A 124,174-nucleotide genomic window follows, 5' to 3' on the forward strand; every position below is an offset into this window, starting at 1 on the left:
CAGAGTTTGGGAGCCAAATGTGAGAAGGCTCTACCTCCTTTAGTGGACTTTGCTATCCTAGGAACTACCAAAAGTCCAGCGTTTTGTGACCTTAGGGTGCGTGATGGGTTGTAACGTGGTAGAAGGCTAGTTAGGTACGCTGGAGCTAAACCATTTAGGGCCTTATAGGTAAGTTATGATAATTTGTAACTGATACGGAACTTAATAGGTAGCCAGTGCAGAGACTGTAAAATTGGGGTAATATGATCATATTTTCTTGACCTCGTAAGGACTCTCGCTGCTGCATTTTGGACGACCTGTAGCTTGTTTATTGAAGAAGCAGGACAACCACCTAGAAGTGCATTACAATAGTCCAGTCTAGAGGTCATGAATGCATGAACTAGCTTTTCTGCATCAGAAACAGATAACATGTTTCGTAGCTTGGCAATGTTTCTAAGATGGAAGAATGCAATTTTTGTAACATTGGAAATATGATTTTCAAAAGACAAATTGCTGTCTAATATAACACCCAGATTTCTGACTGTAGAGGAAGTTACAGTACATCCGTCTAGTTGCAGATTGTAATCTACAAGATTCTGTGTAGTGTTTTTTGGTCCAATAATTAATATCTCCGTCTTATCCGAATTTAATTGGAGAAAATTCTTTGTCATCCAATCTTTTACATTTTTAACACAATCTGTTAGCTTAGATAATTGGGAAGTTTCATCTGGTCTCGTTGATATATATAGCTGAGTATCATCAGCATAACAGTGGAAGCTAATTCCGTATTTTCTAATAATATTACCAAGGGGCAACATGTATATTGAAAATAGAAGGGGACCTAGGACGGATCCTTGTGGCACTCCATATTTTACTGATGATAAATGAGATGACTCCCCATTTAAGTAAACAAAATGGTAGCGATCGGACAGGTAGGATCTAAACCATCTTAGAGCCTGCCCTTGAATACCTGTAAAGTTTTGTAATCGATCTATGAGTATGTCATGATCTATGGTGTCGAACGCAGCACTAAGATCAAGTAAGACTAGAAATGAGATGCAGCCTTGGTCTGACGCAAGGAGCAGGTCATTTGTAATTTCAGTTTCTGTGCTATGGTGGGGCCTAAAACCTGACTGAAATTCTTCATACAGATCATTTTTATGCAGGAAGGTGCTCAATTGAGCAGACACAACTTTTTCTAAAATTTTAGACATAAATGGAAGATTTGAAATAGGCCTATAATTTGCCAGTACACTAGGATCTAGTTTTGGTTTCTTAATAAGAGGCTTGATAACCGCCAGCTTGAATGGTTTTGGGACGTGTCCTAAAGATAACGACGAGTTTATGATATTGAGAAGCGGTTCTTCGGCTACAGGTAACAGCTCTTTCAGTAATTTAGTGGGTACAGGATCTAATAAACATGTTGTTGGTTTAGATACAGTGATAAGTTTATTTAGCTCCTCCTGTCCTATGGTTGTAAAGCACTGCAGTTTATGTTTGGGTGCGATGGATGAAACTGAAGTGTTAGATGCTGTAGAATCTACATTCGCTATTGTATTTCTAATGTTATCTATTTTATCAGTGAAGAAATTCATAAAGTCATTACTATTTAACGTTGGTGGAATATTTGAATCAGGTGGCATCTGGTAATTTGTTAACTTAGCCACTGTGTTAAATAAAAACCTTGGATTGTTTTGGTTATTTTCAATGAGTTTGTGTATATGCTCTGCCCTAGCAGTTTTTAGAGCCTGTCTATAGCTGGACATACTGTTTTTCCATGCAATTCTAAAAACTTCTAAGTTAGTTTTTCTCCATTTGCGTTCAAGACTACGAGTTACTTTCTTGAGAGAGTGAGTATTACTGTTATACCATGGTACAGTACGTTTTTCTCTAACTTTTTTCAATTTGATTGGGGCAACAGCTTCTAATGTATTAGAGAAAATAGTGCCCATGTTGTCAGTAATTTTGTCTAATTCATGTGTATTTTTGGGTACAAATAGCAGTTGAGATAGATCAGGCAGGTTATTTGCGAATCTGTCTTTGGTGGCTGGAACAATAGTTCTGCCCAGACGGTATCGCTGCGACATATAGTTAATATCAGTTATACGCAGCATGCACGATACGAGGAAATGGTCTGTAATATCATCACTTTGAGGTACAATATCTATAGCAGTAAGATCGATGCCATGCGATATAATTAAATCTAGTGTATGATTAAAACGATGAGTGGGCCCGGTGACATTTTGCTTGACTCCAAAGGAGTTTATTAGGTCAGTAAACGCAAGTCCTAATGTATCATTTGTATTATCAACGTGAATATTAAAATCTCCCATGATTAGCGCCTTATCAACTGTAACTAGAAGGTCTGAGAGGAAATCTGCAAATTCTTTTAGGAATTCTGTATACGGCCCTGGTGGTCTATACACAGTAGCCAGAGCAAGAGATACATTAGATTTCTTTTGCATGTCTGACAGAGTAACATTTAGCAGAAGTATTTCAAAAGAGTTAAACCTGTGTCCTGTTTTCTGGGTAACATTGAGAATATCACTATATATTGTTGCAACACCCCCGCCACGACCAGTCTGACGGGGCTCATGCTTATAACAGTAGTTTGGTGGAGTAGACTCATTTAGACCAAAATAATCATTTGGTTTTAGCCAGGTTTCAGTCAAGCAGAGTAAATCAAAACTATTATCTGTGATCATTTCATTTACAATAACTGCTTTTGGTGTGAGTGATCTAATATTTATGAGCCCAAACTTTAAAAATTGTTTTTGTTCATTTACTTTACATTTTTCTGGTTTAATTACGATAAGATTTTTTCTAGATCCTACATTATATTTATATTTATATTTTGACCTCACTATTCTGGGAACAGACACAGTCTTAATAGGTTTTACAGCACAAGTACTTTTATCATTTAAGCGGGTGGAACAAAACTCATCATAATGGTTATTTGAGAATTGACTTACTAGTCACATGGAGCGAAGTGTCCTGGAGATGTTGTCAGAGAGAAGCTCCGCTCCGACTCGACTGGGGTGTAATCCATCAGCGCGAAACAGTCTAGGACGCTCCCAGAAAAGATTCCAGTTATTAACAAATAGCAGTTTCTGTTCTTTACACCATGACAACAACCATTCATTTAAAGCAAAAAGTCTACTGAACCTATCGTGTCCTCGTCGATATGTGGGCAGTGGTCCTGACACGACGATCGTCACAGCGGGCGTCGTGCTGCGAACCGTCTCGATCAGGCTCCTGAAGTCCCTCTTCAGCGTCTCCGTCTGCCGCAGCGTGGTGTCGTTAACCCCGGCGTGAAGCACGACCGCTCTCGGGCTCTCGTCGTCCTTCAGGATCGCGGGTATCTGCGCAGAAACATCGAGAACACGAGCACCAGGCAAACAATGAGTGTGCACTTTACCTTCGGCTAACGTAGCACTTACGTGTCGGACGATGGAGTCTCCGATGATCACAGCGTCGCGTCCTGTCTCACGGAGGGGAGCGAAGCGGTTCTGGATGGAGATCTCGAAGGCAGGAGGGGGAGATGTCGTCGCCCGGGACCCGGCTCGCATCCTCCGCTGTGGATGCACCCAGGGTCCGTGGTGTCCCGGCGTCGCAGTGAAGGACATCTGGGAAGATCGCGTCCTGGGTGCACCGGGCCTGCGCAGAGAAACACACGGAGTAGACGTGGTGGGACTGTTAACAGCACGCTGTATACTTACCCCGGACTTGTGAGCGTCAGCCCGGGATGATTCCAGCGCGGCTCTCCGCTCTCTCAGCTCGGCCTGCCTCCGTTCCAGGTCGCGAATCTGCTTCCCCACGGCCTCGAGCTCGAGCTGCACAGAGTGGAGACATTCATCCGCCATTAAAGCAAGTAACAGCAGTGGTAATGTGTGTGAATAGAGTATTAGCAATGTAAGCTCAGTTAGCAGCAACCACGCTTGCTGATGCTAACTGGCTAAAAGCTAATAGCGGACCCGGGAGATCAAAATAAATCTAGTGATAGCGAGTCGCTCTAATTGTTTTTGTTGTAGAATACAATAGAGGATATATTCACGCGTTATATAAACGGAAACGATGGTGTATAAAATAGATTTTTAAGTTAAAAATAGTCAATGAAAAGAATATAGTGACGGAGCTCAAACGCAGTTCAGCCGTCAACAACAAACAGGAAGTGAAAGGACTTTGGGATTGGTCACTGACGCTAGTAGAGTGAAAGAGCGATCAGTATGTAATGAGTGAGTTTGCACACGCTACAGAGTGTTGCCGATCTAAACTGTCTTTCTCATACTTTCATACAGAAATAAATGTGTAAAACTGTAACAGAGACAACAAATCCAGTACTTTGCTTTTCATGCTACATGAAATGGAAGCTTTAGCCTAAGTTCTGCCAGGAAGACTCAATCACTTCGTCACCAATTAACTATTATCCAATCACGTCCTTATACTCCTGTATAAAAGATTGTACTTACACATGTTTGAGTTCGCAGATGCCGACGCGACAACAACCTCCACCCTCCCCACCACCACCAGGATGGTCCTGTCCTTACCTTCCAGGGGGTCGGCTGCGCCCCTGCCTTTGTCTTCAGGCAGGAAATGCACATTCGCTACCCTCGGATTACGAACCTTGGACGGGGCCTTCCGCCAAAGAAATTTATAATTGTGCTTGCTGAGCTGTCAATAAATGTTTGCTTCGTACATCATTTTATCTCCCGAGTCTTTCTGGTAGAACTAAAGCAGAAAATATGACAGGCTACAAACCTTAAAATGTAGAACCTACTGTTCCTAAAGATGGATTACTCATATCAAAATTACTATCAGTTTTTTTTTTTATGAAGTTCTTAGTAAACTATGTTAGACCTTGTAAACCACAATACTTGTGTGTGTGTTTAGTCCCAGCAAACCATAAATCACTGGACCCTGCAAGCCTGTGAAAAATCAGCTGATACATTTCCATAATTTAATGGTAAAAAACAACAATTTTAAGTGAGATGTATCCTAAAGAGGCCATATAACATTGTTTAATATATTGGTTTCTTTATATATTGATATTTTAATAGATTGGTTATTGGATGTTAGGAAAGGGATGTCCCTTTAAACCACAATATGGTTACACGCTGTCCTCATAAACACTATATACCTGTGTGTTTGTGTGTGTCTGTTTGTGAGAATGAGTTAGTGCGTGTGTGTGTGTGTGTGTGTGTGTGTGTGAGTGCGTGTGTGTGTGTGTGTGTGTGTGTGTGTTTAATAAATCATGTTATTGTTTCTCTTCTCAGGATTTTGTGAAGAATATTTGTGGTTCTGGTTATTTCTGGATTGGTTTGACTGATGTTGAAGTGGAGGGCAGATGGAAATGGGTTGATGGCAGCACACCAACCTCTTGGTGAGAAATCACTGACCTGAACTGGTTATTACAGTATATAATAAATGATTGTCTCAGTCATTATCGTATCACTCAGAAAGCAGCTCTGATCTAACACTGATCTGTTGATGCAGGTTCTGGGCACCTGGAGAACCAAACAATCAGGGAAACGAAGACTGTGCTACTACACATTCATTAGGATGGTTTGATTCTCCATGTGATAGTAGTGTTAAATGGATCTGTGAGAAGAGTATCCTTAAATGATACATTATAATAAAAATTTACATATATGCATTATGAACATATAAATGTCAGTCATTTTACCTGTTTTTTTTTTTTTTTTAGTTTTTTGAATGGCAAATTAATTCGTTTATTCTGTTAAAACAAATAAAAAATAAATAGAAAAAAACATTGCAGCTTTTTGTAACAACTACAGTTTGACAATAAACTTAATTGATGATGATTTACTCGTCTTCAATAATTAGCATACATTACATATTTCCTGAACCATGCGATGAATATAAATGGAAAGTATAAGCATATCACATAAAAAACTCCTCTAATATTTCACTCAGAATATGAACAATATTCTGTTTGTGGAAATCAGGATATAATTTATGGATGAGTGACAATTTTGTGTATATATTTTTTTAGTAATAAACAACATCATGTAGCTCAAGTACATTCTAGCATATGAAACAATTACATGCGTAAAGTATAAATTGTTTTTTTTTTAAATATTTTTGACTGTTGATTGTCAGCTATATGCTTGTGATATCAAGTCCAGATTTTACACCCAAATGACTGACAGTTCCTTTAAAGTCCAGTCTCGTTAAAGTCAGTGAATAATCGACTGAAGGAAGAGCATCAGATGCAGTCGCTGCTAAAACCATCAACTGTTCAGCCGTCTGACCTCCTGATGTAACAACCTGAAGCTAATCATGGCAATCCTGCTTCATGTGTCTGTTTATTGTCGAAGACCCCGTATTTTGGCAACATTATATGTCATATGCGAGCAGCGTGCCGCATTTAATGCACGAGACAAAACCAACACATGTCACTCCCTACGACTTGTTTTATGGTGTCTCCTTTATCTGTACACCTTTTACCTGTTTCTTTATTATTCTCAGGTAGGTAAGGAAAGTCGACTCTGGACAAAACTATAAGCATCTCAAAAATACTTACAACTTGCTCAGCAGACTTCCCTGTGGTCAGTTCTTGCTTACGGCTCTTAAATTACTACTCTTGCAGACCATAACTTGTCAATAATAAAATACACGTTTTATTAAAGTTAACAAAAGTTATATTAAAGTTCAATAGTAAAGTTACAAAATCAAGGTATAATCAGCTGGTATCAGGTGTCGAGGGATACTGTGCTTGTTCAGTATCCGTCCGTCGAGTCTCTCTCTCTGTCTTTTATACACAGATGTCGAATGCTGGCTCTTCTGATGTCATCACCTGGAGTGCTGCCAACTCCTCTGCTGAGGCTTTCAGTTGTTTACTTCGCATTTCTTAGCCCTTTTCCTCTTCTTTTTCCTCTTAACCGTCTGTGAAATGCACCTTAACTACTATTATTGTCCATCTATCATAAAAACTATTTCTAATACATAAGTGTTTCTGCTCTAAATCAGTCACTACATACATTTCATGCAAGTAAGCAGTTTTCTTAAAGGGGGGGGTGAAATGCTCATTTTCACTCAATATCCTGTTAATCTTGAGTATATATAGAGTAGTACTGCATCCTTCATAACTCCAAAAAGTTTTATTATATTCATAAGAGAAAGGTAGTCTGTACCGATTTTTCCCGGAAAAACACGAGCGGCTGGAGGTGTGACGTGTGGGCGGAGCTAAAGAATCACGAGCGCCAGTAGGCTTTTGCGTTGAGAGCATGTGAAAGCTGTGACATTACCGTGAGGAAAAAACCATCATCCAAAACAAACCATGGCTAACAGTCAGATTCAGCGTATATTTATGATCCAGAATCAGATCCAGAGACTGAAATTTAACAAGAGCAGCATCAGCAACAACGTCTCTATGTGGTATGTACTGAAACTGTATATATCTTCTTAGCGGTTTTGGAAAATGACTAAGATCCACTTTGTCGTCTTTTTTTTTTTTAAGCTGTACATGTGGAAAGTGCAGTTTGATGACAACATCGCATGTTGTTTACTTGATGTGCTTACGCGCCGATAGCTAAGTTAACAACACAGAGATATTTGAAGCAGTTTTACTCCCCGCCTGCGGTTCCAACACAGGAACCGAAACTTGTGACAAACCGGAAGAGGTATTTTTGGAACAGAAATACTCCTTCAAACGTACAACTTAATTTTTGAAACTTTGTCCATGTTTAGCATGGGAATCCAACTCTTTAACAGTGTAAAAAAACTCAGTGTGCAGGAAATAGCATTCCCCCCCCCTTTGATGTTAGTGAAGTTACACAATACATTTTCCATATAGCATTCATCACAGGGTTACATCTGTGTACTTAAGCAAAAGCATTATTACTACTTAGGTTACAGTTTATCTGTTTATAGCAAATTAAGCATGAATCAAGACAGTACAATTGCAAAATCATCATCTCCATTAACACCCACTGCTTTGCAATTTTGCTGGCTGATTTCATCCTAACATCTTCAAGCTAAAGTACTGTTCAACATGTTTTTTAATCTTTTTTTATTTTGCAAGAATCATATACACAGTGCCATCATGCATCAGTAAGCTGGTATGAACACATCCATATAGTTTTCAACCCAAACTCGAGCATTCTTTCTTTCACCTTGCACTCTTTTTTTTTTCTAATTTCCAGATACAGTAGTATCAGGTGGCCAAATCTTTGTGCTCCGCTTGACAATGCTAAGATAGTGTCCAAATCTTGCTCTCAACAATCGTCCGTTCGTAATTTCATGTACACAGGCCCCAATCAGACTCCCCCAGGGGTCCTCACTCAGAAATGTGTGGCTCTTCCCCTCTCTCCAACATCCTCTTCAGAAGCCAAGAGAGGGGATCTGGCATTCCAGTCATACCTTTTGGTGTACGAGCCGCTTGTTTGATTCTTAGCACCTTGGGGCGTTAAGGCGGGCTGAGTCGGAGTTACATCCTTGTTCCCCAGGAATTCCACAAATTTCTCTGCCTATAATAAAAAGCTGTTGATCAAATTTGACCACTTTTACAACTTCAGCTGTAAATTTATTATGCAAGCAGTACACAAGAATCTAATCCCCCGATCTCCAATCTGTACCAGTCTTTACGTTTAAAAAGATTGTACGTTTTCTTTTCTTTTTTTCAAAATATCTACATGCACTCCAGTCATCAATTCATAAGATTCAACATTGTATTCTGCATCATCATAGTCATTAATCCACATAATGAATGTATTCTTGAAGAAACATTCCTGGCATAAATCCCCCATAACAAAGTTCACTCTTAAATCAGTCAGAAATTGACAGCATCTCATACAATTATCTTGTCCAATAACAATCCAGTAATTACATTTTCTTGTCAATAATTCTCCACTTGGGGCTCTCCTTAATTCCTATATGAGCATTAAAAGAAAATTGTTTTTTTATTATTTATTTTTTAAATTGTGGTCCTTTGTATTTGTTCTTAATTTACTCAGTTACTATCATATTAAAGCTATCATATTAGGTTTCCATAATAAATCATGCATACATTTTCAAAACCAATAACCCACTTAAATTAAGTTCAAAAATAATAAAAATAGAAAATAAAAACTTTAAAACATATGTATGTGTCACGGTTTACGCTGCTGGAAGGAACACGGAGCCGAGGATAAACTAAATAAGGTTTTATTATCCAACACAGGAGTTATCCAAACATGGATCACGGAGGAAGACACACGTAAGTAGCTCGTGAGTATCAAGTAGACCCGACCAAACAGAACTGAAAGGACAAGGCTTATGTACAGAGGATAATAGGGAAACACAGGTGGATGGAATAACTAAATTAACAGGGACATGGAACACGTGAGGAAGATAATAGACACACCTGAGAACTAATCAACCCAAACACGGAAGACAGAAACTGGGTCACAGGGGCAAAACACTAAATGAGTCCAGGTGTGTGACAGTACTCCCCCCTCCCGGTAGGTGCGTCCTCGCACCGTAGAAACAACCGAGGGAGGCGTGTGTGGGAACTTGGGAGGAGGTTCCGGTGGAGGACGGACTCCCAGGAGGGGGCCAGCAGACAGGGACCACGGAGGAAGGAGCCAGGGAGGAGACGACGGAGGGAGGAGCCAGGGAGGAGACAGGAGCATGAGGAGCCAGATGGTCCACCAGAGATCAGCCAGGACGGAGATCCAAGGTGGAGTCGACGGCGGAAGGAGCCATGGTGAAGGAGGGGTCGACGACACCAGGGGGCCGACACGCGGAGACTGCACCGGTGGGTGAGGAGCCCAAGATGGAGCAGCACAGCCGCAGAGCCAGGGGGACGTCGAGGATCCGGAGGGCCAAGGTGGAGCAGAAGGCTCAGGCGACCAAGGCGGAGGCAGGTTCCTGGCAGACCGCTGTGGAGCCGGAGCGACCGAGGATGGAGGTGGAACCGGAGGGAAGGAGGAGCCTGACAAAGCCGGAGGGATGGAGTGACGAGGTGGAACCAGAGGAGAGGAGTCCCGAGGCGGCGGATGGTCGACGACTGACCAAGGTGGAGCCGGAGGGATGAGGGAGCCCGGTGGAGCAGGTGGGATGACAGGCCATGGTGGAGACGAGGGAGCTAAGAGCCAAGGCGGAGCCGCTGGGTCGAAGGACCGAGGAGGAGTCCAGGGCTCGGAGGCTGGAGGCGGAGACAGGGCCTTAACGCTCCAAGGCAGGGCTGGAGACTGGCAGTCCAGCAGCGAACCATCGCGCCCCGATGGCGCGGACTGAGGGTGAGCTGCGGGACTGACTGGCACCAGCAGGGATGACGAGGAACTGGCTGGTCTAGGAGGAGGAGAGAGGAGAAGGATGGGAGGAAGGACAGGAGGATCAGGGCCGGACAGAACCAGCGAAAGTGGAGTAGAGGGACCAACAGGTTTGGGAGGAGGTGGGAGAGGGAGGCTGGGAGGGAATACAGGAGACACAGAAGGTTCAGGGCTGGGCGGAACCAGCGGAGACACAGAAGGTTCAGGGCTGGGCGGAACCAGCGGAGAAACAGAAGATTCAGGGCTGGGCGGAACCAGCGGAGAGACAGAAGATTCAGAGCTGGGCGGAACCAGCCGACACACAGAAGATTCAGAGCTGGGCGGAACCAGCGGAGAAGCAGTAGATTCATGTCTGGATGGAACCCGCGGAAATGGAGCAGAGGAAATGACTGGAGGAGGTAGGAGTGGGAGACTGAGAGGGTATACAGGGGAATCAGGGCTGGACGGAACCAGCGGGGAAACAGGAAAATTAGGGATTACCTCCATAGACCAGTCCATCAGATCCAGAACTTGCTCCATATGATCTTCAGAGACTGCATACAGCTCACCCTCAGTCGCAGGAGTGTGGGCAGGGCTTTCCTCCACACCCTCGATCTCCACTAGGACTCCCACAATGCACGGTGTTGCCGGCTCACACACCTGGTCAGTCGCGCTCTCGAGATCCTGTTCCCTGTCAGTGGATGACTCGGGCTCTGCGGCTGCGGTGGGCTCTGGCTCTGTGCGGCGTGATGGTGGCTGGCTGGTCTCTGGGTCGGGAGTGGGGCTGGCGAGGTCCTCTATGGGGCAGACGGTGAGAGGTGAACCATTTCTCGCCAGAGTCCACTCCACGAATGCAGCGAAATCCTCCCGAGGACCATCTTCGGGCGACAACGCTCTGCACTTGGAGTTCAGGCTGGCGTTGTAGAAGGTGCAGAGCGCGTCGTCCGGGTAGCTGGTGGCATTAGCTAACAGAAGGAACCGTCTGGTGTGGTCCTCGAGAGAGCATCCTTCCTGCTCCAGCATGAGGAGGAGGAATCCGGGGCTAGAGAGGGGATCCATCAACACTACGAAACAAAAAGACTGTGAAAAGACAAAAACAAAACGGAGGGAAAAACACGCAGTTTTCTACTTTCTTTTTCTTGGTCGGGTCTTCTGTCATGGTTTACGCTGCTGGAAGGAACACAGAGCCGAGGATAAACTAAATAAGGTTTTATTATCCAACACAGGAGTTATCCAAACATGGATCACGGAGGAAGACACACGTAAGTAGCTTGTGAGTATCAAGTAGACCCGACCAAACAGAACTGAAAGGACAAGGCTTATGTACAGAGGATAATAGGGAAACACAGGTGGATGGAATAACTAAATTAACAGGTACATGGAACACGTGAGGAAGATAATAGACACACCTGGGAACTAATCAACCCAAACACGAAAGACAGAAACTGGGTCACAGGGGCAAAACACTAAATGAGTCCAGGTGTGTGACAGTATGTAACCCCCCTTTTTTATTTTAATTTATATTATTATTTTATATAATATCCTATTCACTGTAGTAAAAAGACAATTGTTTAACAGAATTTCCAAAAGGTTGTCACCGTTTCCGAACAAAATAGCAATGCTGGTAGAATCATTCTTAAAGTTATCCATTGTATATCACTCAACTTTTCACCCTTTGTGGCACTCTGTTGAAATGCCATATATTTCAGAAGTAAAGTCTCATACCTTATGCACCAAAGGAGTGCTACGCTCGGTCAAGGTCTTTCCATGAATCCCTCTTTCAATGAGCACTTGTTTGTCCTCTTTATCTCTACTCCTACTAAGCCCAACAACCTGCATGATAATATTAACGACTGTAGAATAACAGATTTATAATAAACTTCTTATCAGTCCTCCAAGGCCCGTTAGTTCTCACAAAATCAAAATCCCAATGAAAGCTCCTAATATTAAAATAACATACAATATCAATTCTCCATTGTCTGTATCCTGCATGTAAGTTAGTATATTGTGGTCTAGCTACTGTCCAATACAATGGGTACGGAGTCATACATCTCCCTTTATCTTCTTCAGCATAATTCTCTCTATTATCCATTTAAATGGGCGGACCCACTTTATATTAAGTGGCCTCAAATACTATGTACTTACATTTTAATTAATAATTTAGTACAATGTACTTATTGTGTACATACATGTTTTTACATTGTACTTATATATATAAAAAACTACATGTAATTACATCTGTATTTAATTTTTTTAATTACATTTATAAGTACACTGTTGACCCATACTTTACACCTTAACCCACCCTTAAACTTACCCATACCTCCAACCCTCTCCCTAACCTTACCCCTATCCCACCTCAATAGCAGCAAAAGTGTTTTATGATACAATATGAACACAATAAGTAGATTGAACTTATTTTTTTATGTAAGTACATAGTAGTTAAGGCCACCTAATATAAAGTGGGGCCATATGGGCTTATACGACCTGACTCCTTAAGCCAACATCCTATTAATTCCTTAATTAATATCCAGTCTTCTAAGATTACTATCTAAAGGCATATTTAAATAAGCCCATCCTGGGTAAATAAACAGTTTTCCTGTAAAGTAATAAACAGTCCATAAGCTTCTGTCAATGGTCAAAACCTTTTTGACATCTAGAATGCCACTAATATTAATTTACATTTTATGATTAGGTGTTGATATAGTCATAACATTATGGTATTCTGGGATTTCCTTAGAAATGGCCCAACGTATTCTGCTCTCCTTTACCTGAAATCTCATCCTAACTACAGGAAAAGGATAGTAAGCGCTTAGCCAGGTATTTTTATATTTAATATTTTTATTTTCATCTTTTATACTCATTCCATCATGAGTCTCTGTTTTTCATCTAAATTTTTTTTAGCTTTAATGCTTTTCACAGTAATGCTCTCCAAAATATTAGTTCCTGTATCACCAAAAAAAAAAAAAATAAAAATACAAATGAATTGTATTATCATTTGATCCTCTCAGTTCCATTTTCAGTAAGCACATTTTCCCACAAGAGTTCTCAATCCTTTTGAATATACACTAATTAATTCAGTAGTTTCACCTAACCAATATTAATGTATAATAATATATTAATGTTAACCTATGTCAATATATAATTTATCCATGCAAATGGATCCCATAATTTTTTGTAGTTTCATACATTACATATATCTATTATCATAATAATATTTTTCACAGTTTCTTTGGAATGCTCGTTTAGGATCATACAACCCATATTTTACCCATTGGGTACCCCTATCTATCAGAACGAGCGGAGTTGGAAATAATCTGGGTTTCTTTATTTGGCATAACACTGTCCTCAGTGTTGCTTGTGTAACACCCTAATGTCTCTCTAGGTCCAATATAGAGTATATGCTCCAGGCAGTGCCAAAACCAAATTTTCTTTATTTGTGTAATGTTAAATGGGCTTGACCTAATTCCACATTTCACTAATGTAACTTTCCCCACTGTATAATTTTTTAATTATTTCCTCTCATTGGCTACATTCTTCTAATGTTTTTAGCACACATGACCCTGAAAAGAACTTATTCACTATAGTACAGATGGGGTAAGTCGTGGCCTAATGGTTAGAGGGTAGGACTCCCAATCGAAGGGTTGTGAGTTCTAGTCTCGGGCCGGACGGAATTGTGGGTGGGGGGAGTGCATGTACAGTTCTCTCTCCACCTTCAATACCACGACTTAGGTGCCCTTGAGCAAGGCATCGAACCCCCAACTGCTCCCAGGGCGCCGCAGCATAAATGGCTGCGTGCTCACAGTGTGTGTGTGTGTGTGTTCATTGCTCTGTGTGTGTGCGTTTCGGATGGGTTAAATGCAGAGCACAAATTCTGAGTATGGGTCACCATACTTGGCTGAATGTCACTTCACTTCACTTCACTAACAGTAATCTCATCAATCAATTTTGTAGTGAAATCAATTATTGGCCAAATTCCTGTTAAAATCACAACCCCTGTTACTAATAATACCATCAGACAAGGTCATGGTATACGGGGTTTTTGCCAGCGTTGAATTGGTGGTTCAGAAGTGGTGGTCATGTTTAAAACAACTTTAAACATTAGTTTAAAACATGTATTCAGACAAGACTGCTGTAACCCCTCTATAATTGGCTTCTTGCCCGGAGATAATACAGCAGCTTGCTGGCTGTTCTGTCTCCAGAAAGCAAACGGGACACACAGAACTCTGCTTCTTTTCATTATTAGTTTATTTGGACATCTTTCTTCATCTAATTGTCCAAATTGGCAACGCACATTGCTATTTGAGTCATCGGATTCAATGAGTCAATCGGATGGGCTTGCTTATCACTGGTGCTTCCCACCACAGGTATTCTCCAAAACAACCACAAATAGCACACATACACATATGCTATGTCACATGTCAGCTTAACAGGTTTATGTGTATGTATCTGTCTGGGTTTTTCATGCTCAATATCCTTCGCTATATAATTAGCGTCACATCTTGTCATTTAGATTAGTTTCAATTCTAATCACATCTCTCTGGTTATTAATCTCAACCAATTTAACGAGTGCATCCTTATTTCATTGAGAATCTTCCTGTTTGAATTAATGGATTTTAGCTAAGACCAAATTCCTCTCACTCCAGAGGCCATTATCTGCTAGTTCCACTGTATGTTTATCAACTATTTTAATCATTTTATTATTCTTAGTATCTAAATCTTTAACCTGTTTACGGTCAAACATCGCAGACGGTCCCAGTTTATTATTGTTTCACTTTCACAGCACATTAAACATGTCACAGTGTCTGGGTTGTGTTCCCTGGGGTTCCACTAGATGTCCCCCTTTCTCACAGTGTCTGTCACCTTATCACTTCCTGTTCCCTTATTTGGTCACCTTCCTCCTTGTTGTGTAATTGATTGTTCCCCACCTGTCTCCTGTTCCCTCATTATTCTTCTGTGTATTTATACTTGGTCTGTCTGAGTCTGTGTTACGGAGTCCTTGTTTAATGTTAAAGTTAATTAATGTCCGTCATTCTTGCCTTGCCTTGCCTTGTGTTCGTGTCTTGTTTATGTTATGTTTTGGATCTTCTGGTTTTGACCCTGCCTGGCTTGTTTACCCGTTTGGATTACCCTTAATGAACATCATACCCGCAATTGATTCTCTCTCCTCGTTCCTTGCATCACGAGTCGTGACAGAAGGACTCCGTCAACACGAGAACCAGCGGTATGTCGTTTTTCCGTTCCCCAGCCAAGATGGCGGAGCGGAGAACCAAGTATCTTCGGTTGACCGCCCTCCGCCAAGAGGGCAATGGAGTGGGTGCCCTGGCACAGGTCTTCTGGTCCCTGGCCGAGGGTATGGGATACAACAATGCAGCACTAAAAGCATTGTTTAATGATTGCCTGGATGACCCTTTGCCTCAATGGGAGTTGAAGGGGTTGCAGATCCTGGACTTCTGGGGGTTTACCCATTACCTGCGCCATCGTGCTCAGTGGGATGCAGCAACCACGCCTGAGTCTCCAGACAAAATGGCCACCAGCCCAGCGTCACAGCACAAAATGGCCGCCAGCCCAACGCCACAGCACAAGATGGCCGCCAGCTCAGAGCCACAGCACAAGATGGCCGCCAACCCAGCGCCACAGCACAAGGTGGCCGCTAACCCAGTGCCACAGTACAAGATGGCCGCCAGTCCAGCGCCACAGTACAAGATGGCCGCCAGTCCAGCGTCACAGTACAAAATGGCCGCCAGTCCAGCGCCACAACCCAAGATGGTCGCCAGACTAACGCCACAGCCCAAGATGGCCGCCAGTCCAGCGCCACAACCCAAGATGGTCACCAGCTTAGAGCCACAGCACAAGATGGCCGCTAGCCCAGCGCCACAGCACAAAATGACCGACTCAATGCCTGAGGCAGTGCCCGATGCTGTTCCGGAGGCCGAGGTGGTGCCCAAGGCCGTTCCCGATGCAGTGCCCAAGGCCGCTCCCGATGCCGTGACCGAGGCGGTGCCCAAAGCTGAGGCGCCTCAGGTCTCCACAGGCAGTCGAGAGTCTAGTCAGGTTACGGTGGACTCTCCAGAGTCGAGTCAGGTTCCGGTGGACTCTCCAGAGTCTAGTCAGGTTCCGGTGGACTCTCCGGAGTCGAGTCAGGTTCCGGTGGACTATCCGGAGTCGAGTCAGGTTCCGGTGGACTCTCCGGAGTCGAGTCAGGTTCCGGTGGACTCTCCGGAGTCGAGTCAGGTTCCGGTGGACTCTCCGGAGTCGAGTCAGGTTCCGGTGAACTCTCCGGAGTCGATTCAGGTTCCGGTGAACTCTCCAGAGTTGAGTCAGGTTCCGGTGAACTCTCCAGAGTTGAGTCAGGTTCCAATGGACTAGTCGAGTCAGGTTCCTATGGACTCTCCGGAGTCGAGTCAGGTTCAGGTGGACTCGCCTGATAATCAATCTGATTAGCCTTCTCTAAAAACACACATGACATGGCCTTAGAAAATATTTCATAAAATTCAGTTTTACAGATTCGATTATGAATTTTTTTATTAAGTTTTGGAAGACTTGTGGCCTCAGCTACACTGTGTTTTCAAACTCAACATTTCCTACATCAACATTTAACCTTAACATTTCCATTAATTTAAAATATATGTTTTTAAAATTTTATTTTGGTTTTTATGTTTGAGCTTATATATCTCTATTATCATAACAGTCTGAGTGATTCTGATTCCTGAACAGTAAACTTTAAAGTGTCAGCTTTGTCAACAAAGGTTGATTATGTATCTAGTCAGAAAGAATCATGAGCAGAAACCTTTTTATTTTGGGTATGTAATTTCTGTCTCCATGCCAAAAAAGGGGGGTTACTAGTAAGGGGTTAAGGACAGTTCTTGCTTGGTTCATGATTCGCTCATGTATTCACCAATCTTGAGTTCATGTTATAAGGATTAATTCAAGTCTTAGTAAATGATTATTAATGTTACCATTATCTTAAAGTGTTACCACTAAAGATAATACAGAGGGGCACGTACTGTCCATAAACATCATGAATTACAAAAAAAAATCCTTTAAAGCAGATTTTCACATTTGAGATGTTTAAATAGTTAATTATATTGTATTTGGCTTTAAATGTCTCCAGTGTCTAACTTGGTATCAGCACTGAAACAGCACTGCACCTAGTTAATATGTAGCGAATTCCCCCTTTATACATTAGAGTGTCGTATGCAATGTTTTTCTAGTGCTGGAGTGTCCCTTCCTTTCAAAGAGAAGACGGCGATCAGGCGAGAAACGTCTCGGTTACGTATGGTAACCCTCGTTCCCTTAAGGAGAGAACGGAGACGCCACGTCGGTGACCGACGAATATGGGATATCGCTTCGATAGACCAATCTACTTCGAGTGTAAACTAAATGAGCCAATGCACATTGGCATGCAATTATTGCATCCAGCTGCTGCTGATCACTGCGTGAATATAAGAGGGCAGCAGGTGCAATGCATACCAGCTTTTTGCTGAGGAGCCGAGCCAGGAACCCTGCAGCTCAGCGCCGGTACAGCAACCATGGCGACGGGATGTGACCGACGAATATCAGAATCAGAATCAGAATCAGAATGAGCTTTATTGCCAGGTATGTTTACACATACGAGGAATTTGTTTTCGTGACAGAAGCTCCGCAGTACAACAGAATGACAGCGACAGAACATAAAACACATAATAAAAGAATAAAATACAAATATGTAGACAGTGAATGACAATATACAAATGACAATTGTAGGCAGGTATATTACAAAGTGAAGTTATGTATGTACATATATATTATGTGCAAAATTTAAGTGTATACTAAGTATGTGTGTTAGATAAATAAAGTGTGTGTGTATATAAATATAAAGTGTAGTGTGTTCGCCATTATTGTCAGCTGTTCATAAGATGGATTGCCTGAGGGAAGAAACTGGTCCTGTGTCTGGTTGTTCTAGTGCTCAGTGCTCTGTAGCGTCGACCAGATGGCAACAGTTCAAAGAGGAAGTGTGCTGGATGTGAGGGGTCCAGAGTGATTTTGACAGCCCTTTTTCTCACTCTGGATAAGTACAGTTCTTGAATAGATGGGAGAGTTGAACCGATGATTCGCTCAGCAGTCCGGACTACTCTCTGTAGTCTTCTGAGGTCAGATTTAGGTCAGATTTAGAAGCTGAGCTGAACCAGACAGTTACTGAAGTGCAGAGGATGGATTCAATGATGGTGCAGTAGAACTGTTTCAGCAGCTCCTGTGGCAGGTTAAACTTCCTCAGCTGGCGAAGGAAGTACAACCTCTGCTGGGCCTTTTTTACGATGGAGTCAATGTGAATGTCCCACTTCAGGTCCTGAGAGATGGTGGTTCCCAGGAACCTGAATGACTCCACTGCAGTCACAGTGCTGTTCATGATGGTGAGTGGGGGGAGTGCAGGGGGGTTTCTCCTGAAGTCCACGATCATCTCCACTGTTTTGAGGGTGTTAAGCTCCAGGTTGTTGAGACTGCACCAGACAGCCAGCTCTTTTACCTCCTGTCTGTAAGCAGACTCGTCACCGTCCTGAATGAGGCCGATGAGTGTGGTGTCATCTGCAAACTTCAGGAGCTTGACAGAGGGGTCCTTAGATGTGCAATCATTAGTGTACAGGGAGAAGAGCAGTGGGGAGAGAACACAGCCCTGGGGAGCTCCGGTGCTGATTGTACGGGTGCTGGATTTGTATTTTCCCAGCCTCACTAGCTGCTGCCTGTCTGTCAGGAAGCTGTTGATCCACTGACAGACGGAGGTGGGCACGGAGAGCTGATTTAGTTTGGGCAGGAGGAGGTTTGGGATGATCGTGTTGAAGGCCGAGCTGAAGTCCACAAACAGGATCCTCACATAAGTCCCCGGTCTGTCTAGGTGTTGCAGAACATAATGCAGTCCAATGTTTACTGCATCGTCCACAGACCTGTTTGCTCTGTAGGCAAACTGAAGAGGATCCAGCAAGGGTCCAGTGATGTCCTTCAGGTGGGCCAGCACCAGTTTTTCAAATGACTTCATGACTACAGACGTTAGAGCCACAGGCCTGTAGTCATTTAGTCCTGTAATTTTGGGTTTCTTAGGGATGGGGATGATGGTGGAACGTTTGAGGCATGAAGGGACTTCGCACAGCTCCAGCGATCTGTTGAAGATCTGTGTGAAGATGGGGGCCAGCTGGTCAGCACAGGATTTCAGACAGGCTGGTGTAACACAATCTGGGCCTGGTGCTTTTTTCCTTTTCTGCTTCCGGAAGACCTGGCGCACCGCATCCTCGCTGATCTGAATTGCAGGTGTGGGGGAGAGGGGGGATGCAGGAGGTGTGAATGGTGAGAGTGCTTGATTGGAGAGGTGTTCAGGATGGGTTGCAGGAGCTGTTAATGGTGTGAACGGTAGTTTGGAGAGGCATTCAGGACTGGTTGCAGGAGTTGTGAATGGTGTGAATGGTTGTGTGGGGAGGCGTTCAGGGCAGGTGATGGGTGTTCTTTCAAACCTGCAGTAAAACTTGTTCAGATCGTCTGCCAGTCGTTGATTCTCTACGGTGCTGGGGGGTGGTGTCTTGTAATTGGTGATCTTCTTTAGACTTTTCCACACTGATGCGGAGTCGTTGGAAGTGAACTGAGTCCTTATTTTTTCATTATTTTTTAAGCTGCTCGTGGAACAGAGTGAAATGCATCCTTTATTGTGGTGTAACAGTGATCTAATATATTACTGTCTCTTGTGGGACATGTAACATGCTGTCTGTATTTTGGCAGTTCACGGGACAGATTGGCTTTATTAAAGTCCCCGAGAATGGTTAAAACAGAGTCCGGGTGTTGTTGTTCTGTCTCTGTGATCTGATCAGCGAGTTTTTGTAAAGCTGAGCTCACATGCGCTTGAGGATGGATGTAAACACTGACCAGAATGAACGAGTGAAACTCCCGCGGCGAATAGAACGGCTTGTAGTTAATGAAGAGTGTTTCGAGATTTGAGCAGCACGTCTTCTATGGGATCCCTATCAAAGCGCCATGGGTGCTGCCCCTTCCAGTGCCCTGTGTGAGCCGCCTGCGCCCCTATCAGGTGTAGGTCGGGGCTCAGAACAAGTAGCTCCACTCACCATTGTCAAAGCACTACCTCACTGGTTGAGATTGGATAACACTGGGAAAACGTACCCGGTCCGCTTGGAGCCAGGACGCTGCGGAAGCCCCATCCTTCACGAGGGAGGTCTCGGAGGCAAATACACATATAGCATCCATTTAGGAGTATACAGAGAAATTTGAGGTGATTAAAACCCTCTTGGGAAGGCAGAAGTCTGCTGGAGAAACATGGGCTCTAAGGCTATTCTGTGGACTATACACATAAGAGTACTGCTTAGGTCTCAATATTGAACCCACCCTTCCATGGTTCTCACGGATTCATCATGAAGGTCTGGCGCTGGACGTTCCGCCGCGTCCAGCTGCTTAGGGTGATGGAGGATCTCAACAGGGTCTACAGTACGGACACTCTGGAGTGGTTTAAGCAAGTCGACACTAACCGGGGCCTCTCAGTGCCACTACTCGTTTGAGGTGAGAACACAGGAGCATACCGGCTCTACACGAAGGCTATAGAACCTAGCGAACGTGTTAGGGGTCGCCCAACCCGCAGCTCTACAAATATCTGTCAGCGAGATGCCACGAGCCAGCGCCCAGGAGGATGCAACACTTCTAGTTGAGTGAGCTTGTAACCTGAATGGGCAGGGCACACCCTGCGCCTGATAAACCAGGGTTATGGTATCCACTATCCAGTGGGCCATTCTCTGCTTAGAGACGGCACTCCCCTTCTGCCGGCCTCCATAACAGACAAAGAGCTGGTCTGAGGTCCTGAAGCTTTGTGTCCGGTCTACGTAGCACTTTAATGCTCGGACGGGACAAAGCACAGCCAGGGCTGGGTCTGCCTTCTCCAGGGGCAGCGCTTGCAGGTTCACCACTTGGTCTTTGAAGGATGTAGTGGGAACCTTGGGCACGTAGCAAGGCCCGGGGCCTCAGGATTACCTGGGAGTCAGCCGGCCGAACTCTAGGCACGAATTGTCGACCGAAAATGCATGCAGGTCCCCTACCCTCTTGATGGAGGCCAGTGCAAGCAGGAGCAGAGTTTTCAATGAAAGAAACTTTAGCTCAACTGAATGCAAAGGCTCGAATGGGCCCTGCTGTAGTGATTTAAGCACTAGAGACAGGTCCCAAGAGGGTATACAGGGGGGCCGGGATGGATTTAACCTCCTGGCCCCTCTAAGGAACCTGATGATGAGGTCATGCTTACCTAAAGACTTCCCATTCACGGGTCATGATACGCAGCAATAGCGGCAACCTGGACTTTGAGGGTGGAGGGAGACAGCCTTCGCTCCAACCCTTGCTGCAGAAAGGATAGCACGACCGCAATCAGGCATCTTCGGGGGTCTTCTCGGTGAGAAGAAACCCCACTCAACGAACAAGTTCCACTTCAAGGCATAATCATGTCTCGTAGACGGTGCTCTTGCCGAAGTGATGGTGTTCACTACCTCTTGGGATAGGTCACCTAGAACCTCCACGTCCCATCCAGAGACCAGACATGGAGTTTCCAAAGGTCTGGACGCAGGTGCCAAAAGATGCCCCTTCTCTGAGTCAGTAAATCCCTCCTCAGAGGAACCGACCAAGGAGGGGCTGTCCAGAGGAGCACTAGTTCGGGGAACCTGGTCTGAGTAGGCCAATATGGCGCTTGGATGCACAGCTATGCTGATGATACCCAGATTTACCTAGCCTTATCTCCAAATGACTACAGCCCCATTGACTCCCTCTGCCAATGCATTGAAGAAATTAATAATTGGATGTGCCAGAACTTTCTTCAGTTAAACAAGGAAAAAACTGAAGTCATTGCATTTGGAAACAAAGATGAAGTGTTCAAGGTGAATGCATACCTTGACTCTAGGGGTCAAACAACTAAAAATCAAGTGAGGAATCTTGGTGTGATTCTGGAGACAGACCTTAGTTTCAGTAGTCATGTCAAAGCAGTAACTAAATCAGCATACTATCATTTAAAAAACATCGCAAGAATTAGATGTTTTGTTTCCAGTCAAGACTTGGAGAAACTTGTTCATGCCTTTAACACCAGCAGGGTGGTATATTGTAATGGGCTCCTCACTGGCCTTCCCAAAAAGACCATTAGACAGCTGCAGCTCATCCAGTACGCTGCTGCCAGGATTCTGACTAGAACCAGAAAATCTGAGCATATCACACCAGTCCTCAGGTCCTTACACTGGCTTCCAGTTACATTTAGGATTGATTTTATAGTACTTTTACTCGTATATAAGTCACTAAATGACCTAGGACCGAAATATATTGCAGATATGTTCACTGAATATAAACCTAACAGAGCACTCAGATCATTAGGATCAAGTCAGTTAGAAATACCAAGGGTTCACACAAAACACGGGGAGTCTGCCTTTAGTTACTATGCTGCCCGCAGTTGGAATCAGCTTCCAGAAGAGATCAGATGTGATAAAACACTAGTCACATTTAAATCTAGACTCAAAACGCATCTTTTTAGCTGGGCATTTGTTGAATGAGCACTGTGCAATGTCCGAACTGATTGCACTATATTTTCACTGTTTTATGTTTTATTATTGTTTTATTATTATTATTTTTATGTAAAATTATTTTCTAACTGTTTTAAAATGTTTTAATCATTTTAAAATTACTTGTTTTATTTTTGTTATTATTTTTCTTCATGATTATTTTACTTTCTTTTATGTAAAGCACTTTGAATTACCATTGTGTACGAAATGTGCTATATAAATAAACTTGCCTTGCCTTGTCTTACTTGCTATTGTTGACACGTCACCACTCGGCGGAGTAGGGGTCCAAAGCCATGAGCGGGAATGTATATAAAAGACGGTCGTCCCACAACACGGGTGCACGTTCTTCTCCACAGGGTTTTCTCTTCTAGCCTAGAGGGTGATAACTGACGACATGACACAGCACGACACTGCAGACTTCAAGTGTACACACAGCAAAGAAAAGGACTCACCCACTGCACTCCACACACTCACAGTGAATTAGGGTCAAAACCACATAGGACCGGGGATTAGTTCCTGGATGCTGGGGGCACCGATGCAGCAGACGGCCAGAGGAAACGTCACAGCCACGACAAGGCACCAGACTCCTTTTTCGCTGGTTCCGGCTCACCCACCAATCCTATTACGGTGGGGCCGCTCACACTGGTCGCAACTCACAAGAGGTATATGGATATTCCATCCTTGCGAAATAACTGTTGTCACGATGAATATTTCAGTGTAATCACACTTTCATTAACACTGGATCTTTCCACTTCTCTTCCAGATAACCGACATCCGACACAACTGGCAGCACAATCTCCTTCCTGCAATCCTAGCAGATCTTCGATGTGTGTTAACTTCTCATCACACAATGCATCTGAACACAATGTTCCAATAAAGACATTTGTATACTAATCTTCCTCATTTTTGGTTCCGCCCCGTCACAGTCACTCCGTGACACGTTCATCTCCATTACTGGTTAGGAAAAAGATGCTTTTATGAATGTGTAGTGATTATTTCTTTAACGTTGTATGCATGTTTTATTTAGAGAGAGATGTACTCTTACGAAAATTAACCATGGTTTTACTACAAATAAAACCAAAAAACCATGGTTACTGTAGTTAAACCATGGTAACCACAAATTAACCATGGTTTTGCTATATTAACCATAGTTTAACCATGGTATTTGTAGTAAATCAATGGTTTTACAAATGGCAGTCAATACGCCAAAAAACCATGGGTTACTACAGTTTTACTATAATAAAACCATGGTTATTTTTCGTAAGGGTAGTCTACAGTATATCTACAGTTATAATGTCCATGGCAGCTTTTATAGTCCCTGTATGAGGATTTTCTCACAGTATTTAATGTTGGCGCTGGTTTGTTATAATTGCAGTTCTGTCACCACTCTCTAAACTCTCAGAGAGTTTAGCATCATAATATACACGTGTTTGGTGCATGACAATGAGTCTAAGAATATGTAGTGCTGTTTTACTCCTTTATTACAAAAAAAAAAAACAGCTCCCTGAGTTCGATTCACTTACGGTGTTCCTCTCTTTTCTCGGTTTACCCCTGATGTTTCCCTACCTATTATTTAGGCAGGGAAACTATTTGTTAATGAACTTAGTTAAATGTGCTATACTCTACATATTTCACAGTAACTCAAAAGATGTTCAAGCATCAGTAGGTTTAAACAAACCACTCAAGACAAATTGATTTTTAAATCAATGATCTGTATTGTCTGTCGGATAATGCGCAAAAAAACACAATCAATATACTGAAAGGTATTAACACTCACAAGATGATAAAAATCGGCCCATAAATGAAAAGGCCAAAATGGTACCTCAGTCGGCTTTACATCTCTCCATGTTTACCGTTCGATGATGAGAGCAAGGCGTAACCGAATGCGGCCAAATGATGCGTTCAATCGAATTCAGAAAACCCCCCGATAACGTTGACCCATGATGTGATGACGCATTGAATCCCTCGTGGCCGGAGGAACTCTGAAAACCAGATAGCGCTCTGAGCTACCAGGAGATGTTCAATCTTCTTTGAACCATGGATGTGCAGCCTCCATAAACACTCTGCCTTTGTCATCATCTGATTTAGCCAACGACGCAGAGCAATCCACCAGACACAGGCCGAGTTGTCCACTTGATGATATACATATATACTTCTAGTTGAAAGCCCATGTTACATCACCTGAATTATATAAATTAGTTTCTGGCTTTCATTCAGAAAGGCCCTAATTTACACTTACAATTATGTACTTCAAACTATCTACACTATCGACTTGCAAACTTGCACACCTCTTCCTGTTTCTCTTGCTCTGACCCGGTCATCATTCGTCACTGACAAGGTAAGAAAATTACATTAACTTTCAACAAAAATACTCTCAACATGTCAAGATTTTAACTTATAATACAAATTATAATATTTAAAGAAATGACAATGAAACCTATATTTATCTTTACCCCTGGTTACAAATATAATCTGCTACCTCAGCAGACATGCATATATCCATGTGTGCATGACAGAAATGGTTCTACAATCAATTACACCCTGGGCGAGACCCCCTTCGCGTGCCTCCCCCAACCCCAAAAATAAAAATCTGCACAAAAAAAAATATATTTTATTATAACAACATAAGTGAATGAGATTGCACAGTTGCACAAACGTTAACCCAACTGATGGAAATAAATAATAACTGAACTTGTAACAGTTTTGTTGCAAAGCACACTATTATGGTGAAATGAGATATGTTTGTTGAGTTAAAATCAAATTATTGTTGTATAAGCATAGCATGCATCATAGCAAAAGGCTAACAAACTAAAGAGTTATACCCACCAATTAACATTAGCCTTTCATTCATGATATGTATATCGTAATAATCATACTGAGAGAACATATTTTCATACCTTTATCTTTTGCTCTTTTCTCCTCTTCTTTTAGTTTTTTTTTCTAAACTGGGCACCTGAAGGCTTTCACCTTTCCCTGTCCATCTTTGTGTTTATTTGGCACTGGACAATCAACAGATCACATAATCGTTTAATAAACATAAAAAGACCTTGGTGACCACAAAATATATATATTTTTTTTAACTACTTTTATTATCCATTTCACATAATTCAGGAACTATAGGCCTGTATTTATAATATTACGATGGAAATGTGTTTTATTTGGAAGAAAATCAAGGTGTGGATGTAAATGTGCTCTTAATGTACTCTTTTGGTGAGGAAAAAGTACACATTTTGGAGTTTTTATAGTAGTAGAAGTGTAAGCAAGCTTCGAAACATACTTACACATCATACAACTGTGTCTTTAATGCAAACCCTATCGCTATAACCCTTACCAAATGTAGTATTCTTCAAGTTTATTTTATTAATTACACTTAAAGGTCTTAGTTCATCCAAAAATGAACATTATGTTATTAATGACTCACCCTCATGTCGTTCCAAACCAGTAAGACCTCCGTTTATCTTCAGAACACAGTTTAAGATATTTTAGATTTAGTCCGAGAGCTCTCAGTACCTCCATTGAAGCTGTGTGTACGGTCTACTGTCCATGTCCAGAAAGGTAAGAAAAACATCATCAAAGTAGTCCATGTGACATCAGAGGGTCCGTTAGAATATTTTGAAGCATCGAAAATACATTTTGGTCCAAAAATAACAGATAACAAGTCAGACATTCGACTAACATAATTACTGATGTTAACACAGGAAAAATGTGTAATTAACGGGTTAATAATTTATACGGGTAAATAATGTTTTTTTGTTTTTTTTACAATAGTGTAATAACATACAATAGCTCTCATTATAACGTTAGTCTAAAACGTTAGCAGTTAATGTTCTACATTTCTGTTTTGAGCTGCACATGCTGAATATGGCCAGTAGAGTGACGCATTTGATAGCAAGTTTTTAAAGAGCCACACAGATGGGAAATCAAAAATTACCTGTATTACAGTGTATGATGTAGCTGTCCATCTGTGTAAAGAATGTGCAAATAATTAAACCAAAAAGTACACGATTTATAAAGTTATTGGCTTCTAAAGTAAGGAGTCGACTCTGAATCGCTGAAACGAGTCGTTATAGATTTCAAATCTTTTGCCCATCTCTATGTACGTCACTAGGAACACTTTGCATAATAATCTCTGCCTACCGTCTTGGGAGAAACGGAACTCTGCCCTGCCCCTAGGCTGTAGCAAAGTCTGATTGTGCAGAGATTGTCCCCCCAGCAGCGAACCAGCATCTATGTTTTTTAACTGGTCTTAGCTCAGTTTTATACATTTGTGGATGTTTTAATGAAGTATTTGTATGATTAAGTAATGTTAGGATGTACCGGCAGCCAGGTGTAAATAAGACAATAGGGAACAAATTGCACAGTTCAGAGTGGTTTTAATCCCCAGGGTGCAAAAATAGTTCTCCAGAGTGTGCAATGTAGCAATAGTCAAAAACAAAGCAAAAAATAGCAAAACAAAAAAAAAAGTTATTTACAATATTCAAACAAATGTAAATTTGGCTATGCCAATATCTAGGCCCAAAAATACAGGTGTAATTCAGCCTCTCCATACAACCCCCCTCTCCCCTGAAATGGCTGCCTTTTAAAGCTTTGGCTCCTCCTATATTTGGAACATACCATGTTAAGGGGGGGAATTCTATAATTTACAATCAGGTGATAAGATAAAACCATAATAACATCATTATAGTTTGGCTTTACAACATACATCACCTATATCTATAACAGTTTAAAATGCTCAAAGACAATAAAGATATGACTTACAAGGAAACACTTACATACATGGTGTTCTCCCTCCCCTATGAGGTCAAAACCGGATGGAGAAATCTGCCATGAGCAAATGTTAGCTTAAATATGGCTACTTCCCATGTGGACAAGTTTGCCAAAGTGAGGGGTACAACAGAAGGTATGTCTAGCTGTTTGAAATGTATTGAACTTACCTTGATAATTAAATTCAATGAAATAAACACTTATGTAAAGTATTCTGGTCTTTTTTTCTTGTGCTGAACACTAAACATTTAAACAAATAACATTTAACAGACAAAAACAAAACTAACTACTTGAGATGAAAACTGGGATGTCACAACACCAAAATTAGCGCTACACACATACAACTATATAAGGATGGTATATTTTTGCCGGCATTTCGTTTGTATGTGTAATGGTGGAAAATGTTTGTTGTGTGCACATGCCCATACTCAATCCCTTCACAATAAAAGTCCTATGTCGCAGTCAGTCTGTGACAAGTAATATTATTTATTGTTATTGGCCTGTTTAGCTGAGCCATCCATAGAACAAAAAAAACTGTTATGTGGAGGGTAAGGGAGGAACTCATACGCTGACAGGAATCACTACACAGAGGGTTTATTCAAGACAAAAAGGGGAAAACAAAACCCACGAGGGGGAAAACAATGACTAAGGCAGAGACTAAATAACTAAACACAACTGGGTTGACACGATAAACAACGACTCTAAACACTAGAACACTAACTACAAACAAAACACTCACGAGTAACACAACGACTTCTTCTAGGGGTAACAATGGTACAATATCTCACAAGCTATCAATCACAGGAACCATGCAGAAACATATATAGAAACAATGAACCGACAAAAGACAGAGCACACTAGGGGATATAAATAGGAGAACTTATTAAGACACAACAGGTGGCACAGGTAAGGCAATCACGACAAAACTTGGATAACAAGGGGGCGGGGCAAGGGGACGAGACAACACAAGCACATGGCCCAAAGACAAGGCCATTGCTTGTACACAAAACACGGGTCTGTCATGATCCTGCCTCAAGACTAGAGGAAAGTCAGGACATGAAGGCAGAATCATGACAAAAACAAGCTCCTGAAAATTGATTAAAGAACACATATTATACAGACACTTGATATTTAATGGTATTAGATAATGACTTATTTGCATTTGATAGATTATATTTTCAATAAAACACTTGCAATGGGTTTGTAAAAGCTGTTTTATGCTTGTTTCGACATAAGCTTTTCTTACATTTACACAGTTTTGACCAGTAGGCATTAGAAGTGAGTTGAATTTTTAATGCTTTGAAACAGTGAATCATTTTGCAAAGCTTTGTTTTCCCATTACTAGCATGCATTTATATTAGTTGTTGATTTCAGATGCTTTCTAAAGTGCACCGCAACTGCTACAGCAAGCACCAGCCAAGTATTTGAATGCTGAGCAGCAGCTCAAATCATCTTTAACTTTGTTTGCTGTACGGAGACATCCAATATTGAATAAACACCAAATTTATTAGTCTATTGATTATTATTATTATTATTATTATTATAACCATATATCATATTTTGAATAAAATATAACAACACCTGTACCATCTAGAGGTAATTACAGAACTTTATCTTTACTTTGAAACAACTGGTTAAAATGCACTGATGATGCTCTTGTTCCTTTCAAGTTTCTATTCTTTTATTCACTTATGTTGTTTGAGTTCCAAAACCCAAGATGCACTGTGATCTGTGAAACCATGATCCAGACTAACATTTCCAGACTAACATAAGCCGGTCTGTCTTCTGCTCCAATTTCTTTCTATGCTTTAAGGTATTAAGATACTGTCACAGTGTCTGGGTTGTATTCCCTGGGAATCCACTAGGTGTCCTCCTTCCCCACGGTGTCTGTCACTTTATTAATCACATTCCTCACGTCCTCTGCCTAGCCCCGTTGCATAAGATGGCCGCCAGCCCAGCCTCACGAGACAAGATGGCCGCCAGATCAGAGCCACAGCCCAGGATGGCCGCCGGTCCAGCGCCACTGCCCAAAATGGCCACCGGTCTAGCGCCACAACCCAAGATGGCCGCCAGCCCAGTACCACAGCAAAAGATGGCTGCTTGCCCAGCGCCGCTGCACAGGATGACAGTCACAGCTGACCCTCGGGAGTCGAGTCAGGTTCCAGTGGACCCTCCAGAGTCGAGTCAGGTTCCAGTGGACCCTCCAGAGTCGAGTCAGGTTCCTGTTGACCCCCCAGAGTCGAGTCAGGTTCCTGTTGACCCCCCAGAGTCGAGTCAGGTTCCTGTTGACCCCCCCAGAGTCGAGTCAGGTGTTCGTGGACCCTTCAGAGTCAGGGCTAGTCACCGGTGACCTTCCAAAGTCAGGGCTAGTCACCGATGACCTTCCAGAGCCAGGGCTAGGTACCATGGACTTTCCAGAGTCAAGTCTAGTCACCGTTGACCTTTCAGAGTCAAGTCTAGTCACCGGTGATCTTCAAGGACAGAGTCAAGTCACCGGTGATCTTCAAGGACAGAGTCAAGTCACCGGTGATCTTCAAGGACAGAGTCAAGTCACCGGTGATGTTCAAGGACTGAGTCAAGTCACCACTGATCTTCACGAACAAAGGCAAGTCACCACTGATCTTCATGAGAAAATACAAGTCACCAATGATCTTCATGTACAAATTAAAGTCACCAGTGATCTTCATGTACATTTGCAAGTCACCAATAATCTTCATGAGCAGTGTCAAGTCAGCACTGATCTTCTGGAATCCAGTATAAACACCATGGGATTACCAGAGTTTCGTCCTCCCGTTGGTCCGACCACAAGGATGTGGTGGTCTTCTGCTCCACTCTGTCCACACGGTTGTGGTGGTCTTCTGCTCTGCCCTGGGGGGCTTCCGTACTGACGAAACGGTTGTGGTGGTCTTCTGCTCTGCCCTGGTGGGCGCCATGTGATGTCCTTCATGGACTTATGTTTTGTGTTTTTCGTTTTCTGTTGTGTTTCCTGTCGGTTCCCCTCTGTTAGCCTGGCCCTCTGTCCCTCCCCCTGATCCTCCTCTGCTCCACCTCCCTCCTGGTCTCCCTGTTTTGTGTTTACACTTCAGGTGTCTGTTTCCCATGTTTCTTTCCTGGCCCTCCGTCCCTCCCCCTGAGCCTCCAACTGTCCGCCTCCCTCCTGGTCTCTGTTTTATGTCTGTCGTGGAGTGTCTAGGAGCCGCTCCGTAGAGGGGGGGGTATTGTCACAGTGTCTGGGTTGTATTCCCTGGGAATCCACTAGGTGTCCTCCTTCCCCACAGTGTCTGTCACTTTATTAATCACATTCCTCACGTCCTCTGCTTAATTTGCACCCAGCTGTCACTAGTTACTAATCATTACACTCGGTCTAATTCCCATTAGCGTTTGTCTCTCCTTGTGTATTTAACCCGGTCTGTCTCAGTATGTGTTATGGAGTCCTTGTTAATTCATGTCCTTCATCTTGTTTGGTTTGGTTTTGTCTGGTATCGACTCCTGCTTGGACTGTTTATTCTCTCTGGATTATTCCTTAAATAAAGACTTACCTGCAATTGGATCTCTCACCGTGTATCCTTGTATCACCGGTCGTGACAGATACGAGTCATGTGTAGTGTTGAGAGTGTTACATACAGATATAATAAACTGAATTTCTCCATCCGTGTTTCCTCTTACATTCCTCCAGCTAAAGAGATCGCTCAGACAGTCGATCAGGCCATCAGTGGAGACTTCATGGGGCGGTTTATTGTCCAGCCCAGTGGTAATGGAGAGCAGAACATGATGTATATGACTCTACCTGTCATTGCCACTCATTATCTGGACAGCACCAGTCAGTGGGAGACGGTTGGCATCGAGCGCCGCAATGAAGCTGTTAACTATATCAACACAGGTCAGCAGGACACAATAGATACATAAATCCTGATTACTAAATATTCAACAATATTACTGATTATTGATATTGAACGGAACCAAATCATCTCTAAACTGACCTCAGCTGAACAATGACAATATTATTGATCTCTGTTTGCATTATTGAATCAAATGATATTATTTTTGCTGCTTATTCCTGTGAAGCTGCTTTAAAACGTTCTGTATTGTATAAAGCACTGTATAAATAAATAAAGAATAAATAATTATAAAGAAAATAAAACATATTGATGAAGAAGCTGACTATGATTTTGAATTAAATTGTAAAGTACTCTCAAAAGATACACCCTTGAAAAGTTCAGACCAAAAGCAGAAAAAAATGTGCAGATAATGAACACATAAATATTCTGTTTTTTTTTTAAAATCCTTTTTGTATAAAGGTTATCAGCGGCAGCTGGGTTACCGTAAATCAGATGGATCCTACGCTGCATGGACAAACAGACCGAGCAGCACATGGTAAAGTCATTTTGATGATATTATTTGTTTTTATGTTTCATGCCTATTTTCCCCTGTATTACATTTTACATTACGTAAATGTAATTTTTTTATATAGTAATAATAATAATAATAATAATAATAAATATCTGTTTTAAATGTAATTCATTTCTGTTCTTCTGCTTGTCTGTTAAAGGTTGACAGCATATGTGGTCAAAGTCTTCAGCATGGCCTATGACTCTGCTTTTATAGAGGAAGATATGCTCTGCAGCGCCCTCAAGTGGCTGATTCTTCACAAACAAACACAAGACGGCTCCTTTAAAGAGGATTCAGCTGTCATTCAGGGAGAGAAAGATGGAAGAAAGATGGAATGAAAGTGAGCCAGTGATTTATTTCACTGTGGTTACCACTCCTAGTAGTAAAGCATGACATTATCTAAAGCACAAATAAACTAAATATAACAATATGCTGACTATATGGAATAAGACTTATTTACATGATATACCAGACCAGCACACTGCACTTTATTCTACATTAATGAACAAATGATTACTGAATGTGTAACACATGGTTCGCATGAGTGCTAGAAATCCTTGAAAATGCTTGAATTTTAATATAGTATTTTCAGGGTTTGAAAAGTACTTGAAAATGATTTTGAATAGGGTTCTTGAAACTGCGAATGCATTGGTTTCATAATAATTCATCTTACTGGATAGTCCACTTTTTAAGCTTCAGTCACATTTTCCGTACACTGAGTTTGGTCACTGCATGTAATCTGAAGATGTTGTGTTGCAGTTTCTCCCATTTATAACATGAGTGAGCTGTCTGTGTATATGTATCTTTGCTGTCGCTTACAGGCAAATCTGCAAGCTCTGTGTGTCTCTGTGTGAACAAATAGTTTTATCTGATAGACTGTAAACAAACTCAAACGCACGCAACGCTCTCAGTGATATAAAAAAAAACAAAAAAAACAATTGTGCAGCATCTAATTTGACCAAAAAATACAAATGCAGTGTTGTAAATGTCTTTTTTTATTATTTTATAATTTAAATTATGCAATATTACATGCTTTAAAGCACAATATCATCTGATTTAATGTGAGGAAGTATATAACCATGTAATTTACCACAGTTGTAAAGTGCATGTTCCTTTAATCTGCTTGAGTTTGACTTTGTAAGAATCCTAAACACACACTCTCTTTCTCTCTCACACACACACACACTCTGTCTCTCTCTCTCTCACACACACACACACACACACACACACACAGACTGTTTTTGTGATATTCTGTTTATTTGTGCTTTATTCCAGGGTGACATACAAAGCAAAGACGCTGATGCCTCTCTGACAGCTTTTGTTGTGATTGCTATGCAAGAGGCCAGAGAGATCTGTGCTGGATCATTTGCTGTAAGTGAATTAGTTTCACCACGTGCAGGTTTGGTGCTTCATTGGCCACATGCTCTCTGACTGGATCATTTATGGGCCCTCATGACAAAGTTTTCTAAAGAATTGAGATTTGTACATGTGACAACACCACTGAGTTATATTAGAGAATTGCTCATGAAATCATGAAAAATATTGCCACCTCTCCACCAGATTCATATTCCAGATGAGATCTTCCATATATGTATTACAGTAAGAAAGAGCTCATTCTGAAATCTTTATCTGAAAGATTTCTCTAATATTGTTTTTATTCGTAAAGTAAGCCAACTCCAATATATCGCTTATCCTATCTGAAAAGTGTTACGCCCCGTCTAGGGGTAGAGCGTAACATGGGAAAAAACAAGCGTGAACCATAAACTTCTTTTGAATTTTATTTGGGAGTTCACTTTCAGGAGCTGACAGTGCCAATATTTGAATAATAAACAAAATGTTCTAAATATTAAACCCTCTAAATTACCTATCCAAAATTAAAAATAAAAATACAATTCTCTTAACCTAACTACCTAATCCAAAAACAGAGACCCAAACGTTACAAAAACAAAAGGTGGCATCTAACTCCCTACTTTCCCAAAACTATTTACAATATTCAAAATAAGATTTACAAAGAAACATCAAGCTCAGAGGAATATCCAACAAATGGGGGTAAAACAACACAAGCACCGTACAAACAGCATGGTTCACAAAATGGCCGCCCCCCCCCCCCTAAAGGAAATGCTATCATCTCTTTTAAAGGGGTGAAGACCAATCAGAGGGCAACAGCAATGAGTCTGCAGGAACCAATCAGCAGCAACCTGGGCAGACACACACACAAACCAAAACACAAAAACTATAGGGTCGTAACAAAAGACCATTAACATTACATTACAACACAACAGTTTTTCTCTAATACAATGGCTGGCCACATTTTCTACTTATTGATCACGTAACATTTAATCAATATTTGATCCAAAGTCACATGTGGCTGCTAAATCCGTAGTGAGGTTACTGTAAGAGCCATTATGGTCTATTGTAATTCAGTTTTTTACCACTGGGTGGAGTGTGGGCCTGGATGAATATATAGGTAGGTAAAGAGTAAGAGAGACAAGGTGTGTAATCAGAGGGAAGCACAACATTTTTTGACTGTGTTTGGAGGTGATTATGTGGCAGCATTCAGTGTTATCATAAGTGCATTGTGCAGCAAAACTGTGAGTTAAAATGACCAGTACAAGCGGTGATGAATAAATCAGATAAAGCTGACTTTGTAGGACAATGTTTTGTTTGGATCTCACGCGACAAACTATCCTACAACACCTCAAGTGACAAAATGATTGGTATTCATATCACTATAGTTACATATTGTAGGACTATTTCACCAGATACTTGAGCTTGTAATTGCCGAATGACATGCTTTTAGAAAACATTCCGTCGAGGAACAAAGTATGCTTGTAAAACCTCAATAGCTTCCTTCATCATCTCTCCTTGATTTGGCAAAGTATAAAATAATCTCTGACCTTCTGTGCCCAAACAATGAAGAAGTAGAGCTTTCTTTCGTGGCCATTCATCTCCAGATGCTTTAACGACCAATAAAATAATTCCTGAACATCTTTAGCCAAACATCAAAGGGTATCAAAGGCTCACCAGGATATGGCAGAAATGGCGTAGGAAATGAAGCAACTGCAGCCATTTTTCATTCATAATGGTAAAATCCTCATCCCCAATTTTGTAGTGTTTCAAATCCAGGTAAGCATGAAGAGTCAGATTCTAGAAGTTATATAATCAAAGATTTATTCGCATTAAAGTCCAACAACAAACACAGCCTGCATGCCACATGGTTGCTCACATTGAGTTGTTCTTCTTCAGCTTTAATAGGTACCAACTAGTAACCCATAGTGCCCTCTTCTGGTGAATCAGTAATATAAGAACACAACATATTAATCAGTGGGACAATATTCATACAATACTATTATAACTTATGAATAATTTAAAGAGGTCACTTGCACGTCACAGCAGTACAAATTATGTGTCCAGCGACATCTGATTCAAATATGATGATAATTAACAGTGAGTGGTGGTTTCAGACATCACTTTTATAAGACTTTTATTCTGCCTGAAAGAATGAAAAGACCCAGATGAAGGCGGAGCGATTCTACCAATCAGATGAAAGCAGCATTTCAGCCCCGCCCACAAGTGCGAATGAAATATTGAAGCCACAAACAGATTTGTAAACCTCAAACGAAAAATTAGAAATCCAGCCAAAATCTTATTTTCCATTTGTTAAACTAAATGGAAAAACGAATAGACGAGCCATTTTTCCATTTCTTGTTATATCGTTCCAAATAGGAAATAAAATGATCAAAACGTACACGGACCAAGAACAAATGTGTTTACTCGCCGTTCTCAATCAGATAACCACTAAACAGCACTGTGAGAAGCTTTTGAGTTTGAAGATGAGCTCTCCGATACAACAGAAATGAGGAGAAACACAGTGTAACAGTGTTAGACTTGGATTTTTACTACTTTTCAATCCACAAAATAATATTTACATTGGATTAACTGTAGCAACACTAAACCTACCTTATTAACACAACAATTATTAAAAACTCGTTAAGCAATTGATTACGATGTGATATTTGATGAAGAAAAGCAAATTTGGAAAAAGATGGATTTGAACCCAGTGGATTGTATCAGTCGCTACTCCCCGATGCATTACTCTCCAACTCACGCCACTGAAGACGTTAATTATTGGCGTCAAATGAGATCAAATGAGCAAGACACGAGTGTGTTTATTCTCAACTTTTTTCTTGAAAATAAATGAGTTTAATCTCAACATTTCACTTTTTTCTCAAAATTTTACGATTTTAATCTTGAGAGGTTTTTTTATTATTATTGCTTTGCCCTAATCGTCTTCCATATGAATGTGTGTAAAGAAAGAAAAAAAAAGCAATATCCCATTAAACAGAAAACTGCAGTTACCAGAAGAAGAATCATGTCGATGAATGGGATCTTTTGAATAGAGCCTGTAAAGGTGATGTGGATTATGGTAAACACACATTCTCCTTCCTCAGACATTGAGATCCAGTCTCACAGCTCTGATATAACACCAATATAACATGACTGTTTGCCAGTTTATAAAGTCCCAGTGGTGGGGATGGATCTGAAACAGCACTCTGACATCTATGACATGAAGGTGGAGCTGGTGCTGAAAGAAGGTACACTTTATTATTAATTTGTGTCCATCAGTATACAGCTGGCACTTATTAATTTTACTATTATTTTCTTTTGTGGAATATATATGTAAATGTATTTTATGTTAAATATCTTCAGATCAATACTAAATAAAATAAACCATGCATTTTGTATGATCCCTCATTATTTTGGTAAATTAAGTAAGATTTTACAGATTCTGCAAGGTGTATGTAAACTTTTGACCTCAACTGTACTTACATCTGTACTTTCTTGTTTATGTTGAGAGAATTTGCGCAAGAGCAGAATTCAGTTGTTTCAGTGATGACTCATATGAACTCTTCTAAATGGCCATTGCTTTCATAAACTCAACAGAATCGTGTGTGATTGGTTATAATATGCAGCCCTGTAAAAACGCAGAAAAATAATCATGGTGCAACATTAAGCAGATCAGAAGTTTAATGCTGCAGTCAACACTTTTAATTTCATATAAATTTTATTCGTGACAGCCATAATGGATTTAGTTTAACTGTACAACGGCATTTTTGTCCACGCGAGTTGCCATAATTTCTAAACGCGGAAACCAACAGCACAGAGCCATTATTTCAAATTGGAATTTCTCTGGATTTATTAATCCTTGGGAACTTTTGGGATAACGTAAGTAAATAACTGCATGAAATATATAATGTTGTGCAAGTTGTTTTTAGATATTTTATTTTGAAAATCGTACATATTGTGGTTCCTATAATACACGCGGCACAATGCCACACAAGGTGCAGCGCAAGTGTGTTTGCTAGTTTCGGTCCGGCGCCGTTTGCATTTTCCCATCCAGCGCCCTTTCCCATCCAGCGCATTTGCGCTCATTTGTGCGACCATGGGCGTGCTGGTCTACGAAAAAGGTGTGTTCAGGCACATTGCTATTTTAAGGAGCTGAAAATAGACCAGGTTTGAGTTGCTCTATGGCACAGTCTATGTTATTTAAAGAGCATGTTAGCATTAGCATAGAGCATGTTAGCACATATATATAAATGCCTACATGTCATAATAGCTTGTCATCGCATGTATCAGAATTAGGCTATCTATTTGCTCGCACACGAGCAGCTCCGTTTCATCTCGAAGACGCATTCTGTCTTTGCGCTTGCAAAATTTCATTGTGTAAATAGCATATTGATCATGGCACGAGTGCTACTGGCTCTTAAAGGTTTATGGAATATGAGACTCTGATTGGTTTATTGTACGTTATGCCCATAAAAACACCCATAACTCATTAAGAGAATAGGTACAACCCGTTTAGACCATGCGCCAGGGAGCACCAACCGTTTAAAATAGCAAAAGTGGATTTGGACACGCCCTGAGTGCTCCTGTGCCCTTTACACTTTGCTTTAAGATCGTTAAAATAGGGACCTGTGTCTTTAATAGCATTCGTGAAAGCAGGTGTTGACACGTGCTCTAGAAAGCTTCATATAAGCCTAGCATCTGCTCTATTTTTCTATGTAAGTAATGAGCAATAAAAATGTCCTTGTGCTCCTTTAAACTAAAGCTGTGTCATAACCAAGCAGAAACCTCCCACTCTCTCTTGTGAAGCCAACAAGGAAGTGACTAAAACTGTAATTCGTCGACTGGCCGCTAGAGGCTGGCTCCAAAAGTGAGATGGTCCCATAGACTCTCCATGTTAAAATGTCCAACATTACAGCAGATATTTGTTTTTTACAGCCAGGTTAAACATCTTTTTTTTGGTCTATATAGCTAATTTTGCTCTTCCGTTTAAATGATATTAAGCCTTAAATTTCTGCATAATTAAGGGTGTGGCCACATTGAGTGACAGGTTCATTAACGGTGCGGTACCACAATCGAGCTAGGTGGGCGTGGCTTCAGCATCCAGCTCCCGCCTCTTTGCCCATTTTCGTTTATATGGGAGTGATGCACTGATATGCTGCCAAGATGGCGATGGCCTGCTACTCCCACTTTAAGCTTCAAAAACACTCTTTGGAAGCCTATAGTTAACGTCACGGACACAACGTCCATGTTTTAATAAAGTCTATGGTCAAAACCCCCTCACACAAGCGCTTCTTAATGTGGATGTCTGTTCTTGCTACAGTCTCTGCTATTTTTTTCCTGATGTTCGTCTTTAGTTTCATTTTCTAATTTGTAACAATGGTCCGGGCCAGTGCTGTCACCTTGTGGAACAACGGCCCTGATAGCACAATTACTTAGGCATAAGGTATTAGGTATATTAGGTATTAGGAATATTACTTGGGTGTAGGGTCATCTGTGGCTTAATGGTTAGAGACTAGGACTAGTTATCCAAAGGTCGCTGGTTCGAGTCTCGGTGCTGGCAGGAGTTGTAGGTGGAGGGAGTGAATGAACAGCCCTCTCTTCCACCCTCTATACCTATGGCTGAAGTGCCCTTGAGTAAGGCACTGAACCCCCAGGTGCTCCCCAGGCGCTGGATCTATAGCTGCTCGCTGCTCCAGGTGTGTATTCACCTCTCACTGCTGTGTGTGTGCATTTGGATGGGTTAAACGCAGAGCACCAATTCCGAATATGGGTTACCATACTTGGCAAATATCATGACTTTCACTTAATGAATTGCATCTTTTTTCAACTATCTTGAAATGTCGCTGACACTTGGGACATCTTGATGAAATTGTCTCCTGTTCGGTCCCATAGGTACTGCAGAGGATCCTGGATTTCTCGCTCGTCCCGGTTGCAGAGAACATTTAGGATTGGTAGAAGGCAAGTCGTACCTCATCATGGGCAGATCTGTTGACCTGCCAGAGGTGGGAGAAGGGAAGTTTTTAGTACTTCCTGACCTACAGGATTCTGCTCTTGCACAGAAGGACCCACAACTCATTAAAATTTAGGATGCAACAAACCATCAGATAAAAAAATTGTGTGATATTATCTAGAGCTAGATAATTTTTCTCATATAGTGTGACATTCACATAGAATTCTTGCACGAGTCATTTCTGTAAATGACTCAGTAAATCATCAGCTCAGTGTCTGTTAGTGTGATGTTAATGATTATTTATACCAAAATGGATTCATATAGTTTCTATAGTCTGTGTCTGCATTCACTCCCTCCACCTACAACTCCTGCCAGAAGAAACAGTCGAGCAACATAGAAGGACAGCAGCTTGTGAGTGTTTTGTCTTGTTTTCTCATCAGACTAGTGTGTGATCATCATTGCTAGGAAAGTTTTTTTTGGTTTAAATTGTGTGTGTCTTACCGTGCTTAATACGTGCTGAAAGTGGCGCTTGGTTTTGCGTTTGCCTATCGCGGGACTGCCTGGTTTCGATCTGCTAAATAGTGAGGCATGGCCAGCTGACTTCAATCACAGGTAATCAGGCTAATACAAAGCACTAGGTTTCACCGCGGCAGCGGTCGCAGCAACCCTCGTGTGAACCCTCCTCGAGTGAAGACCGACGAGTGTAAAGACAATCGACTCTACCTGCGCAACTCCACCGAGCAAGGACACCGACAGGGCATTTGAGTATTGCTTTTCTCTCTTTTTTTTTCTTTTTTTTTCCACTCTTTGTATAGTTTGTTCTCAAATATATCTTACACATGTAGTCACTATGTGCTTTCAGATTTCTACTATCACTACTAACACTCGGAGAGCACACTATGTACTACGCAGGAAGGCCAGTCTGACAAACCTACGCCATGTCCCTCTGACCTCTACTACTATGCTCTCTATTCCAGTTGGTCTCTGGAACTGCCAGTCTGCAGTTAACAAAGCAGACTTCATTTCTTCTATTGCTACTCATTCCGGTCTCAACCTCATGGCACTGACAGAGACTTGGATCAAACCTGAAGATACTGCCACCCCTGCAGCCCTCTCTACTAGTTTCACTTGTTCCCACACTCCTCGTACCACTGGGAGGGGTGGAGGTACGGGTCTCCTTATATCCAAAGAATGGAAATTTGATCTTCAGTCATCACCTACAGGTAGTGGTTCATTTGAATCACATGCCATTACTGTAACCCACCCTGTTAAAATCCATTTATCGTCCTCCAGGTCAACTGGGAAACTTCTTGGAGGAGTTGGATGTGCTGCTATCAAACTTTCCTGAAGATGGTACTCCTCTGGTACTGCTTGGTGACTTCAACATCCACCTAGATAAACCCCAGGCTCCTGACTTCAAAACTCTGCTCACCTCATTTGATCTCAAGCTAATGTCCACTACAGCGACTCACAAATCGGGCAACCAACTTGACCTCATCTACACGCGCTGCTGCTCTGTGGACACCTCTTCAGTTGCTCCACTGCACACCTCTGATCACTTCCTCATTACTGCTAACCTAGCACTTACTCCTGAAGTGGCACACACTCCAACGCAGGTCACCTTTTGACAGAACCTACACTCACTCTCTCCATCTCGCCTATCTGCTGTGGTTTCATCCTCTCTTCCACTATTCTCTCAGTTTTCTGCTCTGGACACGAACAGTGTTACGGACACTCTTTGCTCCACTTTAACATCTTGCTTGGACAACTTTTGCCCACTGTTGTCTAGACCAGTACGCACTGCCCCATCTGCCCCCTGGCTGTCCGAGGTTGTCCGTAAACATCGCTCTAAACTCAGGGCTGCAGAGAGGAAATGGCAGAAATAAAAAAACTCTACGGACCTCAGTGTGTATCAATCTCTCCTCTCTTCCTTCTCTGCAAATGTCTTCACAGCTAAAACATCCTACTACCACAACAAAATTAACAGCTGCAGTGATGCTCGGACACTCTTCAAGACTTTCTCTTCTCTTCTTAATCCGCCGCCTCCACCTCCTCCATCGACTTTACAGCGGACGACTTTGCAGCTTTCTTCACAAATAAGACAAGATCCATCAGTGACCAATTCTCCACACCGCAGACTTAGGAAAACTTCACAATGACCGACGCACCCTCTTTCTCCTCCTTCTCCCCACTCTCAGAGATGGACGTCTCCAAAATTCTCCTGTCCAATCATCCTACTACTTGTCCACTTGATCCTATCCCCACTCACCTCCTTCAAGCGATCTCTTCTTCAGTCATACCTTCACTTACTCACATTATCAACTCCTCTCTTCAATCTGGAACATTTCCCTTAGCATTCAAGCAGGCTCGGGTAAGCCCACTGCTCAAGAAACCATCTCTAAATCCAGCGCTTCTTGAAAACTACAGACCGGTATTCCTTCTTCCATTCATTGCAAAGACACTTGAGCGGGCTGTGTTCAACCAGCTTTCTATGTTCCTTGGACAGAACAACCTCCTGGACAGCAACCAATCTGGCTTCAAAAGTGGCCACTCAACTGAGACGGTTACTGAAGCCCTGCGACTAGCAAGAGCAGCTTCAAAATCCTCGGTACTCATCTTACTGGACCTGTCTGCTGCTTTTGACACTGTTAATCACCAGATTCTCCTGTCCACCCTCAGAAAGATGGGAATCTCTGGAACTGCTCTCCTGTGGGTTAAGTCCTACCTCTCTGACAGATCCTTCAGTGTCTCTTGGAGGGGTGATGTTTCCAAGTCACACCACCTTGCTACTGGGGTTCCTTAAGGCTCAGTACTTGGACCACTTCTCTTGTCCATCTACATGACATCTTTAGGATCTGTCATTCAGAAGCATGGCTTTTCTTATCACTGCTATGCTGATGACACCCAACTCTACTTCTCATTCCAGCCTGATGACCTGACGGTAGCTGCTCGCATTTCAGCCTGTCTGAGTGACATTTCTAGCTGGATGAATGACCATCACCTTCAGCTTAACCTTACAAAGACTGAACTACTGGTGATTCCAGCTAACCCATTGATTCATCACAACTTCTCTATACAGCTGGGCTCGTCAACCATAACTCCTTCGAGGACAGCCAGAAACCTAGGAGTTGTGATGGATCATCAATTAAGCTTCACTGACCACATTGCTACAACGACCCGGTCCTGCAGGTTTGCCTTATACAACATTAGGAAGATTAGACCCTTCCTGTCAGAGCAAGCAACCCAACTTCTTGTCCAAGCTCTTGTTCTCTCCAGACTGGATTATTGTAATGCTCCCCTGGCTCTTCCTGCATGTACTGTCAAGCCTCTGCAAATGATCCAGAATGCAGCAGCGAGGGTTGTCTTCAATGAGCCAAAAAAAGCTTATGTTACTCCCCTCCTCATCAGGTTACACTGGCTACCAGTAGCCGCTCGCATCAAATTCAAGGTACTGATGCTTGCCTACAAGACGACCACTGGCACGGCACGGCACCAACTTACCTAAACTCACTGGTTAAATCCTATGTGCCCTCCAGAAGTTTGCGCTCTGCAAGTGAACAACGCCTTGTGGTGCCATCCCAAAGAAATTCAAAATTACTCTCACGGACCTTTTCCTGGACTGTGCCCTGCTGGTGGAATGATCTCCCAATCTTAATTCATACAGCTGAGTCTTTACTCATTTTCAAGAAACATCTAAAGACTCATCTTTTTCGCCTGCACTTAACCTACTAACACCAGTACTTTTCCTTTTCTTGTCTTTTTCATTTAATAATAAAAAAAAAAAAAATTAAATATACCTGGCTATGCGTTCTTTACTAGACTAACTGCGACTTGTCATGGCACTTGTATACTGTTGTTGTTCTCTTGTTGACCTGACTGCTTCTATTGTTCTCATTTGTAAGTCGCTTTGGATAAAAGCGTCTGCTAAATGATTAAATGTAAATGTAAATGTAATGTGTCTGTTGTTTTAGTCTGCAGTATGTTTTTGGAGAGAAGACCTGGGTTGAATACTGGCCTACGAGAGAGGAAAGCCAAACTCGAGAACACCGGGAAAGATACATCGTCATCAGTTACCTCCATAATAGCCTTCTCAGTTATTGATGTAATGTATAAATGTAGTATAACAACATTTTCTTTATTACAGGAAATGTAAACACCAAAATTTGCTGGTGTAATTCCATCTTCATGCACAATTAATTATGATGTGTTTAATCATGTAGTTCATGAATTCCTATTTTAAAATGTAGTTTTCAGTATTGAGCCCCCTTTGGGTGTTTGATTGACAGGCGATCTGACCAATCATAATGCAGAATCTGCCATTTTGTCTTATAAACAAACCAGTCAGAGTTAATCGATTAAAATCAATAGAGATGAACTTGAAAATGGGGTAGTGACATCTTTGCACAGTTGGGAAAACACTTTCTGATGTTCATTCATGCTTGAACTAAGACACTACAGCAATATGTCACTATACAATATGGTAATTTCTGCTTTAAATTCTTTAAAAAAATGACAAAATTTGAAAAAAAATTTTATACAGTATTGTTCAAAATAATAGCAGTACAATGTGACTAACCAGAATAATCAAGGTTTTTCGTATATTTCTTTATTGTTACGTGGCAAACAAGTTACCAGTAGGTTCAGTAGATTCTCAGAAAACAAATGAGACCCAGCATTCATGATATGCACGCTCTTAAGGCTGTGCAATTGGGCAATTAGTTGAAAGGGGTGTGTTCAAAAAAATAGCAGTGTGGCATTCAATCACTGAGGTCATCAATTTTGTGAAGAAACGGGTGTGAATCAGGTGGCCCCTATTTAAGGATGAAGCCAACACTTGTTGAACATGCATTTGAAAGCTGAGGAAAATGGGTCGTTCAAGACATTGTTCAGAAGAACAGCGTACTTTGATTAAAAAGTTGATTAGAGAGGGGAAAACCTATAAAGAGGTGCAAAAAATGATAGGCTGTTCAGCTAAAATGATCTCCAATGCCTTAAAATGGAGAGCAAAACCAGAGAGACGTGGAAGAAAACGGAAGACAACCATCAAAATGGATAGAAGAATAACCAGAATGGCAAAGGCTCAGCCAATGATCACCTCCAGGATGATCAAAGACAGTCTGGAGTTACCTGTAAGTACTGTGACAGTTAGAAGACGTCTGTGTGAAGCTAATCTAGTTTCAAGAATCCCCCGCAAAGTCCCTCTGTTAAAAAAAAGGCATGTGCAGAAGAGGTTACAATTTGCCAAAGAACACATCAACTGGCCTAAAGAGAAATGGAGGAACATTTTGTGGACTGATGAGAGTAAAATTGTTCTTTTTGGGTCCAAGGGCCACAGGCAGTTTGTGAGACGACCCCCAAACTCTGAATTCAAGCCACAGTACACAGTGAAGACAGTGAAGCATGGAGGTGCAAGCATCATGATATGGGCATGTTTCTCCTACTATGGTGTTGGGCCTATTTATCGCATACCAGGGATCATGGATCAGTTTGCATATGTTAAAATACTTGAAGAGGTCATGTTGCCCTATGCTGAAGAGGACATGCCCTTGAAATGGTTGTTTCAACAAGACAATGACCCAAAACACACTAGTAAACGGGCAAAGTCTTGGTTCCAAACCAACAAAATTAATGTTATGGAGTGGCCAGCCCAATCTCCAGACCTTAATCCAATTGAGAACTTGTGGGGTGATATCAAAAATGCTGTTTCTGAAGCAAAACCAAGAAATGTGAATGAATTGTGGAATGTTGTTAAAGAATCATGGAGTGGAATAACAGCTGAGAGGTGCCACAAGTTAGTTGACTCCATGCCACACAGATGTCAAGCAGTTTTAAAAAACTGTGGTCATACAACTAAATATTAGTTTAGTGATTCACAGGATTGCTAAATCCCAGAAAAAAAAAATGTTTGTACAAAATAGTTTTGAGTTTGTACAGTCAAAGGTAGACACTGCTATTTTTTTGAACACACCCCTTTCAACTAATTGTCCAATTGCACAGCCTTAAGAGCGTGCATATCATGAATGCTGGGTCTCATTTGTTTTCTGAGAATCTACTGAACCTACTGGCAACTTGTTTGCCACGTAGCAATAAAAAATATACTAAAAACCTTGATTATTCTGGTTAGTCACATTGTACTGCTATTATTTTGAACAATACTATATATATATATAATTTCTGTCCCCCTCACTTCTGAAAAGATGGCTACACCCCTGCAGTTGAGCTCAAGCTTTTGTCATTTAAGGCCGTGCTCCTGGGTGCGCTTACTTCTATCAAGAGGATTGTGAACCTGCAGGCATTTTCAGTCACTGATTTTTGCCTTGAATTTGGGCCAGCTGACTCTCATGGTACCCTGAGACCCCAGCCTGATTATGTACCAAAAATTTCCCACTGCTCCCTTTCGGGACCAGGTAGTGAACCTGCAAGCACTGCCCTTGTAGGAGGCAAATCACAAGGTGAGCCATGCCCCTTGGGAGTGTGAGCTCACTCCACTCAAAAGTTGCCCCCTCTCTAGCAGATATCTTAGGGAGACCCCTAACATCATAGCCGTAACTTCTTCCCTCTTTCAAGGATTGATGGTTACATACATAATATAACTGATATGTTCTTGGGGTATGGAGGACATAATGACATTTGCTGTAGTTAAGGCTCGTATGCACCATTTTTTGAGGTGCCAGTTCATTATAAATATTGGATCTTCTGTTTAAAGAATATGCATATTGACATTTTTTGTTATTAAAAAAATAGGCAACTTTATTTTGGAACAAAATTAACCATTTGTGTTCTGTTAGATGTGTTTTGACTACTTTTTCTATGTTGTATCATTACAGCTGTGTCCAAAACCGCTCCCTATCCCCTATATAGTGCACTATTTCCGGTGTACTGTCCAAATTCTGATTTCCCTACATTCATTCCCTACATCCCTTCACTACTTTTTACTCACAATCCTCTCTGATTTCAAGTGTACAAACAATATGCACTCACTGAAGCACAATTTCCCATAATCCAATGCAGAGGAAACTGACGAGCTGGAAGAGGGAGTGAGCTAGTTAGGGTGCCCTATGATCTTTGTAAACTTACCTGAGCTCGAAAAAATTTATGTATTATATTTACGTGTTTATTTTTGTTACCAGTATCTTGATATTTGTAATATAATTTGAATTATTATGAATGTATTAAGCTTTCAAAACAGATTAGGCCTAGTAATACGCCATCGATGAAACCAATATTGCTGGGGGTGCACGAGTGGATGCCTGCTGCTCCATTACAGCCCTTGCCAATGACAGAGCTTCCCGCTGTTCCATTCCGGCATGATCCAGAGCTCCAGCTTGTTCCACTAACCTCCTCTGCATACCAGCAAACTCCTTCTTCAGCTCCTCCAGTTCCGCCATTTTTCTTCTTGCTCACAGACCTGGGACAGAATACTACAAAAAGCAAAGATCAGGCCAAGTATGATCCTGTTCGTGACGCCAAATTAATGTAGCGGAACATTTCACTACAATGTAGGGGTGAGTTTAACTTCTGCTACAATGTATCTTGGACTAGGGAAATTGCAAGAGCTAGGTCTCCAAACCCTAGTACATTTGAATCCTTTACTTATTTACTTAAGTATGTTTTTATCTGCCTTAATAAGTATGCTTCTCTCTGTAGTAGCAGCGACTGATGAGGATTGAGGCTCTGGAATTTAATCATGTACACGATAGCTACCCAGAGTATAATGCGTTGATTAACCCCTCTTCCTCTCTATCAGCACACAAGACAAGAGGAATGCACCTACTCCAAGACAGTGTTTGGTAAACACAAAATAAACAAAAATAACAGAAAATAAAAAAACACAACCTCTTCCTTTGTGAATTGACCGATGAAAGTGTATGAAAAACAGAAACAGATTTTACTTATATCAAACTTGTGTTCAAAGTCTCTTTGTTTACTGCTGGAATCCCACAAAACAATCAGAAATAAAAAAACTCTGATGATGTTCAGTTAAACAAACATTTCTAAGTAAATTTTTACATCTCACTTCACAGTATTTTTTAAATGACAATCAACATACCCGGGTATAAACTCAATATCAGTCTTTTACCTCACCACAGAACTGGGCTGATGTTGGGGCATCCTTATATGGCAGGGTAATCAGTCAATCAATGGACATCTGTTAATATCAAGTATTTTCCTTTTAAGAAGGAAAAACAAGAAAGTAAATTTCTGAGAAAAATCTAAAATCTAAATCAAAATCGCTGACCATGTGAATGCTTCTCGTAAACAGGAAAATCTTGCATCAATGCACAAAAAAAAAAAAAAAAAAAAACCCAGATGTAGTTTTGTTCAAAAGCAAGCACTGTTCTCAGTTCATAAAGTCTATTCAAGTATCAATATAAAAACTCTTTTAGAGAAAAGTTAAACATAATGCTAAGTCCCAGATTACTGGTTTAACACTCAAACAGGAAATTCAGTACTGCCAAAAGAGCATCATGGAGTCTGCAATGCCGTCCACGTCCACCCAGCAGCAGTAACGTGTCAAAAACAGCATGTGAAGAATTTTCTCAAAACAACAGCATCACAAGTCACTCATTCAGAAATCAGCTTCATTTTACAGTACCTCAGTTATCTTCAGACGGAGGCAAACAACATCTCAGCAAATGCAATTAGCAGCGCCTTCTCGTATTGGACAAACACACAGCTCGGTTCCACAGCAATCACGTCCTCTCATGATAGGACTCGCAGCAGCACGAGCTCGGTCCAGCCCCTTATCAGCTCACCTCCATACTCGTCAAATGCTGTTCCCGAAAAAACAAAGGAACTGCGAGAAATGCCTTTATTTCTTTACTCTTTGCCTCTCTGGCACTCTCCGTTCGAACGTCGCGCGCACCTCTCCAGCTTCCCCTATTTTCTGCCCCTCCTTATCACTTCCGTTCCACCCACATTCGTTCCGGTCTCAGCTTTTGATGTCTCTATTTGTTTTCTCTGTTTCTGCTGTAACTAGGATTTACACAAGCTCCAGTCTGGATCCAGAACACCTGAGAAGAGATGATGCTGACCCTCAGAGGACCTCAGATGATGCTTACCCTGAATCAACAAACAGAACTAACAATTATTGCTACAAGTGTGATTGCATTATAAAATGATTGCTCTTAATAGTGTTCATCGTTTGGTTGACTACGTCTTGTATAAATGTTTCTGAAAAATCCTGTCACATGCACACAAACTGACAGTCACCACTGATAAGCTACTACTAAATGCTGTAGAAACTTAATTTTCTGCAAAGCTGCTTTGCAGTTATTTGTATCGTAAAGAGCGCTATACAAATAAACTTGAATTGAAATTTGAATTGAATTGATTGAAGCATTTCCTTTTCAGTTTCTTCCATTGGCAAAAATAGGAAGAATAGTGAACAGTTCAGTTAATAATTACAAGATCCAATTACAAATTTATTAGAAACTCTAGCTCTAGAAGTAAATCCATCAGAAAAACAACAACATAAAGTATGTTATGTTGTATTAGTGTTATGATTTTGGCAAAGTTAAAGCTTCTAAGAAGATCTGTAGTGATAGTGTGGCCACTAGGGGTCAGTAGCATGACACTTACCGGCAGAGAATGCAGACTGAGACTGAGTATATGCAATGTGTTGTTGCGGTTCTAGCTGACAGTGAATAAAAGATAAGTTTTGTCATAAGCTGTTTTTAGACTAACTGGATTTAGACATAAGCTGGATCCAGACTGTAGCTTGTTTTAGACTAACAAGATAGATTTGAGTTCTGAAACATTACAGGATGTTTTTATAGTACAATAACCTCTTATATGTCAAACCATCAAATAAATTTTGCTCCGAAGACAACAAGATGCTGTGCCACAATTTGGCGCTGTATTTTCAGAAAGACTGAAATTTGTATTTTGTGTATTTTCCGCACTATAAGGCGCACCGGATTATAAGGCACACCTTCAATGAATTGCCTATTTTAGAACTGTTTTCATATATAGGGCGCACCGGATTATAAGGTGCATAGAATCAGGGCCGTATTAAGACAGTGTGGTGCCCCTTGGCACTATACCTCAAATAACCCCCATAACATAATTAAGGTGATTTCTCAAATCTAATATAATTTATTAACTTGTCCAACTACCGTATTTTTCGGACTATAAGTCGCACCTAAGTTTAAGTCGCATCAGTCCAAAAATACGTCATGATGAGGAAAAAAAACATAAGTCATACTGGACTATAAGTCGCATTTATTTAGAACCAAGAACCAAGAGAAAACATTACCTTCTACAGCCGTGAGAGGGCGCTCTATGCTGCTCAGTGGTAGACTATAGGAGCACTGAGCAGCATAGAGCGCCCTCTCGTGGCTATAGACGGTAATGTTTTAACTTTAACTTCAATGGTAAACAGGGAGAGCAAGCGAGAGTGAAGTCAATAGCTTCTCTGTCATTGTCGTCCTGAGCTCATTCTTCACTCGTTTAAAAAAAAACTTTCGATCCCTGGAACATTTTGAAATGTAGCTAAACGTCTAGCGTCCTGGTCTTTCTTTAACTTTCTTTTTGCAAAATCTCTAAATTGACGTCTGTCCATTTTGATTCATTTTCTCTTAAAAATATGACACATTTGCGCCGCGTACCTTTTGTGGACCAACTCAAATCTGACAGATTGGGGACGGAAGAGGGGGACTGATAGTGGTCATGTAATCTTTATTTATAATTTATTATTATTAGGTTAGTGTTCATAAACGAGTTATGTATGGTCTTTTAAGAATTTCAAGTTAATAATAAAACAATTTACGAATTTTTTTTAAAGCTTGTGTCATGTGGTGCCCCCCAGTTGTTCTGAATGGTTGGTGCCCCTTGGCACTGGCCCAAGTGCCCTTATGGATAGAATAGAAGATACTGCAGTCAAATGTTTGACTGGGTTTGCGTTATGCATCCATTAGATGGAGCTGTGCTAAAGGGACTGTAAACATTTTGACAGATAAATTCATATAAAGTGCTCCGATTATAAGGTGCTCCAGATTATAAGGCGCTCTGTTGTTTTTTGAGAAAATTAAAGGCTTTTAAGTGCCCCTTATAGTGCGAAAAATACGGTAATACATTAACATTTATGCATTTAGCAGACGCTTTTATCAAAAGCGTCTTACAGTGCATTCAGGCTAACAGTTTTTACCAAACATGTGTTTACCAGTTTTTACCTAACATGTGTTCCCTGGGAATCGAACCCACAATCTTGCACTGATAACGCAATGCTCTACCACTTGACCCACAGGAACACACGATGTTGTGCTTTTATTATGTTCTCACTATTGCTTTGTCTGTTATTATAGATTGTTTAGTATTTACTAAGTATTTACTCATTTGTTTTAACATAAATCACAGCAGCGTTCATATGTGAAGGACGTAGACTGTCAAACATACAGAACTTTTAGACAATCATAGCAGTTTACTTTTGAGTCAACAATCCACCTCACCTATTCAAGATAGCGTTCTGATGAGGGGGTTGAAAACAGGACAGAAAATAGCCTGTAACTTCCAAATAATTACATTTAGTCATTTTGAAATTGTTTTTTTTATGTAAAAATCTTTATCATTATAAGTGGACAAAATATAAAAAAGGCAGGTCATGACCCCTTAAAATTATTGTATAAACATTCTGTAGTCTACAATGATAATGCTGTCAGCTAGAGTGATTCATTTCAAAAAAGACATTAAACAGATGCTATTTTTCAAAGAAATTTAAAAAGTACTGAGGCAGCCATTATAAATATACTTATTACCAAACTTAAGAAAACTCATTTCATCGCAGACAGCATTTCCCAGAAGGAAAAGAGAGGCAGGTGGTTATAACGATCATAATGCTTTATTACTATGTAGTGTAAACAAGCATTTGAGTATAAATTGAATACAATTCTGGATTTTGTTTCTCCTTGATGTGAAGTCAGTACATAACATTTAAACTGTATATTTTGTAAGTGTTATAAGTGCCACATGTTTCCTATGTTTTTATGTCAAGAGACTATTATTTTGAATGATTTTCTATACTCTCGGTTTATATTGTTATTTTATATTGAGAGATGGACAGAGGAAAAACAAGTGTGTTACACAAAATCATCACACACTAGTGCAGGACCACAACCCTTGAAAAAAGAAAATATGTGGTATACTAGCCATTAATAAACTGCTTTATGCATACTGAAAAAATACTAAATAATATATTGTGCTAGTATATTACAATTTATGAAATAATACATACAGAATGAATGCATCAGGTGTTTCAATAAAACAATTCCATGTATTATTTTATATGCATCAAATCAGCGTTTGCAATATATCGAAAAATATAAGCACTGGTTTACCATATATGGAAAGCATTATTTAATATACAACGCATTCCCATATATTTGTTTCATAAGGGAACACTGTCCACTTATTTATGTTTATTTGAATTCATTGTATGGTGGAGGAACATCTGCAAGATGATGATGAACGGAAGCGCAGCTGGCCACAGGGATCTGCAAGGAAACAAAAAGCGAATATTATCAATTAAAAAAAAAACAATCTATAAGCTGATCATATATGTAACTGTTATTGCACCCATTACGGAGTGCTTTACATGTTTCCAATACATGGACAAATCAACCATAAATTCAAAGAATGCTTTTCATGGAATTTTACTCAAACTCAAATTATTTATATTTATTCATTTAGCAGACACTTTTATCTAAAGTGACTTACAAATGAGGGCAATGGAAGCAATCAAAAACAATAAAAGAGCAATGATATATAAGTGCTATAACAAGTCTAAGTTAACATAAACACAGTACACATAGCAAGGGCTTATAAATAATGTAATAAATAAAAAGAAAACCAATAGAATAGAAAAATAATAGAGCAAGCTAGTGTTTTTTTATAACTGTATAATAAAAATAAAACAGAAAGAATACAAAAAGATTAGAAAAAGGAAGATTTTATTTTTTAAAGAATAGAATTAGAATAGTGAGTGTTAAAGTTAGAGGGTCAAATAAAGATGGAAGAGATGTGTTTTAATCCGATTCTTGAAGATGGCTAAGGACTCAGCTGGCCAGATTGAGTTGGGGAGGTCATTCCACCTGAAGGAAACATTTAATTTAAAAGTCCGTAAAAGTGACTTTGTGCTTCTTTGGGATGGCATAATCAAGCGACGTTCACTTGCAGAACGCAAGCTTCTAGAGGCACACAAGTCTGAAGAAACAAATTTAGGTAAATGGGTGCAGAGCCAGAGGTAGTTTTGTAGGCAAACATCAATGCCTTAATGCAATTTTATGTGATACGCTTCGATACGCTAATGTTTTACGTTTTGAGAGAAGAGGTATGACCTCAACATCCTGGCTAAATTTGCCCATTGCCATCTGATCATCATGGCCTCCTAACAATCCCCATTTCTGCTGATTGGATTCATTACTCTGTCTCCTCTCCATCAGTAAGCTGGTGTGTGGTGGGCGTTCAAGAGCAATATGGCTCCCGTCGCATCATCCAGGTGAATGCTGCACACTGGTGGTGGATGAGAAGATACCCCCAGACTATGTAAAGCGCTTTGAGTGCCTAGAAATGCACTATATAAATGTAATGAATTATTATATTATTATTATTATTATTATTATTATTGCATTGCAATAGTCCAGCCTGGACAGAACAAGAGCTTGAACAAGGAATTGTGCAGCATGTTCAGAAACAAAGGGCTTGATCTTCTTGATGTTGAATAAAGCAAAACTGCAGGATCGGACAGTTTTAGCAATGTGGTCTGAGAAAATCAGCTGATCTTCAATCATAACTCCAAGGCTTCTAGCTGTTTTTGAAGGAGTTATGGTTGATGTGCCTAACTTGATGGTGAAATTGTGATGGAACGATGGGTTTGCTGGAATCACAAGCAGTTCTGTTGAAGGTGATGGTCCATCATCCAGGAAGAAATGTCTGTTAGACAAGCTGAGATGCGAACAGCTACCGTAGGATCATCAGGATGGAATGAGAGCTAGAGTTGAGTGTCATCAGCATAGCAGTGGTATGAAAAGCCATGTTTCTGAATGACAGAACCTAATGATGCCATGTAGACAGAGAAGAGAAGTGGTCCAAGAACTGAGCCCTGAGGCACCCCAGTAGGTAGATGTTGAGACTTGGACACCTCACCTCTCCAAGATACTTTGAAGGACTTAAAAAAAAAAGCAGCGGACAGATCAAGCAGGATAAGTACTGAAGATTTGGATTCTGCTTTTGCCAGTCTTAGAGCTTTAACAACTGAGAGCAAGGCAGTCTCAGTTGAATGTCCACTTCTGAAGCCAGATTGGTTGCTGTCAAGGAGGTTGTTCTGAAACAAACTGTGAAAAAATGCAGAGACCGTGTTGAACACAGCTGGTTCAAATTCTTACCTCTGAGCTGTTAAGATCGTGGAAATCATTTGGCTGTGGTGCTAAAACTTGAGCAAACTGCACCTTTGGGGAAAAATACACATGTAATGTTTTATACCTTCTTACTGTGAGATGACATACATGCAAAAACACTGACAAACAGTTTCATTGTCACGGGAATAAGAAATTAGAAATAAATGCATCCCAAATCATTGTTTGTTTAATTGAGACTCCAAGAGGTAATGGATGGTTTACTATTTCCTGTGCAGATCTGTGCATATGTTAACAGCTACAATTACCCACAAAACATTGCACTTTAAATTAAGATTTGATTAGAACTACAAACATGCATTAAATGTATTAAAGGGGTCCTATTATGCTCTTTTACAAAGACTTGATTTTGTATCGGAAGAGTACTAGAACATGCTCTCATTCTTGATGTTTCGAAAAAAACGCATACTTTTTCACATAATTCACATTATTAAAATATCTTTCTTCCCATCAGGCACAAACATCAATCAACAATTATTTCTATAACACGTTTAAAGACAACTTGTTGACAAAAGTGCTTTACACTCTCCACATTACCACAAATTAACACAATCAATACAGATCACTACTCCGACTCCAGACACCTAGGAGCATTTGTAAGTAATTTAACATTCCAACGAGTTACAGGATCTAATATGCTTGTCATATGCGCACAAAAAACAAAGGTAATCCAAATAAAATGTAATAGTAATAGGAAAAACATGTTTTAAGGGTTGCCTGGAATGCAGCATAAGTAGGGTGAAATAACAAGGAACAAACAGGTGAGAATGAACTAATCAATGGAAGACAGAAACTAAAAGAAAATACAAAGAAGTCCATGACAATGCAGAAGGGGGCTATGGTTCTTTGAGATTAAGTCAGAAAAATACTGTGCTTTGGCTGATGTAATAAACTGTAATAAATAAGTAACCATACAAACTCTAAGAATCTCATACCAGACTTGGAGCTTATCTTTTGTTCCATTTCCTCTGCACATTTTTGTCTGATTGACTGACTCTCTGTGTTAATCCAGGGCTGAGATACAACTGTAGATTTTACCTTTTTAAGTGAAGCTATACCTTTATATATAGATAATAAAACAGTTTGAGAAACCCTGATCTAGGACATTACTCACCTGAGGAGAGCAACAGCAGCCAGTGGCTTTACAGGCAAATGCTGACAGACAGATGGAGATGATAAACTCAAGCACAGCGAATAACAGCAACACTCCTCTGATTCCCCTGAAGAGAGTCTGAGAGAAAATTAAACATTAATACAAATAATAATACCAAAAACAATGACAATTACTACTCACAATGCTCAGCAGTCCAGAATCAACCATCCTTGAGGTTCATATGTTAATATAACATACTTAGGGCCAGATTTACTGAACAGCGCAAATCAGTTTGAGAGCACAATCCAATAAAATATGACATAATGACAAATGAAAAAGAGAATATGACAAACAAACAAACCAATAAAGAAAAGAAAGGAGAGAGAAGTGCAAATTAACATCTGAAAGAGTTTGCAATGGTACAGTCGGTTATTAAATTAGGCTCTTATAGGTCAAACTGAGCTAACTTTACAATTAACATACAGTTTCAACTTCTTGTGTTGTAAATGATATATTAACTACTTGTGAAATGGCAGATAAAAATAGTGAAGAGATGAGTGCAGAATAAGGCTTGTGTACTGCTATGATATTACTGTAATTACTAAATAAGTTGATAAGTTGATGACACACCTCATAGTTTCTTTCTAAATAGTAACAGTCATAACAGTAAATGTATGACCCTATAACCAAATCCAGAGAGGTTAAAATAATGGCAATGCCGGCGGTTATAGTACTGAAAATGTTCATTCCAAGTGAAGCATTCACCTATAGGGAGAAAACAAACAAAAACAGATTAATACATTAGCAAGATCTTTAAAGCATTGTGGTAACACATTAATATAGATGGAAAAGTATATGTAGTGTGATTACAAAAAAATCATTACTTCACATTAATAAATAAATATAGCAGCAAACATCAGGGTCCAAGCACCAATAGATCATGTGGATAATGAAGTGATACAATTTTGCAGGGCAAATCCATAATTTGTTTTAATGACGTTTAGTCTTTACGTTTACATTTCATTCATTTAGCTGGCGCTTTCATGCAAAAGTTACTTACAAATGAGGACAATAGAAGCACTCAAAATCAACTAAAGAGCAATGATATACAAGTGCTATAACAAGTCTCATTCAGCTTAATGCAGTACATGTAGCAAGGGTTTTGTTTTAGCAAATTATATAATAAAAGAAAAAGAAAAAAGAAAATTAGCAAGCTAGTGCCTTTTTACCACTTATGTTTATTGTATAATAAATAAAAAGAAACCAAATGCAAGTGCAAGTCTAAAATAGGCATTTTAAGAATAGAAGTAGAAGAGAGTGTTAGACTGACAAATAAACATTTAATGAAAAGTCAGTGAAAGTTATTTTGTGCCTCTTTTATCCAGACCGCGCTATTCAGCTCGACCAGCTGACGTGCTATCAGGCGGACAGAGTTAATGCGGTAAATCACACTGCGGCAGGCTTTTTTTTTTCGGTGCCATGATGCTGTTGTGATTTGCAAACACTGCTCACCCCTGGTGAAGTTTATGATTAATAAGAGCCAGCCATTCTATCTGCAGAGGATTTATACTGCTCATCTCGGTTTACATTCCCCGAACAACAGCAACAGGAACGACGCACAAAATGAACTGTACCAGCACATCAGTGAGCAGCAGACAGCACACCCTGATGCTTTTCTCATCATAGCTGGGGATATATCAACCATGCTGACTTAAAGAGTGTTATTTTATTTAACCTTTATTTAACCAGATAAAAAACTCATTGAGATTAAAAATCTCTTTTTTAAGAGTGACCTGGCCGAGACAACAGCATTTACATACAATTTAAAAACATACATGACATCAAAAAAACTAATGATATTTAGTCAATGTGTCAGTGTGTTTCCAAATATTAACCAACACATTTACTTTCCAACTTTAGGTAATAACATTTTACACCACACAGAGAGGAGCTTACAAAGCCCTCCCCCTCCCCCACCTCAGAGCCTCAGACCACATCACTGTCATGCTAATGCCTGCATACAGACCGCTCATTAAAGTCGCCAAACCAGTTTACAAACAGATTAAAATGTGGTCAGAAGGATCATCAGGGGTTCTTCAGGACTGCTTCAACACAACTGACTGGGACATGTTTAAACAGGCTGCCACATGCAATAACACCACTGACCTCCAGGAGTACTCAGAGACTGTCACTGCCTACATCAATAAGTGTAAGGATGATGTAACAGTCACAAAAACCATCACTGTCCGGGCCAACCAGAAGCCGTGGATGACAGGGGAGGTCTACAAACTCCTGAAGACACGAAACACAGGGCCAACCTGTCCCGCGGCATCAGAGAGGCTAAGAAACCACACTCCAGGAGGATAGCCCATCAATTCAGGGACAGCAAAAACACTCGGAGCCTGTGGCAAGGGACACAGACCATTACAGACTACAAGCCCCCACCACGGACCTGTGACAGCAACATCTCTCTGCCGAATGAGCTGAACATCTTCTTCGCTCGCTTTGAGCAACAAAACAGCACCACTGCACAGAAGACTCCACCTCCTCCTGGCGACCAGGTGATGACTCTGACCCCAGACAGCGTGAGGAGATCCTTCAGCCAGGATCAATGCACGCAAAGCTCCAGGTCCTGACAACATCCCTGGGCATGTACTGAGAGACTATGCAGCAGAACTCACTGATGTCTTCACAGACATTTTTAACATCTCACTGAGTCAGGCTGTTGTTCCCACATGTTTCAAAACTACCACCATCATCCCAGTCCAGAAGAAGCCATCTCCATCCTGCTTCAATGACTACCGTCCGGTTGCACTTACCCCCATCCTCATGAAGTGCTTTGAACGGCTAGTCATGCACCACATCAAGTCTGCCCCCCCCCTCCCTGGACCCCTTCCAGTTTGCATATCGGTCCAACCGCTCGACTGATGATGCCATCACTACTGCCATCCACTCACACATCTGCACAAAAAGGACTCGTACGTCAGACCACAAAATCAGTGCACTGGCCAAGAAATCACAACAGCGTCTCTACTTCCTCCACAAACTGAGGAGAGCCAGAGCCCCGGCCCCCATCATGTACACCTTCTACAGAGGGACCATCGAGAGCATCCTGACGAGCTGCATCACTGTGTGGTATGGCACATCCAATGCGACCTGCCGTCCAGCTGAGAAGATCATTGGTGTCTCTCTCCCCTCCCTCCAGGACATTTATGGAACCTGTCTCACCCGTAAAGCCCTGTGCATCGCAGGTGATCCCAACCACACGTCACACAGTTTCTTCAGTTTGCTGCCATCAGGGAGGAGACTGCGGAGTCTCCAGACCAGGACCAGCAGACTGAAGGACAGCTTCATTTATCAGGCTCCCGAAATTTCCCCCTCCTTCCCCCCTACTGCCCCAGGCACCACAGAACTATGACCCAGTCAGTATGTACTGTACATGTGGAAGAATTGACAATAAAGAAAACTTGATATGACTTGACTTAATTTTTGTCTGAATTTGTTTATGTCACATCTGTGTCTCCCACCGGAGCTGCTGCTGGACTGCAGATCTGATGTCTCATGGTAGTTTTGAATAAGACTGCTGCACGCCAGAGTGTTACTGTATGTAACCCAATGTAGTGTCATGTTATAAAGTGAATGATGATTGTTAATTTTACTGTCTGTCATAAATACATTTACATTTAAGGATTCAAGGGAAATCAAGGGATTATTGTTTCTAGAAGTTCTTCAAAAGTAAATATTATTGTGCCATCTAGTGTTGTGTGTTTTTCTTTTAAAGGAGAAAAAAGAAGAGAAGAAGAAATCTGTATAAACCAGTACAGGATCAGTACAAACACAACAGAACTCTATTTTGGTACTTCCAGCACGGTGCTTAGACCCTTAAAAGTAATGACTGCTGTGTACATACCAAACACAAACTGGAGGGTGAATTAATTTTATTTTCGGCAGCAATGCAGAGTGAGCCTGCAGTAATGTACTGAGAAGAGAAAGACCAAAAATTAGGCTTGCGCTGGAATATGTAATTTGTATTGAAAGATGGAACACTTAATTGTATGACTGTTTCTTACGATGACAGATCCCCAGTAAGGCAGTCCACTATAGACAAAGATAAGACTTGCATAAACTGTAGACACAATGCCTAACAGGATAGTCAGCAGACCAATCATAATCTGGACCGTCTGTGAGGGACAAAAATAATTCAGAAAGTGTGAGAAGGACAAGAGTCTTTCATGAGGGGAAACAATATAATATATACAATATACATTTATGGCAGCTGTAGTTATGGACTTATGATTCTGCAAGTATTTGCGGATGTGTAAGATTGGATTCCTTTACAATTTTTTATAGTTTCCAACTTCTAAAGCATTGTTCTCTGTGACTGAAACACTGTAAAGTTTACTTTTTTGCTCTGTAAATGATAAACCTGATCTTGTATTGGTCACATTCTTAAATAAAAATTGCATAAATTCCTCATTCAGAATTTATTCAAGTACATGTCCTCTCTCACACTGACATGCACAAATAAAAAACAATTGTTAGGGTTTACAAGACATTTCTCACCCCAAGGGCTTTCGGCTGGCCTTTGAGAAATGCCTGAAGTCCATGAAGAGGTGAAACTCCTGCCACCTGCTGTACATAAACAGGAGCATTTGTCGTAACAGGTGTTGATTGTGTAAACGGTTGCAGCTGGATGACGAGCGTTGAAGAGTTCATGGGTATGACAGTGCTGGACATTCTGGTTTCTGAATCTCCAAATGACCTGTAGAAAATCATAATAAACCATAACATGCAAACGATATGATTATGAAACAAGACACATTTTACATTTACATTTATTCATTTAGCTGACGCTTTTATCCAAAGTGACTTACAATTGCTATATATGTCAGAGGTTGCACGCCTCTGGAGCAACTAGAGGTTAAGTGTCTTGTTCAGGGACACATTGGCTTCAACCAGTGGATTCGAACACACACACACACACACACACACACACACACACACACACACACACACACACTTATTAGGGACATCTGTTCAATTGCTTGATAAAACAAATTGCCAATCAGCCAATCACAAGGCAACAACTCAATGAATTTGGGCATCTAGATGTGGTGAAGATGACTTGCTGAAGTTCAAATCAAGCTATAGAAGGGATTTAAGTGACTCTGAACGTGGAATGGTTGTTGGTGCCAGACGGACTGGTCTGAGTATTTCAAAAACTGCTGATCTACTGGGATTTTCACACACAACCATCTCTAGGGTTTACAGAGAATGGTCCGAAACATAGAAAATATCCAATGAGCGGCATTTGTGTGGACACAAATGCTTTGTTGTGGTCAGAGGTGACTGGGCAGACTGGTTAGAGATGATAGAACAGTAACTCAAATAACCACTTTTTACAACCAAGGTATGCAGAATTCTAACTCTAAGGTCAGCAAAATTTGGACAATAGAAGATGAAAAAGAATGTTGCCAGGTCTGATGAGTCTCAATTTCTGCTGTGACATTCAGATGGTAGGATTAGTATTTGCCGTAAAGAACATGAGAAGTCCAATAATCAGGAAAACAAAAGCAATAACCGACAAACTCTAACTCAATCGATTGGAACTAAAACAGGGCAGATCACAAGGGACAGAAAGGTGAACACGATGGAGGTGTTTACTAATAATAAGAACAGTAAACAAACCAAATATGGGCACAAGTGGGAGAAAAGACAACAACCAGTCCAATGGGGGTGTGACATTTCGACCCCCTCCCTGGGACCTGGCAGGGAGACAGACACATACTGGAGAAGGTTCCAGCAGAGTACGGACACCCAGAAGGAGGACAACAACCAGAGTCCAGGGAGGAGATGATGGAGGGAAGAAGCCAGGGATGAAACTGTAGGAACCAGAGCGTACCAGACAGAGGGAGGAGTCAGGGAGAAGACAGAAGGGACCTGGAGCAGGAGGAGCCAGCCAAGTCCCAGGCTGCAGCCATGATGGTGGCCCACGGTGGAGCTGACGGAGGGAGGAGTCAGGGAGAAGACAGAAGGGACCTGGAGCAGGAGGAGCCAGCCGAGTCCCAGGCTGCAGCCATGATGGTGGCCCACGGTGGAGCTGACGGAGGGAGGAGTCAGGGAGAAGACAGAAGGGACCTGGAGAAGGAGGAGCCACCCGAGTCCCAGGCTGCAGCCATGATGGTGGCCCACGGTGGAGCTGACGGAGGGAGGAGTCAGGGAGAAGACAGAAGGGACCTGGAGAAGGAGGAGCCACCCGAGTCCCAGGCTGCAGCCATGATGGTGGCCCACGGTCGAGCTGACAGAGGGAGGAGTCAGGGAGAAGGGACAGAAAGGACCTGGAGCAGGAGGAGCCAGCCAAGTCCCCGGCTGCAGCCATGATGGTGGCCCACGGTGGAGCTGACGGAGGGAGGCGTCAGGGAGAAGACAGCAGGGACCTGGAGCACGAGGAGCCAGCCGAGTCCCAGGCTGCAGCCATGATGGTGGCCCACGGTGGAGCTGACGGAGGGAGGCGTCAGGGAGAAGACAGAAGGGACCTGGAGCACGAGGAGCCAGCCGAGTCCCAGGCTGCAGCCATGATGGTGGCCCACGGTGGAGCTGACAGAGAGAGGAGTCAGGGAGAAGACAGAAGGGACCTTGAGCAGGAGGAGCCAGCCATGTCCCAGGCTGCAGCCGTGATGGTGGCCCACGGTGGAGCTGACAGAGGCAGAGAGCCAATGAGCCAGGGCAACAGGGAGGATCAGGAGGGCCAAGAAGTCTATAATTGAGCCTGAGCAACAGATGACTGAGGTGTAGCCGGAGGGAAGTAGAGATGTACATCTCAGGCTTATTTTAGTTATTCTGATTCATTGTCAAATGGTTTGGTTCCACACAAAAAATTAGCATAGGCCTTATCTCAAGTTTAGTTACTGTGGAAACTTATGCTGGGAAACTAATCTGGTCTAAAGCAGGCTAACTGTCAGACTAAGCTAAGTTCCTCTACTGAGTACTGACCAATAAATAGGGCTGGGTATTGTTCAAAATCTTTTGATCCGGTGCCAATGTCGATACCTCAGTTTCGATACCGGTTCCTAACGATACTGTTTTCGATACCATATGTTTTGAAATCCATTTCAACATCAGCACAAATACATTAAACACAAAAATTTTATTTTTCACCTTAATTAAAACAAATTCTGGTAACACTTCACACTCAGGATAACATTATTAATACAACTGGTTGTGCTTTTTGGATAGGGGTGTGCTATTCAGCGGCGGACTGGGACCAAAAAGTTGCCCAGGCTTTCTGGCCCACAGCAGCCCACCACATCATAATGCAAACGCCCCTGTTTTTATGTCATTTATTAATTTTATATTTAACTAAACAGTTTGGGGATTTTAACCAATAGGGCAACTGATCCTCCGTTAAAAAAAAAGAACAACAGCTGTTCATTTAGTGACTCCAAGTGAGCGATACATGCTCATCAAGACACAAACATTCTTCTAGAACTCACTCTTTGCATTCAGTTAGCAGATCCATGCGAATCATGCATGAAATAGACTCAAACAATAGCTTTATGTGCTTTACAGATGAACTTGAAGTCTTTATTCATTCGAGATGTTCAATAATAGCTCATCTTTGACTTGGTAATAGAAGTTCATGATCAGATTAGTGAACCCATGATTCTTTTGAGTCAATGTTTTAAAATAATCATTTATTTTGTTTAACGAAACCAGTGTGGAAACCAGTGTTTCACAAATAGATCTGAAGTGCAGGGCTTGGAAAATCGCCCTACCTCCTGGGGCTATTGTGTTTTCCAGTTCGATGGGCTATCGTGAATAGTGATGTAAAATTCCTAACTTCACTTGTTTCGCGTTGTTCACTCGCTTGAAGGGGTGAAACGTATCATAGCCGATCGTTTGCATTTGTTTCTAAATATTGCTGATTCAATTCACGCACGTTCGGAGCTTGCGCTCACTAATTCAAAGCACGCGCTGTGAGCAGCATTTCAGACAATGCGCGTACAGAGAATGAATTCATCTTTAGAGTATCGAAATTCGCTGTACCGGATAAATCTGTCTCTCTCTCTGTTTTTTAGACGACGTGAAAGGGGGCGTTTCAAGATACGCAATAGAGTAGACCAAACTAAACAGAGAGGGAGGGCAAAACACTCATCCAGACAAATGCATCATTAACATCGGCTTTGGTTGCAATACTATTATTGCATATGTTGCACATTGCTGACTCGGCATGACTTTAATAAAGTGTAGCCGGAAACATTTTGAGAAAAAACAACTAGCGAGTTTTTTCAGAAATCCTCCCCGTCCCGTCACGTCACCTGGTGGTGGACAGCCAATCACGGCGAATTTGGGTCCTTACATGCACGTATGCTACGAGCTCACACAGACACAGCCGCTTGGCAAAAAAAATAAGAAAAACAGCCGCTTGGCTTTTGGAAACGAAATTTGACACCGAAAGATAAATAATTTTTCGATACTCATAGTATCGAAGTTTTTAGTTCGATACCATAAAGGCATCGAAGTTCGGTACCCAGCCCTACCAATAAATACACAATGATATTACCACTGCCTCAAATACTATTATTTGCCATGCAGAATTTCTCTCTGGTTTTATTACAGCTGTATTCAAGCCAGGTTTTGGACTTTAATCCCAGTTTTTCCTTGAGTCTCCTTACTGTTGTGATGCATTATATTCATGCAGCAGCAGTGCACGAGGTGCATGAAAGGTTCCTCACTTTAGTGGCAAAAAAATACATATATATGTAACATAACACTGTCTCTGATGTGATAATTCACTCTATGACAGTGATAATTGTGAAAAAGGCCCAGCAGAGGTTGTACTTCCTTTATCAGCTGAAAAAGTTCAACCTGTCACAGGCACAGATGACACAGGTTTACTCTGCTATTATTGAGTCTGTTCTGTGCTCTTCTATAACTGTCTGATTTGGGTCAGCCATGAAAAATCAGATTTAAGAAGACTGCAGTTGACTGTTAGGACTGCAGAAAGGATCATTGGTGTGTACCTGCCAAACCTTCAGGACTTGTACAACTCCAGAGTGAAGAAACAGGCAGGTGACATCATAATAGACCCCTCTCAAACAGATGCTACAGATCTCTGGGCTCTAGAACATCTAGACATAAAAACTGTTCTTCCTCTATGCCATCTCTACCTTAAACATCTAACATATGATTCATAACCTGTGTTCTGTAATTCATTTCCGTAAATCATTCTACATCTTTAATTATTGCCTTCTCAAGTATAATGTAATTACATATGCAGATCTCTATTATTTATACAGTCCTATATAGAGTAAAATGCACAAATCTGTACATAAATCAATCCACTGTTCCAGATTCATACACATTATTTATTGCCAAGTCTTACTAATTTTATTTTATTCAATTTTTTCTGTTCTCATGTCAGATGAGTATGTATGCATGTATGTATGTAAAAGAAAGTACCTTAAAAATAATAAATGGCGAATAAAGCTAATTCTGATTCTGATAATGGTATTAATACTTTCAACCTTTAATTATGTTCACATGGACACTAATATGACCATTCTTTAGTTCTACTGTAAATGTAGCCATATGATCATCCTTTTAAACAATTCATAGAAAACTATTTATTAATTTATAATAACATTTAAACTTCATGGTGAACTATCTATCCCTTTAAGGGCACGGAGCTTAGACATGTTTCCTGCCTGCGACAGTCTTGCGCAATTTCTTAATGTCATTTGCTCAGCACGCGCTCTCAAACGTTTTGGAGAAGTTGGAGTCCCTCCAGGATTTTGTAATTATGCGACTGCACAATTCAGAGGAACTGTTTGCTACAAACCACTGTGTTCATGATTAAGACATTACATTCAAATAATATGATAAGAAACAGCAGTTCGCAATATCAACGAGCAAAACGAGCTGTTTTGACTAAAAACAGCAGAAAGCGGAGGCTACCTTCTTCTTAACATTCAATACATAATAATTGTTTGTAAACAGAAACTTCATCTACTCTCACTTTTAAATAGGGAGAAAAAAATGTGTTTAATATATACATTTTATGATAAAAGTTAGCTGTTGGCCGGGAAGTGCAAAACAACATTACAAAGTGTGAAACACTTTTACAAAGCTTGAGACAAATTTACTTTTTGGAAAACATTTTTACCAATCATTAAACACAATTACATGGGGAAAACACTTTTACCAAGGACGAAACAAATTTACATTTTAGAAAAAAAATTAACAAGACGCAAAACACTTTTACCAGTCCCGAAACAAATTTACAATGACAGATTCTTCACGGAAAGGGAATGTACCACACACCGGAAGTGACGCGGTGAAAGGTGTTGTTGTTGTTGTTAACGAGCGCGGTAAATTCGTGTTCTGGCTTAATGTTTATGGTGATCGAACATGGACTGCGAACGAAGGATGTTTTGCCCGTTTTGTGACAAACAAATGAGCAATTTAACGCGGTTTTGCTTTGCGTGTGGTCGGTGTTTGGAGTTCCTTAAGGACACGGACCAGACGGAAACACCAGACATACTGCATCAATGTGTTCAATATTTTAACGAGGGCCACTCGTACGCTGTAATCGTGGACATGATGTCAATTCTACACGGTGTAAACATCAGCTTGAGGACTCTTAAAAGTAAACTGAACGAAGCCGGGTTGTACCGCAGAAAGTCTTAATCCTCTCTAAACTCCGTGAGGAACGCCATCAGATTGGAACTTCGTGGACCTGGACAACTATTTGGCTACCGCACGATGTGGCAGGTACTTAAACAAAAGTACAATTTTCGAGTGAAGAGGGATGATGTGATGAATATGCTCCGGGAGCTTAATCCTCGAGGGTGTGAGAGCAGAACACGCAGAAGGTTTACAAGAAGAACTTACCACTCAATGGGACCTAACTATATGTGGCACGCAGATGGTTATGATAAACTTAAGCCATTCGGTTTGGCCATATCGGGATGCATAGATGGATTTTCACGTAAAGTACTGCGGCTTGAATGTGGACCAACAAACAATAACCCAACAGTGATTGCTCACTTTTTCATGTCATGTGTGCGAAACCTCGGTGTCATCCCCATGAGACTGAGGACTGATTGCGGCACTGAGAACGGCATGATGGCTGCAATTCAATGTACGTTACGCCACCATCACAGTGACTACTACTCTGGCGCGTCCAGCCACATGTACGGCTCATCTATAAATAACCAGTGTATTGAGTCCTGGTGGTCTATATTTAGAAAGGGAAGGTGAGTGGTCTTCATAAACTGTCATTGCATCTTTTGGTCATTCGAACGAGTAATGAAAAAAAAAAAAATCAAATGACCAAAAGATGCAGACCATAAATGTTATTACGACTAATCTTTGATTTTATTATTCAAACATATGTGTATATGGTTACAAGTATAACTACAATTTGTATAAATTTCAATAGGTCTCAGTTCTGGATGGAGTTATTTGCAGACCTTAGAGAAGCAGGATACTTCAATGGGAGTCATGAGCATCAGTGCCTATTGAGATATTGCTTTGGTGATGTTGTTCAGAAGGACTTGGATGAGTGTGTGAGACTGTGGAACAGTCACAGGATTCGCCCTTCCAGAACAGCAGCATGTCCAGGAGGAGTACCCAATGAACTCTACTACTTACCACACAGGTGATAAATTGATTATAAACAGATAAAAGTATTATTCTAACGTTTTAGTTTACATAAAAAATGCTTATGTTTTCTGTTTAACATAGATTTGGCTCCAGAGACTGCGGATTTCAAATCGAACAGGCTGAACTGGATGCCCTTCCTGAGGCTAGCTTGTCAATGACTCCTTGTGGGGACCCTAACATGCAGGAGTACTTGGACTTTGCCATGGAACACAATCAGTTACAGAAGCCAGAGAACTGGGAGTCTGCATCAGAACTATACATGAAGCTAAAAGAAATGGCTCAGCTATGAAATTATCAAAAAGGGAGTTTTTTTTTTGTAGTGGTGGAATACTGCTGTCTGTCTGAACAGAAGGTTTATGAATCTGTCACCCACAGCTTAATTGTTTTTAAGTGTGATGTAAATCAGTCAAAAATCAGTATTTATTAAATTTTTGTAGTATAGAAAACAAAACTTCTTGAACTACTTGTTTCTTTATCTAAAACAATGATTCACAAAGGGATCCCAGTTTGAGAGTAAAAAATCTAAAACGCTTTCAAAATGTTAACGGTTAGAAAAAAAAAAAACATGCTCACATATTGTTACATTATAAAAACAATTGTGGCAACTGCACTTGTAGGAGTGCCTTTAACAACAACGTTAACAGAGTCTTAACTCTAGGGGTCATCTATTTAGCTTAAAAACAGCCAAATCCTGGACTATTTTGAATTCCAAAGTCCATTTGTGACTTAAACAAAGTGTATGAGTCTAGGAGTGGTAATTTTAAGGAGTTTGAACATGTATTTGCTATTGGGAAAGCAGAGTCATCCAGGAACTCTATTTGTGGCAGCGGTTCCAAGCCAGATGGGGGAAGTGAAGACAGCCCAGTTGCAAACATCTTCCACAGACACAGCAGCCTGGCCTTCTGCCAAGAAAAATAAATCAGATACACAATTAGGGGTTCAAACTCAAAGAGCTGAAACCTTATTGTAATTGTACAATACAATAGGGTTGTGAGTTTTACAGTTCTGTTATCACATGATGCATATCATTTGATAGATATCCTCATACTAAACAACTTTGCCTCAAGAACTACTGCTGTCAATCAAATTGTGCATCAAAAATTTGCTATCATCTGAGAAACCTACTTGCACGAACTAGTCGTTGATTTTTAGCTCAGTTGCAACCAAACCAGTGCAGTACAATTCTCTGGACTCTCTAGATCAATAATTATCAAAAAAAAACAAAAAACTACCATGTGGGTAGCCATAACAGCCATTTCATTTAGAAAATTGGCATGGCAAAACACTCAAAAGCCTATAAATCCTAAATGAAAACTCAGAACTTCACCAAAATTGGTGAGCATATGAGACATACAATTCTAAAGCAGCATGCAAAATTCATCAATCATCGTCAACTTTCAAATGGCTATGGTAAATTGCCTGTAATGGCCTTTTCCTTCTGTGATTTAGGTGGTTACATTATTGCTAAATAAAACGTAATGTCTTTTGATGCTTATGTGCTTAAGGGCTGGCAATGCTTGAACCCCGATAAATGCTGCTTGCAACTTTGATTGCCATGTGTTTTCTTAACTAGTTATAAAAACTAAAACTAGATAGTCTGCCCAGTAGCCCATGGTTTGACTTTCTTTAAGTCTTCGATTACTCCCCGAAGGACTGAGGTCAGGTTTGAAGAGTCTCTCAAGATCAAAAGCAGTGAGTTGCTTTTCAGAGTGGCACAGGGCAGGGGCCAGCAAAGTAGGGTGTTGCTGTAGTGCAGTCAAAAACCCCAGGGTTGAAAGACCCTCCCTGAATCTACAGAGTGAACACACACATTGTTTCAGTGCTGTGTAGTGGCAACTGAATTTAAATTAAACTGTTAAATATTATTTTCTCTACAATTACTATCCACCTTAACAAACGTACATTTGTGTGTGTGTATGTATGTGTGTGTGTGTGTGTGGGGGGGGGGGGGGGGGTTATGTTGAAAACTGATTTAAAAGAGCCCTATTTTTACATTGCACGTTAAAATTAATTGTTACAAACTAAGACTGGAATGACACCGGCTGCTGTAAAAAAGAAGAAAATCTCATCACTACAAATATCATCTTACCTGTCAATTACAGATGAGTTGCGGTCAATAATATACCACTGGAGGTAGTCTGAAACAATTTCTCTCTTTTCTTCTACAGTAGCCAAGTGTCTCAGACAACCTGCTGTCTGTAACATTGTACTGTGTCTCATCATACATTCGTGCAGAGCATCCAATGAAGCAGCATTCTCAATCTGAAAAAGATGAAAAGGGGCATAAACACCCCAGTTAGTAACTGTTAGCACTATCTCTTTGCCTATTTTTTTTTTTGAGAGATACATACACAGCATAGTGTAATCTTACACCATCAAAAATGAATAAATTAATTAAATTCTGTACTGGATATAGGAAGTAAACACTGTCTCAAAACACTGCAGGAACTATGTAAAACTCTGCCCTACTATCCCATAGCCTTATGCTATTCTGACCTCTTGCAAAGCTTTCCCTATTTCTTCATCAGTTATTAAATTAACTGGTGCTTTAAATGAAGGCTGGCCTGCAAGATAATGTACAAGATCTTTCGACAGGAAATGGGGTCCTGGACCTCCATGCACAACTGACACCGCAATCATCTTTCCTGCCAGGTAGTATTCATCCTCCCTAACAGCTGTGAATGAATTCATATTGCAAAATTAAAACAAACAATGCATTATATACTGTAATATACAAGCATATGTCATGTGATATATATGGTCAATGATCATTAACAAACCATTAGTAGCCTATAATACACATCTAACAAATATGCATACCCTTTGCATTGTAGACCAAGAATCGATGTCCTTCTGGTCCATCAAAAATGGGCCGGTCTTTTAGATGTTTCATTAGTAGAGTTAAAAACTCTCGTCTTGGACCACCAGTGTCAATTCCCTCTTCCAGAACACCAGTATCATCAGTAAATTTGACCAGCATGTCACAGGTTTCTGAATATGTTGCACGCTTGAAACCTCTGACTGCCCCATCCCAAACATTTGCCCTTGAGATGTTGAACCGGCTGATTCTTTTATGATCAATAGGAAGTGACAGGTTTGCTATGATGTCAGATAATGTAATGTCTGTCTCCTCCCTGTAATGATAAAAAGTTACTTACTTTGTGGATATTCCAGATATACCAGAACTATTGTACAGGGAAAAAACAGGAGTGCTATAGTCAAAAGCTGTCATATTACATTGTTGTGTGTTGGAAATTCTGCACATTGACAGCAACCAGCTCTTCATCCTCTTGCTCAACATTTGGTGAATACAGGTCTGTGTATTTACTGTTGAGAAATTATCAATTCCATGTTATAACATCTTACAAACAAAAATGTACTCCCCGTGAAATCAGTTAAATAAAGTTAAATTATGATTTTTTTTTTTTTTTTTTTATTTACCTGTAGCAAGACGTTTTTTCTGGATTTTTTTCAGGTGGTTCCAGATCCTCATCATCAGATATAACTATCTAAAAAAAAAAAAAAAGATTAAAATATCTGTAACAACAACACTGAAAGCAAGAAATGTCTTGGTGCCAGTCTGCCTTATTACCTGTCCTGGCTGAATTGTTGATGGATGTCCTGGTGCATCTCTGAAACATGATAAAACATACAAATGATTAGCTCCATGATAAAGGCTATAATATAGTTTTGAGTAAAAGGTTGCATTATAGGGAACAGAAAGATTTATTTAAAAAAAAAAAGATTATTATTTTATAAATCACATTACACATACAGTCTTTCCTGTTTGAAGTTCATCAGAGTGAATTCTCTGATCACATCAACAACTTAAAGATCGATTATTTAAAAGGACTCTCATGAAATTTGGTATCTAGCCTTCGTCAGCAAGTCAAATGGATGAAAAGAGAGACAATCTTAAAACCAGCAGGTGTCCTTTGGGCCTACAGTCAAATCATGTACAAATAATGTATACACCAAGATTCCTATTGGTTGATTACCACTAGAAAAAAAATAAAAATAAAATAAATAATATTATATATACATATATATATCCCCCACTTCATTCTCATTTTTTTTTTTAAGGTTTGGCTAATTTGTCATTTGTGTTTATTCACCTGCAAGAGCTTATTGTTATGTTTTTAGGACACACCAATAAGCTCTTGCAGGTGAATTAAGTAAAGCTCATCCAAGCAGCTGTGGGTCCTTTAGTTAGGGAGTGAGGAGGCACCTCAGTCAGTTACAGAAACAGCCTGTAGCAACGTTGAGCTTATGTGCAATCTTGCTTTATTTCCAGGTGAACAAAAGTGATAAAACATTTCCAAAACAGCAATATAAATGTATAATGTGTATAAGGAGTGAAATATCTGCTTGTAGTTTTATCACAATTCTGAGAGTTAAATGAAATTTATTTTCAATTTGCCCTTTACCTGGTAGTAAAAGCACTGTAGCCCAATAAGATCAAGTCAAGAAGTAAATAAATAATTTCAACCCATGCACGCCTGAAATTTCCTTTTTGTACAAGTGTGCAACACCTACCTTTCATCTTCCAGCTTGAGTTTGGGAGTACTTCGATTTTGTGGTTCAAAAACCTGAGAGGAAACAGATAAAATTCATAAATTCAAAACAGCTTCCATTATTGTTCCATTACCACGTACTTCAATGCTGAATGGTTTCCTGTGTTGCTGTATAATAGTTACTGCAAAATAATCAAAACAAACCATTTTCCACTAAATTATTGACCAGGACAAAGATTGTGTGCGTAAAATCTCATAAATAAATACAAACATACACAACTATATATATTTTTTTAAATAACTGATGTACCAAAGTGTCAGCTCGATTGAATTCAGCTGTGCTCCTTGTTGTGATAACAATTTTAGAATCAGAGTCTGAGGTATCATCCACTGAAAAAAAATAAAACCAAACAAACATTATCTATCATCCAGCAGAGTATCAAAATATGTAAAAATATTGAATTATGAGATCCACTAACCTCTTTTATAGTGTTTTTCTAGGCAAATGAAAAAAGTGATCCTGGAATATGCCTTTCCTATTTCCTTTTTATATTCTGCCAATTTGAATGGCCTTTCTGACCCAGGCACATGGACCACCTCTGAGCAGTCTGGATACAAAAGGACGGAAGGTCCTTCGTGCATTTCCTTGTTAAATGTTCTCATTTTCTGTACAGCTTGTTTCAGTAGTTCAGGTGCTGCTACCTCCGGGTCTGTAAATAACGGGAGTGTTTTTCCTCTTAGAGGTTTTAAATCGGTTCCATCAGTTCCATGTGGCACCATCAATCCTACATTTATCTAGTAAAATAACAAAGATATATAATTAATGTATACATAGGTAATATAAAAATACACAAATACATATAGAGCATTGCAAAATTGTATAGGACCGTCAGTACAATTTACCTGGACGTGTTTTCTTTCTTTAGGCTTAAATCTTCCTTTTGGCCCATAGTTAAAAGACTGCCGTTCTTTTGACTTCGAGCTTCTGTACTCCATGAACTGTCTATATGATGGGCATGGTTGTTCTGCTGAAATTGACAGAGTTCCGTTTCAAAACATCTCAAAAAATTATCATTAGCATTACTGATTTTTATTCACATTGCCTCAGATAACTAGCATTTTGCTACACTAAAAAACAAACAAATAACAACTTACTTTGCTTAGCACTGTCCGGCTGTCGAGACGTCCCCGGTGTTTCCGTCTGGTCCGCGTCCTTAAGGAACTCCAAACACCGACCACACACAAAGCAAAACCGCGTTAAATTGCTCATTTGTTTTTCCACAAAACGGGCAAAACATCCTTCGTTCGCAGTCCATGTTCGATCACCATAAACGTTAAGCCAGAACACGAATTTACCGCGCTCGTTAACAACAACAACACCTTTCACCGCGTCACTTCCGGTGTGTGGTACATTCCCTTTCCGTGAAGAATCTGTCATTGTAAATTTGTTTCGGGACTGGTAAAAGTGTTTTGCGTCTTGTTAATTTTTTTTTCTAAAATGTAAATTTGTTTCGTCCTTGGTAAAAGTGTTTTCCCCATGTAATTGTGTTTAATGATTGGTAAAAATGTATTCCAACATGTAAATTTGTCTCAAGCTTTGTAAAAGTGTTTCACACTTTGTAATGTTGTTTTGCACTTCCCGGCCACGGTACCCTGCAAACACGTCCACTTGGGGCCCACATGGGCCTCACTTGGGCTAGTTGGGCTTTGGCTGGGCATGGGCTCAGAGTGGGCTTTGTTGTTGGGCCCCACATGGGCAGTAGATGGGCTAAACTCAGTGGGCTCCAGCTAGGGCTCCACAAGATATTATGTTTTTATATATATATTCAAAATTAATTATGTCAGACATGGATGCTTTTTTTAACAATAGCCACTAGGCTAGGGTCACTTTTTATATGAATATTATTAGACTATTAAGCTATTTAGAAGCCATAGCAATTTAATAGTGGTCTGAAGCACTATACAACTTTCAACAGACAAGTTTGCCACAGCAGGTTGCACAAAATGTTCAAACCTAAGCAGTGCGCACTGTGTGCAGCGCACATCCGGAAAGCTCCACCCCCATCACTGAGCGAAAGAAGTTTGCCCAGCAACAATTTTGCCGCCTTGAGTCTGCTGTCCGTTAAGGATCCATTACGGTGTCGACTGGACAAAAGACAGGTAAGACTCTGCTTCAATGTATAATAAACAGGGGATGATTTTACAGTATGATGTATGTTAACCAAAAGCTTTTTTGGAAAGTATTAGTTAAGAGGCCAGGGACTAGCTTTTCGCGAATGTAAACAATTAAACCTGGTTAAGCATGCGTTGAACAGAGAGTTTAATTTATCAAGTAAATATCATGCATAGCTTATTTTGAGTGGTTGATTTGAATATATTGTTTAGAAGGATTTGATTGCGAACTTGTTAGCAAGGCAGTCGAACGGGCAGTTAGCAAGCTGTTAAAAAAAAACCCTCTAAAATGTCCATTTCTCCGCTTTTACCATCTGGTGGCATTTTAATGTTTGCACTTGTTGCATTTACAGTTAAAGCAAAAACACTGATGAAAGTCCATTTGATTGTCAGCAATGTTTTATCGGCTAGGGTGTTGTGCCAAGGCACTCATTGCCGCCTGGATTTGCATACCATGGCCGCGGGAGCACGCAGAGAAGCGGAGTTTAACGGCTGCACTACGAATTCACCTCTTAAATGGAACAAATAGCGACGTGGAAGGGTTTTCCATAGTAATAAGGGACTCATTTATCTAAATAAATATGTTTATTTGTCTGTTACATTAAGGCGACGTGTGAATTGTTTAATGCGTCGTTTAATATTGTGGATTAATCTACAGTGCTTTCCTAAGTTACATATTGCCATGCACTTTAGCTACAAAGGCCGACTGATACAGGGGTTTTCCTACATTTTTTCGCGGCCGCCATAGCAAAAACATTTGTCCCGCCATTTGATCGGTGAATGACTGCTGGGCGAAAATAAGAACGAGCAGAGAGAGAGAGAGCCACGCCCGGCCGCGAGCGCACACTCTCACCGTCCTCAAACACGATCGAGCAGAGAGAGAGCCCCGCCTGGCCGCGCGCGCGCACACTCTTGCGGTCTTCAAACAGCACGAGCGCTGTCTGGCTCTCTCTCCCTCGCGCATATTAATCGAAATCAATTGAAACACGATAGTAAAGGGTTCGGCCTTAACAGAGAGATAAATGCTATCTTTCAAATAGTTTACTTATCAAATTGAAGGCTACTAAGAACAGATGGTAGAATCAGCCACATTAATACCAGCTTACCAAACTATATGATTTGCAATTGTACTCTAGAGTTTGTCATTCCCGATCCCCTGTAATCATAGCTAAAAACTAAAATGCTTTTTTTTATTTTCTATTTTTTAATATAGAATAATGGAGTGTTCAGAAAGAACTAAAAGGAGGAAAATATCAGCGAAAGTGGAGGAACATTTGCGTCTCCTTGAAAAGGAGTCTATGATTGATGATTTGTTGGCACATGATTCTGAAAACGAAGAGTAGTGCAACTCAATTAAATTTTATTGGGGGGCTTGCAGTGAATTTGATCTGAAACTTCCCAAGTGTGCTCACAACTTTTTGACAAGTTTTAGATAATTAGTTTATTAAATTAATAAAGAGACAAAAAATACCTTGAGATATGTTTGGTAATTGTATCTGAATGAATTTAAAGTTCATTTGCTATATTTCAGATCAATATATTTGTTTTCCTTCATTTTAATTAACACTAACTTTATTCTCATCTGAATTATAAATACTTTATTTCTGTATAAAATAATACTACCATTAAAAACATTTGATTTTTATTTTTTAATCAATGTAGTGATGCCCCTACCATTTCGATTCAATACGAATACATGTACCGTTCCACACCTAGCTCACACCCATGCTTCTGGCAGTTCTTTCATGTTGAGTGGTTTACTCCAGTGAGCAATATACTGTAGATAAATTTGCTTTGTATTGCCTTTGTTCCCCCTCAGGTTGCAGCTGTGACTGACATAGGAGGGGGGACTGTTGACGAGGCCACAAAAAGGATGATGACTTTTCTCCTAGACCATGGCCTATCCAGGCAGTATAACTTTGTGGGCCGAAATTGGAAGAGAGAGTTCAAGGCCTTAAAACTGTATGAAGTAATATATGGTAGGTGTGCATGTGGATAATGTTTTAAGTTGTACCCATAATAGAAAGGTGTCACAATACCCTAACGTTATAAACATGTCAATTTTAAATATTGTGAATGAAGCGTTTGTTGTCCTGGCTGAGCAGTGTGTTCGCACATGTCTCTCAGTTGCTTAGCTTGTGTGTTCAAGAGTGTTATTTCTAATAATAATCTTAATTTATATAGCTCTTTTTTTAACATAGTTGTCTACAGTCCTGGCTGAGTGTTGTGTTGGCACATATGAATTAAGTCACCGTTATATTTGTTTCTTGAAGGAGGCTTAAAGGAAAACGCCATGACCAGCCAAATCACCCGTAAAGATGCCGAGAAGGCGGTCTCCAAGTGGCTCATTGGTGCTAGGGACCGGGGGGGTAATAGACAGGCCCGACAGTCAACCCCTCAACAAGGACTTCAGGCTTCAGGCTCGTTTGAGGTGGAAAGAAACTAATTCTGTTTGTGACAGTGAGGGAACACTGTGCAAAAGCATGTTGTCATAAATTTTACTTAAATAAAATGTAATTAATTATATTACTGGTATCCTTGTTATTTTAGCTTGTTTAACCCAAGGTGTTCGGGTCTGTGAGACCCATTTTCAATGTTTGCTAAAAGAAAAAGTTACGCTATTTATTAACTGTGTCCTCCTCCTAACTGGGCCTGCTGTGTCTTGTCTGTGTGCGCGAATGTTTTTTTTTCTGCACCTGCTATTCACACACAAAGTAACAAAATTGTTACATTTCAAGCACTTGCACCTGTTCTAAATAAAGTTCTAAGAAATGAGCACCAATAATGATAAAAAATCTTGTTTCTATTTTTTTTTTTTTTTTTTTTATAATTGAATTTCCATGTTTTCTCACACACAAAAAAAAACTATCATATGATCATAATTGTTATCTCACAGGGGTAAATGGCGAATAAGAACCATAAATTATGTATATACCATTGGTAATATTGAGCTAAAGTAAACATCTGTAAACTATTTTTACATAAATTGTTGTGGCTGTATTGATTTAAAAGCCTAATAATGTGGTGGGTCCACCAGACTCTGGGATATTGGCTGTGTAACAAAAATATTAACATCTTACAATTGTTAAAGAACTGTATGGACTGACTAAAATAAGAATGAAAATTTGAATTTGTTCAAATTCCAATTCCCCAAAAATAATAATAATAATAATGGTTATTACCCATATGGGTATAATAGCAGGGACCCATAATCAGCCCACATGGGGCCCAGCTAGTGTGGGCCCCAGATGGGAGAAACCTGGGATGCCCAAGTAGGTTTTAGCTAGGGCCCATGTGAAGCCCACCTTCAGCCCATCTGGGCTTGCCCACATGGGGCCACCATGGAACCCCCGGACAAAATTAACTGGGCCCCATCTGGGCAGCCCAGATGGGGCCCACTCACCAGCCCGTATCCATCCCTTATGGGCCCCACATGGGTGTGTTGACAGGGTATGTTTCTGACTTCTCGAGTAAACAGCTCACAACTCGAGTTCAGTCTCCCAAACGCACATCTTAATATCGTGACTTTTATATGACAGCATCATATAAGACATAAGAATCAGAAGCTTTATTATGTTGAATTTGACTTTACGACAGGAACTTCCAGTGTAGAATATAAGAAACCACTTACCGATAGATAAAAGACAGAAGCTTTGATTTGCAGCGATCAGAAATGCGCTTTTATCACAAGATGAATTGTTGGTTTCGATTTACACGTGAACCCCAGTAAACGCTCTGATTAGCACCATCTCGACTGTGATTGGTCCATCCTGACACCAAGCTGCTGTGATTGGTTCACCCTGAAACCAAGAGGCTGTGATTGGTCCATCCTGACTCTAGACAGCTGTGATTGCCTCATATCCTGTTGAGCGCATCATCACGAAAATAAGTGACTGGAGAGTTGTGCAGGGAGGATATATAATGTTTACTGCTGCTGTACTAGACCTAAACAACAATCATTACTGGATGGTTAGATATTCACCGTCTTTCGGAGTCTACTTTTAGCTTTGTTCTATATTATGCACACACTAAAATGAGCATTGATAAAGAATGATGTGTGTGTGTGTGTGTGTGTGTGTGTGTGTGTGTGTGTGTGTGTGTGCGTGTAAGGGCCAAACAGTCTGGAGAGGGTTTTGCAAGCATAAATAATAACAATAATAATAATATATAATAATAATAACAAATAAATAATTTAAATAAAACTGTAATGCAGCTTTAAATTGTCCCTTAATTAATCCATTAATATAAAAAAGCTTTGCTAATATCCAAATGTCTATGCTTGAGAATGAGCACAAAGAAAAAAAAAATTTAGTCTGAAATTGAGGTTCATGTGGGGGTTTTTTTATTTAATAATGTGTAATTATTCTGTGAACAAACACTTTGTGTGTAGTTATATTTTCTACCGACTATTATCAAAGTTACAACTTCTAAAAACAACAGAAATAACAATAATAAATATAAAATAATTAGGTTTCCAAAAGTAAGAATAAACTATGGATTTGAGTAAAATTATCAGTCATCTTCTAAAAAGCGAGCCATCCTACTTTTAAAATCACTTGCTATCAAAACTAACAAAAAGTTTAGTGTCACAAAATTCTTGCAAAATTAAAAAAAAAAACATTGAAATAAAAATGGGATGTTTCATATCATAATAAAACATGATTATGGATGTGATATGGCATTTCTTTATATTTACACAGTTTACTAATGTTGCTCAAATATGCCATTAATGTACTGACACAAATATATCTAATGTAAATGACAAAAACAAAGTTTATGGCTGATGTCACAGAAGCAAAGCAGCAGATGTTATAAATAAAGTCAGTTAACAATGTCATTGAACAGAATATGTTTTTTTTTACTGTGTTTTTATTGAACTTTTTTCTTTTTTATATATTAAAAATAAATAAATAACAACAGCAAAAAAAAACAATAACAACAGTTAAAGTTCAAATAAATACACAAATCCTTGACAGCACTTCAAAGAATACACCACATACCAGCACATTCACTGCATTGTTCAAGCATTAACATATATTAAGTCTATTTATGATGTCCCAGTGTTTATGGATTGTAATATAGCGTCGTAATTGTAAACACCTAAAGAGATCATTCGATCTCAATGTAAACCATTCTTTTCCCATCTACTAAAGGCACTATGCCATATAGAAGGGAGGAAATCTGGGTTACCTTTAATAATAAATTTTGACAGTGTGCTGTATCCATATACTTGTTTTCTTCATTCTTTTCTGTGCTTGCAAGTCCATGAATGGCAGAACTGTCAAAGAGACGAAGTCTAGTACTGGTTGCTAATAAAACGGATTAAGTTTAGACGTGTGCCCTTGCATCCTCACATAATACAAACGGAGAGTTCAGTAGTTCATGTTACTATTATCTAGCAGATTTATTTTCCTCCATATATCATACAGCTGTAATATCTTGACTCATAATACATAACCAAAACAACAAACCGTATTCTTCACTATCAAGGCAAGACACAAAAGCACAGTCGAAAACTGTTTGCTTCCCAAATCAGCAACACCTGTGTCTGCGTTTCCTCTGGGTTAAATGACATACCAGTCTCGATACACCACTCTAAAACCAAAGCTCTGTCCAACGGCAGCTTATCCCTGTCCAGTTATTGGACTTGAGATCCTCTGGGAGGCTTTGCAGTACTCTTCGACTATTACTAATCCATTGAGTGAGGGTAAACCCTCCTCTGCCGCAAATGGTTATAAGGTTTTTAACCATGGTGACTGCATCTTCTTCAGAGGGTAAACTCTTCAGTAAATCATCCATATGAAGTTTCGGTTGACCGTTTCAATCACTTCTGTTGGAAAGTTGACATTATTGTCTTCAGCAGTTTTTCTAAGAGCAAGGCAGGCAACACTGGGTGATGAAACAGCTCCAAATAAATGGACAGTCATGCGATGCTCTACAAGACCTTGCTCCAGGTTACCTTGAGGCCACCATAAGAATCTTAAGTAGTCCCTGTGTTTCTCTGCCATCTTAACCTGGTGGAACATAGCCTTTATATCCGCCATTATGGCCACCTGTTCCTGTCTAAACCTCATAAGAACTCCAACCAATGAGCTGGTGAGGTTTGGTCCTTGCAAGAGCTGACTGTTGAGTGAGATCCCTTTGTACTCTGCTCCACAGTCAAACACCACTCGTAACCTTCCTTTCCGTGGATGGTACACGCCATGGTGCGGGATATACCACACCTTCCCTGTTGGCGTTTCCATTTGATGCTTCGGCACTTCTTCAGCATAGCCATTGCTAATGACATCAGCAAGAAAGTTTTTGTACTCTTCATGAAAGCCTGCGTCTTTCTGAAGTCTTCTTTTTAGACTGTCTGGCTGAAGAAGTGGAAGATCTGCTACTGGAGGATCTGCTACTTGAGCCATGGTGCCTTGACTGCACGTTTGAAATGCTGTCTTGATGTTGAATCTGATCATCCTCTTCCTCATTCCTTTCACCAGCAGCACTCCTTCCATTGCTGGCATCAACCTCATTTCCATTTACAGCATTGACATCAACAGTTTGAATTTCAATTTGACCCAGCAAATCATCATGATCATCATCCACTTTAGTAATTGAACAAGCTTTAGTGTCATACAACCATTGTTTTGTACCCACAAAAAAAGTCATTAAAATTCAACATTTTAGCTTGGTACCATATTTCATGTTTGTTCGCTTCATCAGTAGGCAATAAACCCAATAAAGATGTATGTACATGCTTTATCTCGTCACACAACTTATTGAACATGTTAAATTCATTTTCAACCTCACTTACATGCTCTTTATCATCCATCAATTTAGCAATAGATGTTTTGGCGTTCGACAGTTTACTAAATTTAGACTTTCTTTCCTTTTCTTAAGTGCTTGTTTTTCTGTGGACTTTGAAATATGCCAAAGTTCAAAGTTCAGTCTCAAGTCCAAGTTGACCTTTTTCCTTTTCGGCCATAATGACCATGCAAAAGTTGGCTTATTATTCCGCAAATAGTTTTGTGTTGCGCAACAACTCGTCTAGACGCGCAGTTATTTTTAGATGGTTGTGAGCTTGCTACCAATGCATTGGTTTTACGCGAATGTGTGCAAACAAATTACCATGGCCATTCATAATATCAGCGCTGATCACCACATACCCCAATAGAGCGTTGGCCGGCTTTATGAATGATGTCCCTGGTATTCTGTGATGATGCTGGTATTCCGGTGACCCCTTTCTCCTCCGGTGCAGCTCCTTTCAGCAATCGGCAACTCCAAACATTTGCCCACCTCACATCCGTGATTTCCAAATGAACACCGTTAATCCACAATATAACAGGTCCTCACGAGTAACGATTATCCAAGCTGAAGCAGTTTTCGACCTAAATTGTACTTAGTCCTAAACGAAGTCTAGTACTGGTTGCTAATAAAACGGATTAAGTTTAGACGTGTGCCCTTGCGTCCTCACATAATACAAACGGAGAGTTCAGTTATGTTACTATTATCTAGAAGATTTATTTTCCTCCATATATCATACAGCGGCAATATCTTGACTCATAATACATAACCAAAAAACTAAAAAACAAACCTTATTCTTCACTATCAAGGCAAGACACAAAAGCACAGTCGAAAACTGTTTGCTTCCCAAATCAGCAACACCTGTGTCTGCGTTTCCTCTGGGTTAAATGACATACCTGGCTGACCTGAGATCAGCTAGGCCACAAAACACATCCAGCCCACTAGTGGCACAGGAAAAAAACGAGACATACAGAGACTCCAGGAAGTGAATTCTGTTCAAATTTAACCCATTCTTCCTCCTTATCAATGCCAAGCCAAGAAGCCATAGCCCTAAGCTGAGCAGCCCAATAATAATATCTAAGATTAGGAAGGTTCAAACCCCCCTGTCCTCATTTGACAAATCTATTTTAAGTCTAATTCTTGGTCTTTTGTTTTGCCAAATAAACATTGAAATCCATTTTTCTATTTTATTAAACTGAGAATGGAAACAAAACAGGGAGAGACTGAAATAGGAAGAGAAGCCTCGGCAATATGTTCATTTTTACTGTTTCAATCCTTCCAAACATGGAGAGAGGCAATGCCTCCCATCTCGCCAAGTCTTTTCTTATGGTCTCACATAGCTGTGAGTAGTTAGCAGAGTATAACTGTGATGCTAGGGTGTAAGTGGGACACCCAAGTATCTGAAACCCTTACTAGACCATCGAAAAGATACTTCATTATCTAACTGAGTGGGCCAATGTCCAGAAATCATCATTGTTTCTGATTTCTCAGCATTTACCCTATATCCAGAAACTAAGCCATAATCTCTAAGACACTCTAAAAGGGCCGGGATAGATGAAACAGGTTTTTCAATGAATAATAGTACGTCATCGGCGTATAACGATATTTTATGACACTTCCCTCCTTTATCTGATATCCCCTATATTCTGGGGTTGCTCCTTATCAACTCTGCTAATGGCTGAATACTAAGAGCAAATACGACTGGAGACATTGCATCTCCATGAAGAGTTCCCCTACCTGCATTAAAAAACTCTGACCAGTTACCATTTACTCGAACTCTTGATTTAGGATTTTTATTAAAAAAAATCTTTACCCACTTAACAAAAGTGTCATGAAACCCCATATAATTTAGAGTCTGTTCCAGAAACACCCAGTCTACCCTATCAAATGCTTTCTCAGCATCTAAGCTGAGAAGCATTAAAGGTGTTTTACTGTCTCTTCCAATTTGTCGTAAGTTTAAAGCTCTTCTTAATATTTTTGTTCCATATCTTTTATTAATAAATCCAGTCTGTTTCGGTTTGACCAATTTTTTTATATGCTTCTGATAAAATCATTCTCTTTGGAGTGCAAATAACGCCAAATATCTGTTAAACCTAATTCTCTCATTATTCCTAAAAGAGCTTTTACTTTTTTTGACTGTGGTCCCCTTTCTCTTGGTAACCTATCAACACAACTATCTAATACACAGTTAAAGTCCCCACCAATTAAATACATTCCCTCACCTTTCTGTGCCAAAAGAGAGGAAAAGTTCTTGAAAAATTGTGGATAGTCCTCGTTAGGTGCATAAAGATTAAGAAAAGTGATTTTATTGCATGGAATTGTTTCAACTATCATGATGTATCTTCCCTCTTTATCTATATATACTTGCTCCATATTAAAAAAACTGACTTGGCAAACATGATTGCAACACCTCTTCTCTTTCCCTTGTTATATGAGGAACTGTTAACTTGGTCCACCCATTCCCTATCAGAGGGGGGTCTCTTGAAGCAGTGCAATAGAGCATTGCATTTTTCTAAGCTGATTAAATATTTTATTTCTTTTAATTGTGCTACTCAGTCCTTTCACATTATAACTGACACAAATTGAATTATGTATAGACATTGGTATATATATTCTAGTTTAGATAAATATATACACATGGTTCTAGTCACCAGTATATGTTCCAGTAATATACAATAATAATAAAAAACCTTTATCTGTCAAGGGTAGAAAATTAAAGTAAACAAACACAAAAACAGGAACTATGTACACGAACAAGACTTCCAAACATCCATTCGGCCAAGTTCTTGTCTCGTAGGCCAAATCAGGATGTGAGAAGAGCAGGGAGTTGTGACGTTGACTCCCTGGGATATCAAAAGTGCACCAAGTGCGCACAGCCAGTTTTGAAACACGGCCACCTCCAAGAGTGGTTTCCACTCAGCAAAACGGTCATCAGGGTAGGAAAGGTTTTTACTCACGTCTCCAGGTAGATCCTTATCTGTGCTGGATAGATACATTGAGCTCACACATCTTTCATTTTGAGCTGTTTCATTACGTCTCGTACCTGCGTTCTCTTCCTCTGCAAAGGCGAATAGTCGTTGCCAAGAAGATCCGTTTCGTGTTGTAAAGGACCTGTTTCTGTGACCAGGCTTTTCGTAAGATTGCGTCCTTAACCACATAGTCCAGGAATCTCACTATTATCAATCTCGGGGGTGCGACGGGGTCTTGGCTGCAAGGGCCCCGTGTGCCCTTTCAATCTTTATATCCATGTCCTGAGGTAGCTGTAGAGCTGTGGTGAGCAGACCTTTAATAAATTCCGCCCTGGTTTCTCCCCCTTCGCAGCCTTCTGGAACTTGATATATTCTTAGATTATTCCGACTAAGTCTATTTTGCAAATCTTCGCATCTACCTGTGCGATCCGCCTCACGTTCCAGTAGATATCATATCGCTCTTTCGTGTCTCATCCCAGTCTCCTCAGCAGTACTAATTCGTTCCTCCGTCTCCACAATTCTACTCTCCATACCATTTATTTGTTTTTTTAAGTCCTCAACCAAGGTCTCCACTTTTGTCAGTGATATTCTTGTTTATGTATGCCCCTCTTGATTTTCTTTTCTTATCGTCTCTTTCTCTCAGGTTTTCATTTTTGGAAGTATTATTGTGTCTCGTTGCTGTAGTCATTCTGACAAACTCTTAATATAATTGAATTTATGATACAAATCGGGATTTATTGTAAAAATTCAACGGAGCTTTACTTTCAAGTGCCTGCCATTGCTCTGACGTCACCGGAAGTGGACAGAACAGAATATGTTAAAACCTCTAGTGAACGTCATAGGCCTGGTCTTATAGGCTACACAGACAAAACTGTCGGAGATGCATTTATCCATTTTATTTTCTATTTTATGCATTAGTTGTACACCAAGACATGGCAAGTTCTTTTTCTTTCTTTTATTTGAATTGAAAAGGACTTTAGAGATACTAAACATTGGGAAACCCCATGTGTCACGTCACACAAAATATGTTGTCTGGTATTTTAACAATCAATATACTTAAATGTTTAATGTATTCATAAGGAATCACTGGATTTCATATATTGAAAAATGTGAAAATATAGTTATGTATTGTAATGACTTTATGTATTCAATAATATTCTTCATAATATATAGAAAAACATATGATAAACTGTTTGTATGCATACACACATATACTGAAACGGGTATATGCACTTGTAAGGGAAACAGGTCAATTTAGCTCAAAGGGAATCATTTAAGATTTTAAAGGGAATTTGAACAAAACCACTGTTTCACGGCTGATCACTGCGATTCACTGAACGAGCCGTTTAACATCAAATCTGCGCTGGATACTAATATCCAAACTATAGTGAAAACACTACCAATTAGCGCAGTAACAAGATCGGCAGTTTAAGACATTAACTTTTAAGCACAAAACACAAGATACTTCTCTTTTCAATAAGAATAAGGCTTTATTAGATAAATCTAAGACATATAAACTAATCTAACACATAAACGCACGCACACACACATTCACACAAGTTGCAGGAAGGTCGAAAGTTAGGAAAAGATGAGTTTAAGAGAATGGGAATATGGAATAAGTTCACAGCAATACGTTAAATTGCATAAACATGAACAACCATCAATCACGTAATTAGCCCTCGCATTGAGTTCCTCAGTGAGGTTAAAATTATATTAGATACACCAGCACAACAAATATCTGGGAATACGTTGCCTTCGTTTGCTGTGAAAGGGACTCCCGTTGAAAGGGGTATCCCGGTGTCGCTGATTGGCTGGAAGTTCAGTAGTGAAGTGATGTCTTGGGAAGCCCGTGGTTGTTGGGCGTTGGCTGAAAGTGCAGAGTCGTGTGCGCTGGTCGAAGTTGAACGGGTACCCGAGGTCAGGCGTCGGAGACTTGACGTTACAAAACTTAACTCAGAACACGAAACTCTCAAACGGAAAAGAAAAGAAATAAAGTTTGACGAGACTAGGTTGTGTTCCTTCTCATCGTGGCATAGTAGCAGCAGGCAGGCACGCTGGAACCGCGCTCAAAGAACAGTGATGACTACACAGTATGGCTAGGAGCTACAAGCTAAAGCTAGGTAGCAAAGCTAAGAGCAGGCATGACTAATACCAGAGACTAAAAAGCAGACTGAAAGCAAGGCATGACTGATAGCACAAGCAATGCTAGAACTAAAAGCCAAATTTCATGGTGTCCAAAGAATTTAAACTTCCCTGTTGGCCACCCCTCAAATGTTGCCTTGACCAATCAGATATGGTCTTGGCTTGGGGGTATCATAAATCATTTGTTTATCTTACCAAGCATGTGGTTCTTGTCTCACAGGGTCTAATTTTGGACATGATTCCTATAACATGATTATGATATATTTTACAAATAAATGATTGTCAGGACAATATCAAACAAGAAAATTTGATTATATCAATACTAGACATGACTATGTATCCTATATTTATCAAAAGACATACACAATAAGTGATTATACATGATAGTCAAATGTGTGGGTTACACATAAATGAATATGGAGTTAAGCAATGGAATGATTCATTTATAAGTTTTTTTGAGTTCATTCTTGTCCATATATATGTACAAAAAGCAGTTTCTTTGCCATTCTCTGGCAAAGGACTTTTCTGTGAAGACAGAGGTTTAAAGCCCTTCCCCCTTAGGAATTTCAGTCTGGTTCTGATGGGTTTTCATGTGATGTCCAGCATTGCATTTCAATTACGAACAACAAATTTGACAATCTCTTCTTCGACTTGAAACTGTAAATAATTGCTCTAGTGGTGTTAATGTTGAAAGCTGTTGTGTGAACAAGTTGGTTGGTCATCTTGCTTGGTTCTTGTGGCACTAGAACTGATTTATGACTTCCTGAGGAATTCAGCTCGTGTTTCAACGCACAGCTTTGATAGACTCTTTAATTTGTCTGGTTCGACTCATTTCTGTTACACACTAGAAAATTACACAATTATAAGGAAAATATATAAAAGTTATGAATGTGTTCAGCTGTAACTTTTAAAAGAGAAAATGTTTCCATATAGCTATTACATGTAAAATTAAAACAGTATTTTTTTAAATGTATCAAAAAACATCCAAACATGATCCATGAATATAATAAAGAATACTGAAAAATATAAGCGCTGGTTTCCCATATATAGAAATGTATTATGTAATAAACTGCATTATATTTTCCAAAACATTTCCATATATTTTTCTTTCATGTGGGACAACTGTCCACTTTTTAACACTTATTTGAATTGCCTGTATTGTGGACGAGCGTCTGCAAAATGATGAGAGTAAGAGCTGCTGGCCACAGGGATCTGCAAGAAAACAGAGATATGATCAGTTTATTGATTGATTTTTATTGGTAATATTACCTAACAATTATTGCACCCATTACTGAGTGCCCAACATATTTCCAGTGCATGGATACTCGTCCCTATATTCAAATACTAAATTTTTCCTTACTAATTTTACTCAAATTGCAACTAAACTGGTGTTTCAAGTTTCTCTTACCTCTGAGCTGTTGAGATCGTGGAAATGATTGGGCCTGAAATCACAGGGCTGTGGTGGAAGAACTTGAGCAAACTGCACCTTTGGGGGGAAAAAATGCTTGCTTTATGCCTTCTTACTGTGAGATACCAGAAATACATCAGTATTACAGGTTTATAAACCTTATTGTACTTAAAAAGGAATAAGAAAAAGCTAAAGACAGAAATGCTTCGGACATGTCTTTTGGAATCAGGAATGTGCAAAAAACATTTCTACAATAAATGTGCAAGAAAAAAAGAGAAAAGAGAGATCCAAGGACACAGAGGGGAAACACAAGCAGCATTCATCACTAACTGGCCAGGAAGAACTGAAAGAGAGCAGCTTAAATTCACAGACTAAATGAGGATAATTATCAAACACAGGTGAACAGAATGAACTAATCAAGGGAACTAAGGAAAAGTAGTTCAAGAACAAAACAGGAGAACAAATAGTGTGACAGTGGTTTACTTTCCAGTCAATAGCCTACATTTACAACCACATAGTAAAATAAGTAACTGAAATAAAGCTAATTAATCCTTAAACTAATCCTCACTAGGATGCTGTTTCTAGCCCCTCGAGGTGTCATGGGCTTCATGGGACGAAACATAGAGTAAGGGCATATTTGATAACCCACAAAACAGGGTCATGAATTCTCGTTTCAAATCAAGTACTCAATTAAAAAAAATCCTCGGTTACATTTTGCCCATGTCGAATAATAATGAACTTAGCATAATGCTATTGTGAATTCATAAATTATAGATTTAATTAAATATATGTGATGCAGGTTTAATATATGCATAAGACATCTAACGGGTTTCAAGTTTCTCTTACCTCTGAGCTGTTGAGATCGTGGAAATGATTGGGCCTGAAATCACAGGGCTGTGGTGGAAGAACTTGAGCAAACTGCACCTTTGGGGGGAAAAAATGCTTGCTTTATGCCTTCTTACTGTGAGATACCAGAAATACATCAGTATTACAGGTTTATAAACCTTATTGTACTTAAAAAGGAATAAGAAAAAGCTAAAGACAGAAATGCTTCGGACATGTCTTTTGGAATCAGGAATGTGTAAAAAACAGTTCTGCAATAAATGTGTAAGAAAAAGAGAAAAGAGAGATCCAAGGACACAGAGGGGAAACACAAGCAGCATACATCACTAACTGGCCAGGAAGAACTGAAAGAGACCAGCTTAAATACACAGACTAAATGAGGATAATTATCAAACACAGGTGAACAGAATGAAATAATCAAGGGAACTAAGGAAAAGTAGTTAAAGAAACAAAACAGGAGAATTAATTGTCACGACCGGTGATACAAGGATACACGATGAGAGATCCAATTGCAGGGACGTCTTTATTTAAGGGGTAATCCAAAGAGAATTAACAGTCCAGGCAGGGGTCGATACCAGACAAAACCAAACCAAACATAAACAAACAAGGACACAGGGCACGAGCACGACAAGATGACGGACATGAATTAACAAGGGCTCTGTGACACATACTAAGACAGACTGAGTTAAATACACAGGGAGAGACAAACGCTAATGGGAAATTGACAGAGTGTAATGATTGATAACCAGTGACAGCTGGGTGCAATGATTTAGGCAGGGACTTGAGGAATGAGGTTAATGAAGTGACAGACACCGTGGGAAAGGAGGACATCTCGTGGATACCCAGGGAACACAACCCAGACACTGTGACACAAATAGTGTGACAGTGGTTTACTTTCCAGTCAATAGCCTACATTTACAACCATATAGTAAAATAAGTAACTGAAATAAAGCTAATTAATCCTTAAACTAATCCGCACTAGGATGCTGCTTTTAGCCCCTTGAGTTATCATGGGCTTTGTGGGATGAAACATAGAGTAAGGGCATATTTGATAAACCAAAAAAACAGGGTCACGATTTCTCGTTTCAAATCAAGTACTCAATTTAAAAAAATCCTCGGTTACATTTTGCCCATGTTGAATAATAAAGAACTTAGCATTATGCTATTGTGAATTCATAAATGCTAGATACAATTAGATATATGTGATGCAGGTTTAATATATGCATAAGACATCTAACTGGGGTTTCAAGTTTCTCTTAGATCTGGGCTGTTGAGATCGTGGAAAGGATTGGGCCTGAAATCACAGGCTGTGGTGGAAGAACTTGAGCAAACTGCACCTTTAGGAGAAAAATGCTTGCTTTATGCCTTCTTACTTAGGTGTGGCAAGGAGATTGATTGAGGAATGATGTGCAGGTGTGGCAGGGTGATTGTGATGCAGAGACTAATGGGAAATGTAGTTAGGGTGTGGTGCAACAGATAAGAGTGGCATCTGGTGGTGAGTGTGGAATTGTCCTGATTGGAGTGCCCTCTACAAAAGTTCATGGGCACTCCATGTAATGATCGTGACATAGCCCCCCCACAAAGGAGCGGCTTCCAGACGCTCAAAACAATCTAGGAGGGCGGTGGAGCGGAGGCGGGACAGGGGGAGGGACGGAGGGCCTGGTCCATGAGGAAGTGGAGTGGTCGAGGACTGGGGCAGAGCAGGCAGAACTAGGCCTAACATGGAGATCAGGAGTCTCTCCTGGACCTGACATGGGAAACAAGGGCCCTTCCTTGGCCTGACAGAGGAAACAGGGACCCGCCATGGGCCTAACTCGGGGCCTAGGCAGAGCAGGTGGCGTGGGAGCCCACCAGAGTGGAGCAGGTGGAGCTGGAGCCCACCAGGGTGAAGCAGACGACCACCACAGCTGAGAAGAGGGGACAGAAGCCCACCAGGGCGGAGCAGACGACCACCATAGTTGAACAGACATGACAGAGGCCCACCAGGGCGAAGCAGACGACCACCACAGTAGAGTTGATGGCACAGGAAAGCAAGTCTGATCAGGTGGGACTGAAACAGTGAACATAAACAGGATAATAGCGGCCTCCGTGGCCGTGATGAGATGGTAGCTGGCCTCCGTGGCCATGACAGGACAGACAGAGAGTTGGTGTATGGTCCCCGTAGCCCTGACCGGAATGAATGACAGCTCATTGACGGCCTCCCTGGCCGTGACAGGATAGGACGAGAGCTCTGAGATGTGACGAGGCTCTGGTAGATCTGTGGTGATTTGACTGGGTTCATGAAGATCAACTGTGACTTGACTTAGTTCATGAATATCAACTATGACTTGACTGTGCTCATGAAGATCATTGGTGACCTGACTTTGCTCATAAGGATCATTGGTGACTTGACTTGGTTCCTGAGGATCAACTGTGACTTGTCTTGGCTCATGAAGTTTAACTGTTGTTTTACTTGACTCTTGGGTGTTAGAGGTGACTTGACCCATCTCTGGATGGTCAACGGTGACCTGACTAGACTCCGGGAAATCAACGGGGACCTGATCAACGGTGACCTGACTAGGTTCTTGGAAATCAACGGGGACCTGATCAACGGTGACCTGACTAGGTTTTTGGAAATCAACGGGGACCTGATCAACGGTGACCTGACTAGGTTCTTGGAATTCAACGGGAACCTGATCAAGTTCTTGGAAATCAACAGGGACCTGATCAACGGTGACCTGGCAAGGTTCTAGGAATTCAACGGGGACCTGATCAAGTTCTTGGAAATCAATGGGGACCTGATCAATGGTGACCTGACTTGACTCAACAGGATAACAGGAACAAGCAGATGTCGGGGGCAGGCAGCAGAGAATCAGAGTCGGTATAAACAATCCAAAGGTCAGGTACAGAAGAGAAACAGAAGGGCAACACAAGGAAAATGCTCGGAAATGTCAGACTGTCTAAACAAGACTTCGCAGTGAGTGAGAGTGTGTGTGCTGCTTATATGTGTGTGTAAATGAGGTGCAGGTGTGGCAAGGAGATTGATTGAGGAATGATGTGCAGGTGTGGCAGTGTGATTGTGATGCAGAGACTAATGGGAAATGTAGTTAGGGTGTGGTGCAACAGATAAGAGGTGCTAGAGTCCAAGTGACATCTGGTGGTGAGTGTGGAATTGTCCTGATTGTAGTGCCCTCTACAAAAGTTCATGGGCACTCCATGTAATGATCGTGACACTAACACTCTATCTTTGCATATTGTTATGAGTTTGGGTTTAAAACAACATTCATCTGGGAATGCAACATGCGCCGTTTCATCAGCAAGGATTAGATTGTGCAGTAAAATGTAAAAACAATAGTCAGGACGTCTGCGCCTCTGCAGTCATTCGTTATAATGCGTAACATTAAGTTTATTGTTTATAATGCATTACTTTTACCAGTAAAAAATAGTTACATTTAGATTACTTGCTTTTGATAACAGAGAGAGTTCAGCTGTGTATTATATAGTTTAGAAAGGAAATGAGTGGATTATATATTCAAAGTGTACATTGTGATGCATGCACACATATTGTTATGAAGAGAGTCAGAGGCATTCAGATCCAAATGCAGTATTTGTTTAGAGAATGGTCAGACAGGCAGAAATCAGGAATGGCGTCAGGTGTGTCAAGGATAACCAGAATCAAAACCAGAAACAAGCGGAGATCGGGGCAGGCAGCACAGTCCAAAGGTCAAACACAGGAATAACTAGTGATGTGACACTTGAAGCGAGGCGTTGGAGCTTGTGTTGAGAAAAAAGGGGCGTGCCAGATGAAGCCGCGATTCGAGACTTGTGTTTGTTGACATGGAAATCACGTGACTGATGACAAACGAGGCCTCGGTTTGTGTGGAGTGTCGGTTCCGGATAAAGGGGGTTCGAAACTCACTCCACCTTGTGGGTGTTGTCAGGAGTAGATGAATCAGTTGTAGTAGAGTGAGTGAGTCAGAGTTAGAGTTAGATAATTGTGTCATCGTCGTTATTGTGTCACATATGTGTTAGGGATGTATATTATTAGATTACATCAGGTTAGATTAGTTATAGTATATTGTTATTATGAATTAAAGTAGTTATATTATAGTATTGTTATATTAATTAGATAAGATTTTTTGGATTGCTTTGGTTTTTTTGGATTTGGACTGGACTGCTTTTTGATTTGGATTGCCCTTTGGGTTTGTTTGCTTTTTGTGACCTCTTCCTTTTTCCTTGTAATGGAGCCAGCAAGAAAGAGGAAATCCTCCCGTCTGGGAGTTTTTTGAAATGGTTGGTCACAATAAGGTATGTGTATTATTATTGTTTTACTGTCTTGATCTAATAATAATACTCACTATAAGGCTGTATTATATTTCATGTCTATTCATTTATGTTTCTAGGTGAAATGCTTGCTGTGACTAAAGAAGCTGACATACAACAATAACACCTCCTCCATGCTCAGGCATTATTCAGCACTGCACAAGCATGAACAGACTACAAACAAACAATCATTATCAATCAAATCAATATTTATCCAAAGTGAATCTCACAAGATCTGAGGATCCACTAGTATATTGGGCTCAACATAAACATCTGTATCCTCATTTATACCAGCTGGCACTGACATTTTTATGTTCCCCCGCATCCTCTGTTCCATGCGAAAGGACCTTTTCCAAGGCTGGAGAGGTTCTGTCCAAAAGGAGGAATCGTCTAAGCCCTAACACACTTGAACAAATTCTGTTCTTCAATAAAAAGAATGTGTGATTCTTCCTTCACCCACCCCAAACTGCAGTGTTGCAGTTTGTTCCTCTAAATCCATAGTCCCATAAGCACAACACTGCACTAAAACTAGTAAGTTTAATGCACAAAACACACCAGAAACAATTCTTAACCTTTCCCACCCCACACTTTTCTGTTGCAATTTGCGTTATTACACTCCCTCCACCACAATAACTACAATCAACACAGTCTCACTTTTGTTGTTCCTACTGTCACTATCCAAACAATTTATGAATAATGAATGAACTGTGTGTGATAGTTGTCTCTGCACAAGTAAATTCAGACAGACAGAGAAACATATTTTATATGATACCCAGGCAATGGACAAAAGTCTGCTCAGGTCGTTGATTCAGTATGTTTTTATTTGTCTGCTATTTCTTTGCACAGTAGCTAGGTGTCACTAGTGAGCAATAATGAATGAAGCTTCAAGTAATGAACCTTTTAGTGAAGCAATGGGCTGCGAGGTCTCAGTGGTTCAGGAAGCCTCATTTGCCATCACTAGGAATAACAAACAGGGGAAATCTGCTCGGAAATATCAGACTGGCTAAACAAGACTTCGCATTGGTGTGGCAAGGAGATTAGCTGATGAATGAGGTGCAGGTGTGGCAAGGAGATTAACTGATGAATGAGGTGCAGGTGTGGCAAGGTGATAGTGATGCAGAGACTCATGGGAGATGTAGTTTGGGTGTGGTGCAACAGTATGAGAGGTGCTCGTGTCCAAGTGATGATATGGTGACATGGTACACAATCAATGTAACTACCTGAATATGTTTACAAGTAACTGTAACTGATAGATTACATGTAACTGTTGTGTTCGGTGTTATACATGCAGATGTTTACACTAAATGACATGTGACTGTGTTATCGGCAGGTGCCTGTTATTGGAGACATTTCACATTCATCATGTGTATATATTTATCTAAAAGTAAAATGACTCTGTTATATTATAACAGTGCATAGGCGATTTGAGATGTTTTCTACATCAGCACACTTTTTATATGTTTTGTGTTTGAGTTCATTTGTATAGTAATGTAAGCAGTTTGAATTCAAGCTGCAGTGTAATGGTTTCCAGTAGCTATCAGTTTACTAGTTGATTTACGTCAATTATTGTGTTATTTTTATACTCATTTTTGTATTTGTTTACAAACCCGATTCCAAAGAAGTTGGGACACTGAACAAATTGTGAATAAAAACAGAATGTAATGATGTGGAATTTTCAAATTTCAATATTTTATTCAGAATACAACATATATGACATATCAAATGTTTAAACTGAGAAAATGTTTAATTTTATAGGAAAAATAAGTTGATTTAAAATTTCATGGCATCAACACATCTTAAAAAAGTTGGGACAAAGCCATGTATACAACTGTGTGGCATCCTCTCTTCTTTTTATAACAGTCTGCAAATGTCTGGGGACTGAGGACACAAGTTACTTTAGCTTAGGAATAAGAATGTTGTCCCATTCTTGTCTAATACAGGCTTCTAGTTGCTCAGCTGTCTTAGGTCTTCGTTGTCACATCTTCCTCTTTATGATGCGCCAAATGTTTTCTATGGGTGAAAGATCTGGACTGCAGCTGGCCATTTCAGTACCCGGATCCTTCTTTTACACAGCCATGATGTCGTAATCGATGCAGTATGTGGTCTGACATTACCATGTTGGAAAATGCAAGGTCTTCCCTGAAAGAGACAACATCTGGAGGGGAGCATATGTTGTTCTAGAGCTTGGATATATCTTTCAGCATTGATGGTGCCTTTCCAGATGTGTAAGCTGCCCATGCCACACACACTCATGCAACCCCATACCATCAGAGATGCAGGCTTCTGAACTGAGCGCTGATAATAACTTGAGTTGTCCTTGTCCTCTTTAGTCCGGATGACATGGCATCCCAGTTTTCCAAAAAGAACTTCAAATTTTGATTCGTCTGACCACAGAACAGTTTTCTACTTTGCCACAGTCCATTTTAAATGAGCACTGACCCAGAGAAAACGCCTGCACTTCTGGATCATGTTTAGATATGGCTTCTTTTTTTTACCTATAGGGCCCTATAATACACCCGAAGCAATGCGACGCAAGGCACAGCGCATGTGTTTGCTAGTTTCAGTCCGGCGCTGTTCGCATTTTCCCGTCCAGCGCCACGTCATCTAATTAACAAATGCATTTGCCACCATTTGTGCGCCCATGGGCGTGCTGGTCTAAAAAAGAGGTGTGTTCAGGTGCATTGCTGGCGCATTGCTATTTTAAGGAGCTGATAATAGACTGCACCATAGACCAACTCAAACCTGGTCTACAGTGTGGCGCAATGTATTTTCTTTATTATTTGAAAAGCGTGTTAGTATAGGCAGGTGCACAACGTGCGTACACCCTGCTTATTAAACACAGGGACGCACAGCAGCACACAAACATGCCAAATATTAAAAATTGCAAAAAAAAAAAAACTTTTATCGTTAAAATAGCAAAAATGGATTTGGACATGCCCTGAGTGCACCTGCACAGTGCGCTTTACACTTTACATTTAGATCGTTAAAGGGGGGGTGAAATGCTATTTCATGCATACTGAGTTTCATGCATACTGAGTTTTTCAAAAACAGCTGCTGCTGTTTTTGTTTGTTCCCTGCATTTCGAAGATGCTTGTTTTACAAAACAGGCCCAGTTTGAGAACGGATTTGCATATCGTTTATTTCTTAAGGATGATGCAATCCCAACGAAAAAGGGTCACAACGTGTGTCGGAACCGCAGGCGGTGAGTAAAACTGCTTAAAATATCTCTGCCTCCTTGTTAGTGCGTCCCCTCCCATGCCGGAGACCCCGGTTCGAGCCCCGCTCGGAGCGAGTCGCTGCTGCTGCTGCTCTCGTTCAGTTTCAGCTTCGGGATCTGATTCTGGATCATAAATAAACGGTTGAATCTGACTGTAAGCCATGGTTTGTTTTGGATGATGGTTTTTCCCTCACGATAATGTCACAACTTCCAAACGCTCTCAACGCAAAAGCCTACTGGCGCTCGTGATTCTTTAGCTCCGCCCACACGCCACGCCTCCAGCCGGTTGTGTTTTTCCGGGAAAAATCGTTACAGACTATCTTTCTCTTATGAACATAATAAAACTAAAGACTTTTTGGAGTTATGAAGGATGCAGTACTACTCTATAGGTACTCAAGATTAACAGCTTGCAACGGCGAATGGCACGGTGTATTGTGTTCACCGACAATGTTTTCTGGAAGTATTCCTGAGCCCATGTTGTGATTTCCATTACAGTATTATTCCTGTATGTGATGCAGTGCATCTAAGGGCCTGAAGATCACGGGCATCCAGTATGGTTTTCCAGCCTTGACCCTTACACAGAGATTGTTCCAGATTCTCTAAATTTTTTGATGATATTATGCACTGTATATGATGATAACTTCAAACTTGTTTGAAAATTTTAAATTTTTCTCTGGGAAACTCCTTTTTGATATTACTCCACTATTTTTCGCTGCAGCATTGGGGGAATTGGTGATACTCTGCCCATCTTGACTTCTGAGAGACACTGTCACTCTGAGAGGCTCTTTTTATACCCAATCATGTTCCCAATTGACCTAATAAGTTACAAATTGGTCCTCCAGCTGTTCCTTATATGTACATGTATCTTTTCCAGCCTCTTATTGCTACCTGTCCCAACTTTTTTGGAAATTGTAGCTCTCATGAAATCCAAAATGAGCCAATATTTGGCATGACATTTAAAAATGTCTCACTTTTAACATTTGATATGTTATCTATATTCTATTGTGAATAAAATATAAGTTTGAGATTTGTAAATTATTCCATTCCTTTTTTGCTCACAATTTGTACAGTGTCCAAACTTTATTGGAATCCAGTTTGTATTTTGTTACAGAATCAAATATTATTCACGATTAATAAACAAGTAGTTACTGGACTGAGACATTGCTGTCCTGACCCGCTACTCGAAGTCGTCAGTTTATCTGAACTAGTCAGACAGTAAGAGAAAATTACAGTTGTGTTTGTTTGTTCTTGTAAAGTGTCAACAGCCTTAACCCTCTCACCCTCACTTTTTTTTTTCTTAAGGAAAACCAATGTAATATATTTTTGTTCAATAATATTTTTTTATTATTATTATATATGATTTTTAGGGAATTTTATGATACTATGCAATATTTATACAATTTTAATAAGCTATTTTCTCCATTAGAATTAATATTTTTTTTATCTCTTTATTTACAATTTTTTAATAAATGCAATAGTTCACATTAAAATAGAGTGAAAGCATTTAAAATCTATTTTTTGATGTGAGAATTGGGCAATCTGGAGGCATTAAAAAAGTAAAAACTTGTGTAATGTTGCGTAACCTTGTGTATCAACACCCTATATTGAGATATACAGAGGCTTTTGGATTACCATAGTTTTTTTTTAGACCTCATCTCTTATTTTTTTTTTATGATTTGCATTTAGATGTATATAGAGACATTCTAAAATATTACTTTTTGTCAAGGTTTAGATATTTTTGGTTAGATAAATATCAGGTTTTACATGATTTGTCAAACATTAAAATCTTGTTTAAAAGGGAACACACAGAAACCATTTTTGTTACTCAGTATTTGATAATTGAAAATTCTAACAAAATAAAGAATGAAAAGTGATCATTCAGAATACTATAAAAACATTTTGTAATTAATTAATATTTTATTCAATGTACTTAAATGTTTGAGAGAGAGAGAATTTTTTTATTTATGATTTATTGATTTTATTTCAATCACTTGAAAAAAAAATATTCTGATGCAGTCTTACCGGTTCATTTGTGTGTGTGTGTGTGTGTAAGAGAGAGAGAGAGATAGAGAGAAAGCAAGCCTTTTATTTTTTTGTTTTCATTTATTGATTTCACATATTCTCACAATGTGTTCTCTTGCAGTCTTACCGGTTCCTTTCTATGTGTGTGTGTGTGTGAGAGAGAGAGAGAGAGATAGCTAGAGCTGTAGTCAAGTCCAGCTTTGTCGAGTCCAAGTCAAGTCCAAGTCCAGGACTAGTCGAGACCGAGTCAAGACCGAGTCCAAAGAGGTTCGAGTCCAAGTCAAGTCCAAGTCCAAAAGTTTCGAGTCCAAGTCCAAGACCGAGTCCAAATGAGTGAAAAAAGGGTCCTATTCAAGACCACATACTTAACTACTGATAATGTTTGTGATGCGAGAGAAAGCATATCTCCTATTCTAAGAAAATCATTTTACATTATTATTTGTAATGATCAAAAAGCATGTGCAAAGTAACAACTCTGTAGGACAGGGGTCTCCAAACTACATCCTGAAGGGCCAATGTCCTGAAAAGTTTAGCTCCAACTGGCCTTAAAACACCTGGAAGATTAGTGTGTCTAGTAAGAGCTTGATTAGGTTCAAGTGTGTATAATTAGGGTTAAAGCTAACAGGGGCGTTAAACAAGATCCTGGGCCCTATGCATAGGCAGTCCTGATGGGCCCCCATGCCCCCCACCCATGAAAATATCCAGGTAAAATAAAATATATTTCAGATTCATACTTTTCAAGGGCCCTCTCTTCCTTTGGGGCCTTGCTAATGAGTACTGGTTTTACCCCCAGTCCGACGCTGGGAGCTAAACTTGGATAAACAAACAAAGTTTGGAACTGTAAGGTCAAATAATTTTTATGTACTTTATTTTTTGTTGACATTATATCTGTGGTCAAAAATGTATATGACTATGCCTAATTGGCACAGTTCACAGACACACGCAAAGCTCGGGATATGACAAATGCGCGCAGCAAGGCTAGAATGGATACGTTTGGCTCTACTGGGCATGCGCACATAAATACAGCAATTTTTGTCATACTGTGCTAGTGTTTGCATAGACTAGTCGAGCACTGTCGGAAACAATCGACTACTCCAGCATGCATTAACCATAATGAATACAAAGTGTTTGCAAGTACGACGTGAATTTTAGAATTACAATATTGCGTGGAGCTGTTACTATATGACCTTATCTATGTTGCATGTAAAAATAAAATAGGCCTATGTAATGTAATAATTAGGGTTGTGCCTGAAGCCGAATACCTTATTCGGAATGGCAAGGATAATGGCTTAAAAAACGAATAACGGACAAGGAATAATTCTGCCTGAATACTCGGCTGAAGCTGACACAGTCTGGTGTTTGCTAGATAACAGGTGAGCCAGGGCATCAGCGCCAGAAGTGAATGAATGTAAACTTTATGAGTGAAAAGAGAGCAAATCAAACACCGCATTGTTGTCGCCTCTCTGTTTATCTCTCAGAAATCAGAGCGTTGCAAGAGTAATTTTACCTATAATAATACATCATAGCTACACGTTATATTATTTGTATATATTTAAAAGGCAAATATTGAAAGCTTAGGCTACCATATGATATGAATGAATGGAATAAGCACAGCGCGCTCACCAATCAAACAGCCGCGCTGCGCGTCTCAGTCTCTCAAAAACCAAATCAGTTCTCTCTCAAAAGAAGGCTAATAATCAACATAGATATGGATACATTGTCTACTTGTCCTACATGTTTGCATCTTTACCTTTTGCTGGTTTGCGCGGAACACACACATCTGTTTAGTGAAGTTCATTAACATTAAGACTCGCTTAAAGTGTTCTGCGTAATGAGAATGTGCGCATTGAATGGATTCAGTCGTGTTCAAATGATCACTATGACACGTTTGTCATGACATCTCTCTGCTTGCATGATAAATATTATTTTAGAAATTAATAATTAATTCAGTTTAACACGACATACTTGTTCGGTGATAACTACGAAAAAATATATACAAAGTCATAACAGTCTTATCAAGTAACTGTAGGCTACGATGTTGTATCCGAATGCAGATAGGAAAAATTTTGTGATTGTTACAGATACAAATACTGGCTGTTACATGAAAATGTAAATATGTAATGTCATATATAAAGTTTTTAAAATTTACATATTTAATTGTTGCATAAGGCTATACATTAATACGCGTTTATTGATTTAAAAAAAAAAAGGCTATCTAGGTGTAGACGTAAATAAAACACAATCTAACAGGTAGAAAATTAAATTAGAAACATCTAAACTTTTCAGGTCGCAGTAAGTGCACCACTGGTCATGCACATCCTTTCCCGGAACAATACTGAAAGCTAAGGCAAGATGGAGAAACAGATGATCATAGTTGTACAAGGATAGTCATTTTTTAAATGAATCTATTAGCAGAGCTACTGCAAGTGATTTTAAGTGTTGGAATTCCATTTATTCTTTGCTGAAACTTCAGCGTCATCATGGAGAGCGGGTCATGGTTGCCCAGCAACAGCAGACGCCACTGGAGCGCGAGCATAGATTACAGAGTGCTTCTGAAATAAGGAGAGCGGCGCGCCTAGCGTTTTCCACACAGTTTCAGTCGCGACATCATGCAAATGTGGTTTTGTTTTGAAGGAGACATTTTTTATTTTATTTTTTTTTGCTGGACTCGGTCGAGACCAACTAGAAGACTTGGCGAGTCCAATGGCCGAGTCCGAGACAAGTCCGAGTGCAAATTCAACGAGTCCGAGACAAGTCCGAGACAACAGAAAAATGTCTTGAGTCCGGACTCGAGTCCAAGACCGGACTCGAGTACTACAGCCCTAGAGATAGCCCCTTTTGTATTTTTCCATTTATTGACTGGTGTCTATTTTGCACTCCTGATATTCTTGAGTGTCACCCCTTGATTGCTGCACACTTTTTTCCTGACCAGTGGCTGATTTGTAGTTTGTACCACCAAAAGATTCACTGACTTTTCACATTTTTTTGTATTTCCCATTCATTTCCTATGTCGGTCATTTTTTACCGCGAAGAAGGTGAGTATGACTATTTTTTTTTGGACTCTTTAACATATCCAAGTCATGTCCATGATTTTTTATGTGTTCATATTGCGAATGTTACAAAAGTCACCAATTGTCATCTCATTCCGGTGAAGCTACGATTTTTTGAATTTCAAAATATAAAATGTTTTAGGTCAAAAATGACCGAAGAGGGCCAGAGGGTTAAAAGTTAGTATTTCGATTTTATATACATATCTGGGGGGTACAGCTGAGAGAAATACACCCCTGATTACTCACCTGAGGAGAACAACAGCAGCCAGTGGCTTTACAGGCAAATGCTGACAAACAGATGGAGATGATAAACTCAAGCACAGCGAATAACAGCAACACTCCTCTGATTCCCCTGAAGAGAATCTGAGAGAAAATGAAACATTAATACAATTAATAATACCAAAAACAATGATTATTACTACTCACAATGCTCAGCAGTCCAGAATCAACCATTTTTGATGTTCATATGATGAGTTTGGTTCCAAAACAATATAGATTCATCTCAGTACAAATGTGTTTTCTTTACCAACAAAGTGGCAAAATGAAAACCACTATTATCTGTTTCAAACCTTCACATATCATCTTTAGATTATAATAACATTAAAGAGCCACACAGTTGGGAAATCAAAAATTAGCTGTATTTCAGTGTATGATGTAGCTGTCCATCAGTGTAAACAATGTGCAAAGTAATTAAACCAAAAAGTACACGATTTATAAAGTTATTGGCTTCTAAAGTAAGGAGTCGACTCTGAATTGCTGAAACAAGTCGTTATAGATTTCAAATCTTTTGCCCATGTCTATGTACGTCACTAGAAAACTTTGCATAATAATCTCCGCCTACCGTCTTGAGAGAAACGGAACTCAGACCTGCCCCACCCCCCACACAGACGCTCTGGTTGGTGTGATAGTGTGATAGCATACCAGAGCAGTACAACCAGGGTTGGGGAGTAACGGAATACATGAACGGAATACATGTAACGCCGTTATGTAATCAGGATACAAAAATCCAGTAACTGTAACCCGTTACAGTTACGTCAAAAAACGTAGTAATCAGATTATAGTTACATTTTGAAAAAAGGGGGAATACTTTCAGGATTACAATGGTTTCATTTAAAACTAAATAAATCAGTATTTTGGCATAATAACACTATATTTAAGCGCAGCTTGATTAATGACTCACGCGAGTCACGTGTGCCACCCGCTGGTGCATGCGCAAATAACAGCTGTCTACAATCTCCTCCGACGCAGATTGAATCACTGCTGCAAAACGTGTTCATTTCATGGAAATTCCGCTGCTATTTTGTTTAAAAAGAAAAAATTGCAAACAACGTTGAACAGTGCAAACTGTGCCTTTCAGCAAAGAAAAAACTTTCTTCATCGAAGGATTCGACATCCAATCTAAAGAAGCATTTGCACTTTTAAAAATTAGTTTTATATTTGCAAAGATAAAAAAATAATAATTTTGTATTCTCTATTTTCCTTTTGAAGAAACATTTTCCATTGTCTAAAAATGTTATATTTTCATTGAAAAAAATGAATTTGTATTCTCTATTTTCCTGTTGAAGAAACATTTCCTTTCTTATTATATTTTCTTCAAAATATAACAAAATAATCTGTAATACCAATACCATGCTCTAGACGTCTGTATAGTCCTTTACATATATATTAATTCAGGGCTGTGAAATTCTTAATAAATGTTGTTGTTTTAAAAAAATAATATTTGATCTTGAAGTAATCCAGAAGTAATCCAAAAGTAATCAGTTACATTACTTTCATATTGTGGTACTTGGATTACATTACTGAATACTTTTTTTATTAAGTAATTAGTAACTGTAACGGAATACATTTTTAAAGTAACCCTCCCAAGCCTGAGTACAACAATAACCTTTTGTATGTATGCTGTCTGCAACCTTTGTCTGCACTGATCTTCATTTACAAACACGTCATTAAAATGAAGTGTAACTCCGTGAATACTCAACGAAGAGACATGAGATAGATATCTATAGAAAGCTTGGCATGTTTACATTAAAACTAAAATATCACTGACATTCTGAGATAAAGTAATCCATATGAAAACAACGCAATGTCTGTTTTTCAAGTCTCCCTTCATTATATCTAATGTGACCACGCCCCCGCGCTGAACGCGCTATTCAGATTCAAACTGAAGCGCGCGGCTTGAATACACACACACACACAGAAGAAAAAGCAGCCAGACTTTTCAAGTTTTTTATTTTACTGTTTGCTTCGCGGTGAGAGGAGTAAGACATAATTCACCCCCAAAAAGATGCTAACGCATTGTTTACCATGAAGTTGTGTACGGAACAACCAATCAAAACCATGTTAGTTGACCAATCAGAACACAGTATGCTACCGAAAGGTGGGGTTTAAGGAAACTGAATCTTTTGAACAGCTTCGTGCGAACCGTTTGGGGATCTCTGAGAATTGAGGTAATTTTAAAATGATATTTTGACAAAATGACAATGTTTTTTTAACCTTGGATGGATTTAAATCTGTTGTACAGGATTTATAAACAGTGATAGGAAGCTTAGAATTTTCAACTTACTGGCTCTTTAAAAATTCAAATCCATATTGTGATTTTCAAAGATTTATTATAATAAAAAAAATCTAAAATGCAATAAATCCATGATGATTTGTTTGTTTTTAAATGCAATAAATCCATTGAATCAATAGGAGTTATTTTTCAAATTGACACTGTTAAAAATACACAAAATATTGTGTAACAACAAAAAGTTGATCGACATATGACAGCCTCTAAACTTGGTCAATACTAATCTTATATACAGGCACTGGACTAAAAATACATTCATCAGTCATCACTTCCAAAATGAATTCAAAAGGTCCTCTTGTTAATGCTATAAGTTAATTACAGAAATAAAAGTAAATTTCATCATGAACAAGAACATGAACAACAATTCACAAAATCACATTAAACCACAGAAATTCCAAAATAACATTTTCCTTACATTCAACTTCCAAAAGTGAATTCATCTTTGCCACGTTACATTAATTTTTTTGACTAGTGCTATGTGCTGTATAAACAAAACAAAAAAGGCATTAACAAAAACACTGACAGGGTAAGCAATATCGTATTCATAATCGGATGCGATTCATTTAATGAACGTGATATTGCGTAGCTTGATCCACAGCTCTGTGTATTCAATGATGCTCAATTTGAAAGCACATAATGGAGATTTACATTTATTCAGTTAATAGACTCTTATCCAAAGCGACTTACAAACGAGGACAGTGGAAGCAATCAAAAAAAATTAAAGAGCAATGATATATGTAAGTGCTATAACAAGTCTCAGTTAGCTTAACACTGTCACGGTTCATGAATTCACTCTCTCTCTCGTCTATCGTGTTTGTTATGTGTGTGTCTATGGGCGTGGTCACTGATCAGCGATGATCAGCAGCGCCAGCTGGTTTCAATTGTTTGTGTCCTATATAAGTTCAGTAACTGGTGTTTCATGTTGTCAGATCGTTGTTTCTCCCTGGTGTGCTCCCGTACCTGTTTCCTGTGTCCTAGTTCCTGCCTGAGTCTTCCTGTGTCTTCTTCGTCTTGGATCTTTACGCTTCTCTGGATTATTCGTTCACCTTCACGAGGATCGCGCACTCACCGGGATTCGAGAGATCCTCACCGACGCAAGCACCATCATCGTTGCCCACCTAGGTCCCTGTGTCATTGTGCCATCAGCCTTGTGTCCGCCCCTGTGTTGCCCTGTATTCACTGTGACTTCCTGACTTTTGTGCTTTGTTAATAAAACGCCTTGCCTTTCCATCCTGTCTCTGTGTTATGTAACAAACACAGTACACATAGCATGGGCTTTTAAATAATATAATAAATAAAAAGAAAACAGATAGAATAAAAGAGTAGAGCAAGCTAATGTTAAAGGTCTTACATACACACACACACACACACACACAATTGCATAATAAATGAAAAGAAAATAGAATACAAAAAGATTAGAAAGGTAGTTAGATTTTTTTAAAGAATAGAATTAGAATAGTGAGTATTAAAGTTAGAGGGTCAAATAAAGATAGAAGAGTTGTGTTTTAAGCCGATTCTTGAAGATGGCTAAGGACTGCTCGGATTGAGTTGGGGAGTTCATTCCACCAGGAGGGAACATTTAATTTAAAAGTCTGTAAAAGTGACTTTGTGCTTCTTTGGGATGGCACAATCAAGCGACGTTCACTTGCAGAACGCAAGCTTCTAGAGGCACATAAGTCTGAAGTAACAAATTTAGGGAAATGGGTGCAGAGCCAGTGGTAGTTTTGTAGGCAAACATAAATGCCTTAAATTTTATGCGAGCCGCTATTGGAAGCCAGTGAAAATTGATAAACAGAGGTGTGACGTGTATTCATTAAAAATGAATGTAAATGTATTAATTGTAAAGGTTTGATAGAATTGGCTGGAAGACCTGCCAAGAGAGCATTGCAATAGTCCAGCCTGGACAGAACAAGAGCTTGAACAAGGAATTGTGCAGAATGTTTAGAAAGAAAGGGCTTGATCTTCTTAATGTTGAATAAAGCAAATCTGCAGGATCAGACAGTTTTAGCAATGTGGTCTGAGAAAGTCAGCTGATCATCAATCATAACTCCAAGGCTTCTAGCTGTTTTTGAAGGAGTTATGGTTGATGTGCTTAACTTGATGGTGAAATTGTGATGAAACGATGGGTTTGCTGGAATCACAAGCAGTTCTGTCTTGGCAAGGTTGAATTGAAGGTGATGGTCCATCATCCAGGAAGAAATGTCTGTTAGACAAGTTGAGATGCGAATAGCTATTGTAGGATCATCAGGATGGAATGAGAGATAGAGTTGAGTGTCATCAGCATAGCAGTGGTATGAAAAGCCATGCTTCTGAATGACAGAACCTAATGATGCCATGTAGACAGAGAAGACAAGTGGTCAAAGAACTGAGCCCTGAGGCACCCCAGTAGTTAGATGTTGTGACTTGGACACCTCACCTCTCCAAAATATTTTGAAGGACCATCTGATAGGTAAGAATTAAACCATTGAAGTGTGGTTCCTGAGATGCCCTTTGCCAATAGGGTTGATAGGAGGATCTGGTGGTTAACCGTGTCAAAAGCAGCGGACAGATCAAGCAAGATAAGTACTGAAGATTTGGATTCCGCTCTTGCCAGTCTTAGGGCTTCAACGGCTAAGAGCAAGGCAGTCTCAGTTGAATGTCCACTTCTGAAGCCAGATTGGTTGCGGTCAAGGAGGTTGTTGTGTGTGAGAAATGTAGAGACTTGGTTGAACACAGCTCGTTCAAGATTTATCACAGAATCAGCTTTACTGACGAGATGCACTTGACAATCCCATGCAATTTATTGTGCAGCCATAAGTTTGTTTATCACAAAGTAGATGAGGAAAACTAGGATGCCGGATATATTCAAAACACCGCCATTACTGTCTAGAGTGCGTGGAATGGTGTGCTTTGGTTGTTACTGTTTACAGTGTGTGCAATGGTGCGCTGTGATTGGTTGTTACTGTTTACAGTGTGTGGAATGGTGTGCTGTGATTAGTTGAGCAGAAATATTACATTCTGCAGAGGAAAAAAGGGAGAAAACATGACAGAATAACTCGGATAACGCGGATATCACATTTTGCGTAAAATTAAAAATTTACTTTTTAATACCGACCAGATACGATACTGATTTTGGTAGTAACTCAATACAAAATGGCATTTATCACGTTTTGGTACCAAACTTTTCATATTTTAATATAAAATGATAAGGCAAGATTTACTGAACAGGACAAATTAGCATGATATCACAATCCCATAAAAGCAATGGTAAGAGTAGAAAGTTCATTAAAGAACACAGAAACAAACGTCTCGTTTCCATAATGACAAACGAATGATGAAAAAATAATGGTGCAAACCTTAAATCATATTGTGTAATTTATTTAAATCCCCCTTCTCCTTTAAATTTTGTGTCTACAGGGAAAACTCTTACAAATGCAAATATAATAAGGTAAGCCCCCAAAATATCTGTTCTTATCATTGCTGATGTTTCGCTGCATGTCTGGGGAAGTTGTGGCCTAATGGTTAGAGAGTCGGACTCGCAATTGAAAGGTTGTGAATTCGAGTCTCGGGCCGGCAGGAATTGTGGGTGGGGGGAGTGTATGTACAGTTCTCTCTCCACCCTCAATAGCATGACTGAGGTGTCCTTGAGCAAGGTATCGAACCCCCAACTGCTCTCCGTGTGTCGCAGCATAAATGGCTGCCCACTGCTACGTGTGTGTGTGTGTGTGTGTGTGTGTGTGTGTGCGTGCACGAAAAGCAGAGCACGATTTCCGAGTATGGGTCACTATACTTGGCTGTATGTCATGTCACTTTAGTAAATCCTGCCATTAGTTTTTAACACCAAGAGTTTGTGCTGGCAAACGCTGTTATTAAATCTGGCTCTTATAGGTTACAATTAACATATAATTTAAACTCTTCTTGTGTTGTAAATGATCTATAAACTACTTGTGAAGTGCCAGATAAAAAGAATGAACAGATGAGTGCAGAATAAGGCTTGTGTACTGGTGAACACACAGTGATATTACTGTAATTACTAAGTAAGTGTGAATATAAAAGTTGATGACATACCTCATACTTTGTTTCTAAATAATAACAGTCATAATCATAGCAGGAAGTGTTTGGCCCTATAACCAATCCCAGAGAGGCTAAAATAATGGCAATGCCGGCGGTTATAGTACTGAAAATGTTCATTCCAAGTGAAGCATTCACCTATAGGGAGAAAACAAACATAAAACAGATTAATACATTTGCAAAAACTTTAAAGCTATGTGTTAACATAGATGGAAAATTATATAGAGTGCTAAAAATACACTACTTGAGGTAGTAGAGAAGAATAAATAAATTATTAATAGCCTCTAGCAGCAATCATCATGACTTTACAGTCCAATCAATCTTCAACAAATATACTGTTAAAGATACAACTGGAAATTCTTCCTCTTACTGTTAGTAAAACAATCATTTGTGTAATTTTTTACTTTCTAAGATACAGTGTGTGGTCATGAGATTTTGTGGTTTATGTGAAGTTTAGATTGATCACATGTCATAGGATGTGGAGTGTGAAGGTGTGGAGTTATCATTGGAGTAGCTCAAAATTTCAGCTTAGACAACATGGGACTTAAAATTAGCCTTAACTATAATGGAAAACTTTTTTGGTACATCAATTCCTAGTTTGCGTTTATGCTTAACAATTCTTGCACACAGACTAAAGTACAACTTAATCCACAAAATGTAATTTTTTTCTAACAATAATAAAACATTTTATTTATAATACACTTTATATTTGAGCAGAATCCCAAAGTGCTACAGATTGAAACAAAAAATACATGTTAGGAATTAATCAAAAGCACTGTGTTGTGTACATACCAAACACAAACTGGAGGGTAAATTAATCTTATTTTCGGCAGCAATGCAGAGTGAGCCTGCAGTAATGTACTGAGTAGAGAAAGACCAAAAATTAGGCTTGCGCTGGAATATGTAATTTGTATTGAAAGATGGAACACTTAATTGTATGACTGTTTCTTACGATGACAGATCCCCAGTAAGGAATTCCACTATGGACAAAGCCAACACTAACTGTAGACACAATGCCTAACAGGATAGTCAGCAGACCAATCATAATCTGGACCGTCTGTGAGGGACAAAAATAATTCAGAAAGTGTGAGAAGGACAAGAGTCTTTCATGAGGGGAAACAATATAATATATACAATATACATTTATGGCAGCTGTAGTTATGGACTTATGATTGTACTAGAAAAATATCACCAAAATATTCTGCATGTATTTGCGGATGTGTAAGATTGGATTACTTAACATATTTTGATAGTTTGCAACTCCTAAAACATTGTTCTCTGTGACTGAAACACTGTAAAGTTTTACTGCATAAATAATAAACCAGATCTTATATTGGTCACATTCTTCAATAAATAAAGTGTTTGCTTTGTTAATGTGTGAATAAATAAAATTTAATTTATTCATGAACATTTCTTCCCTCACTCTAATATGCACAAATAAAAGCCAATTATTTGGTTTACAAGACATTTCTCACCCCAAGGGCTTTCGGCTGGCCTTGGAGAAATGCCTGAAGTCCATGAAGAGGTGAAACTCCTGCCACCTGCTGTTCATAAACAGGAGCATTTGTCGTAACAGGTGTTGATTGTGTTAGCGGTTGTGTCTGGATGACGAGCGTTGAAGAGTTCATGGGTATGACAGTTCTGGACATTCTGGTTTCTGAATCTCCAAATGACCTGTACAAAATCAGAAATAGAGGGAGCTGATTTAATGTGAAGAGCAAGATTGTTCTAGCGTTTCAGACCTAAAGTTGCAAAAAGCACAATCACCTCGTTTTTTTTGTCTAAATCTAGGCACGATGAGCAGACAGATACAGATGGAGCAGGCTTGATAGGTACTAAGGGACCAAATTGTTGAGGGCTTTATAAACAAATAATAGAGTTTTAAAATAAATTCTATGTTTGATGGGTAACCATTGCATATGAAATAGGATTTACCGGCTCATACTTACGGGACCCAGACTGTATTCTAGCAGCTGTGTTTTTGCATTAGCTGTAGACAGGAGAGGATGAGACTGAGAAACCCCATAATAAATTGAATTACAATTATCTAAAGATTTGTTAAAAATGGAAGCCAGAGGAAGCATGTACAGGGTCAACATAACCGGCCCTAGTATTGATCCCTGTGGAACTCCACAATTAAGAGGTATACTAAAGGAGGTCTGTAGACCAATATGAACACTTTGATAATGTTCAAAATAATGTTCAGTTTCTTGCATAGAACGATCTTTTTGCTAGTTAAGACCTCAATTTATCTCCAGGAGCCAAAGCTATTAAAGGGGTCAGTTAGTATTAATCCTCAAATGTCAACTACACATCTGATTGGTTTATTATTTACATAATAATTTTTTTATAACATATGAATGGTGTTATAATGTTATACTAAAACTAAAATAAAATATTGGAAAAAACCCTTAAGACAAAAACGCATCTTAAGCATGCAGAATAACATAAGTGGACTTTGAACAATTACTTAATTGTAGCATCTATAATTTTAATTGCGATTAGAAATTTGATTAATTACGCAGCCCTATCCACCTTACTTTTCAAAGCTGCGGTAAGCTGTTTTCTGTGCATGTGCGGGACTTACAGTTCATCTGCCGCTGTAGGGAATAGAGTGGTGGAACTATGATGTCATTTGATAGGAAAAACCCGGAAGCGAGTTCGCATTTTAGCACTTTCGGTTCCATCGTCTCAGAGTCAATGGGTTGTTTGAATGGGATTTTGGTTAAATCCCTTAAATAAGGTCTTTGGTTCACACAGGCTCAAGATATTTTCATAAAACACACCAGTTACACCCTACTCATAATTTTTTTAAAACCGTTACATTTCTTAAAAAAGAAGGTTGTTAGCAGGTTGCTAAATGGGACTACATGTGCTGTCGGAGACATAAAACAGCATCACGCCGAACAGTTTTTATAAATTTACAGTATTTTCCAGTCGTAATATAATTTGTAATGCAATTAATTGTAGAATAAGCAATTAATATTTTCCTGCATTTTATATTGTTGTTTAATTTTTTTTTGTTATGTCCTAAAATGCATCACAAGTCTTGGCATGGAAGATGATTGTTTAAGCACCTTCCCACTAATGCAGAGACTTCAGGTGTCTTAAGGTAAACTCATATTACCATTATTCCATGTTAACACTACGTTTACCGGCTTAATCATGGTGAAAGTGAAACTTTAATGATACATAAAGTCACATTAAATTTAAATGTTTACGTCCACATGAAGCTGTTACGGAGCACATAGATTGAGGATTTTCTAGAAGCAAAGATAAAATAACATTTTGTGTAACTTAACCACCCTAACAAAGCTGAAATGTGGTACTTTCTTCACTAAAATATCTTACCATATCCCCAAACTCGCTCACTCTGCTGTTATTTAATAGATTAAATGCACTAGAATTGTATTGAATAGTTCATAGTGACACGTTTTTAATTAAAATATTCATATTAATCAAGAATGTATTTACTTTTAATATATATGAAAGGGTTAATGTAGTGTGGATTAAAATTCATATACAGAGTAAATCCCTTTTACTGAACAGGTTAAAATAAATTCCGCTATTAAATTCTGGCGGTTTTATTTAGGCTTCAAAATTCAAAAGTTATATTATTTTGTGAAGATTATCTTGATATCTCTGACAAAACGTGTATGTTTCTTGAACTATGGTTGAACACAGGGCTCTTTTTTTTTCTTTTTTTTTATAACCCAAAAGCCTAAGGAAAAATCCTACAGTCTTTTTGTGGACGGTACCAGTGTCAACAACCGCCTACAAAGTCGTCCCACTCTGTAACGGGAAGAATAACACAGTGCAGTAAACGGTAAACTGTCTGTTTAGATTGAAATACCAGTTTTCAATATCAAAGAGCAAAACGAGCTGTTTTGAATTTAGTTAAAAACAGCGGAAAGTGGATGCTAGACAGTTTTACCGACCGAAGGCCGACGCGAGTTCGAGTCCCAGTTCGTTGAGCTTTATTCTTGCATCATTTACTGTCCACTCTTCACTTAATAACTGTTTGTAAACAGAAATGTCTTACTCGGTTTCATACTTTCACTTTTATTGATATGCATTATATACGTCCCTTACGAAAAATAACCATGGTTTTATTATAGTAAAACTGTAGTAACCCATGGTTTTTCGGCGTATTGACTCCCATTTGTCTAACCACAGATTTACTACATATAATGTGGTTAAACTATGGTTAATATAGCAAAACCATGGTTAATTTGTGGTTACCATGGTTTAACTATAGTAACCATGGTTTTTTGGTTTCATTTGTAGCATGGTTAATTTTCGTAAGGGATGTACATAAATACATTTTGTGTTTCTGACTCCTCGAGTGAACAGCTCACAACTCGAGCTCAGTCTCCTAAACACACAATTATTGTGACATTTATGATAGTAGACTGGCTTTATTTGCAGCGATCAGAAATGCGCTCTTATCCCAAGACGAATTTTTAGTTTTGATTTACAAAGGGTTAATGTAGCGTGGATTCAAATTCACATACAGAGTAGCCTAAATCCTTTTCACGGAACGTTAGTATTCATTTTACTATTAAGTTATGGCGCTTTAATTTATTTAGGCTTCAAAATTCAAGTTACATGTGAACATTATGGACAAAACATACGTTTGATGAACAATGGCTGAACTTTTTTTTTGTGACAACCCCAAAACCTATGGAAAAACCCGCCTACAACGTGACGCCACGTCCCCAGTTCCCCCACTCTAAAACGGGAAGAATAAAAAAAATCCAGGAAGAATAACAAATTGCAGTAATCGGCAAAACTGTTTGTGCTACACCAGTGTGTTTATGATTAAGACATAACATTCAAATAATATGATAAGAAACAGTTTGCAGTATCAACGAGCAAAACGAGCTGTTTTGAATAATACTCTCACACTTTAAGCAAGGGAGAAAATGAAAATATAACAGTTGACTTCGATGTGATTCACAATTGATATGAATTCACAGAAGTGCATTTAATAAATACATTTTGTGATAAACGTTATCTGTTTAAAGTGTTTCTGACTCCTCGAGTAAATAGCTCACAACTCGAGTTCAGTCTCCTAAACACAAATCTATCATGACATTTATGATGCTGTCATATACATGTAAATGAGTAGACACATGCTGGACTTACCGATTAATAAAAGACAGAAGCTTTGGTTTGCAGCGATCAGAAATGCGCTCTTATCACAAGATGAATTGTGTGTTGGTTTCGAATTACACGTGAACCCCTGTAAACGCTCTGACGAGCACCACCCCGACTGTGATTGGTCAATCCTGAAACCAAGCGGCTGTGATTGGTCCATCCTGACTCTAGACGGCTTTGATTGCCTCATATAGGGTTGAGTGCATCATTTTTCTGTAGTTGAAACATAACAAATGAGTGTTTAACGAAAATAAGTGACTGAATCACGAAGCCTGCATTTATTTGATCCAAAATACATTACTGTATTTTCAGCATCATTACTCCAGTCTTTAGTGTCACACGATCTTCAGAAATCAGAATAATATGATGATTTACTTATGATTATTATCAATGTTGACAAGTATTTTCAGGATGCATTGATGAATAGAAATATCCAGGTTTCAGCATTTATTTGAAATAAAAAGCTTTTGTAACATTATACACTATACCATTGAAAAGCGTCAGTATAATTTATTTAATTAAAATTTCATTCCGAAAGAAATTATAGAAATTAACACTTTTATTTACCAATGATGATTTAAACTGATCAAAATCAATGATGATAAAGACATTTATAATGTTTCATAACATATCTATTTCAGATAAATGCTGTTCTTCTGAACTTTGTATTCATTAAAGAAACCTGAAAAAATATATACATAATAATAATCATATATTCAAATAGAAAGCAGTTATTTTAAATGAAATATTTCACAATATTACAGGTTTTGCTGTATTTTTGGATCAAATAACTGCAGGCTTCGAGTTTGCCTGAATAAGCAAAACATCATTGATATTCACCTCATATTCATATCATATTCCTGAAGGCAGCGGGTGTAGAACGACATCTTCACTGAATTGACATTTGACCAAAAATGACTGAGCTGGCTTATCTCAAACCAGGAATTAACTGTGCACAAGTCAACTGTCTGATGATTTAAGGGTTAGTTCACCTACAAATGGTGTATAATGGAGTATATGACTTTCTTCTCATATTCAAATTTATATAAAAAATGGTCTTTGATCTTCCAAGTTGTTTAATGGGAGTCAGCGGGTGTTGCAGTGCATCAGTCCAAATTAAGTTAAATAAAGAGCATCCATCCATAATAAAAAGTGCCTCACACAACACCTTTGATTGGCTGTGTAACCCACACATTTGACTATCATGTTTCTAATCACTTGTTGTGTATGTCTTTTAACTATTGAATATCTTAAGGATTCATATTTATAGTTAGTATGTAAAGTTTAGTCAAGTCACCTTTATTTATATAGTGCTTTAAACAAAAAAGATTGTGTCAAAGCAACTGAACAACATTAATTAGGAAAACAGTGTGTCAATAAAGCCCTGTGGCCACCCCCGTGCTTTAAAAAACAAACAAACAAAAAAAAGTATTATGATTTTACGTAGAGATGTTCTGATACCCTTTTTCTCTTCCCGATACCGATACCTGGGCTCAGGGTATCGGCCGATACTGAGTACTGATCCGATACCTGGGTGCGTATCTGTATATACAGCTGTATACACTACTAGCCCTGTGTAAATTGCTAGAATTATTTTATGGTGTGCTTCAGACCTTTCCCTTAATAAAACAATAACAAATACATGGTGAACTACTGTATTTATAAAAAAAAATTGTATTATCTGACATGAATTTGACAGTAATATTATTTATTTTCTTAAGCGAAAAAGAACTTCAAATACATCAAAAAGGTATTTTAGTTTTACAATATAACTGTATAAAAAACTGCAACAAATAAGTCTAGGAATATAAAAATATATATTAATCACATAATCTCTTTACAACAAAACAGAGACATATCTGAATCTACTGTAGGCTACAGTAGGCTGTAGGAGAATGGTAGGTGGAAAATTTCTCTCTGGTCGAACAGAAATAAAATGTTGTCAGGCATGATTTTATTTATCTTTAAGGTCAAAATGTGTACTAAAAGTGTTTTATTTCATGTTTGAGTCATAAGAGACATAGAGTTGATGAATAATTGCAGTTATATGAAACTCAATGTCGAGCACGTTAGGAGCACATGGTGTTTCTATCTTTGTATTTTCTCGTTATTTTTACACTTATTTATTTTTGACAGTTACGTGACCGGATGAGCTGTACTTAATCTGTTTGGTGTCATTTCACGTATTCTCAGGTATGATGTACTAATGTTTGTATGATGCTATGTTTTCTGTGTTTGGAAAAAAAAAGAATTAACTCTTAATTACAAAGATATTGATTTATTGTCTGTTTAATTGATAAATCAGTTTTATGAAGCTGTTGAGGAGAATGTTACGTGACCGGATGAGCTGTACTTAATCTGTTTGGTGTCATTTCACGTATTCTCAGATATTTCCGACTCAGTAATGTGCGATTGATGAGCTCAGCCTTTGTCTCTGTGTGGTCCTTTCCGGGAGGGTCGAGAGAACGAACCAGTGAGAGGGGTTACATCTGCGCCCGTCACCCACAGAGATGTAAAGTAATATTTAAATAGTATTTTGCAGTTTAATATTCGCAGACACTAGTATATATTTGGCTACAGTCTGGAGCCCTGCGCTTAGACTAACACAGAAGCGACTGAACGCAGCTGCGGGGACCGAATATACTCGGGAGTCGGTAACTTACTACCGGTAATAGAGATTCTGGTATTACCACATTTTTACATTTTCAGCACCGACTTGGTAGTGAAGTGCCAGTACTTGTGGCATCCCTAGTCACCGTTTTACTGTCTGGTTGGTCCAGTCTGAAATACTGCTAAACAGAAGACATACTGCTAACCACTGATCTATAATATAGAAGCGGCTTCACTGTCTGTTGCCAGTTTAGAACGTGATGAGTGATCCAGTCATATATAGATCAGTTCTGCAAACGCATCTTCATTTCTTCTACGCTGCTCTAAACAGGGATTGCTTGTGGCAACACAGCACAACTTCCTGTGTTTGCAATGCATTCTGAGCAGCGAAGAAGAACTGTGCAGCGGTTAGGCAAAGTTAGCGGTCATAACTAGGTCTTGTTTAAGAAAATGGTATCGGATCGGTATATGGGTTCATGTACTCACAGATGTCGATGCCAGAATTTGTTGTGGTATTGGTGATATTTCCGATACTAGTATCGGAATCGGAACAACTCTTATTGTACACGCGAGCGCCTAAAGTGCAACTGATGCGACGCAACGTTCTACACGGGTAAATTAGTGCAGCGCACCCAAACACTGTTGCCTGCGGTGCTGCTCGGAGAGCTCAGCAATTATCGTTTCTGGAGAGAGGAGCTACGATTTCTTCTTTTGCAAGAGTCAAAAGTAAGCAAAACTATTTCATCTCTCGTAAGTGACTTGTTGTTCTTGGCATAACCGTGATACTTTTCTTCCTCACACTGGTAATGAAATCAAGTTTGTAAATGTCTGGTCTCGATATGTTTAAAAAACGTAATAATAATCAGGGATGCACATAGCACGCTTTTTGGTGCCTCCCGCTTTTTTCACGTCAGTTTGGGTGACTTGGGTCTGAGAAGGTCTCTCTTTTTTGACCATACATGTTTACATCCCTGATATTTCAGCAAACTTATCAAAGCAGAAGCGAATATCTAAATGTTAGTTTCGTTGCTAGGTCTACACAATGATGTGATGTTAACCACGTAACTTCATCCATCTTGGCTGTTGCAGTACGATAACAAATTTGAGTAAAGTAATAAACAGGCTATCTTCCGTGTTAAGTAGGGAGGGATGGTTAGGCAGCTAAATGTAATGCATGCCCCTGCGTTTTTTTCCTTCTAATAGTTATCACGAAACGAGGAAGGGATATTGCGTCTTTTTTGGCCCCAGTAAACAAAACAGTCAGAGAAGCAAATCAAGGTATTGAGAGATTTGAGGAGCAGGAAGAGGGAGACCCCCTGGCTCTGTTTCTTTTTTTAAGTAAATACTTGGCCTACATTTTGAATACATGATTCATGGCATACAAAACATGCGGACATACATGCATAAGTAAATAAATGCTGTAGTTTGTGCCTTATGTTTAATGTACATCTTTCTACAGATATCAGCAAGTCTAAGAATGATGTACCAGTACAGCCCAACTTGAATATATTCCCAACCTCTTTGCTGGGGGACAGAAGATGGAGCTTCAGGCCAAACTGCTATAATCTTCATCCATGGTTTGAGTATCGTCATGAAGGATTCTACATATTGCTATTCATGTAGACAGTTTAGCGCAACAAAAGCCCCAGACACTGTTTTTGTTTCAACACCTGGTTTTAGAAACTGGAAAAAAGTAACTATGAGAGGTGCTGCGCTTCTTCGCTTGAGTGGCGATTCAAATAAAATTGCGTCAGCGAAAAGAGTTTTGGCTGGTTGAAGCACGCACCACGTAAATGTCCCGGATGTGTAATCACACTACCAGTGTTTATGTGCTCAGACTCTCAGTAGTTTCACCAGCCAGAATAACCTTTTTTACACCATCAGTGTTAATTCAACACCATAACATTAACACTTCACTCTAAAACACCATAACACCAGGATTTTAATTCTGGTGATTTTGCTGTGTAGGTGCTTATGTACAGTTTTATAAAATAAAAGTGATGTGTTTATATATATTATAGGTAAAATAAGTTGTCTTATATACAGTAAATGATTAATTATTGTGCATTTTTTGTAGCAATAAGTAATGAATGGTTTTATGTGTGTGCGTTTGTGAATGTGGAACATACCTGTGAAAAGTCATTTTATATTCCGTGTACATTTTTTTGTTGTCTCCAGAGCCTGAAAGTTGTACTTTTTTTGTTAAGTTTTTTTTTTTCAGGAAAGGCATGGAAAGTATTTGAGTGTTTTGGAGGTTTTCTGGAGATGTTGGTTTGGGCAGAATTCGTCCCCAGAGTGTTTGACGGTTTCTGCAGTTTATTTGGCACTTTGCACATTGTGTTAAGGCGGGCGTACACGGTGCGAATTCGGATGGTCGGAAGATCGTATGTCCACGCACACGGCACGAGTGAGTTTATCTGAAAATCGTACGGACGAGATGATATACGACACGATTTTACAACCTGCGAATTCCAGAAGCAATCGCACGAAGTTGATAGACGCGTTCGACTTGAAGCAGCGCTGCACGCACAGAAGGATCACTGTATGACATTACCGCAAGAGCGATAAGAGAGCACACATATCCAATGCATTCGAATCGCTCTCGCGGTACTTTGATGTCATACAGGTGATCATTCTGTGCGTGCAGCGGTGCTTCAAGTGGAACGCACCTAATATAAATGCTCTCCCTCTCTTATAACTGCATATAAAATATTGATACGAGCCGTGACTGTTTCCTACACGTACAGGTTATTTTTCAGCAATAGGAAACCGGGACGTTTGGGTACTCTGTGTGTGTGTTCTTGTATATGGTTTATAAATATCTGAAATGGGTATTAAAATGTAAACATGGTTTATGAGGACAATTACTGTGCCCTCGTAAACCAAATGGCTTTAAAAAATACTATACGGTGTTTAATAGAAAATTGAAACATGCATTTTCCGTGATGGATAGAGGTAGTGTATGGGGATATGCAGTATAGAATACCGTTATGTTTATGGAGAGTCCCTGTAAACTACATATGCGTGTATCGCACCGTGTACGCCCGCCTTTAGGTACAAACTCGATTTCAAAAAATTTGGGACACTGTACAAATTGTGAGTAAAAAAGGAATGCAATAATTTACAAATCTCATAAACTTATATTTTATTCACAATAGAATATAGATAACATATCAAATGTTGAATGTGAGACATTTTTAAATGTCATGCCAAATATTGGCTCATTTTGGATTTCATGAGACCTACGCATTCCAAAAAAGTTGGGACAGGTAGCAATAAGATGTCGTAAAAGTTAAATGTACATATAAGGAACAGCTGGAGGACCAATTTGCAACTTATTAGGTCAATTGGGAACATGATTGGGTATAAAAAGAGCTTCTCAGAGTGGCAGTGTCTCTCAGAAGTCAAGATGGGAAGAGGATCACCAATTCCCCCAATGCTGCAGCGAAAAATATTAGAGCAATATCAGAAAGGAGTTTCTCAGAGAAAAATTTTAAATATTTGAAGCTATCATCATCTACAGTGCATAATATCATCCAAAGATTCAGAAAATCTGGAACAATCTCTGTGCGTAAGGGTCAAGGCTTGAAAACCATACTGGATGCCTGTGATCTTCAGGCACTTAGACGGCACTGCATCACATACAGGAATAATACTGTAATGAACACAATCCACCGTGCCATTCGCCGGTGCCAGCTAAAACTAATAGGTCAAAAAAAGAAGCCATATCTAAACATGATCCAGAAGCGCAGGCGTTTTCTCTGGGCCGAGGATCATTTAAAATAGACTGTGGCAAAGTGGAAAACTGTTCTGTGGTCAGACGAATCAAAATGTGAAGTTCTTTTTGGAAAACTGGGACACTGTCACGGTTGGTAAACCATTATCTCGGGTTGTTTACACTTTGTGGTGAATTCTGTGTGTTCTGCGTCTGCACTGATTAGTTGTGGGCGTCTCCGTTAATTGTATCAGCAACAGCTGCCACTCATTATTCATCTCCTATATAATGGCTTGTCTCACGTCTTGTGTTTATGAGATCGTTGTTTCATGTCATTGTGTTTACCCCCGTCTGGCTTCTGTGTAGTTTGCGTTTGGATGTCTGTGTTTCCCCAGAACCTCATCCACTCTTCGCACGATCACTCAGCCACGGACACTTACCTTCGGCTCTGTTCCCCGCAGTTCCTGTGCCACTCTCTCCTGCTGCCTCACGCCGTCAACATCCGGATTACTCGCCTACACTCCATTACCGTCTGGACTTCTCACCGCCTTAATCATCCCTCTGGAGTGTTCCCGCATCATCGTCTTTGTGTGTCTTTGTACCATATCTCATCATCTAATTAAACCTTGATAACTCGCTATTGTTTCCAGACTGTCCTTTCACCAGCCATCACAGAACGATCTCACCAACATGGAAGCAGCGAGCACCAACACCCTCACTGATTTCATGCACCACAGCGTCAAGAGAATGGATCAGCAGCAGGAGAGCATCTCGAATAGCGGACGCGCTGTCCAAGTGCTGGTTTCACAGGTGTCCGAGCTCACCCAGCAGATCCATCAGCTCACTTCTCCCACTGCGCCCATCGCACCGCCTGCACCGACCGTTCCCCCGGGGAATTCCCAGGACCACTTCCGGCCTGAACCGCGACTTCCGGCACCGGAGAATTACGCTGGTGAGCCAACTTTTTGCAGAACATTCCTTAACAAGTGCTCTATGCATTTTGCCCTGCAGCCCCGCACTTTCGCCACAGAAGAATCCAAGGTAGCGTTCACGCTCACCCTTTTATCGGGCAAGGCTGCCTTATGGGGAACGGCGGTGTGGGAAAATTAACATCCGTGCTGTGCCTCGTTCCACCTCCTATCTGACGAGATGAAGAGAGTTTTCGACCGGGCCGCAACCGGCAGGGAGGCCGCCCATCGCCTCTCGGAACTCCGACAAGGACATTCATCTGTCACCGAATATTCCATCGAGGTCCGTACCCTGGCGGCCGTGTGCCAGTGGAACGAGGCGGCGCAGTGGGATAGATTCCTGCATGGGTTATCCGACCGTGTTCAGCAGGAGATCTACCTCCTCGAGCTGCCCCCTACTTTCAACGAACTCATCGACCTGGCGTTGCGGGCGGAGGCCAGGTTTAATCGCCTGGGCCGTCAACACAGTCCTTCCAGACTTCCATTCTCTCCCAGTAGGGGGCGCTTGAGTCGAGAGAACACGGTCGGTTCTGTCGACGATCACGAGCCCATGCAGGTGGGTCGAGCTCGGCTGTCCCGGAGGGAGAGGGAACTGCGGAGGTCCCAAGGACTATGTTTGTACTTTGGAGGCTCTGATCATAACAACTACTCTTGCCTGGTAAAAGATTCAGCCCGATAGTAAACCTGAGGCTACTATCGGGTGGGATCTCTGCCGAGAAGTCCTCACCCACATCATCGGCCCTTCTTCCGGTGAAACTGCGGTGGAGAAATCAACATCATGAATGCCAAGCTCTTCTGGACTCCGGAGCCGAAGTTAATTTCATTGAATCTTCACTTGCACATCACCTGAACATTCCAGTCCTTCCTGTGTCTCTCCCCATCCATGTCACCGCACTCAATGGCCAGGAACTGCCTCATGTCACCCACCATACTGAACATATCACACTCATCACATCCGGCAACCATCAAGAAACCATATCCTTTTTTCTCATGGACTCCCCTGTTGCTCCCATTGTTTTAGGTCACCCCTGGTTGTTCAAACATAATCCACGAGTGGAATGGGGTTCTAACACTATCACATTGTGGAGTGAAAGTTGTCATGAGTCGTGTTTGGTTTCTGCCTGTCCTGTTGTTCCTGTTTGTCTTTCAGAAGGAGACCATGGCGTTGCCAAACGTGCCCGTTGAGTATCTGGACCTGAAGGAAGTGTTCAGTAAGTCCCGGGCTGCTTCTCTTCCTCCGCATTGTCCCTACGACTGTGCCATAGACTTAGTGTCAGGTAAATTTCCGCCTAAAGGCAAGTTATACTCTCTTTCTATTCCTGAGAGGGAGGCCATGGAGAAATATATTTCTGATTCCCTAGACTCTGGGTTCATCCATCCTTCCTCATCTCCAGCGGGGGCGGGGTTCTTTTTGTGGGTAAGAAGGATGGTTCTCTGCGACCTTGTATTGATTACCGAGGGCTGAACAACATTACTATTAAGAATACTTATCCATTACCACTCATGTCTTCAGCTTTCGAGAGGTTGCAGGGAGCATCTGTATTCACAAAATTGGATTTACGTAACGCTTATCATTTGGTCCGCATCAGGAAGGGGGATGAATGGACAACTGCCTTTAATATCCCTAGAGGGCACTTCGAATATTTGGTTATGCCGTTCGGGCTCTCCAACTCGCGCGGGGGTTTTTCAAGCACTCGTGAATGACGTGTTCAGAGATATGGTAGATCAGTTTATATATGTTTACCTGGATGACATACTGATTTTTTCTTCATCTCTCCAGGAACATGTTCAACACGTGAGACGAGTGCTCCAGAGGTTATTAGAGAATGGGCTTTTTGTCAAGGCGGAGAAGTGCGTATTCCATGCACAGTCGGTCCCCTTCCTAGGGTTTATCGTGTCGTCTGAGGGAATACGAATGGACCCTGACAAGGTAAAGGCTGTGATAGATTGGCCATCTCCAGATTCCTGTAAGGCCCTACAGCGGTTTCTGGGGTTCGCCAACTTCTATCGGCGTTTTATTCGTAATTACAGCCAACTAGCCTCACCTCTGACAGTCTTGACCTCCCCCAGTACTCCGTTCAGGTGGTCTGACGCAGCTGAGACTGCGTTCTCTAACCTGAAGAGCCGCTTTGTTTCCAATCCTTGTCACCCCTGATCCCACACGGCAGTTCATGGTGGAGGTCGACGCATCAGAGGTGGGGGTAGGAGCAGTGTTGTCCCAACGTGCTGCTTCAGACGATAAGGTCCACCATTGCGCGTTTTCATATCGCTTTAGAATTTGTTACCGCCTTCCCGCCCTCTAATGGCATGACAGTCGTTTTGACTCTAGTGGACCGGTTCTCGAAGGCGGCACATTTCATTCCCTTGCCCAAATTACCGACAGCCAAGGAGACAGCGGTTACTGTTTTAGATCACGTCTTTCGGCTCCATGGCCTCCCGGTAGACGTGGTTTCAGACAGGGGATCCCAGTTCATATCCAAATTTTGGAAAGAGTTTTGCAAGTTATTAGGAGCGTCAGTTAGCTCGTCGTTGGGTTATCATCCCCAAAGCAACGGACAATCTGAGCGAGCCAACCAAGATTTAGAAAGGACGTTGAGATGTTTGGTCTCCAAGAATCCTTCTTCCTGGAGTCAACAACTCTCTATGGTGGAGTACGCCCACAATTCGTTGCCATTGTCAGCTACGGGCCTCTCTCCGTTTCAGTGTAGTGTAGGGTACCAGCCACCAGCGTTTCCCTGTCTGCAATCTGAAGTCGTGGTCCCCTCCGCTCACGCGTTTGTCCAGAGGTGCCACCGCACCTGGACCAGAGCCAGTGAGACTCTGCACCGGATGAGGGAGCACACTAAGGCCAAGGCCGATCGCCACCGGTCAAAGCCTCCCGCCTATGTCGTGGGTCAAAAAGTGTGGCTTTCTACCAGTAACATTCCATTGCAATCCATTTCTAATAAATAGCTCCCAAATTTATCTGCCCGTTCACTATCACCAAGATTATTAGTCCGGTGACAGTCTGCCTCAAACTACCTCCTGCGTATAAGAGGATACACCCCGCCTTTCATGTGTCCAAAGTTAAACCCGTGTTGTATGCACGTATTAATCCGCCTACTCCGGTTCCCCCGCCACCGCGTCTCGTAGATGGGGAACCAACATATTCGGTCAATCGTATTCTGGACTCGAGACGGAGGGGACGAGGATTCCAGTATCTGGTGGACTGGGAAGGTTACGGTCCGGAGGAGAGGAGTTGGGTACCTGCTAGGGACATATTGGATCACTCCCTTATTGATGAATTCAATCAGCAGGTAGGCCCTTCTGGGAACTCCAGGAGGAGTTCTTAGAGGGGGGGTGGTACTGTCACGGTTGGTAAACCGTGATCTTGGGTTGTTTACACTTTGTGGTGAATTCTGTGTGTTCTGCATTTGCACTGATTAGTTGTGGGCGACTCCGTTAATTGTATCAGCAACAGCTGCCACTCATTACTCATCTCCTATATAATGGCTTGTCTCACGTCTTGTGTTTGTGAGATCGTTGTTTCATGTCGTTGTGTTTACCTCCGTCTGGCTTCTGTGTAGTTTGCGTTTGGATGTCTGTGTTTCCCCAGAACCTCCTCCACTCTTCGCACGATCACTCAGCCACGGACACTTACCTTCGGCTCTGTTCCCCGCAGTTCCTGTGCCACTCTCTCCTGCTGCCTCACGCCGTCAACACCCGGACTACTCACCTACACTCCATTACCGTCTGGACTTCTCACTGCCTTAATCATCCCTCTGGAGTGTTCCCGCATCATCGTCTTTGTGTGTCTTTGTACCATATCTCATCATCTCATTAAACCTTGATAACTCGCTATTGTTTCCAGACTGTCCTTTCACCAGCCGTCACAGACACCATGTCATCCAGACTAAAAAGGACAAGGACAACCCAAGGTGTTATCAGCGCTCAGTTCAGAAGCCTGTATCTCTGATGGTATGGGGTTGCATGAGTGCGTGTGGCATGAGCAGCTTACACATCTGGAAAGATGAGCACCATCAGTGCTGGAAGGTATATCCAAGCTCTAGAACAACATGTTTTCCCATCCAGACATCGTCTCTTTCAGGGAAGAATGCCAGACCACATACTGCATCAATTACAACATCATGGCTGTGTAAAAGAAGGATCCGAGTACTGAAATGGCCAGCCTGCAGTCCAGATCTTTCACCCATAGAAAACATTTGGTGCATCATAAAGAGGAAGATGTGACAACGAAGACCTAAGACAGTTGAGCAACTAGAAGCCTGTATTAGACAAGAATGGGAAAACATTCCTAATCTTAAACTTGAGCAACTTGTTTCCTCAGTCCCCAGACGGTTGCAGTTATAAAAAGAAGCGAAGATGCCACATAGAGTTAAACATGGCCTTGTCCCATTTTTTTTTTAGATATGTTGATGCCATGAAATTTAAAATCAACTTATGTGTCCATTAAAATTATATATTTTCTCAGTTTAAACATTTGATATGTCATCAGTGTTGATTCTGAATAAAATATTTAAATTTGAAACTTCCAAATCATTGCAGTCTGTTTCTATTCACAATTTGTACAGTTGTCTTTTTTGGAATCAGGTTTGTAGTTTTTCTTGTGCTGACTGTTTGAGTGTTTGTGGCCTGCTTTGTTCAGTAGCTGTGTCACTGGTGTGATCTTCTGACGGTATATTGCTGCTTTCCAGTATGACTTTATTTATTATATATTTTATTTATTTTCCAGTCTCTTGAAAATGACTGTACAGTCTCTCCCAGATTTCATGAAGCAGGTCTATATGAAAACAATTTTACTTGATCTTTCTTTGTTTTTTTACTTTTTCTCATGTAAACATTACACTTAAATCAGATGTACATCAGATACCGATATTTTCACATCAAAAACATACTCATACAACATACAAATGCATTCATATGCCCATACATACACCATACAGGCGTGTTTTCCATCTATTCACCAGAAATGAAAACTTCTTTTTTTTCTTTCTTTTTAACAAAACAACAACAAAAAAGAGGGAAGGAACAAAGCAAATTGTTCCAGATTATGGTTTAGAATGCTGTTATCTTCTCCAAGTTGTAAATGTCCATTATAATTTCCATCCAGGTATTTAGGGTAGGGCTCTCATGTGACAACCATTTTTTTGTAAAGATCTTTTTTGTACAGCCATCAGCAGTATATTAATTAAATATTTATCTCTCTTCAACCATTCTTGAGGTATATATACAAATTATAAGGTTTTACTATCAAATGAAATTACACATTT

At 40.0% G+C, this 124,174-nt stretch overlaps 5 protein-coding genes across 9 annotated transcripts; 3 read left to right on the forward strand and 2 right to left on the reverse strand.

The window, feature by feature from the left end:
* Positions 1 to 27,634: 27,634 nt before the first annotated feature.
* Positions 27,635 to 33,370, forward strand: LOC113040479 (complement C3-like). The gene is made up of 5 exons (XM_026198806.1): positions 27,635 to 27,686; positions 31,227 to 31,430; positions 31,849 to 31,924; positions 32,100 to 32,254; positions 33,210 to 33,370. Exons 1-5 carry the CDS (start codon positions 27,635 to 27,637, stop codon positions 33,368 to 33,370), a joined length of 648 nt encoding a protein of 215 aa, XP_026054591.1.
* A 1,608-nt stretch (positions 33,371 to 34,978) lies between these two features.
* LOC113040480 (complement C3-like) lies at positions 34,979 to 39,372 on the forward strand. The gene is made up of 5 exons (XM_026198808.1): positions 34,979 to 34,983; positions 35,052 to 35,065; positions 36,285 to 36,365; positions 36,451 to 36,534; positions 39,179 to 39,372. Exons 1-5 carry the CDS (start codon positions 34,979 to 34,981, stop codon positions 39,370 to 39,372), a joined length of 378 nt encoding a protein of 125 aa, XP_026054593.1.
* Positions 39,373 to 51,053: 11,681 nt separating this feature from the next.
* LOC113039579 (membrane-spanning 4-domains subfamily A member 4A-like) lies at positions 51,054 to 111,715 on the reverse strand. 5 transcript variants are annotated; one of them, XM_026197495.1, is made up of 10 exons: positions 111,600 to 111,715; positions 107,927 to 108,125; positions 107,404 to 107,508; positions 107,244 to 107,312; positions 106,449 to 106,589; positions 100,079 to 100,195; positions 87,245 to 87,322; positions 86,399 to 86,476; positions 53,618 to 53,680; positions 51,054 to 51,727 (listed from the first exon to the last, which is right to left on the reverse strand). In XM_026197495.1, exons 2-10 carry the CDS (start codon positions 108,098 to 108,100, stop codon positions 51,653 to 51,655), a joined length of 900 nt encoding a protein of 299 aa, XP_026053280.1. In that variant the 5' UTR covers positions 108,101 to 108,125; positions 111,600 to 111,715; the 3' UTR covers positions 51,054 to 51,652. The 5 variants fall into 5 exon arrangements, with proteins under 5 accessions (XP_026053280.1, XP_026053282.1, XP_026053279.1 ...); XM_026197494.1 differs by lacking the exons at positions 51,054 to 51,727; positions 53,618 to 53,680 and adding exons at positions 86,027 to 86,202; positions 88,504 to 88,578 and having other exon boundaries at positions 87,245 to 87,324; XM_026197496.1 differs by lacking the exons at positions 51,054 to 51,727; positions 53,618 to 53,680 and adding an exon at positions 86,027 to 86,202.
* Positions 65,077 to 66,800, forward strand: LOC113039577 (uncharacterized). Its single transcript, XM_026197493.1, has 3 exons — positions 65,077 to 65,998; positions 66,184 to 66,402; positions 66,489 to 66,800. Exons 1-3 carry the CDS (start codon positions 65,505 to 65,507, stop codon positions 66,694 to 66,696), a joined length of 921 nt encoding a protein of 306 aa, XP_026053278.1. The 5' UTR covers positions 65,077 to 65,504; the 3' UTR covers positions 66,697 to 66,800.
* Positions 67,785 to 72,395, reverse strand: LOC113039580 (G2/M phase-specific E3 ubiquitin-protein ligase). Its single transcript, XM_026197500.1, has 12 exons — positions 72,077 to 72,395; positions 71,825 to 71,949; positions 71,401 to 71,716; positions 71,232 to 71,311; positions 70,944 to 70,996; positions 70,000 to 70,039; positions 69,849 to 69,916; positions 69,645 to 69,734; positions 69,228 to 69,541; positions 68,904 to 69,082; positions 68,497 to 68,669; positions 67,785 to 68,198 (listed from the first exon to the last, which is right to left on the reverse strand). The coding sequence occupies exons 1-12, from the start codon at positions 72,357 to 72,359 to the stop codon at positions 67,973 to 67,975; spliced, it is 1,947 nt and encodes a 648-aa protein (XP_026053285.1). The 5' UTR covers positions 72,360 to 72,395; the 3' UTR covers positions 67,785 to 67,972.
* Positions 111,716 to 124,174: the final 12,459 nt, after the last annotated feature.

Source organism: Carassius auratus, chromosome 22, assembly GCF_003368295.1.
Source record: "Carassius auratus strain Wakin chromosome 22, ASM336829v1, whole genome shotgun sequence".
Taxonomy (NCBI): Eukaryota; Metazoa; Chordata; class Actinopteri; order Cypriniformes; family Cyprinidae; genus Carassius; species Carassius auratus.

Excerpts from the sequence above, each read along its gene's own strand:
- LOC113039580 (XM_026197500.1), bottom strand. The coding sequence starts at position 72,359 with ATGACAGATTCTTCACGGAAAGGGAATGTACCACACACCGGAAGTGAC. Across the intron at positions 71,950-72,076 it reads GCCGGACAGTGCTAAGCAAA|CAGAACAACCATGCCCATCA; the intron begins GTAAGTTGTTAT and ends TGTCAATTTCAG. Across the intron at positions 69,083-69,227 it reads CTTGGTCTACAATGCAAAGG|CTGTTAGGGAGGATGAATAC; the intron begins GTATGCATATTT and ends ATTCATTCACAG.
- LOC113040480 (XM_026198808.1), top strand. Across the intron at positions 36,366-36,450 it reads TAAAGGTGATGTGGATTATG|TTTATAAAGTCCCAGTGGTG; the intron begins GTAAACACACAT and ends ACTGTTTGCCAG. Across the intron at positions 36,535-39,178 it reads GGAGCTGGTGCTGAAAGAAG|GTACTGCAGAGGATCCTGGA; the intron begins GTACACTTTATT and ends TCGGTCCCATAG.
- LOC113040479 (XM_026198806.1), top strand. The coding sequence starts at position 27,635 with ATGGCTACTTCCCATGTGGACAAGTTTGCCAAAGTGAGGGGTACAACA. Across the intron at positions 27,687-31,226 it reads AGTGAGGGGTACAACAGAAG|CTAAAGAGATCGCTCAGACA; the intron begins GTATGTCTAGCT and ends ACATTCCTCCAG. Across the intron at positions 31,431-31,848 it reads TGTTAACTATATCAACACAG|GTTATCAGCGGCAGCTGGGT; the intron begins GTCAGCAGGACA and ends TTTTGTATAAAG.
- LOC113039577 (XM_026197493.1), top strand. The coding sequence starts at position 65,505 with ATGTGGCAGGTACTTAAACAAAAGTACAATTTTCGAGTGAAGAGGGAT. Across the intron at positions 65,999-66,183 it reads TCTATATTTAGAAAGGGAAG|GTCTCAGTTCTGGATGGAGT; the intron begins GTGAGTGGTCTT and ends AAATTTCAATAG. Across the intron at positions 66,403-66,488 it reads CTCTACTACTTACCACACAG|ATTTGGCTCCAGAGACTGCG; the intron begins GTGATAAATTGA and ends TGTTTAACATAG.
- LOC113039579 (XM_026197494.1), bottom strand. The coding sequence starts at position 108,100 with ATGTCCAGAACTGTCATACCCATGAACTCTTCAACGCTCGTCATCCAG. Across the intron at positions 100,196-106,448 it reads ATTTAGAAACAAAGTATGAG|ATTCTCTTCAGGGGAATCAG; the intron begins GTATGTCATCAA and ends ATTTTCTCTCAG. Across the intron at positions 88,579-100,078 it reads GCTGCTGTTGTTCTCCTCAG|GTGCAGTTTGCTCAAGTTCT; the intron begins GTGAGTAATCAG and ends TTTCTCCTAAAG.